The 143,559-nt window shown below is 47.7% G+C and overlaps 6 protein-coding genes across 11 annotated transcripts; 2 read left to right on the top strand and 4 right to left on the bottom strand.

Moving 5' to 3' along the window:
- Nucleotides 1-1,054: 1,054 nt before the first annotated feature.
- On the top strand, nt 1,055-19,816 carry LOC126525822 (uncharacterized). Its single transcript, XM_050173778.3, has 9 exons — nt 1,055-1,193; nt 5,012-5,176; nt 6,581-6,825; nt 8,201-8,304; nt 9,239-9,347; nt 11,078-11,245; nt 12,134-12,256; nt 14,459-14,863; nt 15,602-19,816. The coding sequence occupies exons 1-9, from the start codon at nt 1,073-1,075 to the stop codon at nt 18,644-18,646; spliced, it is 4,485 nt and encodes a 1,494-aa protein (XP_050029735.2). The 5' UTR covers nt 1,055-1,072; the 3' UTR covers nt 18,647-19,816.
- Nucleotides 19,817-22,929: 3,113 nt separating this feature from the next.
- Nucleotides 22,930-37,395, bottom strand: LOC126525828 (uncharacterized). 2 transcript variants are annotated; one of them, XR_011896150.1, is made up of 4 exons: nt 36,522-36,617; nt 34,939-35,049; nt 31,220-31,355; nt 22,930-30,424 (listed from the first exon to the last, which is right to left on the bottom strand). XR_011896150.1 is itself a non-coding variant. In XM_072289979.1 (4 exons), exons 1-3 carry the CDS (start codon nt 37,239-37,241, stop codon nt 31,233-31,235), a joined length of 852 nt encoding a protein of 283 aa, XP_072146080.1. In that variant the 5' UTR covers nt 37,242-37,395; the 3' UTR covers nt 22,930-30,424; nt 31,220-31,232. The 2 variants fall into 2 exon arrangements, 1 of the variants encoding a protein (XP_072146080.1); XM_072289979.1 differs by lacking the exon at nt 36,522-36,617 and adding an exon at nt 36,624-37,395.
- A 1,998-nt stretch (nt 37,396-39,393) lies between these two features.
- Nucleotides 39,394-40,621, bottom strand: LOC140213022 (uncharacterized). The gene has a single exon (XM_072284174.1). It carries the CDS (start codon nt 40,478-40,480, stop codon nt 39,656-39,658), a length of 825 nt encoding a protein of 274 aa, XP_072140275.1. The 5' UTR covers nt 40,481-40,621; the 3' UTR covers nt 39,394-39,655.
- A 1,265-nt stretch (nt 40,622-41,886) lies between these two features.
- On the top strand, nt 41,887-56,194 carry LOC126525839 (uncharacterized). 2 transcript variants are annotated; one of them, XM_072289978.1, is made up of 5 exons: nt 41,887-43,026; nt 48,840-48,950; nt 51,348-51,506; nt 54,500-54,628; nt 55,636-56,194. In XM_072289978.1, the coding sequence occupies exons 1-3, from the start codon at nt 42,298-42,300 to the stop codon at nt 51,480-51,482; spliced, it is 975 nt and encodes a 324-aa protein (XP_072146079.1). In that variant the 5' UTR covers nt 41,887-42,297; the 3' UTR covers nt 51,483-51,506; nt 54,500-54,628; nt 55,636-56,194. The 2 variants fall into 2 exon arrangements, with proteins under 2 accessions (XP_072146079.1, XP_072146078.1); XM_072289977.1 differs by having other exon boundaries at nt 41,889-43,026; nt 54,504-54,628.
- A 4,695-nt stretch (nt 56,195-60,889) lies between these two features.
- On the bottom strand, nt 60,890-68,695 carry LOC126525831 (uncharacterized). Of its 4 annotated transcripts, none has more exons than XR_008611306.2 (4): nt 66,107-66,259; nt 64,531-64,641; nt 62,394-62,529; nt 60,890-61,685 (listed from the first exon to the last, which is right to left on the bottom strand). XR_008611306.2 is itself a non-coding variant. In XM_050173789.3 (4 exons), the coding sequence occupies exons 1-3, from the start codon at nt 68,579-68,581 to the stop codon at nt 62,407-62,409; spliced, it is 681 nt and encodes a 226-aa protein (XP_050029746.2). In that variant the 5' UTR covers nt 68,582-68,695; the 3' UTR covers nt 60,890-61,685; nt 62,394-62,406. The 4 variants fall into 4 exon arrangements, 2 of the variants coding, with proteins under 2 accessions (XP_050029746.2, XP_054923864.2); XR_008611305.2 differs by having other exon boundaries at nt 65,964-66,256; XM_050173789.3 differs by lacking the exon at nt 66,107-66,259 and adding an exon at nt 68,135-68,695.
- Nucleotides 68,696-71,838: 3,143 nt separating this feature from the next.
- On the bottom strand, nt 71,839-139,390 carry LOC126525837 (fatty acid synthase-like). The gene is made up of 28 exons (XM_050173794.3): nt 139,258-139,390; nt 137,621-137,947; nt 135,712-135,912; nt 132,711-132,833; nt 129,920-130,153; nt 127,788-128,089; nt 124,662-125,054; nt 122,617-122,806; nt 121,000-121,229; nt 119,076-119,279; nt 111,608-111,865; nt 110,232-110,448; nt 108,808-109,062; nt 104,797-104,970; nt 102,443-103,667; nt 101,740-101,894; nt 99,779-99,994; nt 98,528-98,857; nt 97,061-97,180; nt 87,238-87,593; nt 84,886-85,239; nt 82,286-82,529; nt 81,150-81,386; nt 80,346-80,570; nt 78,091-78,329; nt 75,800-76,060; nt 74,718-74,975; nt 71,839-72,059 (listed from the first exon to the last, which is right to left on the bottom strand). The coding sequence occupies exons 1-28, from the start codon at nt 139,388-139,390 to the stop codon at nt 71,931-71,933; spliced, it is 7,590 nt and encodes a 2,529-aa protein (XP_050029751.2). The 3' UTR covers nt 71,839-71,930.
- Nucleotides 139,391-143,559: the final 4,169 nt, after the last annotated feature.

Genomic DNA, 143,559 nt, shown 5'->3' with positions numbered 1-143,559 from the left:
TTGCGTTCTTTGTTACCCGTATGCCCGGCTGCATTTCATCATCTGCGAGGTCACTGCCGTCAAGTGGCATACTCATTCAAATCAATCAGGGATACAGATGGTTTCTTGCACCCAGCAAACATTGCTTCTTCTGATGGCGTAGACGTCTGTCAGCAGTGGTTTTACGGTTGAATAGCTTAATTAGCTGAACAGTGTAGTAAACGATTTCTTCTTTCCGAAAATCATCGTTATATTTTGATAGTTTGCGTCCAAGGCGGATATCTCAGTCTGAGAGGGGCCGCATTCAGCAAGCTGCGCTATAATTTGAGCACCCGAATGTAGCTTGCAGCAGATATTACACTACATAGCCTCCTCAGACTTTATGCGCACCCCCGTGGACAGTCGCTTTCGTCTGTTTCATAATCAACCCAGAAATTATAAGCTAATACATTCTGGTGTAACGTAAAGCTAGATTCAGACTCGGGGGCAGCGGGCTAGCCAAGCTCTTGTAGCTTTTATCCTTGGTCCCCTCATCCTTGTGGTGAAATCAATCAAATCAATCAATCAATCAATCAATCAACCATATGCAAAACGTACAATCACAATCCGCGATAAAGAGCCGCCACGTTGTGTTAAATACGTACCTATACGTACCAAACAAAAGACGGTTTTACTCAACCTAACTCAAAAATGAACTCTTTGTTTATATACGTGGAGGTGATGATGTGAGCATGTGCCCGTTCCATCTGCATGGGTCCCCCAAGGAAATACTTCTTTCTGGTTCTTACGAAACCGGTTGACAAGAAAAACTAACTTTAAAGGACATTGCGTCACTATGATTTTGTTGGATGGGGAGAGGTTAGAAAAAGCTTGCGAGCACCTCCATGCGTTTCTTTTTTAAAAAAATTTTCTTATAAGAAAAATGGACTAAAACCCGAAGCGTAGCTCTCATTAAGGAATTAAGTCTATTGAACGCTGTAGACTGCAACTAATGCACTTACAGAAATTGTCCTTACTGTATAGATGTATGTGTCAAACTTTGTATTTCCCTCTTTCTGTTCTTTCTCTGCAGCGGGCGTGCCAAGGAACAAAGATGGCGGCGAAGCTTTCGCTCTTCGCCGCCCTGCTGCTGGCGGCGCTGGCATCGTGGCCCGAACTGTGCCAATCGAAACCCACGCGCGCGAGTCACGGTCGCGTGTCGGCCTCTAACGCCGGTAAGAAAAGACGTTACGCTGCATTTGACATACGCCTCACCAAATTTTCTCCCAAATCTCATTCCCAAATGTCAAGCATGATATTTGCCTCTCAATGGCATGTGTATATTTACGGCTTCGAAAAGTCAACATAAAAAACAGGATATAAAACATAAAAAACAGGAAACAACATAAAACAGGATATACATATATATATATATATATATATATATATATATATATATATATATATATATATATATATAGTAGTTTTGCAACACTGTCCGTGTCCCTTACCTGACGTACTATTCGCGGTACTGGAAAACACGCGGATAGGAAATATATCAGGCACTTTCGAGCACACTAGACTGTATAGTTATGTCCGAGATGTCGGTAATATTCACACTTTCTTTGTAGATTTGATTTGTGAACTATCGTTTGGCAATGTAGGTTTCAGGCGCACCGTAAACGTTTACAATGTGTACACATGTACACATCTACACGCACTGCGAAGATCCGCATTGTTGCACAGCCTCTGCCTTGAACATGGGAGGCGCTGGGTTCGAAACCCGTCATTGCGGGGAACCCACTTGTTTTATGTGATAGGCAGAGATGACCGCCGGCAAACTAGTCGAGCAAGAAGCCGATGTTTTCGAATAAAGGAACCCCTATAGCTCAATGAAAATACGAGTCATTTTCTATAAAACTTAATAGAACTCTATAGTACTAAAGATGTCCTGGTACAACAGAAATAGCTGCATCAGGCAAAATTGTAACAGGAAGAGCACATTGGTGCAGGGATATGAGCTTTTTTTTGCCACATATCCTGACTTAAGGGTAATGTTTGATCTAGGGATCCTCAAAAATATCTTAAAGCTCCGAGAACGAGCGGAAACTGAAAGGTAGCAAAAAATGCACTCGCATTCTCCGCTCTCTAATAATTCACTACGCCAGCGCATTACCACCGCTTGTCGTACCGTTTTACATCTTTTTCCAGGGGCGCCGCAACATTGCAGTGCACATCGACAAGAACCACCTCTTCGGGAACGACGTGGAACCTACGGCGTTACGAAAAAGGTCGAAATAAATCAGTGCGACAGCCGAGTAGCCAACTGTAGATCGCCAGTTTGCAGCTCTGCTTTATTTTCTTAATTTTTTGCACACTTCGAAATACCTCCGAGTTCTCGCGACCTATACCAAGAATAAGAAAGAAGTCTCCGGCAAATTCCGCGACGACCTTTATTACCGACCTCTGACTATCACGCTCAGAAAGTCGCGATCGCAACCGCCGGCACATAGCCAATTTGAAACACTTTTTGTACATTTCGACACAATTCTAAGTTATACCGAGACCTATAGCAGGGAATACGAGCTAAATATCGGCAAATTCTGAGACGACCCCCTACGTCGACCTCTCCGACAATCACGCATTCGCACAGAGCCTTACATATAAAGGCGCGACTTCAACAATGGAATACTAATTTTCGGCGTTAATTTCCTGGAAGTGGTTTGGCTTTCATTAGTCGCTCGCTACACGTATACACTCACGATTTGCTCTATATGTGGAATGAAATACACCGAGACGTCAGCAGTAGGGCGCGCGAATCATGCATCACGGCTCTTGCTAATCGGCGGGACTAATTCGGAAAGGAGTAACGGGCACTCCCGTTACGCCACCGCCAAGTTCCCAGTGACGGATGGCAACAAATCATGTCTGCGAGATCCGCTACATGCTCAAGACTAAAACTAAAGCAAAATGAACGTGATTTGTTTTTTCGCTGGTAGTAGCTTGAGGACATTAGGATTCAGAGCGCACGCTGCACCGACAGCGTGTTAAACACGAGCGTGAGAGCGAGCGACGTGATCGTCATTGAAAAAAAAAAAAAGGGATGCGTCTATGGAAATAGGGTTGGCCCCGGCGTGCCGGTAGCCTGACCCTCGCCCCAACACCCAATGTCACGGGAGATACTTGTTTCCAGCTAACCTTTATACACCTCAACTTTCATCATAGATGCGGAACGCCAGAGGAATGCCAGAAGGGAGCGCAAGCTCACTGCGTGGTGCCAAGATGTTAATGCTATTTTAATGACACCGTCAAAGTTAGAATCAATCTTCTTGCTTAAGACCTTTTAGGGCACAAGTACAATCTTTCTGCCACACACACACACACACACACACACACACACACACACACACACACACACACACGTATCCGGGTTTGGTTCGGAGAGAGGCTGCATCCATTCTGCAGCTATTCAGGCCATAACTTGATACAAGTTGACAGGTACAGCGCACTGACGTGCGCCCCCTGCATTCGTAAGGAACCTGGCAAGGTTTCCTTACGGATGCCTGCTCAGCGGGCTACCAGATTTTGCAACCACGAGGAAAAATGGCTTTTAATTTGTGCCATTTGGCTTCCGTGTGCGCGTTCCACTGTAAACTCGTCGGCTGCAGCGAGGAACGATGATTGCTAGGTCGGGAATGTTTCTGCTGGAACAATTCGAGTTAAGGTCCAAGGTGTAAAACGTACGGGAAACGCACTATCAAGGTTAAGTTAAGGAGACGACTTCTAGCTGTCTTTTAGAGGAAAATGGTGGCGCAATTAAACCAGAACAAAGCAGGCACGAGAACACACACTTTTGTGTTACTGCATCTAGTTTTTCGTTAACTTACAAGGCTGTCAAGCTTGCTTTAGAAGATATCTTCTAGCTGTCTCTTAGACGAAAAAGAGGTAGTGCAAGGTAACCACAGCAGAAGAGACACCTGAACACACAAGAACGTTTGCCTGTCCACGTGCCTTAAGAGCCCTGGTTAAATTACATCTAAGCTTTTAGCTGTCATTAGTCGAAAAGTGGTAGTGCTAGGCATCCATAGAAAAAGAGATGCGGGAACATATAGGAGAGTTTGTGTGTCCCTGCATCTATATTTAACTTCGTTAGATTAGAATGCTGCAAGGTCTAGCTTAGGAGACTGCGTTTAGCTGTCTTTTAGACGAAAGATGATAGCGCAAGTGGACCAAGAAAATGAATTGTTTGTGCGTCACGCAAAGAATTGCCGGTGTCCCCGTATTTCTTTTGCCCTGGTTAGCCTAGAAAGTTGTCATGATTAGCTGGCTTCTAGCTGTCTTTTAGACAAAAATTGTAGCGCAGGGAAATCAGGAAAAGGGGTCACAGGAACACACGTGAATATCTGTGTGTCACCTGGTCTCCTTTTTTCCTGGTTAGCTTACATGATCGTCAAGGCTAGAACAGAAGACAGCTTCTAGCTGTCTTTTAGACGAAGAAGTGGTAACGCAAGTAAATGAGATAAATATAAATTTAAAATGAATTTATTTGACTCAAGCTTACACAAGAGACACACGTTGTCTTGGTTTACTTAGGTTATCAAAATCAGCTTAGAATATAGCTTTGTGCTGTCTTTTAGACGAAAAAATTCGAGGACACCTAAGCACGTTTTACGTGTTGTGAATGCAAAAGCAATAATGTCTATTTCAACGCCGCTGAGCGGTCCTTCGAGTTATGAACTCGCGGGCAAGCGTGCCTTTGAGACGCTGGGCGCGTTTTGATTTGGCCTCGTTTCGATTTTGACATCGCATGTCACATAGCAAGGCGTGGCATGTACACATACCTAAACGTATGCGGAAATTTTCGCTCACGGAGAACTCCGCCGACGCCAGCACCGACACCGGATTTGCTGCGACAAGGGGTCCATTAACGCTACCGCGTTAAATATGATGCAACTTGTTTTACGCGCTTGACAAAGCTATATATACCCCCAGCCCTCGACACTCGTGCACGCGCTGTGAATTCTCGCCTTAAATTATTTCTTTCCCGATGCAGGTCAATGCGACAAGAAGCTCCTGCCCACACGGAGCGTGGTGTGCTACGTACGGCCAGGTGACCCGCACTTCGATCTGTCGCAGCTGAACCCCTGCCTCTGTACGCACGTCGTCTACGGGACGCTCCAGATAAAGGAGGACCTCTCGCTGGGACCGTTCCTCTACGGTGTGTGGTTTTTTTTCTTATTTCTGGATCTCTTGCATCCCCAAAAGGACCTACGTCCCCCCCCCCCCCCCCCCCCCGAACGTGCATCCGTCAAACTCGGCTTGACAAAACTTTGGGTGGAGGAGTACAGTGCACCGTGAGAAACGCGTTCCCACAATTAAATTTAAAAGAAACTGCACTTTAGGTGTGCTGCTAGGAGGGCAACGTTCATGCTTCCCGTTTCCTATAACTCTTTATTATCCATCGCATGCAGGGTGGTGTACAAGGAGCAGTATTGCGCGATGTGCCTTGAGAACTCGCTGGCTTTGGTTCGTAAATTACAGTGTGCGCCATAAAGCAATTAGTTAAAGCGTTCATTAGCGAAATTTTGTTAATTTGTCAATTGTGCATTTTTGAATGCTTCTGAATTTGAATGTCTGCTTCTTCGAGTTACCCAGCTCGAGGCGCAGATTTGTGTTAAATGCCACTAGCAATTTCTTTTTTCCCTTTCTTTTTAATTCTGGTACAGACAATGCACAGGCTGTATTTATTCGTTTTTATCAGGCTTGTGTTAGCCTACAACTCACTCTGTGTCACCTCCCTCTGGGGTGCTATTCTGTGCATGAAATCCCGCTTAGCTGCAGTAAAGTTTATGTACATCGGTCATACAGGCCAGTGCCTAAATGACAGAGTTCGAGAATACGAACTTTCGATTAAAAGAAACTTTCAGCACATTTCCCTGTTCATTGAGATTCCTGCGTGTGTGAGCCGAGGTTTACTGGTGTCGCCATTCTGGGTAACAGAGCGGCTGCCCTGGCACGTGAAATAATGGAAGCACACTACAAGAAAAAAAGAAGACATGTGTATCAGTGACACGTCTGTGGTTCTGCGTGGCGGCGAATACGAATTTGTTTCAATATTTACTGGATTAGAAAGTTTTGGGGAAATCCCCTTATCTAGCCTAACTTGATGAGCGTTTGAAGCGATGCGGCTTGCCCATATATGTGCGAAACGGCTATACATCACGTTCCTTCTCTGTGAATATAGTTGCAAGCGACGCCCTTCTCTTTTTGGTCTTCATTCCGTGGTTGTTGTGCATCCGTTTCGCACCAGTTATCGTGTACCAACAAGCTCGGCAGCAAGTTTTAGCACGCTATTCTGTGCGTTGACAGATTCCGCCATGTTGTCGAATCCGCCATCTTGTCAGCTCTGATTGGCCGAGAGAGCTGCTACGGCCTCTCTGATTGGCTCGCAATGCCGCCGTTGCATTATTCGACAATACGCGGCCGAATCTGGCGATGTCGCAGAATAGGCATTCCCCGGGAAGTCGAAGAAGACTCGTGGTTTCGACCTGCGGTTTAATGTCGCGCGGCGTCCGAAGCCTGTGGGCGTAAACGCGCACGGCCTTGTTTGCCCCGGCCGCAGGCAACCTGACGGCTCTGGGCGGACTCCGACGCCGTAACCGGCGGCTGGTGCCCATGGTCGAACTGCGCGGTCTCGACCACGTGGAGCAGGTCCCGACCGAGGAACAGCTGGCGCACCTGGCGCAGCAGGTGTCTCGAACGGTGGCCCCGACCGGACCCCGCGGTCTGGACGTCGACTACCAGCTGCACGGCGTCGACTACCAGGTGGCCATGGAACAGAGACCCGTGCTGGGACACTTTCTGCACGTGAGTGAATAGCGACGCGTGTGTTGCATGCACATCTTCCATCTTTAAGTAGAACGCGTTGCTAAACTATAATTCGCGCATGAGACTAAGTAAGATGATTCTTGCGTGAACGAGAGGCGCGCAGAGCAGTAACAGTAGGCGAGACGGGCGCTGACGTCCAAGTGTTTACTAAATTTTTTAATTGCATATACGTAGGGGCGGGGCGGGATATATGGCCAATTTATGATGGAAGTATGGCTAGGTGCTAAGATATGGGGCAGAAACTTGGAGGTCAACAACGAAGCTCGAGAACAAGGACCGCGCAAAGAGCGATGGAACGAAAATGGTTAGGCGTAATGTTAATACACGGGAAGAGAGCGGTGTGGAGCAGAGAGCAAGCGGGGATAGCCTATATTCTAATCGACACTAAGAGAAAAAAGAATGGAGCTGGGCAGGTCATGTAATGCGTAGGGCTGATGACCGGTGAGCCACTATGGAGTCACAGAATGGGTGCCAAGGGAAAGGAAACGCAGTATAGGAAGGCAGAAAATTAGGTGGGGTAATGAAATTAGGAAATATGCAGGAACAAGGTTGGAATCAGATAGCGCAGGACAAGGGGTGGAGACGGCTGAGATAAGCCTTCTTCCTGCAGTTGACATAAAAATAGACTGATGATGATGATGGCTAGGTGGCAGGCGCCGTCGACCTGTTAGCTTTTTTTTTTTTTCGTTCTCATGACACAGCGCGAGATGCACTCAAACGGTTTCGCTGTCAATAATAGCTGACGTAAGTGTTTACGTAGGTAAAAATTGCAGTTTTTCTTGCTCTTGAACAAATATAGTGTTGTTTGCGTGAATCCTTTCGGCCTTTCCGATACAACGAAGTTCTGAATTTAACGAAATAATTATCGAGTCCCATCGACTTTATCAAAGAGACGTTTCACTGTATATATGGTAACCCCCATTAATATGTGTAGCAAAATTATAAACTGCACTGAGTTTTTCAAGTGGACAATATACCAGTAGATATGCTACCAGTCCGCATCATGTCATAGCCCCGCAGACCTATACGTATACATCAAACTCCTTGCGGTTGGCATTCATGCCATGCGCTTTTCGTTGCAGCACAATTTAACCTAGCCAACTCTCCCCTCTCTCTCTATTCATCCGTGGCACACAGCAAAAACCCGAGTACATCTCGCCCCCTAGAGACACGTCCGTACTATAGTACACAACAGAGGATTCGGCCACACGCAACCAAGCGCACCCGGCTTGGCGTCAATTCAAGTTCTCGCGGGCTCTCCCGTCCAGAGCCTGTAAGCTCGCCAGCTACATTAGGTGGCCGGTTTGTGTCTGATGTGCACACTGCTGCTGATCGTGCATCGTTCTCGCCGCAGCACTTCCGGCAAGAGACGCCCATCCGCAACCCGGTCGTGACGGTGACCGTGGCCAAGGAGCCCCACCTCGTGAACCACGCCTACGACTTCAGGACGCTGGTCAGGTATGCGCGGCGTGTCCTTCCTCTGTCGGGCGCGCTCGGCTTTGCTTCTATATCACAGCGATGGCAGCTACTACCGGCTATCTCTTATCTGCCTCAGATGCTTACTTTACTTACTTACTTTCCTTACTTAGTTTACTTGTTTGCTTACATACATACATACATACATACATACATACATACATACATACATACATACATACATACATACATACATACATACATACATACATACATACATACATAGATTACGTCTGCAGCCGTTGTCACCGTTGCCTGTCGCAACTGGTTGCACTGATTCCGCACAAGGCGATCGCCGCAACTCGTATAGGGTCACACCAGACCAGTATACCGCGTGTATTTACGAAAAACAGCGGTAATGGGGTTTGCAACGAGCTGTTATTGAGCACGACCTGTGTAGTGAATCCCTATTGACTACGGACGCCAGGTACCACGCGTGTCTATGAATGCGCCGAAGCTCGTGACGCTGGGACCCCTGGCAATTCGGCGATCGCTCCATGGGTCCAGCATTGCTCTGCGTTGCATTTTCGCTGCATCAGAGCTGTGCCGTGCAGTGAAGGCACAATGCGAGGCAAGGTTCGGGAGGCAAATTTTCAATGAGGATCATTGAGGAGCTAGGGAAGGGCTGGGCGTTTTCCATCCGGAGTACTTTATCTTAAGTGTAGCTGGCAGTGTTCTTGCAGCTTAGGAAGTTAGCACGGACGGACGGACGAATTGAGAAGGGGTTGAGGGGTTTTTAAAGTGCAAACGGGTGACCACCACTCTCACAATTGCGAGTTTCAGACTGCTGTTTGGAGTAAATGAGCTGAAAAGAAAAATCAGTCATTGGAGCCCATGGTTTTCTTTTTCTTTTACGTAGTCATTGCGTTCGCTGCTCGGTTTAAGCAACCGTCACGGCCCGTTTGTTGGCATGCAGGAACGCGGACTTTGTCAACGTGCCTGCCTTCATGTTCCACGACGGACAGCCCGAGTACGCCTCACACCCTGCACCGCTCCATGGAGACCGGGGAGCCATGGACAATACGGTACGTGACCATACAATGGGAGATGAGTAACTGCAGCTAGTCGCTGTTTTGTCAAACGTGTGCTGCAGTGTTGACCCTGGATCCTTAGTTTGTGATGAACCAACTAGCCTGTCCCTAGACTCGTCTGCCTCAAGTGGTCCGTCCAGATGCTCACGCTAGATCTAAGAAGCCGCTGGAACAACTAGACGTGCCTGAATTATGATCACAAAGTGGCATTAAACAGACGAATATTAACAGTTGTGCGAGCAAATTGCGCTCTTGCAACAGCTGAACGACTGCTCTTACCGTGTAAGGTGTCTTGGTACGCCCAGAAAGAGGGAATTACAAAAGACTGGTGGCATACCCTCAAAAATTATTATTATTATTATTATTATTATTATTATTATTATTATTATTATAAAAACATGCCGTATTGAAGTTGCGACACTAGCTCACCATGATGTCACGGATTCCTAGTCTAATCTTATAGAGTGCGTTTATCGCTAACGAAAACATACACATTGCATTCTATCATAAGAGGCCAACAGACACTGACACCAAGGACAACATAGGGAAAATTACTTTTGCTCAATAAATGAAATAAAGAAACGATGAATTAATCGAAATCAAAGAGGATGAAAGAACAACCTGCCGCAGGTGGGAACCGAACCCACAACCTTCGCATTTCGCGTGCGATGCCCTATCAATTGAGCTACTGCGGCGCCGTTTCCCCATCCACTTTCTTGGGTATTTATGCTTCCTAGTAGAACCCTGGGAGTGTTAGCCAGCGCCACCACTCACATATCTTGGCGGCGGATGTGAATGTGAAATTTCTTCGCAGTCAACCCATCCGCTCTCGAGTCTACGTAAAAGTAAATTGGGCAGTTCCCTGCACAACTGCCCACAGTGTTCATCTAAACATCATGCTGTGCGTCGAAGTCTCAATGAAATTCAACTTTTTTTTTCGCGAATTACGTGCTCCCAAATGCATTTGCGGTCGCCTGTATAGATATAGATATAGCCAACATCTGTGATAGCTACTCAAGGCCTGCGCGTCACGGCGACATGACGTCACCTAGAAATGTCAACCCCTTTTGAGGACGGCACGACTTTCAATGTAGGCGTCGTACCTCCTGTAGATGACGTCATGACTCATGTTGCGAGACGTCCACTCTGTGAGAGCCCCAAAACTCTCGTGGCCTGCAGGACCTTGAATAAAGTTGATTTCCTTCCTTTCTTGCCGGCCTGTAGAAGTTATCGGGGCGAGCAGCCTCCTGAAAGAACTTCGCCGAAGGTGGCTTCTCCGCATCAGCAGTACCTATGTGGTGAAGCCCGCTTCTTTTGAATTTTCTTTCTGTTAAAATTTAAACCGATAGCTGTGGCCACAGTATGCGCATAGAGGAATTATTTGAGAGCATGCGAGACCGATGACGTTACCGTATAAACAGTAAGTGTAGCTACCAGCGCACCTTCCGTTTTCCTGTGCATTCAATGGCGCCTAAAAAGAACGCCTTGATATGCTAGGTCGGTTCGTACTGGGGAAAGGTTGCACAAGCGCACGTTTTTCAGAAAAGGACAAATGTACAGCGTACATCCTGCACACGCAGTACATACACTGGCCTGTGCCTGTCCTGCGCCTCCCTCTCTCTCTTCAGCGTTTGTTAAAAGCGCGAACCCCGTTCGAACCTTGAATGACTAGTGGTCGTGCGTGTTGCTTTACGAGTCGGCGTCGCTCGCTATGTCGTGCGCAGGACTCCCTGGTGAACCTGGTGCTGGCTATGGGTGTGCCCCGGCAGAAGGTGGTGGTGGGCGTCCCCATGTTTGGCATGACCTACCGGCTGGCAGACCCAAACGTCGCCGCCATCGGGGCTCCGCTGTACCACGGCCACGACGACTCCTACCAGTTCAACCACCCGCAGGTACGACGCCACTCCCGCGTTCAGAAGGGTACATCTCTTTACAGAGAGTGCGTTAGATAGGACGCACGGAACTCGCGTTCAACGAGGCGCACATCGTTGGGCCCCTTGCATGCACACTTCTGAGCCTTTGAAGAAAAAAAGAATTATTCATGAGGTAGACTGTCCCGAGCCTTAGCATACAGTGCATTCGCGAGTCCTTGGACGCTTGAGACAAGCGTGCACATTTCGCGCGATTATCCAGGGGCATATCTCCAAGGAATACGTCCCTGAGCCTTTGGACGATTATCCGGGGACGATCGAGAAAAAAAATTATTCGATAGGTAGATGGTCCCGAGCCTTAGCATACGGTACATTCGCGAGGCTTTGGACGCTTGAACCAAGCGTACACTCCCCTCCCCCCCCCCCCCCCCACGAGATTTCCCATGATTATACTAGGGCACATCTCCATGGAACCCGTCCAGGGACGACTACACAATCAAATTCCCTGAGCAATCAAACTCAATGTGCCGAAATAGGTGGCTTCAGTTATATTCTCAAAGGCCTTCGGGCCATATTTCCTCTCTTCATTCTTCTTGAATTGAGGCTGCGTAGACGATTCCAAAAACTGAAATGTTTTGTAAATTAAGACGAATATACAGAGAAATGGCAGATGTCCGTAACGTTAAGCGCTAGCAGTTCCCGAAGACCGAAGTTTCTAGTTCATTTCTGTTACAAACACGAACCTACGAACCCACGAACCCCCCTCTCCCTCCCCCATTCCCACTTTCATCCCGTCTAGCCCTTCCCAACACGCGGTCGTTAAGCACAGCCAAACAATACTCGCAGGCGTTGAAAGCTTATTTATCGTCTTGTCCTGCTTTTCATTGTTATTTCTTCCTACCTGCGCAGTTCTGTGCCCTGCAACACAACCTGAAATTCAGCGTCGAGCGCGACGCCGATCTGACGGCTCCCTACGCGGTCAGCGGAGACGCCTTCATGGGATTTGAGGACGAGCTCAGCTTGAGGCTCAAGGTAAGCACAGCAGTGACCATGGCTCAACGTCTGCGCCTCCTTTTGCTGCGGTAATCCATTAACCACGCACCGGAAGGCCACCACCAGGTTCGATTCCCCACAACCATTAGGTAACGGCGGAACATGCGGTGACGCTCGGGCATTTATGGCGAATTTCACACATCGTCGAGCTATTTTTCAGCATACTACACGGGGAGAAGAAGGTGGACAGACACCGCTCTGAACTAACAGCTGAAGCTTATTTTCCTGAGCACCTCTGGAAAATAAACTTCAGTTGTAAGTTCAGCGCTGTGTGTGCGTGTGTGCACTTTGTCATAGTCTAATGCGATGAAAAAAAATACCACAATAATGCAGAACCGACTAGCCCGACGATCAGCCTTGCCGAATCCACACACTCATTTGAAGCAACTTTTTTTTTATAGCGTTCTTGATACTTTTGCTGTTGTGTTTTGGTTAGTATGGCCTGTTTCGTGGTAAGACATACGAAACCCCAACTGCGTATTTCGCGGCCTCGCGCGCCATAACTTGAAAGCCATCTGCGTTGAGGGCAAAGTTTAGGCGCTTCGACAGCTCATATCTTTGCGCGTGCTGCGTTCACGCCGCTTAGTCTGCGTTGAAGCGATAGACAGCGCGAAGGTCACTTCGCTCGCTGCTGCTGCCCCACTTGCGTGCTGCGTTCACGCCGCTTAGTCTGCGTTGAAGCGATAGACAGCACGAAGGTCACTTCGCTCGCTGCTGCTGCGTTCATGCCGCTTAGTCTGCGTTGAAGCGATAGACAGCACGAAGGTCAGTTCGCTCGCTGCTGCTGCCCCACTTCCTCACGCCAGCGTTTCGACAGCGACTGTCCTCGCTCATCGAGTGGGATGTGTTCATGTTTGCCCGTGCGCGCTGACACGACGCTTGTTAATTTAGTTAGCAAGCGAATGTTTTCAAGTTTATACGGCCTATAAAACTACTATCCTTAATTTATATAGCTGTCTATCACTTTGCTATCGCAATCGATGCTTCGCCTTTCGGGCGAAACTGCGACTTTTTGTTTTGTACATCAGAAATGTAAATGTTGGGAGCATATATAAACAAGCGCCTGCAGTAACCGTATCGCTTACAGCAAAATAATTAAAGGTAGTGAAAAAAAAGAAGTAAGTGACGCATGAGGGTGTTGCCTTAGTTCTAGAAATAGAAAACACTTGAAAACGAGAGATGGAAGCAGTAGTAATCGCTGTTGTAAGAAGTTATAATAAATGTAATTCACGAAAGGCATGCGTCTTTTTGCCTTTCCGAAGAACGTTTCGATTGCGGACGTTATTACCCTCGTAAGTAGGCCAACTAGCATGCAAATCAATCAAATTGTAGAGCTTCCTATATTTGCGTTTTACAGATGTGTGGCCACACACACAGGCAGAGGGAAGATATATCGTTAACCAGAAACGGCGCGATTTACAACCTTTCGCGGGAAGAAGGGGGAGACAATTAAGAGATGTAATGAGAAAGTGTATGTAGCTACACCAAGATACGTCTGTCCAGACACACAGGCAGAGGGAAGCTATATCGCTAACCAGAAACGGCGCGGTTTGCTACCCTTCGCGGGAAGAAGGGGGAATGAATGAATGAATAGAACTTATTGATAGGAAAGACAGTGAGGTCGACCTGAGCTAGTGCGCTCTAGTCTGCTACTCTGCACTGGGAAAGAGGGAAGGGGAGTGAAAGTATTGGGATGGATGATGATGATAAGAGAAGTGGTGAGTGCTTATGTACATGAGACAGTTGCCTCGCTAGAGCCGCTCGTCGAGCTTGGTGTCCTGCAGGAACTTCAACAATACTTTTGTTGCACGCATTGAAATTGCAGTGTCAGGCCATGGGCCGAGGATAGCTTCCTCCGACAGTAGTTGTCTGCCAACGCTGGCTAGGAAACTGTCTAACGTCCTTCGCTCCAGCATATATGCTGGGCAGTCGCAAAGTACGTGTTGCAGTGTTTCGGGCATCTGGCAGGGTACACAATCAGAAGGGGGAGACAATCAAAGGATGTAATGAGAAAGTGTATGTGTGTGTGTGTGTATATATATATATATATATATATATATATATATATATATATATATATATATATATAGCTACATAAAGATTCCTTGATGCAGGGTCTCGGTGACTAACGTCTTACTAACACCCCCCACCCCCCCATCCCCCGCCTCCCTTCGATCGCAGGGCAAGTACATCCAGGTGCAGGACCTGGGCGGAGCGTACGCGTACGCCGTCAACGACGACGACACTCGCGCCGTGTGCGGCCAGGGCAACTTCCCGCTGCTGCACAGCCTGCACGAGGGCATCACCGGTGTGGTGCACGGCGCCACGGGACAGATCGGGTACGTGCCCACCAACACCGAGACGCGCATCGTGCGCATCGTCGACCAGCGGGGGCACAACCTGCACGTGGAGGGTCTCAACTCGTACAGCGTCGCCGGGTTCACGTGCACGCGCGCCGGCTCGTACCGGCACCCGGGAGACTGCTCCAAGTTCTTCCGCTGCGTCAAGTACGACCAGCGAAAGCACGAGTACACCGTGTTCATCTTCGACTGCCCGCCGGGGCTCGTGTTCGACGAGAAGATCGAGGTGCGTGTATACACCCACTGATGTCCACCTGGACAACGGGTTTCATTGGTGTAGATACTGCCCTGTAGAGGAACCGGCGTGTTAAAAACTACTGTGGTGTAACGAAAAGCTGCATGCAAACGGCAGTATACGTGCGTGTATGTGTGGGTGAACGAGAAGAAATAAGGTTAATGGAAGAATCTGATCTTTATTAATGATATCCTGAGCCAACAAAGACACCAAGGAAAACACAGAGGAAGGTACTTGTACTTACTAATTGAAATAACGAAATGATATATTAATGGCAATAAAAGTGGATGAAAAAACAAATTGCCGCAGGTGGGGAACGATCCCACGTCTTTGCATTACGCGTGCGATGTTCGTGCGACTCTTTTTCTTCCTTCTTAACACTTTCTTTGTCCTGGGAAACGGGATGAACATGTGCGTCCTTGAGCGCTTGCTTTAATATTGCTAGGGTGCTTCGCAGCTTGAAGAGTCGAGAGATATTCAGGAACTAACGGATGCCTAATGTCTACAGTCCACCTGCATTAATTGCGAGTTTCAGACAACTGTTCGCTATGTAGCGAACAGTTGTCTATGTTGTTGTTCGCTATGTAGCAAACAGTCAAGTCGAAAGGGAATAAAATAGCCAACCACAACTATCTTGTTGGCGATCTTCTGCTACAGGCGCTCGTATATTCCTCACTGCGACACCGATAAAATTGAAAGCGCAGTGCGTGAATACTCATTTTACCGCAGGTCTGCAACTGGCCCTCGTGGTCCGAGTCCTGCCACGGTTCCGGCGAGGTCGCCGCCACTCCCAAGTCGGCCTTCCACTGCCCCGGTCTCGGGTACTACCAGGACCCCGAGAACTGCCGCCACTTCTACTTCTGCGACGACGCCCACGAGAACGGCACGCTGACGGCCTTCGACATGCGCTGTCCCTACGGCCTCGGCTTCGACCCGAACACCTTCAGTTGCAACTACCAGGCGGTCACTCCCGGATGCAAGGGCTACTCGGGTGTCGTCCAGCAGGCTCTCTTCGGACCGTCCCTGTACGGTCCGGGCGAGTTCTACCACACCCCGCGGGGCTCGCCCGCCGTTCACGGAGGCGTTCCCCTGCTTCCCGTGCAAGCCCAGAGACCCCAACCGCTGGGCCTGCACGGCGTCTCGGTCGCCAGCGGCGTGATCCCGTCCGAGATCCACCTGCAGGCATCACCCACGGCCCATCAGCAGATCCATCCCATTGTCAAGAAAAGCGCTTTCCACCGACCGTCGCACGTTCAGACAAGGGACATCCCGACTCACTACATATCTGCAGCCGACCTACAGGGAGCGCTCGGGTCGCACTACCCCGAGATTCAAATCGAAGCTCGCGTCATCCAATCTCCTGGCGACATTCATGGACAGGGCCTCTACTACGGACCGCAGGTCTACTCGCCGCAGGTGTACGAACAAGCACCGCAACCTGCACATGTTCCCAAGCCGACCAGCGGTTACGGCGGGCTTCCGGTGACCGTGCCTCAGGGAACTCAGGCTCCGCTACTACAGCAGCCTGGCACCACCGTCTACGGACAAGGAACTTACGGCGGTCAGCAGCAACCCGGCACTGCCGCCTACGGACAAGGAACTTATGGTGCGGGCGGCCAGCTCCCGCCCGGAACGTACAGGATACCCAATCTCAACATTCCGCCACCGCCTCCACCCCCACCCAAGTTCCAACTGCCGGGCGTCCAGTACGGACCGCCGGAGGTGCAGAGAAACTTCGACCACACGCTTTCGAACCTCTACCGCACCCACATCGTCCATGGTCCCGGCTCGAGTGCGGCGTTCATCCCAGGACCACCGCAGCTTCCTCATTACTTCAGGCCGTACCAAGAACTGCCCAGGGCGCTGTCTTACGCACCGCAGCTCGACGCCGGCTTAAGGACCTTGTCCGGGCCTTACAGCAGCTACATGAGGTACAATCCGGCCACGTCCTTCTACGGAGGCTACGCTGGCACCTACGAACGCAAGGCCTTCTCGCCGCCGCTCGTCCGACCGTCATCGCGCATTCGGTACGAGACGCTGCCGCCCGCACCCCAGTACACCGGCTCTCCGGAAGACTCGTACTTCGCCACGCAGAAGCCGCAGAGCGGAACCAACTCCTTCATCTTTGGCAACCAGCCCCAACCACAGCCACCGCGCTACAACGGCCTCACGCAAGTAGTGAGGACCAGGCTGCCCTTCGGCTCGGCCAACGTCTACCTCTTTAACCCGCTCACCTTCATGAACACGAACTTCCGGCAAGGAGTGACCATGTTCGGTTCCAACTACCTTTTCGGAGACAGCCACCACATGTTCCCACTGAGGCAGCCGGAGCCACCGAAACCCACGGTGCCTACGCTACCGCCCACGAGACCGCTCAACTTCGTGCCCAAGCTTCCGGAGACGCGAACAGTTCCGCCTCTGGGCGTCGGTTATGGTGGTCCGGGAGGAACTCAGTATTCGTACACGACTCCGCCACCAGCTTTCAAGAAGGACGACGATGAGCTGATCTCCCTGGACGCCCTGACCAACACCAGGAGCCGACCGCCGGTTCCGGCGCCTCCCGCGCCCCTGGGCCAGCCGCCGCTCGCCGCGCAGTTTCCCAAGTACCCAGCGCCAACCTACACGTCTAACCCATCGCTCCAGTTTCCGCCGCCTCCGCCAGAAAAGCCCTCTTTCTCCTTCACCCCGGGACAGAACCTACCTGTCGGTCGCGTCCAGCCGCCGTTCCCCACGCTCCAGCCGGCCGGCCAGATCCCGACTTTCGCGGCCCTGGCTCCGAAACCTCCGGCACCGACCGTGCCACTACCCGGACCCGTACCGCCCACCGTCGCTGCCCAGACACGAAGGCCACCACCGCCGCCACCTCCAAGACCAACGTACACCGTACCGGTCTCCCAAGCGCCCGCGCCTCCGGCTCCGGCCGTCTTCTCGTCGCCCGCCACAGCCCCACCCGCTCCTGTGCCCGTTCCTACTAAGCCTACTACGCTTAGACTACCGCCACCACCTCCACCACCGCCGCCAACCACGACGAGCAGCGTCAGCAAGCCGCCTGCCCGGTACTCCGTCAACAAGCTCGTCGTCGACGAGCAAGACCCGCTCATCACCAACGTCAAGCCCGTCCTGCACACCGCGCCACTCGACGACCCGCCGCAGTCCATCATCCAGGAGCTGCAACAGGTCCTCGGCAGGAAGCGCCCCGGCAGCTACGACAGCCCGGTCATCACGCCGATCGAGCAGCTCCTCGAAGAGGAGGACGACCAGGCCGTCAAGCTCATCGTCTCCGACAAGGGTCCGCCCGCGCTCCCGCACGCGGGACCTCGCGTTCTCGACAAACCGGCGAACCCCGTGGAAATCCTCAACCCGCAGCTGCTCGCGCACACGGTCCAGAATCCCGTGTCCGCCCAGCAGCCCGAGGCCATCGTGGCGGACAGCCCGCCCCCGGACAAGTCATCGGTGTTCCTCAAGGGAAAGACCCTGGTCAAGAACATCCAGTCGACCAACAGCGTGCCGGCCGACGGCTTGCAGCAGGAGCTCAAGGACAAGGCGTCCAAGATGTCCACCATACCGGAGGCGGCCTGCACCCGTGTCGGTCTGTTCCGGCACCCGACCGACTGCAGCCGCTTCTACGAGTGCTACTACGACAAGTGGCTGCAGAAGTACACGGTGCACGAGTTCGAGTGCCCCATCAAGCTTGCCTTCGATAGCTCGGTGTCGGCGTGCAGCTCCGACGGCTACGACAAGCTCTGCAGCAGGAAGGCTGCCGCCAAGGCGTAGTGAAGGAACAAGTGCTGCGCGCACTGCACTGTTGGAGGGAACGAGTGCAATCACTCTGTACATTGTCATCCGCGCCCATACACACGGTCACAATGAACGTGTCACAGCACGGAGGAATGCACAGAAAGGAAATATTCTCGGTTGTGACAAATGCTTGATTAACTTCATGGCTGAGAGTAATTCCACAGACATTCTCCGTTCAGCGACAGTCATGGTGAAGCAGGTGCAAATGGGCGACAAGTCTCCAAGAGTGACACTACTTGCATGAAAGTTCAATGATCGCGTGGGCAGAATGCACCATATCTGCGAATTTTGCTAAGATATTGTGAAGGAAATCCTGAAATGCAATTCTTTCAGAAGGTTGGCAGGATAAATAGGGGTGTGATGGGCATCAGCAATGTGGATTGTCTTAGCTTCTGCTTGAGCATATGTAAGACCTAGGACCAGAGCACTGACCACTAAGTGAATTTTGCAAGAGACGCTGATGACCAAGCTCTCATGTATGGGCCGCGCCAACGTTGCGTGTGTAGCGTTGCAGGAGCAAATGCGATAGCGCTCCTGATGTTATAACATGCTGCTAAAAGCATTGTTTCATGATGCGTCGGTTAATATGTTATGTTTCTGTTGAGAGATTTACTTTTATATCACTTGTTTTAAGTCATCCATAAGAAGCATCTCTTTGCAAAGCAGACAAAAACACACACAACACTCTCGTAAACTACAAGAAGGTGAGGCCGATTAAAGTTACATAAAAATGCTGTGAAAAAATAATTCAAGAGAACTGGCCTGTAAGTGCATTTGACTTAATGTGATTTTATTACAAGCAGGTTAACAAAGCAGACTTCTAGCAGATCGTTGGTTGCTTAACTCATAGGCTCATGTGATGTCAGACAAATCAATATGCCTTCGAAAGCCACACAGAAAGAGATGTTGACCATCATCATTTGTGCTTCTCATGTCACAGCGACATAAATCTCGCCACAGATAACTGTGCCTGATCTTGACGTGCATATTACCGTCAATGAATCACTCAAGGTGGCAGCTATGTTAATGAAACATGACATCAAAGACTCTATGGTGCTTACTTTGCTGTTACGTTGTGCAGTGGTGTTGCTGTTGTTACAAATCATATTAGGTTACAGAAATAAAAGATTTGTTTTCTCATAAAAAGAGTTTGACATCTTTCTAATGCGCATCTTCGACAATCAGCTTGAAGCAAGATTAGCAGCAACATAAAGGGAATCGTACAGCTTTGTAAAACTTGGGCAAAGATATCGGTATATGTGAAAAACAGGCTTCGGCACTTAATCTAACCTCAGTAGGTAGAAATAGAGAAATCGCTTCATTTAGCATCCACTGAATCATTGTTGACAAAGTTTGTTGTGCTTAAAAGGAAATGTTAGTCTAATGACTGTAGGGTGTACATTTTCGATATAGCTATAAACATTGTTACAAACATCACTAAATATGGGAAATTTTCAGAACAAATGAACCATCATGTTTAAAATACTCAGTAAAAGGAAACATTAAAATATGACATCTAAAGCAGACAAAACTTAGTCTACTACTCTGAATTACACAATTTGTGAATCAGCCCTTTTGCAGCACTCATATAAGCAATGTAGTAACTTTACACACGCTTCAAACTACTGCATCAGATTTGTCAGGTTTTAAGCAATCTAAAAGATGAAGTTTACAGATTTCTTGTGGAACAGTTAGATTTGTAATCTTTGCACTTCAATACGTTTTATTTACTGATGTTTGTCAATTAGTGCAAGATATTAGCTCTGATAGGGCCCCTCACCAAACCCCACAGAAAATTTTGGTTATACGCTGGAAGTTGTTACGTGGTTTCTAGGGAGCGTTCTGCCGCAAAAAAATTTTCAAATCGGCTCATTAATATCCGAGATAGAAATATTTCAGTGCCGCGAACCCATGATTTCAGAGGCGGGCTCCCCTGCCAAGCAAAACGCTCTCTCCACTCGCCCCGTCTAGCCTTCGCAAGCGAAATTCCTTCCCTGCGTTCTTCCATACCAGACCTCCAGGATCGCGTGACACATACGTCACAGGCCGCGCCTTCATTTTTTTTTTCTCGTCGCTTTTTTTTTTTTTTCAGCGCTACGTACTTTCGCTGACGGCGCCGCGCGCGAGCTGCGGTCGCGCTGCACACGATTTTGCGCACTGTGCACAAGAAAACATGACTAGCGGTATAATTCAGTGCTACACGAATACTGAGGCAGAACAAGCGGATCGCAGAGCATGCTCACGCGCTCGAGCACGGTAGAAAAAGGCATAGTTTCGGTGCCTATGCACCTGACCGCACGACCGTGGGAACGAGCAGACGAAGCGGAAGTACATTTCTCTTGCTCCGGTGCGAAGTAAAACAAAAAAAACACGCAGATATTCCGTTTGTGTGGTTTATTATTTCTCTAAACTTCAATTCAAGTAATAGAGCGTACAGGTAACAGATGTCTTGAATCATTCTCGAAGCCACGTGTCACCACGAGCGACGTCACACTGCGGACTCGAGTATACTTAGGCGAAGGGACGCAAGTACGTCATCCTCCGGCTTGGAGCGCGGCGGCCGCGAGAAGAAAGAACGGCGTTCGGTTTGAAATTTCATATCTTTCTGTGGCGCGTAGCGATGCAATACTTTGCAGACACAATCGTTATCGCTCAATGTATGCTCTGCGCTTGTCAGCTCAAAATGGCCACACCTGGTGAGGGGCCCTTTAAATCCAGATTCTTTTTATAGTCAGTAAAATTCCACTTTCCTTTAAACACAAACGTAATTCGAATTGGTTCAGTATTAGTCTAAAAAAAGTGTTAAGCGAAGTTATTGGCAATCGAAGACAGCCTCCTCTGTGCTCCCTAAAGCCCCTCCATACACGTTTCCGCCGCGTGGATGCAGGGGCTTTAGTGCTCCCGTTCCTTCTTCAATGCCTTGAACTGCGAAGGTTACGGCGCAATGGGGTTTGCCCACAACGCTCCGCCTTCTAAATGTCACCGTGGCGCGCAGTTCAAATTTCATTTACGATGTTGACGTAGACGCCACGACTTCCGCCTTTGGTGCCTACGACGCGCTAAACTAGTGTTCCTGTATATAGGAACACTGTAGGCAGCCGTACAGGAACACTACGCTAAGCCAAACGCGGTTGTCCTATGCGAGCCGCCGTGCGCTTTAGCCAGTGAACTCGTGGCGCCACCCCGCGGCGGCCGCGGTATCTACGCCGCGTAGCCGACCGCAGCTTGATGTCAGCTACCGTCCAATAGCAGCCGTCCAAGAGAATGACGGAATGGTGCGTCTAGAAGAGCGAGGACAGGGCCACAGGGCCTTCTGTTGAAAAGACAGCGCTGGAGAAAAAGGAGACTTCGCAATCCTCTTGCGAGCACCACGCACCGCGTACGACAGCAAAACTTGGCCGAGATGTTCACAGCGGCGTATGCTACCCGCGTATATATGGAAAAAATGTAATTCGGAGGTTTTACGCACCAAAACACAATTTGATTCTGAAGCATGACATAGTGGGGCGCTCCGGATTAATTTTGACCCTTCCAGGGTCGATTTTTTTCCTTTTTTTATAGCGAAAGGTGTATATGCATAACCTTCCATAGTTTTTTTTCGGCGTCCGGCAACAAAAACGAACTTGGCGATATATAACAAACTCATACGGGTGCAGTGCGGCGGCACAGATGTCAGAATGCGGAACAAATTGGAACACTCGCCGTGAACAATAGCGTGACGTCAAAGTTATCGCACGATATAAGCAGGTGAGACATCGGCTCTAAAAACAGCTGCGTTATCAATGGGGCGGACACGTACAGTTCGTACAACCGAAGAACAACATGCGTACGAGGAGCGCCGGAGGGAACAGCAACGAGAATGTAAACGGCGCAGGCGCGAAACGACCACCGACGAAGAGCGTTCACGCGATGCTGAACGATAACGACAATCGCGAGCCCGGGCACCTCCAAACGAGCAACGACGCCAGACTCGCAACGAAAAAAATGATCATTTTACTCTGTGAAGGTGGAATGGCAGCGAAAGCACTTGGCTTTTAGTTTGAGAGCTTCGAGTGTCGTCAGCTGTCGCTGCCATTCCATCTTCACAGAGTGAAATGGTTGTCATTAATTCTTTTTCTTCAAATGCGACGTACCTTCAGAGTGACCTATCTCGAAAAAAAAAAACTGAATGTACCGCAATTTTTTCTACAGTGACCATATAGGGTGACAAAAAATATGTTAAGTAAACGTGCATTGTTTATTTGTGAATACTCATGGGCTTCCATAAATGTGTTTAATAACAATAAATAAAAACATACAGTGAAACACGTATCTTCTGATTCGGATCTTGGGTCTGCATCGGAGGGATCGCAGCTCAACTCATGTTCAGCTGAGTCGCTCTGCGTGCGCACGCAAGAAAACGATGAGATCGTTGCACGCCCGTCAGAAAAACCCCCAAAAGTCAAGGAACTTGCAGCAATCCTTCGTTCTGCCACCAGCGAGGAACAATTGGCTTTCGCGAGCTGACTCGTGGGCAAAAAAACGTGGGGCGCACCTGCCTGTGAACAGCTGTAATTGCGCCACTGTGAGCGACAGACGGGCGAGCGTGCCGTTGTCAGATGGGAAGAGGACTTGGCACCCGGAGGTGCCGCCTCCATGAGCTTTCATGTACTCATCGACCCAGCATCATTCGATACATTGACCCCGGCACGCCCCTTCTACCCGGGTTGACTGGGCAGAGGGCTTTGGTTCGGGCCAACGGTCCTCTAGCGGCGACCCTTTGGGAGATTAGGAACCAGGCAGACATCAGTTTTTGGGAACGCAATGAACGGAAATGGCCCGCAAGACAAACCAAAACCACCGCGTGCTCTCGCATGAGCGAGCGGTCGCTGAAACGCCAGCTTAAAAAAAGCCGCGGCATGAAACCCAAGAGACTATGGAGCAAATAAAAGATTACTTGTAACCGCACAATGTGGCAGCACTTGCTGGGCCACAAAGAGTAAGTTGGCACGTTTTTCAAAGATGCAGACGACGCCGGAAGTATCTGGCATCGACCATTCGGAAATTGTTCGTGGCGCTGTATATTTATGGCATTGACAGTCAAACGGTCAATGGGTGCCCAATTAATGGCACACAAATATTCCTGCATTCCACCCGCCTTTCAATGCAGCCGCCGTGGCCAGGATCAAAACGGTCACCTCAAGCTCAAGCACAACACCATGGCCACTGCACTATCACTGCGGGTAAGCAATAAATGAGCATCAGAGTGAACACAATTGCAAGTCTCCAAAGATTTCCACGCATAGGATGGCTACCACAATACTGCCACATGCATCTATATCCACTGCTATAACCTTCCAGCACTCAAAAGACATGTGCTCACAGGATACAATTGTTTTCCTATCAAAATTCTTGCAGAAGCCATTTCACAACTGCTGATCAAGCGAGAAGCAAGTTGCTCTACCAGGCTACATATGCCACAAGCATTTGTAACAATGCAGTATAACTATCACAATACCACACAGAATTGGCACCACGCAAAGAAAAGCTACATATAAGCTGCATCAAACAACCTTACCAGTCACGCCTGCATACATGCCAATCTGTGAACTTCAAAGTTTGTAAAAATACTGCAAATAAAAAGAAGGGAGGGAGGGGGAGTGGACTAGCATGCAAGTTTAACATACTTGTCTTGAACACACACTGTGCCGGTTATGCATGCACCTTATGAACAATGATTTACCTCCAAATGCAGCACACAAGCAGCAGTGCACATTATTTTTAGATCACAATTACTTTTTCAGAGACCTTTCTAATGCCTATTTGGTTCGGATAAAGTTGTTCGGAGCAACTACCATACGGTACATGGTATCTCATGCTGCTACAAGAAGACAGTGCAGCTGGGATCGCAATTTCATTTTTGTGAACATCTTTTGCAACCTTTCAACACCTTTAGAAGACTGGCAAACAAATTATTTTTTACAAACCTTGATGCAACATTTGTAAAATAAGGCGAAATTGGTAAACGACAAAAACACTTGAAAAAATTGGCAAGTATCTGCTACTACCACTTGCCACAGCTGTGCTTGCCACTTTCACTGTTGTCAAGAACCTTGTCACTCGTTTGTTCAAAGTTATTTCTTTATATCCAAAATTTGTTATATCCATGTTTGTTACATTCAGATTCAGCTTGATTCAAGTCATACATACTTTTCTAACCACTTGCTTGCTATCAACACCAGCTGCCATGCGGTGTGGGAACGAAGCAACGGCAAAGCAATTAGTTCAATGAGACGAATGCATTAATGGGCAAACATGCGCTTGTAAAGAAAAAAAAAATAGCTCTAAGGCATCAACCGTGAAAAGCACAGCAGCTTTCTGAAAATCAGTAGTGCTCACTTGTTCGCTATCTATACATGACAAAGTTCTTGATGACCAACTTAGAACATAGTGAATATGAATATGTTGGAAGCCTTAGGTTGAAAACGTGTACTCGTATAGGACACCAACATCACAGCTTCGAGAACACGCTAGTCACATTGATGAGTGCAGGTAATTCAAACACTAGCACATAGTGGCGATAATAAAACAGAGTAAAGCGAACAAATGACAACATGGTCGAACATTGTGACAATACTATCTAACCTTGTTAAAGAAAGTTGCATGTTATACAAACGCACCTTCAGTATTTCCAACATTCTTTATAAGTATACCATGAGTCCCAGTTAACATTAGCCAGGCTGTTCATCAAAAGAAAGTTATTTAGAAAACACGGCGCAAGATATATTTTAGGACTTACGATGTTCGGTTTTCAGAACGCCGACAACCGAACACCGTAAATCTTAAAATCGTTTCTTGCACCGTGTTTTTCTAATAATTTTTTCCGTTGCACAGCTTGGCTAACGTTAGCTGGGACATCATATAAATTTGTACATGATAATATCGATGGACACAACTTTATTTCTATATCCAAAATTTGTTATATCCATACATTAACATACAACTGGTACGTTTCAGATTCAACCCGAGACTAGTTCCCAGGTGATCTGTTGCTAGAAGACTGCAATTCAATTATATTAGGCAGGATTTTTAAAATGTGCACAAGCTCAAAAAATTCCATTCAGTCTGACAACTTGAACGCAATGAGGCACTCCTGACTTTAATGACAAAAGCCGAGAGGCTTTTGACCTTTGCATGCACCAGCAGAGATGGCATATGATTTCTTCAACCCGCTTCCAAACAAAACTTCAATCAAAGGGCCACAGTGAGGCACAGCAGTTGCTCTGCTGCAAAGAGAATATAAAAAATTTCAAAGCAGTGTCAGCAAATGACAAGACTAGCGCATTCATTTTCAGCAACGAAGGAAGACACTCGCACATACAGTAGCGAACAAAAAGATAGACTTCGCGCTTTCACTCTTGTAAGCTAACCTTCCAGGGAAACATGCTGCGTCATCCCAAGCTTCTAGCCTTGGACCAGCAGACAGTGAAGAAGACAGCCCTTTGAACACTCACATAAATGCACCACATTGCCCACCAAATGTCAACAAATTTGCACACTTCAGGAATGAATAACAAGAAAACTGCAAGAAATGTAGATAACAGCAAGTACCAAGGAATGGAGGCCTGCAGAACAATGTGTTGAGGCAACAACATAATAGTAAGCCAGCTTTCATGCTACACAGGAACTGTGTGACAAACGCACGAAGCGTACTTGTGTGCGATTATGTGCAAGTCGAGTGCCAGTGAGCGTGGGTCGATTGCATACACGAAGCGTGCACGTTTGAGCGGGAGTTTTCGAACATCATGAAGTGCACTGGATGCATGAAGGCCAAGGTTCAAGCGCCTCACGAAGAAAAATGAGCGATATGCTTGGACTGTAGGACATGGATGCACCTGAGCGACAGCCCCTTTGAGCCAATCGAGGAAGCCAAAGTGGCACACGTTTACCTGTGCCATCAGTGCGAGGAAATCTGCCTACTTAGCACTGAGATGGCCTCGCATGCTAAGCAGGAGACCTAGTGCTGGTGTCTGACAATGGACAACTGGGCAGCCCATCTCAGAGCATAAATACAGACCCTCAGAGACAAACAAGGAAAACGGAGATCAAGCTTCACAAGGAGTGCCAGCTGAGGAAATATCTACAAGTGGAGCTGGCGGGTTTAAAGCAGCCAAGCCAAACCGAATCCCTACCAATGCCTGAAATCCCTGAGGGAGGAGACGATCACGGATGTGCTGAGGCAGTCGTTGCACAGGTGGTGTGGTCACCCAAGCCTGACGATTGCGCATCAAGCTCTATCGGAGTAGAGGAGAGAAGTGACAGCAGTGTGAAGAAGACCGAGTCTTCAACGAAGAATCAGAACCAAGATGAGGAGGCTCATAATTCTCAGCTTCTAGCTTAAAAGGAAAGGGCAGCGAAAGCACGTGACTCCTGTGGCAAGTTCTCGGGGTTGAAATCCAGCGTCGATGCAACCACAGAGAGGCGCCAATCGAGGACTCAAGAGTACCCGCTGTGCCTTCATATACAGGGACGAGATCTCGCGTCACTCAAAACGATCCACTCTGCACACAGTCAAGTGCAGTACTTTGAAAGTGTTATCATCCTGGTAGAATTGTGCCATGACTGTGACACAGTGTTTGTATCGTCTCTTGTTGAAAATAAACTTTGCTAAACATACATTGTGCAGTTCCAAACCGCAGAATACACAACCTTAAAGTGATGTTTGTGCATTGACTCAAGCTTGGAAACCTGGGATGTAAAGGAAGCCATTGTGGTGATTCACGCTGGCCACAAGGACATCTACATGAGCTAGAAACCCCAGCAGTATCGGCAGTACAGCTTTGGGTGAGACTAGAGACATGGCTAGAAAGATATACAAAGCATAGTTTTTTGGTCTATGGTATACCCAAGCCAAAACTGGGCAGGAAATGCATGAATGCTGCCACTGCTGGAATGTGTAAGATCAACTTGTAAAGAGCTGAGGCCAAGGGTGGAATTGGTGGGCATAAAGAGAGTACATCAGTGCCGGCAGGGGCAGGTATGTATACTCCACTAATGCGGCTGAGGAGCTAGGGCGCTGTCTAGAGCAGACTGTGCTTTTCTTTACAAGTACAACTGTAGGCTCTGGCAAACCACCACAGTCAGAAGACAGAGCCTGTTGCCTTTTTCATAGCAACCCTAGGACAGGTCATGCTACAAATGGCAACCTCCACATGAGCAAAAATGACCAGCAGATGGAGACAGCAAGCCCAGATGAACTAGTGGAACAACGCCCTTCCATGTGAAGGCCCAGATAGTTCGTATGAGCAGTGGATAGGGAATGGACCTCACAACAGAAATATACAATGGGAAAAACAACCAGAGTTTGTGGCTCTGGAAAGAAAAGGCGGCAAGGAAAGAAAAGAAGCAGTATAATAGGGGAACAAATATTCTACGTCAACATTCAGGGTGGTCGACAAGAACAAAAAAGAGGAACTCTATCATATCCTGGAGACGAACGAAGTTTCTCTGGCATGCTCTGTAGAAACACACCTTAAGAACAGTGAGGCTCCACCTCCATGAAGAAATTATGTATGGGAAGGACTCAATCGCGTAAACAGAGAACGTAGAGGAGGCAGGATAGGTGCCCTCAACAGTGCGAAGTCCCAATGGACAAGAGCCCATCAATCTTGCATTGGAACACATGTGGTTGACGGGCCAGCTGGTATCACAGCAGGTGTCTTTCGGAATTGTTTACCTTGGCACAGGCAGAGATACATATCATTTTGGTGGTGCTTCAGAGAAACCTATCAGAGACGGCGAACCAGGTCAGTGATGTGAACCAACATTTATGTGAACGTAAGACTGTCCCACTTTTCGTATTTTCATTTTTCCTCTCTCCTCGCTGTGATGGCACCTCGACGGCTGGTCCTGCCGAGGCGCTGCGTTGGCTTTCGCCACATCGCGGTAAGGACTATGCTTTTCCCTCTTTGTTGTTTTCAGCCAATGCATGGCAGTCACCACAAAAGTTGGTGCTCATGGTGGACCGCCCAGCCATGGCTCCATGAGATCTTTGGCTTCTGATGTCAGGGGAAAAAAGTGGGCGCTCGCACTGTGTAAGGGCAGTGGCAGCAGCAACATTGTGGTCTTTATCACAATGTGCTCTACTGGGAGTCTCCTATACCACCACGAGGGTATGGGGATCCGCACCCTAAATGGCACATGCTGCATATGCCCAAGGTGGACGCTCGCCTCCAAAAATGTAGCAGTGGACAGGTACGTACCCACCTCAGGGTGAGGACCGTCGGCATGGCCAGCCAACAATAAGGTTGACCAGGAGAATCGGAATTCAGTATGCACCACGCATGTTGCTGTACGAGAACTTCTCTCCACATCCCAACTCCCACGGTCGGCTCGGGCCACCAGGCGAGTTCCCACATATACAAGAACAGTTGGGTAAGCCCCTGGTCCGCATTGGGGGTGGACAGCAGCGAGTGTATTTCAGGTAATATGGCCCTGCTGCTGTACATGTACTCTCAGGGAAAAGAGAAAGGGAACGCGGCAGCCCATGCACATTAAGTTTGAGAGAGACCTCGTCGCAATGAAGCCCCCATGCCCATAGCATGTTCCACTACAGGACCACAACAAAATAGACGAACACAATCCCCACAGCCAGTAAATATTTTGTTGATGCGCTAAAGCACCACAATGAAATAGACGAATGCAATCCCCACAGTCAGTTAATATTTTGTGGCAATGCAATATCCACAGCGTACACACCACTCGAGTTGACAACTACCGTATTTACTCGAATCTAGGCCGACCCCGATTCTAAGCCGATCCCCCAAAGTCCGAAGCGAAAAAAAAAAAGTTCCACAATGTGTAAATTAAGGTTAGTGGTCACAATAAAAAAACTAATCAGAGCCAAGGACCGATCAATAAAGATATTAATTCAATGCTGCAGTGCAAAATGCACAAGTAGAACACATTGGTGATAGAACCATGCACCTGCAGAAACATGCCGGAACACCAATAATGCTTAAGAGTGGATGTAACACAGATGGCCCAATGCAATTTTGAAAGACCCTTGAGACAGTTGATGGTTCATCTCACAGTACCACTGCCGCTGGCAGCTGCAGTCAGTGATTCTGACAGGTTAGCCTGGCTATGATAACGGTGCCCCAAGAACAAGTAAAACGGCCCGATGGCTGCACATGTTCATTGACTATGGCTGTGCACTGCAGCAAAGCCACACTGGTAGTGTACATCATCTACAGTTGACAAATGAATACAGGTGCACCCATGATCAAGATACACAGACCAGGATTTCTGTAAAAAAAAAAGCAATTAATGACAATTCATACGGACAACCCAAAACTGACGAACGCACCGAAATGTTTCCAACGTCAGTCCGAATGGTAGTCTTCACTTTCAGGTTGCATGCCAAGGCATCAAGAAAATTCGTTCTTGTTGCAGAAACCCTGATTTTCATACTTTCGATAATGGATAAAGAGTTTCAAATTACGTATTGGCAAACATCGCAGTTTTTAATAAACTGGACATCAGCAGCACATGCACATGGTAAAGTAGTGAAAAGTTGTGGCATCAAATGCGAACAGTGCAGCCACCAAACTGCACAAAAAGATTCGCCTGCTTCTGCCACTTTTCTGGCTTTTGTGTCCGAGTGTGAGGGAGGCCTCCATGTCGTCATGGACAGGTGTGCCCCCGAGGCCACCCAGATGCTGCCACTGTTGCGTTGAGCAGCTTCTTCGTTCTGTCAACCTGGTCATGCAGGAACTGCGAAAATGGATTTGACCACATCAAGCTGACATTCAATATTCCTCAATTTTCAAGTTTTGATCTTGACTTATTCCTGCAAGAACTATTTCTCATCACGACCTATATATTGATGAACAATGTAGCCTGTGCATATTTTAAATACTTACAGCCCCAACTTCTGTTCTCAGTAAACAGTGCAATAAGGCATCTGGTACAAACAACTAATGCCGTTTCTTTCGTGTTACTTCCTATGTTGTTTAATTTGACAAATGTTTTGTACACACCCCCTCTCTAACACCCCATGGACCTCGAGGGTATACTGATACATAATATATAAAAATATGTTGCTTTACTAAACTGACACATGCAGTGGTCAACTGCCAACGGGCAATGATATGTCAGTGGTATGCCATCGCAGCAGCTAGAGTAACAAACGGGAAAGCTAGTACATATGACCCCAATGGGAACTGGACGGTACCAATGCACTAAAGTGTAAGAGATCAAAATGAAACATGTAAATGAGGTCTTTCTGTAAATGTAGACTCTGTAAACCTCTTTTGTAAAAACTCGGAGTACTTGTTTTATGACAGGAGATTACTTAATTGTGGAGCAACGCATGATGCTCAAACAATATGCATGCGTTTCAAGCCAGCCTCCGACCACAGCAATTTGTAATAAAACGGTTGCAAGTATCCCACCGATGTCCCCAGGCTTAGCTTTACATGTTAGGCTGCCTCACACTGATAGGCAAAGCGCAGGAGGAAACTATGCTGGCTTATTACATACAGCCATTCACTTGTGTTGTGCACTCACCTTAACAACACAGTCACGAGACATCAACTTGGACTCCAATGCAGCAAGTTGAAACGTGCAATCTTGCGCACTGGACTAGAGTGATGTGGTGTTCCGTTTGACAAGATTGATCGGCATGTTGAGGCAAGGCATTGTCCTGCAGGGTGAGTACTTACATTATCACTAGAGTTGACAAAACTTTAACAAAAGCATTACTAAAATCTGGAAGAAATCTGGATATAAAACAAAAAAATGGCACACGTTCCGGGACAGCGCATGGCGCACTAAGATATGTTCATTTTGTTTTTGGTGCCATCAAAACGTTTGCCGTTCTCTGATAAACAAAACAAACCTGAGCAGCCACGGTATTGGCCGCTCCGGAAATCCCGCAACACTATGACTGGCTACCCTAAATAAATGGTGGCTACGGCGGCTACCTCTTCGTGCCGCCTCCCATAAATTGGAGAAAGGGGAACCGATAGACACGATTTTGTTAATCATGGCTTCTTCTCTCGTTTATCAATTGCGAGGGCCTCGACTCGGGCAGCCTTGATGTCATAAGGTAGCAAGTGAGGGTTTACTAGCCAGGTGCCCACTCTCCTAAGATCACGTGTTATGTGACGCTATCAGGCAAAAAAAAAGGATGTCGCCGGCTCCTACCGGCGACACATTATCTTTTCGCCCAACTTTCATTTTCTTTTCTTCATTATTTTCTACATTTCAATTTCAACAACAGCTAATTCCCCCAATGCTTTCCTCTTAATGGCCATGAGCCCCACAAATTGGTGACATTAGACAAATGAGCCCAGCCATGCCAGCATCAATACACCGATTCTACCAAGGCAAGAGTGACGTGGCCTCATGCGGTCCGGCAGATGTCCCGCGGTTGTAACGTGTCCGGGAATTCTACATCGACATGCTAGACATCTGGTTCATCCAGCTGGACAGCCACTTTTGTATCAGCAAAGTTCCAGGTTCCGGCTGCCACTCCCCGGCCCCAACTTCCAAGGACTTGTGGGCACCCGTTCTCACTCACCAAGCCACCTCGAGCCCTCCCTCACAACATCTCTCGCCATTTACACTGTCGCGTCATTCCACGTCTTGTCATCCCACATCGCCTGCACCCACTCGTACCGATCGTCAGCATGTGCCAGCCCCAGCACAAAACCTCTACTCGGTCCGTGAGCCACCTCCCCATTTCAAAGGCAGCTGGGTAATGACTCTTTCCAAAGAATTCAATGGGCCAAACACAAGCACTTTCGGCAACACTACGGGCTGCCGCTCTCCTTCCTTAGACGTTCCCGCAAGCAATTCGCTTTCCGTTCTGGGGCACATCACTAATAATTCAGAGGCTCTCCCACCGGCTCCAGTAGGCACTAGGCACAAATTTCCCTCTCGCAGGATGGCGTCGCTACAAGCACAACCTTGGTGTTGCCTTCAGCAACCCTCACAACCTTGATACTATTGGCATTGGAGACTACATCGCAAGCAGCAGCAGGCGAGCCTTCCGATGTTGTGTTCTCGCCTTCCGTGGATACATAGCCGACCGATGTTTTGCAGGAGCAGCTTTGAGCAGCTTTGAAGAAACCAGATAGTGCTGCTATCTGGTTTCTTTAGCTTGAGAATCACTTCTACGTCAACGTGAGTAACCAACACTTGCACTATCTCCATGCAAGTCGCAAGCTGCCAGACGGTCTTCTTTCGGAGCTCCAACTTTTACGACAACCAGCAGCCTGTTGTGATTTTGCACCATGACATCACTGTTGCTGCACCTCACTCACAACCTACACTACCAGTGCTGCCTACTGGTACATGTCTCTCGGATTGTGGGAACCCGACACTACCAACGACGACAGCATCTGCTTTCTGTGCCGTTGTGACGAAAGCCCTGGCAAATTATACACCAAACGAGTGGCCGGACTGACCATGCCATCTCAAGACCACAGTCTTGCTAATCATCACAGAACACTGCCCTGCATAACTGTACCCGCACCTCAAAGGCAGACGCAGCATGAATCAGCAAGGGCAACAAGGCACAGCACCCCTCATAGTTCTCCACCACTGCCCCTGTTGCACACTGTTCGACGGCACCATCTTCAGCGTTCTTGCCCTCAATATGCTGAACTCCCTGCATGTGCCAAGAAGCGGGCAATATGCGAGCCTTTTGCACACATTTTAATCACGCTTCGCACTAGGAAGGGGACCCTGTAGCGGTGCGACTATCGCCTCCAGAACTAGTGAAGAAGACGGCTCACGAATATAACATGAGAAGAGAATATGCTAGCACGCTCAACCTGAGCAGCAGTAGCTGCCGCTCCCGAGATTCAGTGGCACCATGGCTGGCCTGTCTAAATGAACCGTGGCCATGGATGCTACTCTTTCGCGCCGCCTCCAACAACTATCTTATTCTCTACTGTTAAAATGTTAAGAACATCCCAATAGGCTGCTTGACCAACCTGTGCCTTTTCTCCTTAATATATTCTTAAAGCTGGCTAGAGAACAAAAGCCCCACATCATTATAAGTGCATCCACACATGTCAAGCGCGTATAATACTCACAGAGAAGGAGCTAAAAAGTCTGAAAGGGACCGACACAAATGTTGCTTTTGTTTCTTGAAGGGGATCAGCATACGCAATGTTTCAGGATTTTATAATCTGCCACATCGATAGTTCTTGGATTACTTCACAGCCTGGTACAGAACTCCATGCAGTATACACTGCAGTACACACAGGGTGCCAAGTATTCCATGCCAAGATGCAATAATCTGGTACAGTTACGGCAAACTTCTGATGTTTCAAATGCGAGTGCCACGGAATGAAAATTAGCTATATAGTAGTTGTGACAAGGCCAACCTTTAAGTTTAAGAGCTCTACTAAAAGCAGACATAGCCCTTGGGAACCAGTGCAGCAGGCTCTACATGACACATGACGCACATTAAATAAATGTGGTACTTTCACAGTTCTTGCAATTCCAAAGAAATGTGTGACAATTTACAGTGCAAGTGATTTGGATGCTGTCCTGGCCAAATACTAAGCAGAGGAAACCACTAGTGCTCCCTGACAAGGCAAAAATATTACCTGCAGCTGAGTGGCGAAGTGAGTACAAGCCTGTCTATTAAACCACTGTAAACATTACAGAAAACCTGCACAATTGGGACAATTTGTAATTTTTCCGGATACCCTACGTAAATTCGAGACGACAAATTTGCTGGAAACTGCGACTTGCTGGAATTTACAAGCAAGCTTGATAGAACCATATACGTAGCTGACACTAACATCAGGACATTTTTTGAAATCGAGACGTGTCCCTGAAATCACAGCTCTAGTTAGCACAGAAGCATGGACTGCTTAAAAATACTTGTTGTATTGGGCTCTTTTGTCTTGCAACAAGTTCTCCAAGCTTATTATACTGTGTCTTCAGTTCTTTTAAGATGCAGGTTAGACACATAGAATCAACTATATTTGAGGAGACGATATCAGAGTTGCCAATGTCACGGCAAGCTAGTGCAGGAGCTGCATGGTATCATCACACATCTGTGTTTTTTGCATCTTTTCTGGCTTACAAAGCTTCATCTGATGGCAAGAGTAGCTACTGCATAACACAGAAGTGCGATTTACTAATACAACCTAACTTAATACTGTTATCCCTTTTAGCCTCCCTTTAGGCAAAACCAATTGGCCGCATCAAAAGTTGCCAAGAAACGGTAGCATATTGTGCAAGCATGCATGTAAGAGACTCACCTCCCCAACGTGCTTATCATTGCAACCTAGCCATGAATCCCAGTGGAAGGTGGTACTTGTTGACTTGGATGTGTTGCATGCCGACAGCTTTTCATCTACGGCATCACCAACCTGCAGGATAAATGACCTCACATAAGACACCCGCGACGCAAAATAACCTGTGTATTTATTTACTGAACTAGATCTAACAATTTGGTTGCCACCCTCTTGTCCAAGAGTTCTATTTATGTCTCCCTAAAATGCAAAAAAAAAATATGCAGAAATTCTGGGGTTAGTATTGGGGCAAGCACCATCCCTGGAAAGACTGGCATTGCCATTGGCATTGACGTGGCATACAAATCACTTCTACACAGCTGCCCCATGGCTAATAATTACCACCCAGTTGGGTTTGAACCTTATCTGCCCTGCAGTCCTGCGTTCTCTTTTACACTGTTCAGGGTGTTAAAAAAAAAAAAAAACTGATGCACCGTGAAGTGCTCTTTGATCCCACGCACGTAATTTACCCTGCAAGACATCGAAATTAAATTAAAATCTAGGGTTTTATGTGCCAGAGCCATGATCTGATTATGAAGCACGCCGTAGTGCTCCACATTAATTTCGACCACCTGGGGTTCTTTAGTGTGCATTCAATGCATGGTACACAGGTGCATTTTCCATTCCCTCCCCTATAAAAATGCAGCCGCCATGGCCACGATTCAATCTGGTGGCCTTGTCCTTAGCAGCGCAACGCTGAAGCCACAAGCAACCACAGCAGGTACCCTACAACTCCTGAACACTGAGAATTGCCAAGTTAAGCCACGTGCCAACACTCTTCACATTTCGGCAATGCCACTGATAACCCTTTTGCAATCTCAGCCGTTGCTTGGCAATGAGCGACTTCACAATGTCTTGCTAATGCCACTTTACACTCTCACACATGCTTCACACTTTACCAAATCTAGGTAATGCCCATTCACACTTTCCGATTGACGATGTCTCACTAACACCACTTCACTCCCTTATGCTGTCCTGTACTTGTTGACACACCGCTTCTCCCATTCAGGACATCTTGCTAAAGTTGCTGCATGCTTCACAACACATTTTGGAGCTGTTCTCGATGCAGCAGTCCAGACTGGTTTGTATCTCAAGCACAGGGCATGTCTGTTTAATTACACTTGGTCACAAACATGTAAACGTGTTATGACCATTATGACGTCTTTCATGGCATGTTACCGGCCATTGTCCTTACACCCACTGCTCTCGCATTATAGGGAGCCTTCATGTGCAAAAAAAAATGAATGTGGACGTGTGTTTTATACACACGTCCACATTCTTTCCACGTCCACATGTTATCAGTGGTTGGCAAGATCTGTAGACGGCGCCGCGCACCTCATTCTAGAAATTAAGACATCGGTCACCCCACAAATACCAGTCCAGCACCACAGAGAATGCTTCGTATTAAAGGAATAGAAAACTAAGAGGCTCTCTGCATAAAGCTGGCAACAGAATGGGGCGTTTCCAGTTAGCTTTGCCTACTGTTCATCATAACAGGGGAACAACGCAACAGTTTGACAAGAACAAAGAGAAGCAAAAAGAAGACACACAGCACTGTAGTTTCTGTGCCATTCTTCGTCCCTGTCAGATTCCTGCGCTGTTCCCCTGCTACGACGAGCAGAAGAAAGGACTGGCGCTAGCAAGCTACTGACCGCGTTGGCATTGCCGAAGGGATCGTCTTTCAAGGACTGCCCAACGCCAGCGTTGGCCGCTTCGCGCTCGGCACGCCTACGGCGCCGCTGTGCTTCGGCCCGGCGCGACAGCGTCTCGCCGTGGAATGGACCGTCTTCCAAGAGTTGTCGTTCTTCGACGGCTTCGCGCCGGGCCTGCCTGCGACGCCGCTGGGCTTCGGCACGTCGCTTCTTCCTTTCTTCGGGGTCCTTACGACTTCTTCCAGCTCGAGGTGGGGCGCCTTCCCGCAGTCGTCGTTCTTCTTCGGCCTGGCGCTGTAGTTGCCTGTGACGTCGCTGAGCTTCGGCCCACTGTCGTCTCTTCTCCTCGGGTCCAGCGGGCGCTGGCCTCACAAGCGGGGAGGGGGACTCGCGCTGGGCCTGCCAGCGGCGTAGCTGACCCTCCGAGCGCCTGGCCCTCGTTTCCTCGGCGTCCAGTGGAGTTTTCCTCGCTTTCGTAGGACGCGGGCTCGCGCCGCCGGTGGCCTCGTCCCCAACGTCGCCGAGCGTTGGTCCGCTTGTCTCCGAGGGCGTGCGATGCGCGTTCCATGGCAAGTGCAGGATGTACGTAATCTCACTCACGGTGACCTCGCGGCTCATCGGTCGCCGCTTCGGGTGAATGTTGGACGAACTTCAGCTCGAATCTTGAGCTAGCACCACAGCAGATCCTCGCACGGTGCAGCCATAGAAAAGTGCTGATGATGATACTGAACTCGAACCGAAAGCGAAAACATTTACGCTGAAACTCATCTGGGAGTTGTCTAAGTGCGCGTAAGCATTGTGCCACTTGCTGATCTCCACGCAGCCCGGTGTCTTTACCAATGTTATGAAACTCGATCTGACCAGTACAAACGACAGCGCTGCTGCGACGCGAACTGCTGCCGTTCTTTATTCTATATGGTCAGCAACATGGCAACAAGGAACGTCAAACGCAAATCATGGGTGGCGGCAATGGAAAAGAAACCTGCTACGAGTAACCCTCGCAGGAAAAAACAAAATCAGGAAGGAAATAATTTATAACTCAAAGAGAAGTTCCTTGCAATTTAATGCGAGATCAGCATGCCTTAGAACCCGTAGTTATAAAGCGAGGTACGATGCTTGTTGGGTAGCTAAAGTACAGTGTACTGTAGCTAAAGCATGTTGTGGTAACGCAGTGCCTATTCTGTGGACCAGACCACAGGATAAACCTTCACTTTATTCTGTGGACCAGACCACAAAATACACTTCAGCTTTGTTGGGTAGTGCGCTAGTAATTGCTAAGCTGCATTGCAGTTGCTCAGTGATGCATTTCTATGGTTTTTCTGAAGAGTTGTCAGTTCTGTCTTATCTTGTACCTAATTTATTTTTTTTATTTCATTTATTAGTTTATGCCCTCAGGCCCCAGAGGGCATTACAGAGGGCGTGGGTACAGTATAAATACAAAACAATAAACGGGATTCAAAGGAAAATACATTAGGTTTGTGAAATGCATACACTGTTGTGAAGCTTTTTATTGATATTGATGCATTGTTGTTTGATTCTACATTCTGTGGACCACTTTGGCCACATCAAATTACCAGTAACATTGAAGCACAGTGGCCTGTGGATAGTTGCAGTTTGGAAGCTGCAATGAATGGCACCAAGATTTCAGAACACATGGTGAAGGTATTGCCAAAAAGGTGTCCTCGGCAATTTTAGATGATACCTGCAGTTTGGCAGAGATAAAGCCATACTTGGAAGATGATGCCTGGCTCTCTGTAATGTCACTAGTAGAAATGAAGAAGTGAAAACCGGTATGGTTCTGTCCCGCATGCAAAAAACTTATTGGCAAGGCGAATTCAGTCTGTTGCCATTTATGTCTGGAATGGAGACATCTGAAATGTGCATGTCCCAATGGTTTGCCCAAATCGAGTACATGGTTTTGCAGAGACTGCTACCAACAACGGATGACACCGTAACCAGTATTATTGTTGCCACCATTGTCACCACTTCATTTTTGTATTTCTAATGCAATAAAACTATCCATAGTGTTTTGGAAAAGTAGTTCTAATCTTGGCCTTCGAAACTTGTAGGAACCATATTTCTTGTAATACCACTGGCACTGCTACCATCGTGGTCCCTCTGTCAGTTGCAAGAGTACATTGTAATATATATTCATTTTCATGTGCATTAATATGGCTATTTGTGTGCTTTGATAACCACTCTGGATTACTTCTGTACATGTACGGCAGGCAAGCTTTTATGAACAGCAATTCAAAAATGCATCACTTTACAAACATGATGTATGTAGACTGTGATGCAGAGATGGCACACATATTTCCATCCGAGCAGCAATTTCAGCATGTTAACTGTCAAGCTAACATCGCCAGAATCTAAATAGGTTTATGACAGGCAAGTTTGAAGTAAAGTGGGTTTCAAACTTTAAGCCCATTAGGCATATGAACAAAGTTATCTCTGCGCCTTTACGGCTCCGTTTTGTGGCTTCCACTTGCTGATCTGAGAAACCACATATGTCAGGTGAGAAAAACCGTCAAGAAAGTTTGCTTGCTTCGGGGCTATGCGCTACAGCGCATAGCATATGATAGCCACAGTCTGGTCGGTCTGACTTTGGTCTAAAGCTAACGCGCAAGATGAAGCCTATTTCGTGCTGTCCCCACTGGTCCACAAAATAAAGTTGAAGCGTATTTTGTGGTCTGGTCCACAAAACAAAGTGAGAGTTTATCGTGTGGTCTGGTCCACAGAATAGGCACCACGTTGTGGTAAAGCTAGGCAAAAAAAATTGGCAGACGCTTAGCTTGGTTAAGCCTAGTGGATTGCGAAAGCAAGACTGTCTGGCTGCGCCCTGGTTGGATCCACTGAAGCCGTCCTTGGCGATTCGTTTAGTAAAGCTTATTGTTTTGCATGGTTTTGCTACCGTGGTATACAAATGATTGACAAATATGAGCCTACAATATGAGCCTACACATACAAATTCATGAGCCTGCGGATCTGTACAAAGGGTATGCGGGGTTACAGCCCTCGTTCGGCTACAGGATTCAACCGCGGCAAACCCTCTGGCATAGGCGGATATTTGTACCCATTAGACACACTGTACAGTGGAATCTTTTCTTCTCTGAGACTGGCTTTACACGTGTTACACACCACTGCACTGGGTAAGCCCTCCTCAAAGTAGAGAACATAAGCTCGCTTACCGGTGCAAGTTTGTCCTTATGCCACAACCGTTCACACACAGAACACACACAGCCAAAGGGATTGTTTGTAAAGCGTCTGTGAAATTCACGAGTTGCGGGCTCACACTCCTTGACTCTTCTCGCATGCTCTTCACGTCGTTGAAGTGCAATGTCCCCCTCCGGTTGAACCACACCAGCCTTGGCAAGAGATTTCTCTCGTCGCTTCTTCCATCGTTTTTGAGCTTTCGCTTCGGGTGATTCTTCCGCTTGGCGCTTTCTCCTCGATTCGTTATGCTTCGCTTTCCTAGCAGCATCTCGCTCTCTTTCCCTGGCAAGGCGTTGCTCTCTCTGTTCAGGCGTTTCTTCAGCACGTCGTTGTCTTCTGTTCAGGTTGTAGAGTTCCATACGGCTCATCGAACGTGTAGGTGCAGTCTCGTCGCCATTTAAAGCATCCATAAGGCTTGCTGTCGAACGATCAGGTGTCGCCGAAGTCGCGTCAGCATTGAGAGCATGCATGATACTTGTAGATGCACCCAGATCAAGAGATGTTGAACGCATTCGCCTGGCTGCATAATATGCACGCCGTTTAGCTAAACGTTGTTCCCGCTCTTCATCCGTTTCTTCCGCACGCCGCCGCTTCTTAGCTGCAGCACATCGTTGCAGCTTCACCTTATACACATCATCCGACATACCGTGGAGGATTCGCTCGGACGACCGGACGACTGCGACGAGCCGAGTTGGGGGGCAGCTGGCACGACGTCACGTAGAGCGAGCGCCTCCCCCACGGCAGCGGCGCGTGGAGGATTCGCTGGGACGATCGCGACGAGCCGAGTTGGGGGTGGGGGGGCTTTCCCACAGCTGGCACCATAGAGTTTCTAAGTGAGAAACTCTATGGCTGGCACGACGATGGATGAGTGGACGGATGTTATGAGCGTCCCCTTTGGAACGGGGCGGTGGGTTGCGCCACCAAGCTCGACGTCACGTAGAGCGAGCGCCTCCCCCACGGCAGCGGCGCGTGAAGGATTCCCTGGGACGATCGCGACGAGCCGGGTTGGGGCCCCGATTTTCCACAGCTGGTATGACGTCACACATAGGTCATGCTAAAGGTCAATGGTGGAATCTCCGGGACGACGGCCAAAAGCGGAAACCTCGAGCAGTATTGCTTTCGCAATAAAAAATGATAACGGTTTTTTTACCGCCCGATTCGTGGCTGATCCCCCAGGAGAACGATCATGGAGGAAGGAAACTGAGGAGAGGCCCTATCCGCTCCGAGCGCTAGGAGAAAAGTGTGGAGAAAATGACGTAGTAGGTTCTCCTCTTTTTTGCTGATTTTTTATTTCTTTGCCGTGGCGGCCACACCTTTCGGGCCATAATGGCGGTTATGTTTTGGTTCTGTGCGCTCACACGTGTTGCTCCGTAGGTTTCGTACCGTGGCAAAGGCGCTTTGCGGGCAGGTTCGCGTTGGTCTCTGTGTTTTGTTGCGCGTTAGCTGGACCATGCTCTCCCGGATTTTGCTGTGGCCAGGTGGGCAACGAGGAACTAAAGTTCGTACGCTGTACGCAATGTACCGCACCACGGCAATGGCAACGGACGAAGGAATATCCGCGGGAAATATTGCCCTCTTTGGCGGAATCATGCTAACGTGCTAACAACGATTGTTTAGTATTGCTGCGGAGCGCGCGCGTCCGAGCACCACGGTTGCGCGCAGCGCGGCGTGGTCTCGCCAGAAATGTAACAAGAGAGGAGAGCTGGCCCGATAGGCGGAGCAACACATGGCAACACCATGAGCAACGCCAATTTAGTGACTTTAGCTTCACAAAGAGTGACGTCAGGGCCTCTCCTGAGTTTCCTTCCTCCGTGAGAACGATGGAACATGTTTTACTAGAATATGAACATAGAGTTAGTGTAAAGGTATATATATACAAATGGACCTGTAAGTGGATTTTCCCTTTATTAATGTATCTACCCAGTTGCCGGTTTAGGCTCTTTTTGGCCTCATAGAGTTTGTCACGATATTGTGAGAAACATTTCCTTGAAACACTTGTGTTCAGGCTGGTTCAGGGATAGCACGGGGATGGTAAACGTGTCCGCGAAAACGGAGGCGTACAAAAATACTTCCCAGTAATGGTTGAAAAGGTTCGATGCCGGGAATTCTTTGTGTTTGTGTGTTTTTTATTAGGACATTAGGCAACATAATAACAAGGGCTTGGTGGCGCAACCCATTTCCCTACTTCAAAGGGGACAGCCATAGCATCCATCCACCCATGGCAGCGGCGGGCGGCGTCGGCCGTGCGGTGGAAAGAACAAATGGAAGAACCCATATGTAAAAACCAATAAGAATTATAGAAAGCTCGCACACAGAACACCTGACATTCGTGCATAGCCCACGGCATATAGCGTTCGTCGCGAGCGTTTCTCGGGCGCATGTGCACGCGTCCTCGACTGCATTGGTTTCGTTGCTCCATGAGGCCGCTAATTCCCAGTGCGGAGAGAATTAGACGCGTGCGATGGATGTGGTGGCGTCAGCTAGTGCGAAAGGCTCTTCGGCTGGTGCCACTGGGGCATCTACATCGACTGGAGCTCGACCTCGAGGGAGGCCACGGAACACGGAGGAACAGAACGCTGAGGCCAAAGCCAGACATGCTGAGGCCATGCGGAGAAAGCGGCGGGAGGATGCCGAGTTGCGGGCTCGTGAGGTTGAAGCGAGGCGGCGACGACGTGCTGCGAACCCGGCGCTTAATGCAAAAGAAGCGGAGGCAATACGGCGTAGACGTGAGGATCCGAAGAAGCGGGCTAGGGAGGCTGAAATCAAACGCCAGCGAAGGCAGGACCCGGAACAGCGCGCTAGGGAGGCTGAAGCCAGACGCCAGCGAAGGCAGGACCCGGAACAGCGCGCTAGGGAGGCTGAAGCCCAACGCAAGCGTAGGCAGGACCCGGAAAGGCGGGCTAGGGAGGCTGAAATCAAACGCCAGCGAAGGCAGGACCCGGAACAGCGCGCTAGGGAGGCTGAAGCCAAACGCCAGCAAAGGCAACGAGACCGTGATTTACGGGAAAGAGAGAAAAAATTGATGGGTCAGGAAAGTGAACAACATCCGGATCTCAGAGTGCGAGAGGCCGAAATCAGGCACCAACACCGGCAAGAATTTCTAGAAATTCGAGCCCAGGAAGCAGAAGCCAAACAACTTGGGCAACGAGCGGAGGCAGAACGACAAGCTCAGGAGAGGTTGAGCCAGCATGTAAGTGCAACGAATATTCTTGAGAAACGCTTCGTGCAGAATCCATTTGGTCATAATTCTCTTGCTCTGTGTGCGATTTTGGCATAAGAACGACCTTAAGCCTCTTCCACAGGAACGTGCCACTGTCGTTGCTGTTGCATTTCAGATGGATGTTCCTGGGTTTGAGGTGGGTCGCACTTGCATGCAGAATTTTTCACTCGTTTTCTTCCTGTTGTTTCAGCCTGGTCCTGAAGCAGTCTGCACGACCGAACATTTAATCTCCATAGATGCCAAAACGCTCAAGAGACCTCGCTGTCAGACATACCAGCACACCTATGTACAGGGTTAGACAAAGATACTTTGCAACTGTATCATGATACGATACAAAATACTTCTGCAATTATTGTATTCGATATGATACTTTCCATTTGTATATTAAGATACTTCGATACGTTCGTAAATTTTTTATTATTGATCTATATAATGTAGCAGCAAATGCGTATGCACAAAAAATGTTTGCTTGGGAATTTCTTAACTCCAACCTTCTTTCATTTGAATGAAATGTCTCCTAGTATCTCAACATGTCTGTCTTTCTTGCTCAAACTATACTTTCATTCTGAAACGGTTTATTGGGGTTGCTTTAGCTGCTTAACATGAAAGCTCTTCATATGGCTGCTCGCAGACATATGCGCGCTTGTTTTTGTCGAGAGGGCGCAAGCACCATCATGTGACCCTGCTCCGCCAAAAGGAATGCACAGATCTCATCGCCACCCTCGCTGGAGGGCTCTGGGGGAAAGAAAATAATGATGCTGCCTTTAGTTTTATTCAGGTGGCTTACCAGCAGCAGTATCACCTTGAGAAGCGGAGTTTAACCAACATCTATAGTTTTGCACAGTGACGTTGAGATGACAGTATGTATGTATTGTACCTTAAAGCACACAATACATTCTTTCATGTATTGGAAATACAGGTGCTGATACACTTCTTGCTAGACATGTCATGATACAGATACAAGGTACTCAAGCAATATCTAAGATAGTATCAAAGATACATGTATCTTCAATACTGCCCAGCACTGCCTGCACGTGTTTCAAAAATGGCAGAATGAAATGTCAATTTTTAACGTGCCTTTCTGGCCCATGGAAGTTACCCGAGTCATCCTTCCATTCTCGCCTGCCCACACTGGAGAAGAGAAGCAGGCTCAAAGGAAGTTGAAAGATCGATACACTAAGTTCCACGAGTCTTTGGAGATGACAGTGTATGAGTCGATTAAGGATTTCTGGAGACATAACAACATCGACGATGCCAGTGAGTACATTGAGATAGTTCGTGCCGGCATTCCGCACCCCACTCTGATACTGAAGCAGGATTGCGATCAAGTGATGTATAATTACTTCAACCTGTAGATACAATCGGCCGTGTGAACTCGTACGTGGACCTGCAGGTCATGCTGGATGTGTACACGTATACTGCGCATGTGGTCGAGCATGTCAACAAAGCAAACCGAAGCATGTCTAATCTGCATAAAGAGCTGAGTGCACTCATGTACGAATCTCCAGACTCAAGTGTTATGTACACCCAAGCTCTTCGACAACTCAGTGTTAAGATGTTGAAAGCCATTGAGATGTTGGTGCAGGAGGCAGCCTGGTATGTACTCTGCCTCAGCGTGTCGTACACGAGTCTCGTCGTGGTCACAGCCAACACCTCGTGGTCTGAGCAGCGCGTTCGCATCCGGAAGAGCTCAACGTTCAGTGTGAATGAAACGGGATGGGTTGGATGAGAACAGCACAGACGTGTGGTGCAATATGACAATTCAGAGTACAAAGATCGTCCGCTGGAGCTGGAAGCACTTACCTATGCTGAACACCCGACATTATATACTGCTAACAGCCGATCGAGAGCACAACCTGCAATGCTTTGTTACAGCAGCTATCCTGTGTCTGACGTGCTCAACTTCATATGACATCTTGTGCCACTCTTCCATTCATTCCTGCAAGTGACAGACATCCTCGATTGCAATGCATTCGAGATCTTCGACAACAATGCGCACCACATCTTGACAGTGAAAGCTCGTTTCAGCAGTGCTCACATGGATCTTCGTGAAATAGAACAGTTGTGCAACAGTATGATATCTGAAGAGGTTGCACGGCAAGATGCTGTTGATCTGCAAAGGGAGGCAAAGCACAGCATGACTGACCGGCTCGTGAATATTAATGATGACTCGGACATCCTCACCGAAAGCGGTAAAGGTGCAGCAACATGCATAGTGATAGCGGGAAGATGGTAGCTCAGTTGTCATAAAGTGTCTAGCTGCGCAGGTGCATACTGTTGTGCTTGGCTATCCCAGAACAAATGATACCCCACCAGCGACATGCAGCTGTCATGGTTGAAGTTCGCGCTTCATCTTTCTCTTCAAGGCAGCTCGCTTGAAGACAGCAACGTCGCCTTTCCTTACCGTCATGAAGAGGCCACTGATCGATGACAGGGTCATCGTCGAGAACTCTCAGGGAAAGCGTTGACGGCAGGTTCAGTTTGCCACATGGTTACCTCATAGGTTGTGCCACATTGGAGGTAGGAGCACCACGTTGGAGAAAAGTGGAGGTTCGGCATTTGTGAATGGCCAGTGAATTCCCTCGACGAGGGAGAGCAGGCACCAAACGGCATAAAAAGTGGATCCAGACGGCTGTGAGAAAAAAGAGACGCTCGGACATGCAAAGACTCTAGCATGTAATGTGCTCCGATAGTTGGAGCCGTGTTGTAAAACTGAACCATGTACTTTTCTTTAATACTTCGTTCTCTTCAACGTCACTCAGAAGCGATCTTTCTCTTGGCACCTGGCGTGGCACCATCCATGGAACCTTCGATGGCCACATGGACCCCGAAATTCACAACAGTACAGATGTCATGCCCAGCAACGGATGTGGATGATGAATGCGAGGCTGTTCGAACTTATGCAAGAAGTCATTCATCGCCTCACTCTGCCTGACTCGAACCCACTGCTAATCTTCTTTACTGGTTCAGCTGGTTGTGGAAAGACGTTTGTGTTATGCACAATCATGGATGTTTACAACTGTTACTACAGGAGTGGCAACCGCGATATCAGCATCAGCTCGTTCATCGCTTGTGCTACCACTGGAAAAGCTGCTGTGGCCATCGGCGGAGTTACCGTGCATGCTGCTTTCAAGCTGATCATATCTGGCAAGAATCCTGACCAAGGTCACAGCGCAAGCAACACCAACTCGTTTCGCTGCATCTTGCGCGACGTGAAATCAGCATGATGTCGATGAGGTTGGCACGATATCAGTAGACACAGTCGTGCTGATCGACTGAAGACGATTTTTGAGAAGTTTACAGAACCCTTGGGCTGATTCAGTGTCGTAATTTTGCGGTGACTTAAGGCAGCTTCCACCTTTGAGAGTGGCGGAGGTGTATAAGTGATCAAAGTTGCAACAGAGCAGCTTCGGCACGGAAACTATGCCGTGGCACAACCTCACTTCCTACCAACTGACAGATGTCGTACAGCAGATCGACAAACAGTTTGCAACCATACTGACAAAGATTGGAGAGGGGAGAGGACTTCGCTGCGGATGAGGTATCTCTCTTGGACAGTCGATTTGTAACAGTAGAAGAGGCTGCTGAGAAGATTCCATCTGCAGTGCGTCTCTTCTACACCAATAAAGACACTGATGCTTATAACATTGCCAGCACTGAAGCCTGTGTGAATGATGCCATTAGTTGCCCTGCCATGGATACAATCTGTAGCCAATGATCCAATGAGGAGTATGTGCAAGCCAGAACTAGAATCTTGACAATGTCTAAAGTGGAGACATCGAACTTGGCCTACAAGATCCTGCTGTGCCGGGAGAAGCCCTGCATGATCATTCATAATGGTGACTTCTCCGACCGCTTCGCCAATGATAGTGTAGGCATCCTCAGGCATATGCAGAGGGATACCAACAACAACCCTCTTCATCTGTGGATTGAATTGCTGCGTGGCGTGGGTGCAGCAGCCGTGCTGAAGGGACGGCATTACTGAGCCAGTGATCCCGATATCTGTGGTAAATGGGTTGCCATCGACCTTGTCACTGTCAGTGTCCATGTGAAGGGCAAAGGACTGGCATACGTAACTGTAAGGTGCAAACAATTTCCCATTGTCCAAGCCAGTGCCATAATCATCCACAAGTTCCATGGTAGCACCTACGATGAAATCTGATACCCTCATCACAGCAACTCAATGCTCTACCTCTACATCATGGACTACCCAGTGACCCAAGTTGACGTGGTCGAGGAAGGTGGTTAGAAAAGGACACATATAGTCAGGTAGATAAGAGAGAAACCAGAAAGTGCGTGAAGTATCCGAAATATGCCAATTGCATTAAAACGTATGGGAAAGGTGGATAGCTCCACACGCATTCTGTTCGTCTTGTTGTAAAGAGTGTAATATTCACGGCTTAAAAATTGAATTTGAATGCAGAGGCGTTATGATTGCTCTAATTAATTGGTTATGTGCATAATAAGTGATGTCGTACACTGTCATGTGTCCTTCACAACTCTACCTTAATCCACCTTCATTCAGTTTACTTCAGCTTAATTACACCACCTTAAGTTGCCTTACTCTAACTTGTTCTAACTTTATTTCTGTATTACTATTGACATCATACAAGGTGCTGCTGACATCACTCATGATCATCTTTGGTACCACTCGTTGCCTACAACGCCGGCTTTTCTGCCTTAGGGGACATATAATGCTTTCGTATTACTATGGCACAGTTAAACGATAATGAATGTGCCTGTAGACAGGAACACACTGGTGACCACACTCCATCTCACCAGAAATCTTCACATCAAATGCCGCTGGCTATCCAAGTATACTTATGTAGCTGAAGTCATGCATACGGAAGAGAGCTGTGCGTGGTCCAACTTTCTGGAAAATTCTACTTTGTAGACGCATCAAAGTTCATCAGCAAGTAGACGGGGGAAGATCCCGAAAGGGCAACAAATATATGGCAAAGAAAGAGGGGCGAGTTAGAGACGAAGACCTTGACAACTCTCGAAGAATGTAGCTTTCAGCCCGCCAGTTGCACAAGAAAAACAACTTTTGGTACCTGAAAAATATTAGGCAAATATTGAGGGAAAAGGGAGACACCCATGAGCACCATTTCTTTTTATTCACATACAAAGGATCTTTCCTCCCATGATTCATCTATCATGGGGAACCATGTAACAATCGTGTTTATGCCAAATTCTTTCACTGTGGCACCTAGGAAAATTAGTATACATGACATGCATGGTGAATATCTCGAGGGTGGCCCTTATACAGTGACAGCATTTAATACAGTTGAGTGGGTCAGCAGCAAGCCATGGCATTCCAGGTGTAAGAATGGTTGAGACCATCAGAAAAGTTCATGTAGGCAACAGTGAATGAGGATATTATTTCTCAAGATGTTGGTGAATGCATGGAACTACTCCTTATGGCTTGGAGCTTGCTCTTTTTGAGTATGTAGAGAAACACTGTCAGAACGCGATCCCTGTTGAAAATGCAGATATGTGCTGCTGCACGAGTGAAAAACATTGCAATACATTGCAATACATTGTTGGAGTGAGTTGCTGGCCACATCTTCATAGTTTCAGAGACAGTCGTCACACCCGTGAGCTGTAAACTAATCTCAAAAACCATCACAAAATCGATCCACCCTTGCCTTATTTCAAATATGGCTTTAAACATGGCATGCATTGGATCTTCAGAGCCATAAAATTAGTTAGAATGTTTAATTGCGTTTTAGTTCTATTTACCATGTGTTTCACTGCTTCACTTTGGCTTGATTGCATTGCAGGCTGCAGACGACGCACACAATACACAGCACACCTGTGTGGGAACCAAGCTGATGAGTACAATCCCAGAGAGGAAACCATGGCGAGGCTGTCACAATAAATATGTTGGCGAGGTAAGACTTGCAGGCGTGTGCTAAGACGGCGTGCCATAATCACTTGTAACACATTGCTGCTGCTGTGCAGACCTTTGCTTCGCCTATGTTTCTGCCCGATTAACAGGTCTATTTGATTGATGTATGGCTGATGGCACTGCTGCCAGAAGAGTTCAGGCATTGCCAGCACAGTGCATGTACATGTTCGCATGTAATTGCTAACAATTCCCATGCAATATGCACTGTCATTTGAGCGTAGGGGTGTGAGGTCTGTCATTTGTTCGGCCTAATTGCTGAGGGACTTTGCAAGTGTGAAAGTCTTTTTGATGCTGCGCATGGCTGCTGGTTTGTGGTTTAGGCCTGAAACGATTGCCATGGCAACACATTGTAGGATAAGGAACCGGGCAGTGCAGTCGGGCATTACGTAACTTCAAAGTGTGGAGCCAACTCCAGATATGTAAAGGCTACTTCAAAGAGGTTAGGGAACTTTTACAATCTTCTGCCAAAGCCCATTGTGTTGGTAAGCGTCTACATGACACAATGCATGCCCCAGTTTGCAACACCCTGCCAAAAAGGTGTGCAGGTATTGCTGCACCATGGTGCAGTTGAGGGTCACGATGCAAGCGTGCACTTTAATGTGGAAGAATTACAGGTTGTGATGCAGTGAATCATGCATCGAAGCCTGCATCAACACAAGGGCTTCTCAAGGAAGGATGCCAAAAGCTGCCAAGCTACAAGTGGGTTAGGCAGACAGTTATAGGCGGTGGTCGCAGAAAATAAATTCCTTAAGCCACTACTATGGCAATTGCTACATGAAAAGGACCTGCATACTTCATTTAAACACACCCATGTGGCAAGCCAAGCTGCTGAGAAAATAACCATGCGTGAACTCTGTAAACTGTGATGCTGATTTTGGAAACGGGGCCAACTGCCAAGTTTTGCTGCTTCTGTGCCACAGTGGTTACTTTCATATCTCCTGGGTGCACATTCCAGCATATGAATAAAGCCATGTCTTACTGAAACAATAGATTTGCGAGATCTTGACCATCGCTTCCCTTACTTCATTGCTCAGAAAAAAATGTTTGAATGTAGTTTTCAACGTTTCGTTTCATCATTATATCTTAATGCAAAGTTTTGTGGAGTGGGACAGGGTTCTGATGCTGCAGTTATTCAACTATGAAAAGTGGAAAGTAATGTGGAGGAAAGGAGGGCTATGTTTTTTCTTCCTTCTTTTTAAACCTAGTTTTACGGCTCTAGCTTAACAGATAAAACCGAAAAGGTTCTGTGGTGTATACGAGGGGTGTTTGAATAGCGAAATTTTCTAATCGAATCTATTATGAACATTCTAGAAAAATGACAAATCAAATGTAGAATATTTTCTCATTTTCGAATCAGATAAGTTTTATGTGTGTGAAGTACATTTGGCAAAAGAATGAGTCTTACTTACATTATATGATATATGCCTGCAATGCCATTGCAAAAGGATGTCCATTCAGCTGAGGAATGTGTACTAGATGATTAACGACTGCTTTCAGTCACTTGGTGCACAATGACAACGGTAGTAACGAAACAAGTATGCATTATGTGATCATGCACATAGTGTTTTGTTCTTTGAGGAGAGCATTGGGATTCTACAGCAGCGCACGCTGCTTTAACTGGATGCAAATATGGTCGTACTGGATTAATAATAAATTGGTTTGCCTCTATCAAGACTACATTCGCTCTTCTGAGGATTACTGTTGAGGTGGGAATGGGAAATATGACAATATACTAAAGCAACGAAAGATGACACACAAGATGGTACAGTTACACCAATAGCAGAACTTCATCGTGTACAGCAAATGAGGCAAAAAGATATGCACAGCAAAGAGAGGGAGAAAAAAAAAATGAGCAAGATGTGGCACAGTTAAAACTACACAGTGCATATTTTAAATGTCTAACAATTTATTTTGAAAGGTTGAGTTTGATGTTTGGGAAACGGTGTCGTCAGGCAGTCCATACCACTTATTGCATCAACTCTAATCCTTCAATACGTTATTTTATTCCTTATAATTTGAACAGAAATAAATGCTTGACAATTTCGAGTCTAGTAACTTCTCTAATTAAATATGAACCACATACACAAGGGCTATTATTATGATACATTTGGGTGGTTTTTCGTGAGCGCTTTCAAAGCACTCAGATGGCAGTGAAGCTGAATTGTGGTGGCAAATTACATTAGTAGTGTTATTCTAGGTATTTTTTAACGCTGTAGGAGTGTGCTTAGTGTCATGACAAAGCTTGGTTACATTGTTAAATGACCTTCAAAGCTTCACGGGAGCACACGGCAATGACCATTGGGATGGACCATTATACTCGTGTTAAAAATATTGAACATTCGCGCTCCCCTGTTGATTACGCAGCTCTTCACTCTTCTAGGATGATCCCCTGCCTCAACAAGCCCATCAATCTTGTCAGACTGAACACCACATCACTCTAGTGTGGTGCGCAAGACCAAATGTGCCAACTCGCAGTACTGCAGTCCAGGTGGAACCATGGGAACAGCAGCATTGATGGAAGTGCACAAGAAGATGAAAGGTACTATAGAACAATGACCGATAATTTCTTTCTACATGCATCTGCACATTGATGTATCTACATATTGTGACCCACATGTGCCTCTGATGGAAGTGCTTAGATGGAACAGTCTTCCCGATTAATGTTTAGAGCAATACAGCTTTTGCTGATTTTTCTATCGATTTTCTCTCACTTTTGTGGCTGGCACAGCTTAGTTGCTTTTGCATGATTAAACCCTGATTAACTAACATTGACATAAAACAGCCGGAAGTTTAAATGAGTACCGACACACGTCTGGAGTTGTAGAAACTCTACCATATACTTTTCACGCATGGGGCAGTGACACATGGCAAATGTGAAGGTTGAGAAACACGTATAGGATATTTTAGTTTGATACTAAATTGCTCTCGGGCTGGCATCATCATCGTGATGCCACGACCAAGAGCAAAATTTGCCAACGTTCTGTTGCAAAAAGGAATAGGTATGGTGACATTGCTCAAGAAAGAAACAGAAGTTCTGTGCATTTTTATTCAGGCTGTACTGTACAGTGATTGCAGGGTCTGTATGAGCCAATGAATAATGGCTTCATGAAGCATCCGCATCCTGTTTTCTAAAACTGATTTATTAAATTATTAGGACACTGATATTTGTCAATTGAATCTGCAGTAAGGAAAAATAAAGAGTATCACAAATTCCATGCCCGTACTACCTTACACGAAAGCTTTCTACGGTAATGTACAAGTCAGACCTCAATATAACAAACACGAATGATCTGATATAGTCCACTAAATAAAAATTGTCTCGCAGTGTTCCGATGTTCCTAAGGAATATTGGATATAACAAAGCTGTTGTGTCAGATGCGATTTCGTTATAGTAAGCATTGACTGTATTGGCCTCCTGTTCATTTTTTTGTTACTCCTAGAAATGTCCTCATTTTTTTGTGTTTTCATGTTTTAACATGTTCTGTTAATACAATAGACACAACGTTTACAGTGATATATTAAATTGTACCCTGACCGTTGGTGTCTTCAATGGAAGTAAAGCAGAAATAATTGCTGCGAGAGTGTTTGAGAATTCTTATGCGACACTTCTAAGAAGCTTGTAAAGAAGCATGATTAAAAGTAATAATTTACTATTTTTACCATAAGTACCAAGTATAGAAAAAATCTTAAATAAACAAAATGTATGTCTTGCCCCTAGTTCCCAACTCTTGCAAGTTAAAAAAAAGACCATGCAAAAAAAAATGTACTATGCAGATTTGGTCGTGTAGGGAGCGTTCGTTTTCACTCACTGCAGCAAACACTTGGTTCCTTCTTTCACTACATTCTTTAGGCTCTCAAGGCAATGGTTATCAGATAGGGGAGATAGATAGCTGTTCTAGTGTTCTAGTTGTGCACCTTGAACTATCACTGGGGCCCTTCTTACATGCTTTTCGTGGTATACTTGCAAAGTACTATACAGTAATTTACAGTGTTGCATAGTATTCTACAGTAATGAGTTAGGTTATTTGCATAGGCAATGTTAAAAAAATAGGAGATTAGACTACTAGTCAAGCTTCTTTGGAAGGTTGGTCTGAAATCGACTACATGCCCTTGTACGAGTGAAAACTCCACATGACGGGAAGGATTACTCGTAATAACTTTTAGATAAGCTGTTGAAGTGCTGGTGGATAAGAAGAACCCAGGGTGGGGAAAAATAATGTTGCTGTTGGTATTAGTTGAGCACAATTGTCAAAACATCACGCACTCCTTGGCATGTACGTATGTTTGAGACATTGCTGATACAGCGTAGACGTCGGATCAGCAAATTAAAATACCAGACTGAAGCTTCTGTCTTCATCGCTACTGTCATTTAAGAATACGTTGGTGATTCAACAAAAGTACAAATATTGTGTTGCTTGAATGGGGAAGTGCCAAGAGGACTGGGGGCTAGTTTGGACGATACCTCCTGTTGAAGGTTTGTTTTTCCAGACACCCCAATATGCAAAAATGGTAAAATCTCACCGATTGTAAGAGTGCAGTCATCATTTCATATGGTACATGTGTTGCCCACAGAACGATTTCATCAGCAGTGTCCAACAACTTGTTGAAAAACTGTCACTCCAATTAATAGATTTGTTTAGGTGCGGCTAGGAAAGATTTCATTGAACAGAAAAATTATGGTAATGGGAAACAATGAACAAGTTTAGAAGTTTTCGAACCAGAATTAGAATGTGTTGAGAAAAACGAAAATTGCAGCTCGTAAAAGGTACGTCGTCTGTGCATATGATGAAGCATGATGTTGCTTTCCCTGGTCTCGATACATTCGTAGTGGGTGTCGATTCTGTCTCTAAAGAACAGCATACTTGTGCATCATTATTCCTCTGAACATCTATTATTTCTGGTAGTTTTACATCACTGTGCTTTCTTTGCTTTAGTGTAGTCTATATCATAACGACAGCTACATTATATATGGAATTTGCTAATATGAAAATGAAATTCTTTACCTTTAAGCAAGGTGTTTTGGGAAACATGCCATGAACACACACTCATTAGATTGGCTAGGCAAATGTGCAAACCTTCAGCTTCGGCATATGCACTCATATGCAAAGCAGGAGTGGGGAGTCATAAATTGAGTCGTACACGTGCTTGAATACAGTGCAATATTGTACATTACGAGATATTTTTGTGGATTTGGGTCATTTTTGTGCATGCTACAAACTGTCCTTGCCTACATTTGAATGCAATGTAATCTATCTCTGTTGATCGATATACAATAACCTAGCCACTAGTGGACAAGTATACAACACTGTGGACACCTGCTGCAGGTATTTGAATGCTCCGTCAGTATCAGTCTTTTGTATTTGTGCCGTATTTGGCTCGCTAAGTCTCTGCCCACACTGACATCTTTTTCATCTTCCACAAGCATAACCCATCTTATCATGCCATTTTTAAGCGTTTCCTTAAAAAGTAGTACTAGTCGTAAATGTCGCCAAGGTGTGGTCACTGCAAATATGCAATTCCTGTATTGCCAAGGCAGTATGAAGCAGCTTCACAAGGCGGTAGCCACTGTCCTGGAGTGACCCTGAGCAAGCTTGCTCATGACTGAACCATCAAAGATGCTTTGATGAAAGACATCCCAAGGGATCGGGTCTCCTCTATCAGGTAAACTCCCATCTCTCATTGTTACTCCAGTTTTCTGGGGGCTGTGTTCTGTAGAGTCAGTAACATTCTAGATTTTACAGTGTTTTTTAAACCTCCAGTATCAAAATAACCACTCTATCTTGCAAGCATTTTGTGCTGCATCCACTTGTATAACTAAGACGTAAATTTTCTCACGGTGGGTTCAGTTTAATATATATTTGTGTGCATTACTTGTCTAGTTTGTCTGCAGTAAATATTAAGTGACAAGTGGGTGTTTTCTGCCACTGCTATGGTAAAGGCATCTTTCACTTGAGCAGTGACAGACATCACCGTTTCTCGCAGCGAAATTGACATCTAGGAAATTTTTCTTAGCCCAGCTTTTTGTACTCGCTCAACTATGTTTGGATCAACCTGCAGCACAGAAGAAGTTTATAATGGTAACCAATATTTCTTTCACCACTACGTGAAAAGCTTCCATTTGTCCTTGGCAAAGATCATTGTAGCTGTGACTGTATGAAGTAGAGCACATTGCCCACAGCAAGTTCTAATGTTTTTAATGATCCGTAAATTTCCTGCGTAACAGAACGAAGTTGAGTGCCTTTTTTCTGCCTCGACTGTAGTATGTTTAGAAGTACTAAAGCAGTATTATTGCGCCAGAAACGAGCCCTCTTGCAGCCACTACACATTCTGCATTGATTGCGCCTCAAGAAAAACACACGCATAACTTAGAGTTGTAAAATAGCTTATGCTTACAGTTTTCATCACTGCACATAATTCAACATCCATGTAACTGAAGACAAGTGCACTGTGAGCAACAGTGTCACAGGCACAGAGCCTACGTACATCAAGTTAATGCTTTACGCAGTGGTATTTTTTGTGAAGTGGCTTCTTTTTTTACGTGCCTGATGCGACTGAAAGAATGGAGGAGGCCTCCATTCTTTCAGTCTTGTACAGGTGTCAGATAATGTGCTCTGGAGATGCCTGCATGCATTTTGCTCATTTAGTCCACGTTTTTTTTTTTTTTTCAGCATTTGACTGCCATGCTGCTGCGGGACTTGTGAATCAAGAAGCCTATGTCGTAAGCAGTGTTAACCCAGTGGGCTGGTATGCTCAAGGACCACAAGCCATTCGACAGTTTTGGTCGGGCGTCCGCAGCCGCTCTGCCTACGCAGGAAACCCACGGAAGCAACAGTTTGCGTGCGCAGTACGTAGAGGCATGCATAGTCCCGTGTGTGTGCCCGCAGCTTTTCAAAAGCTGCGCAGCGTCCACTGCGGGCTTTGTAGGACGTTCTCGCAGCTCTTACTGAAGATTTAACTCTGGCTTGCAGTTTGACTTCGTGGCGGCTGATATTGGCCGCACAGTTTCAGAAGCTGATATATGGCGGCGCTGAGTAGCTCACTACCGGCACCTGCGCATGCAAGTCAGCAGTCCCCTTCTAAACTTTTGCGTCCGGCAAACTATTGCCATTTCGTGTGCGCATGCTTTGCTACGTACGCACGACCTCATGCGCTACGTACTTTGGAGGTTGCGGACACCCAACTAAAACTGTATTATCATTTGCTAATAAAGGCGAAAGTACCTGATTACATTAAGCTTGTGCCTGCTTATTAAAGAAGCAACATCTACAAGAGCTTCCACAAAATTTATTCTGCGGTCATCGTGTCAGCACTTTCGTGGCACACTAAGCGCGCCACCTGAGAATCAGGGAATATGTGCTGGGTTTATAGCAAAGCTGTGAGAAGTGCTGGGCACTAGTGAAGAGACATGTATCATAGATTCTAACTTTGATACTCTTTGGGTATCTCGTATGTGTATCATGATACGTCTGGCAAGATGTGTACCAGTATTTGTATTTCTGATACATGAAAGAATGTATTGTGTATCTTAAGATACAAGATACAGATATCGCAACATCACCGTGCGAAACTAGAAACATTGCCTGAACTAGACTTCTCAAGCTGATACTACTGCCACTAAGCCACCTGGATCAAACTAAATGCAGCAACATTTCTTAATATTTCCGCCAAAGCACTCAACCAAGAACAGGCAGTGAGCTCTACATGTCCCTATTGGTGGAGCAGCCACATGGTGGCACTTGCATCTCATCGACAGAAACGAACATGTACAGGAAAGAAAACGACTGGAAGGATAAACTTTGCCATCAATTAAGACACTAGTTCGCTTGAGGTGTGAAGAAATTCCGAGTCTCCTGGGTTTGTCATGTGATGGAAAAAAAGAAAAATGATGGAAGTGTGAGCCAAACTAGTTTGTGCTGTCTAATTTTCTTGTTCTACACCTGAAGCTCCCAACCAGATTATATTCTGGCCAGGAGAACTTCCATGGGTTAATATCCTGTAATATATATATATGGCCCGAGGAATAAATATTGCAATATTTCTTTCCAGTAAAATATATTTTTTTTTTTCGTAGAGAAACTAAGCTTAGGTTTGCTTGGACTTTCCTATTAACGGAAAACACCAGACGCCAGAGATTTTCTACAGCATAGGGACCCTTCACGCTATTGCATTAAAAGTAGGCGCTCGCACCGCATAAGGCTATCGGCAGCACCTGCTTCAAGGTCTATTACACGGTGTTCTACCAGGAGTCGCCTAGACCACCACGAGGGTCTGGAGATCCGTGCCCTAAGTGACATGTGCCGGAAGCGGACGCTCGCCTGCAGAACCGCAACAGTGGACAGGTAATGTACACGCCTCGGGTCGAGGACCCTCGGCATGGCCAGACAAGAATAAGTCTGACCAGGAGAATCGGAATTCAGTATGCACCACGCGTGTAACTGTCTGAGAACTTCCTCCACATCCTAACTCCGACAGCACACAAGAACAATTGGGTAAGCCCCTGGTCTGCGTTGGGGTCGGACAGCAGCAAGTGTATTTATTCCGTGTTATAATAGCCCTGCTGCTGTACCGGTGCTCTCAGAGAAAGGGAAAGTGGCAGCCAATGCACAAAGTTTAAAAGTGACCTCGCCGCAGCCCCCATGCCCAAAACATGCTGCGCTACAGCACCGCAACAAAATAATGTACGCAACTCCCACAGCAAAGCCTCACTCGCACTACTTTCTGTAGTTTTCTTTAGCCAGTAATACCTGCGCCACACGGGCACAGAAAATGGCATTAACTTCCTAATGCCTTATTATTTGTCATTTGCGTAGTGCCACACGAGCAAATCAAATGGCATTCGCCTTTATGCCATTAATTACTTAATGCGTTCGCCAGGACTCGTTCGACTGAAAATTGCGTACTCTTGACGCCGTAGCTTCGCAAGCCACGGCGTCGAGTACGCGTTTTTCAGTGTAAGTAAAGTATTTGAAACGTTTAAACCTGTAAGAAAACATTTATACATAACTTTGAAGTACAATCAGCACTTTTATGAGCAGAAACCTTTATTAAACAGTCTTTGAGAACAAGGATTGTTGCAGCTAGCGAAGCTGCGCAAAAGGTTGGCAACTTGTGAAGCAGACGAAAGTCGCTTGTGGCATAGTTTCCTACAAAAATTACTAGAGGGAACTCTGGCGCTGCAGTCATTGTCCTACCATGGGAATGATGGGAAGTACATGGATTTGTCTGATCTTCGTACTAGTGGATTCAAACGTTCTTGTGGCTTTGCATATTACGCTATATAAATCTTAATGTCTTATATTTTGGTGCAATCTATATTCTTCGAAGTGCAAGAGATGCCGGGAACGTGTACAATCGCTATTAATTGCAACGATTGAGCTTGTCCAGGTGGCCAAATCTAAACGTGCCAAGCGTCTCAAGGCACTGGCACGCCCGCGATAAATTCATAAGGGCGTTTTTATTCGCTTGTCGATACATGTGCCCGTGGCTTAATGGTTTCAATATCAGGCTCTCTGCTAGAGTCCCTGTGTTCGAATCCTGCCATCGGGCAATTTTAATTATATTTATTTAATTATTTATGGCGCAATATACTGTTGAAAACGACGAGTTTACAAAGTCACAAAGCCGTTTGAAGCCAAAAAGACAAAGTTTAGGCAAATCCATGTACTTCCCATAATTCCCATGCTGGGACAACCGCTCCCATTGCACTCCTGTAGACACTAGCGCCAGAGTTCCCTCTAGTAATTCTTGTACGAAACTCTATGGCTTGTGGATGGGTTGTATATGTTACAGCACCTTAGTCGATGATACCGATGGCGCTAGTGCTGCCGTCGTTAGTGATGCTGACGATTACGATGCGGCTGTAGGTTCCGCGGTGCCGGTTTCGCAAAAACCATTATTGCGCCAACAGAGACCACTTTTCGGGAGATATAAGATAGTAATCGTACAATCGGAAAGTTCAGTCAAAAATTGGAAGTCTCCCGGGCGAATCGGGAGGGTTGGCAGGTACGCAAATAATGAACCTTAGGATGAAGTGAGGATGAATCTTTGGATGAACTGACATGACAGCAGCAGCATAATGGAAAGGATTGACAAATGAGACTATTTCAACTTCTTAATTGCTGTCATAGTTAACCAGGCACAAAACAAGGTGGCAGGGGTCAATTAGGAGGGAGGGGAGGAAGGGGGCATTTCAGCCACATCAAAAGCTTTACACTTTGCCACAGCTAATCAGAAGGCAAGGCAAACTACACTTGAACGTAAACATTTGACCCAAAGATTGCAAATGGTGCCCAGTATGAGCATGCCATTGTGGCCAGCATTTTTTAGCTGTGCAAGCATGCGTGTCTTCACATGGGCAAATTTCAACATATACTGTACTAAACACATTAGTACAGACAGATTCTGATTTCATCTTGGAGTTGTTTCACTGTGTAAATGAAGGTTAGTCATCACAAAAAAATCGAAGAGCCAAGGACCAATCAATATTTTTTTGCAAAGCGCACAAGTAGAACACATTGATGATAGAACCACGCACTCGCAGAAACATGCTGGAACACCAATAATGCTTAAGAGCAGTGGCGTAGCTAGGTCGTCTGGCACCCGGGGCCCATAGGTTTTCTGTCACCCCCCTCCCTCCCCCCCCCGCCACGGGTTGTAGTGAGGAAGGCGAGGATATCGAAAATTTCCGGGGAAGGGGGGAAGGAATTGATGTTTCAGCACCAACACGGCTGCCTTGGCTACTGCGCATGTCCCCCCCACCTCCCCCACAATTCGCTTTCGTTTCCAGAGATCGCAAATGCAGGTATACACGCTGTTTTATTTTCTGCACCAAATAACACAGGGTGCTGCACTAATAACTTGTGATTCTGGCCAATACAGATGCGGAATCTTGGAAGAAATGGCTCACAAGCAAAGTAAGAAAAATATCTTAAAGTTTTAATTAGCACTTTTAGAGGCAATATTGCATTTGCAAAATTGAAGCCCGACAGTCATATGTTGCCCAACAAGAGTTTCACAGAAATCGTCGTAGGTACTACAGCGTGCAGTATTTTGGTTGTGGGCTGCCCTGGACCCAAACGAAAAATGAAATAGCGCGTCAGTGACACTGACCTCCCCACCCTATTAGAAAACGCCACCTGCTTCCTTGCTGCACGGGCACCAATGCTACGACAATTATGAGTTCTCCTCATTCTTATCCATGAAGCGTTTCTTTATTTTCTGCTATTGGAAAACGTGATTATCTGAGCTGCGGTACCATCACAAGGTTCTGAACGGAATAGAACATGCTTCGAGGCGATATCTGGCGTCGCCAAGCAAGAAGAGAGAAGGCCGCCATCACACCCGTGCCAGCGAAAGCTTGCGCTACTGTTGGCCTGCACACGCAACTAATAGGATAGAGGGATCGAGGTCACTGGTGCACGATTTCATATTTCTTTCGGTACTGCTGTACTGGGCCGCCCGCACTGCCAAGGTACTGCAGGCTCTAGCACCCAAGACGATTTCGTTTAGAGAAGTTTTTGTTGAGTTAATATAACATTGGGTCCTCAATTCCCAAATCGCAAAGATTCCTCTATAATTCCTAATTAAACAGTTATTTAATAAATCCTATATTAAGATAGCGTGGACTTAAGCTAGGTACGCATGAGCGCACCGCACATGAAACATTCAGCTACGGCGAGTAATTTAACGACCACTTTTACATTTTTTAGCCAGCACATTCGTCCAGTTATTACGTAAGATGTTGATAAAGCTGCACCCGACAATTCTGCGGCACTACACATCGGGGACATGAGCTTGGGCTGCTGGTTACCAGAGCATTCTTTACCATTTACGCCCAGTCAAGCCTGCGGAAAGAGGGGGTCTTCAGACATATATGATCCCCCCCCCCCCCCCCTCCCCCCGTACTGGCATTCTTGGCCCGCGGCCCCCTGGCCCCCCCGTTACTACGCCACTGCTTAAGGGTTGATGCAACACAGATGGCCCAACGCAGTTTTGAAAGTGCCTTGAGATAGTTGACGGTTCGTCTCGCAGTTCCACTGCTGCTGGCAGCTGCAGTCAGTGATTCTGACAGGTTAGCCTGGCTATGATAACGGCGCCCCAAGAACAAGTAAAACAGCCTGATGGCTGCACATGTTCATTGACTTTGGCTGTGCACTACAGCAAAGCCAAACTGGTAGTGTACATCATCTACAGTTGAGAAATGAATACAGGTACACCCATGATCAAGGTATGCAGACCAGGATTTCTGTAAAAAAAACAAAAATGCAGTTAATGACAATTCATACAGACAACCTGAAACTGACGAACACACCGAAATGTTTGCAACACCAGTCCGAATGGAAGTCTTCACTTTCAGGTTGCATGCCAAGGCATTGAGAAAATTCATTCTTGTTGCAGAAACCCTGATTTTCATACTTTTGATAATGGATAAAGACTTTTAAATCACGTACTGGCAAACATCACAGTTTTTAAAAAAACTGGACATCAGCAGCACATGCACATGGTCAAGTAGCCAAAAGTTGTGGCAACAGATGCGAACAGTGCAATCATCAAACTGCAGAAAAAGATTCGCTGGCTTCTGCCACTTTTCTGGCTTTTGTGTCTGAGTGTGAGGGAGGCCTACATGTCGTCATGGACAGGTGTGCCCCCGAGGCCACCCAGATGCTGCCACTGTTGTGTTGAGCAGCTTCTTCGTTCTGTCAACCTGGTCATGCAGGAACTGCGAAAATGGATTTGACCACATCAAGCTGACATTCAAAATTCCTCAATTTTCAAGTTTTGATCTGTAGTTATTCCTGCAAGAACAATTTCTCAAACTTCTGTTCACAGTAAACAGTGCAATAAGGCACCTGCTACAAACAACTAATGTTATTTCTTTTGTGTTACTTCATATGTTGTTTAATTTGACAAATGGTTTGTACATACCCCCTCTGTGATGCTCCATGAGCATAAAATATAAAAATATGTTGCTTTACTAAACTAACACATGCAGTGGTCAACTGCCAATGGGCAATGATATGTCAGTGGTGCACCATTGCAGCAGCTAGACGTAACAAAGGAGAAAGCTATTACACATGACCCTATGAAAGCTAAACGGTACCAGTGTATTAAAGTGTTAGAGATCAAAATGAAATGTACAACTGAGGTCTTACTGTAGGTGTACATTCTGTAAACCACTTTTGTATACCTTGGAGCTCTTGTTTTATGACAGGAGATGACTCGGCTTTGGAGTGATGCATGATGCTCAAAGAATATGCTTGTGTTTCGAGCCAGCCATAGACATTTGTGATAAAATGGTTGCAAGTATTCCACTGATATTCCTAGGCTTAACTTTAAATGTTTGGCTGTCTCGCATTAAAAGAAAAGTACGGAAGGAAAACTATGTTGGCGTATTACATACACCTGTTCACACGTATTGCGCGCTCACCTTAAAAGCACCGTCACGAGACATCAACCTGGACTCCGATGCAGCAAGTTGAAATGTGCAACCTTGCGCACTGGACTAGGGTGATGTGGTGTTCCGTCTGACAAGACTGATCGGCATGCAGGGGCAAGGCGTTGTCCTGCAGAGCGAGCGCTCACGTTATCACTAGAGTTGACATAACTTGAACAAAAGCATGAGTAAAATCTGGAAGAAACCTGTACATAAGACACCTAAAAATTGGGACACATTCCACGACAGCGCATGGAGCACTAAAATATGTTCAATTTGTTTGTGTTGCCGTCAAAATGTTTGCCAAGCTCTGGCCCCCAGAACATATGCTACATTATTCACCACTATTGATGTGAATTAAGAACATCTCAAATGGCTGCTTGCTCAAGCTGTCTTTTCTCCTTACAATTCTTAAAGCTGGCTAGAAAACAAAAGCTCTGCACCATTATAAGTTCATACTTCTCAATAGTTCTCAAAGCTGCATAAGTCTGTCCACACTTGTCAAGCGCCTATAATACTTGCAGAAAAAAAGCTAAGTGTGAAAAGGACCAGAACAAATGCTGCTTTTGTTTCTCGCAGGGGGGTCAGCATACGCAATGTTTCAGGATTTGATACTCTGCCCCATCAATAGCTCTTGGATTACTTCACAGCATGGTATAGTAGAAATCCATGGTGCATACACTACAGAACACTGAATATTCCATGCCAACATGCAAAAATCTGGTACATTTTCGGCAAACTACTGAAGCTTCGTAGGCAAATGCCACGAAATGAAAATCTATATATGTTGTTGCCATATGTTGTTGCTGTAAGGCCAACCTTTAAGCTGAATAGTTCTTCTAAAAGCAGACACATACCTGTCATGAACCAGTGTGGCAGGCTCTTCATGACACCTGAGCGGGGGGGGGGGGGGGGGGGGGGGAGTATTTTGTAAGAGTCCACCAAGTGGACATGTCCGTTTCGTCTGCTGCCGAAGTGCCGATTGGCAGGGATGGGGCATGTGGCAGGAGGAGGCAGGCACTCCAGCCAATCAGCACTTCTGCAGCAGTCAAAATGGACATGTCCACTAGGCGGACACTTACAGAATACTCCCTCCCCCCCCCCCCCCCCCGCCCCCTGACGAGCATTAAATAAATGCAGTACTTTCACAATTCATGCAACTGTGAAGAAATGTGTGACAGCGTACAGCGCAAGTAATCCAGATACCGTGGCCAAATAGGCAGAGGAAACCACTAGAGCTCCCTAACTAGGCTATAATATTCCCTGCAGTTGAGTGGCGAAGTGAGTACAAGGCTGTCTATTAAACTACTGGAAGCATTATATAAACCCTGGACAACTGGGACAATTCGTAATTTTTCTGGATGCCCAGCATAAATTTGAGACAGCAAATTTGCTGAAAACTAAGTGCAAGCAGGCTTGATAGATGTATATGCGTAGCTGACACTAACATCGCGTTATTTTTTAAAAACTAAGACGTGTCCGCGAAATCGCACCTCTAGTTAACTAATCACTGAAACATGTGCTACTCAGCAATACTTGTTCCGTAATACTAATTAGTGCAATAAATTTACACAGTGGAAGTTCCTTGCCTCTTATCGTATTGGGCCCTTTTGGCTTGCAACAAGGTCTCCAAGCTTATTACACTGTATCTTCAGTTCCTTTAGGATGCAGGTTGTACACATACAATCAACTAGATTTTAGGGCACAATGTCCGAGTTGCCAATGTCACGGAAAGCTAGCGCAGGAACTGTGCAGCATCGTCACCCATATGACTTTTTTCAATCTTTCCTGGCTAACCAAGGTTCATCTAAGAGTGGCAACTGCCTAATGCAGAAGCGCAACTTACTAATACAACCTAATACTGTATTCCCTTTGGGTAAAAAGCTACTGGCAACATCAAAAGTTGCCAAGAAGTGCCAATGCTAAAATGTGCAACTGGAGCAGACCTAAAAGCTGCTTTTCTAGCACTGAGTTAGCAACCAGCTAGGTTGGAAACTTTGTTTGGCCAGTCTTCCTGCAGCCAAACAGCAATGAACAGAAGCTTGCGCCCAAAACACGAAAGCAATAAATCATACTTTTGCTGAAGCAATTCCAAAAGCACATTATGCAAGCATGCATCCAAGGGTCTCACCTCGCCAACGCACTTATCATCACAGCCTAGCCATGGTTCCCAGTGGAAGGTGGTGCTTGATGACTTGGACCTGTTGCATGCCGAGAGTTTTTCATCTATTGCATCGCCACCCTGCAGGATAAATGACTTGACATAAAACACCTGCAACGCAAGATAAAAGGTGTACCTATTTATCGAACGAGATCAAACAATTTGGTGGCCACCCTCTGGTCCAAGAATTGGATGCATCTCTCTTCAAGATGTTAAGAAAATAAAAAGGATAAATTTTGGCTTTAGTATTGGCGCGAGTGCCATCACTGGAAAGCCGGGCACTGCCGTCGGCGTTGACACGGCATCAAAATAACTTCTACACAGCTGCCTCGTTCACCACGTAAGCACAGGAGTGGGCCGAGAACATAAGCACTTGGCAAAGCAATGCAAGCCTTAGCCTTGCTATGGTTCACAAAATAGGTATGGTAAAGAATATGACATCGAAGAATTCCGAAAGATATTGAATACAAATACAAAGGCCTGCCGCATACACTGCGAGTGACAAAATCGTGAGTTGCATAACAGAACTGCATTTTCATACGGCTCCAAAAAACATTTGTAGTACAATGGTTTTTGGGACCTGAAAACTGCTCATTCGCTCCGACCTAAAGCCCTTCACAATGTGAAAATGAACTCCTTGCTTGTATTCCATATTCATAACAAGAAAAACAGTGCGAGAAATAGAATGAACAGAACGTTTTATCTTGTTGAATCTTTCTCGAACTGGTTTTGGTGCAATTTTTCCAGTACGAAGCCGTACCAACAAGCTCAAACTCAGATGTAATAGATGCCATTTTATTTATATAGTTATTTTTTTTTACTCCAAGTGAATTTTAAGAGACACCTTTGAAAGATAGCCTAATTTGTCCTGCTCAGGTGAATTACCTGAAGTAGCGAACATGCACATGTTGAAATTGTAACAGAGTACAGGGTATCCCAACCATCATGCACCAAGATTTAAAAACATGCCAATGCCACGTAGCTGGAACGTGACAAGGTAATGCTGTTTGCCGTCGCTTGGAGATAGGCGGAATGCAAGAAATAGTCTAATTACATAATTAGAGTCAATTAACCAACCTTTAGACTATCATAATTTGATGAAAAATGTCAACGAGAAAATTGTAGAGCAACACGAAAATATTCGCAGCCATGCCACTCTGTGAATGTGGGCTACCAGCTGTAAAAGAACTACGCAAACAGCACTGTGCGAGTGACTACAGAAGTGATTTTAAGGCAAAAGGCAAAACGGCCCGTAGGACAACATAAGAGAACGAGGACACATCGTTATCCTACGTGCTATTTTGGGCTTCGCCTTGCAAGTTATGCAGTACCAACTAGCCCACGCGTCTGGTCTCTTGTACGGAAACGAACACGTTTTTTTCAAACCACAATCGAGCACACACACGACAACTGAAGCCAAACGTTTTCTCCACGAAGTCTCGGCGGAATCGCGCATCCGCAGCCTTCCGAGCTTGGTACCTCCGTCGTTGCGCCGCATTAATCGCATCGCGATCGGGTGGGCTTTCCGCTCGAGCCCGCCGCTTACGAGCAGCCTCTTCGGCACGCTCCTCGCTGGTTCGTGCCGCCCGCCGCTTTCGCTCACGCTCACGTCTGCGGTGTCGAAGTTGGGCCTCGTGAGCAGCTTGTTCTTCAGCAGTACGCACTGCCCGCGGCCTCCCCATATCGGCACACCTATGGCACGCACACTAACGGCAACTAACGGCTAGTGACGATGATGATGAGAACGCTAACGGTGAGTGTTGCCAGGTCATTGTGCCGTATTATCACTAAATTGACACCCAGTAAATCCCTACACTGCGTTAAAAAATTGGCTGAAGGCATAGCTTGGTTAAGCCTGGAAGATTGCGAAAGCAATACCCTTGGCTGCGCCTTGGTTCGGCTGATGGTGTGGACATGGTTGCCCTTTGTTAAACTTATGGCTATACATTGTTTTGCTTGGTTTCTGCTATTGATATCCTTGGTACACTTACGACTTATCTATGTTATGCATGGCAAAGTCTCTTCACCCCAATCTGGATAGGCCTTTCGCAAGGTATGAAACATGGTTCGCTTACCGAAGTAAGTTTGTCCTTATGCCACAAGCGGCCATACACAGAACACTCGTAACCAAAGGGATTGTTCGTAAAGCGTTTGTGGAATTCACGAGTAGCAGACTCGAACTCTCCAACTCTTCTCTCATGTTCTTCACGTCGCTGGACCAAAACGTCACCGTCTGGTTCGGCCGTGATGAGAGACTTCTCCCGATTCTTATTCAAGCGCTCCTCCTTCTTGTGGGCTCTCTGCTTTCGTCTCGCCTCGTTGCGTTCTGCCTTCTTGGCTGCATACTGCATTCTTCTTTTAGCAAGCCGCTCTACTCTCTGTTCCAATGTTTCTTCAGCACGGCGCTTTCTTCTGTTGAAGTTGTAGCGTTCCATTCTATTCATAGATGCAGCATCGTCACCATTTGAAGCATCCATGATAGTCTCTTCGGCATTAAGAGCGTCCATGAAACTTGTCTCCGAACTACTGGTTGTCTCCATAGTTTCGCTACCGTTAACTTCACTCATTAAACTTGGCCCTGAACTTGTAGATGCACCCGCATCTAGCGATGTTGATCGGCGTGCTCGCCACGCTGCTGCATACGCACGTTGTTTAGCTCGCCGTTCTTCTCGTTCTTCTTCTGTTTCTTCAGCACGGCGCCGTCGCTTGGCCGCAGCAGATCGTTCCAGCCTCGCCTTGTACACATCATCCGACATAGCGCAAGGCAGCGCGCCGACCACTGCGAGGATCCGAGCTGTAGCCCCATTTATCCTCCTAGCGTGACGTCACACCAGCGAGCCCCCTGTCTCGGTACCGCCGCAGCAGTGGCGCGCAAGGCTTCGCCCCCACCATCGATGCCGCGAGCTGGGGCCACAGACTGGGGCCCCGTCTCTCGGTCTGGCGTGACGTCACACCAGCAAGCGCCCTCTCTCGGTAGCGCCGCAGCAGCGGCGCGCAAGGCTTCGCCTCCACCATCGATGCCGCGAGCTGGGGCCCCGTCTCTCGGTCTGGCGTGACGTCACACCAGCGAGCGCCCTCTCTCGGTAGCGCCGCAGCAGCGGTGCGCAAGGCTTCGCCCCAACCATCGATGCCGCGAGCTCTCGGTCTGGCGTGACGTCACACGGTCACGTGACGCGCAGCTGTGTAAGGAGGCGCCACGACCACCGATGGGCCGAAAGTGCGAGCAGTATTGCTTTCGCAATGAAAAAGAGGAGCATTCAAAGCGATAGGAAGGTTTAATAATAATAATAATAATGGGGTTTTACGTGCCAAAACCACTTTCTGATTGTGAGGTACGCCGTAGTGGGGGACTCCAGAAATTTTGACCATCTGGGGTTTTTTAACGTGCACCTAAATCTAAATAGACGGGTGTTTTCGCATTTCGCCCTCATCGAAATGCGGCCGCCGTGGCCGGGATTCGATCCCGCGACCTCGTGCTCAGCAGCCTAACACCATAGCCACTGCGCAACCACGGCGGGTGATAAGAAGGTTTAGCGTTCCGGTGAAGGAGTCTCAAATACATCGGTCTACTCACCGGAGTCATGTCCTTTAGATGCCACAGTCTTTCGCACACGTCACGCGAGTAGCTAAACTGGTTATCCGTAAAGTCACGCTTGAATCTGTTCGTGGCCGATGCACACTGCGCCAAACGAATGGTGCGGTCCGTCAGTCTCTCCATAGACTCGGCAGCGGTGTTGCTTCTTCGTTGAACGGCGACTTCGACGGCGGCTGCGGCGCCTAGCTTGGCGCGCTTACGAGCGTGGTAACTTTCCCGCTTAGCCGCCAGCCTTGCTTCTCGTTCTTGGGGAGTTTCAGCAGTCAACTTCACACGCTTCCGCTCTCTCTGCTCGGCCAGTTCTATCTCTCGTCGAGCTCTGTCGGCTGGGTGGTCGGATTCGGCCTGGCGCTTCCGACGTTCCCGGTGATACGCATTGCGAGCCTCACGGCTCGACTGCCCCGCTCCTCCTCCTCTTTTCTCCATGCCTGGTTCCGACGAAGTGGCTGCCAGATAGCCACTTTTGTAGCTGCAACTACCGCATCTACAACTGAACCACAACAAGTTGCGTCCGTAGCTAGCAGCTGACAGGCGTCACGACTCAATACGTGCGGGTAGAGTGTACTAAACAATGGTCTAGTGGACCAAACGGCGCTCCCCCGCTGAGGCGCCACGTGTGGAAAAATTGTGCGACGGCGCTACGAGCGAGCTGAATTGGGGCGGAGACGCGCTTCGCGGTATATTCAACGTAATTTCGCTGCGGGCGCTGAGACGGATTGCGCGCGTACACTATTATAAATGGTGCTTTATTTCAACTGCACATTTATATTGTCGCATTTTCGATACGTATACATATTTGAGGTATAGGTTATACAACATGAAGTCTTCGATTTTGCTGCCGTTGTCAAGTGCGTCGTCTGCTAGCGAGCGCGCGTTCGTTTCGCGGACGCTGGCGGACACCGTTTTTCTCGCAGAAAGTCCAAATTTATTTTACGGTTTTCCTTGCTTTGGTGCACCCGCGACTCTTGTCGGCCGTTACCAATTGTAGTTTTAGCCAGGTGAACTGCTATATCTAACATTGTTTTCTAAAAGTAGCACGTAATTTTTGCCGCAGAAGCTACCCATCTGCAACATGAAGCTAAGTAAGCAAATTTTATTGATATCGTGTCATTTTACGAGCGCTTCTTGTTGGTGCAATATTGATCAAGGACAGTGATGAACGAAAACAATATTATAGTGAAATAAACGAGGTTTATAACTGCGTGGCGCGAGGAGACGCAGATGACCAATGGACGTCTAGGTTAATCTAAGGGTACACAGGTTCCTGAATATTTGGCTGCGCGTGTTCACAAAAAGATTCTGCATTAACCGCTGCACTGTTTTTGCTCAAGTTTTGCAGAACAATCGCATTTTGTTGTCGACTTCGTTTAGTATAACACTTGGCGCGATTACTCGCCTGTTTCTAAGAAAAAAATTAGAAACTGATTTCGCCTATTGAAAATAATATGGCGTCTGAAAAGCCGGCACTGGCAGACTCGTGTCGCCGCCTGCCGGCAGAAGCACGAAGGAGCTGCTTCGCAGACGGAAGAGCAGCTTGAAATCGGCCGCTTTTTACGAGGCAGCAGCTCCTTCCTGACTTTGCCGTGCGGGCACCGTGCAACTGACCATAACAAAGAGCAAAACGAAATAATACTGCCATTCAAAGAAATTCTCTTTAAAAATAGGAACTTTGCGATTTCCTTTGAGTTTTCTTTTTCAATTTCGTTTTCTACAGTGTAGCGACGTATCAAGATCAACAACGAAACACTTTTTCGCAAACGTAGCTGCCGGAAACACTCGGCTGTAAGATTTTTGCGATCGCAGCGCGGATAAAATGGTCTGTAGCCTGTGCACCATCATGACTCAGCTGTCCGCACGCACTGGTTCACATCAGATGAGAACTGCAGCAAGAACATGACGACTTATAGTAGATCTAACCATGTCAGCATGACCGGATGAAGTCGAAACCATGTGCATTGTAATGCCCCCTCACCCTGAATAAGTTTCGATAGACAATTTTTTTTTGCGGAACGCTTTCGCATTTCACTGCTGAATATGTCGTAGATCAGCGGCCTATCGTGTTAGCCTTCCAGGAACGGGCCGTCAAGAATGTATGGAATCGGTACGTCGTCTCTGGCTGCCCTGCACCTTTCAGCGATGAACTTACCTGTATCAGTGGGCGTCGCACAACGCTTAGTAAAGGATATCGGCTCATTTCACGCAGTAACGATGAGATCGACGCACTGCAACTGACAGTAGAACGCTTCCCGACAATGCGGCAAGCAAGCGCCGCCGTTGCAGACGACGCCGTTCGCGCATCTGAGCCTGCGCGAGCTGCTGCCGCCGCCTGACTCAAGCGCTCGCCGCATCGCGATGCAATGCGCTCCGAGTTTTCCCCTAAGTGTGAAACAGACTGTAAATCGTCTTTCGAATAACATGTCCACGCACACACATGTAGATACACACCGCGCGCGGTACGAAACGTGCCCAAACACGCGCAGTGCAAGAGGCAATCAAGGCGGTGCGAACGAGAGATGGGAGAGGCGTACCACCCGCTAGTTGAATTTTGCCCCGCATGCGGCGCTCTCAACGCCGGCGCAGCAGCGCCGCTCGCGGTGCCGTTCTTGTCTATAGGAACTGCACGTGCTCTCGTGCACGTCCAAAATGGTGCACGGGGGCGCGCGTACCGGTTTGCTTCACGTCACACGTATGAAGGAAACGTCAACGCGTGCGTCACGTCGTCTGTATGCTGCACGAACGAGAGCACGTGTGCACTCCGGTATAGGAACTGCCCATGCTCTTGTGCACGTGAAAAATGGTACACGTATGCGTGCGCATCGGTTTTTGCTTCACGTCACATGTATGACTGAAACTTCAACGCATGAATGAAACGTCAACGTATGAGTGGAACGCGTGATGGACAGCTAGACTTACCATTTGTCTTTTGGGTCCGTCTCGATCGTCGCGTAGCCAAAAAGTTGCTTACAAAAGCAATTTCGATCTTTGTGGCAGCTAGCCTTTTCGGACACTCTGTTCGACTGTATACCGCCTTTGGGATAGGTACACATTTCCAGACCATTCCTATTAGTACGTACGTAGCGCTGCGTGGGCGTTGCGCTACGCTTTGCCACCTTCAGGATTGCTCCAGCTAACGAAGCACGTTGTAACATTTCTTCGCCGTAGTACAAAACAAAAATTAGCTGTCGCGATGCCATTGCCGTCACAGGATCGTATTCATCGTCATTGCCACGTTGCTGCTGTCTTGACCAATGTGCTTGCGTTAAACGAACAAAACTGCTCGACTTACGCGAACTCGTCTGTCTGTGTGGCAACCCCTTGCATAACCTCAAACGCCGCTGGATAAAAAGGTAGCCGTTTCTACAACAAACATGTCGAGACTGTCATTTTCTACACAAAGGCGGAGATGATTCTTTTATCATCTAACTTTGGTATTTGAACAACGAAAGGAAAAAGAAATGTTTAGTCTTTTCGTTCGCAACGTACCAGTTGTTAATAATAACCCATTTGAAAAACTATTATTGCCGTATACGCTTCCGTCTGTTTCAGAAGGATATGCCTCCGCCAAAGCATTAAAAAAAAATTATCTTCCGCAGACACTCAATGCGGACATGTATGTTCCAGTCGAGCAAAGTTTCATCAACATCAGAGAAATGTGAAGAGAGCAGTGAACAGAGAAACGACACTATGCTGTTTTTCTTTAATTACTTTTTACGAAATGAGAGTGACTCCGTGGAAGCGTCACGTAACTTATTTTTTCTTCGTTGATACGATTTCATCATTGCTCCTCGTTATAGAGCTGCAGCTGGCGGTTGATAGTTGCTGCGCATTGCCGAGCGCCCTGTCCTAGTACGAAGTCTTCGTGAACGCCATCCACAAGAACGACCTCGATATTGCCTTCACAGCACTGGCGAAAGGAAGAGAGAAGGAAAAAAAGATAAATATACAACGCCACATCACAGGTTTTCTCAAAACAAACAAGCACAATCGTTGCTGCGATTCCACCTGACCTCTCACAGCGCCATATTCGTAAAAATGTCGTAAAGACAGCAGTTTCGACTGCTCCGAAAAATAAAAAATACATATGGCTCTCGAGAGTAGATGTAAGCGTGAAATGGCTACCGGCAAAGCATATTGGTTGGAGATGATAATAGCTACAATCTAAAAATGGGCATAGTGCATGTTCTCAACGGCACACCACACTACAGCACACGAACCTGTTTTGAACTGAACCTCATTGCAAGTGTCGTCTCGGCCAAACAGCCATATGCGGCGCCCTGGACGCTGCTGGCTTGGTCACGCAGCGTGGCGCCATCTTTCGAGCTGGCGCAAAACCCGTGCCGCGGAACTTACGGACCGCTGGCGTTGAACAGGCAACCCTCTCTCAGCGCCAAAAGATGACAATGAAGTGTATGGTGCCCTGTATCTGCCTTTCGAACGTCACTATTGGAAATGACAAATAAAAGATCAGCGTACTAGAAGTTACAGCTTGAGTGATAGTGTGAACAAACATGAGGAAGGATTCGGAAGCAATATTTTTTGTAGCTTGTTTGGACAGTAACTAACGTATGTAATGCGGCCCTGTACAAGGGTTGGGGGTCAGAGACCACATTTTCTTGAGTTTTTGACTGGTTGCGCGGATGATCTCATGTTCTTCTCGCAAATTGCCCGATTGTTCACGTTTGAGTGCCCGGACAACAGCTCTGGCTTTTTGGCTCACTTGAAGGTCGCCGACAATGGGAGCTAAAAGCATTTCAGGCTTAAAATGAACATTACCTTCTTCGCTTAATGTTTGTGTTCGGTATTATTAGTTTTTTTTTAGTTTTAAAGGTATTTGCCTAACCAGTGAGGGCACAAACAATGGCGATCCATTGCAAAGGTTACGGCCGCCACGGCGGTCATCACCATCGCTGAAGAAAACCTAAATATTTATCAGTGTTAGAAAAGCGTGAAAAGATTTTCCGAGTAGAAATACCTCTGCGAGTGGCGAAAGGAGTCCGAGTTCGCCGGGGGAGAGGGGTGGGTGACGGTCAGAATTTCTATTGACAATATGACAGAAGTCGCTACACAATTTGCAAAATTACCGTCCCTCCCGCATACAGACGATGGCGTAAGGCTGAAATCCCATCCCTTGTTGAACGGCGTGGTTGCAGGTGCGATGTAGACATGCCAAAGCAGTGCAAACTAATTATTCCTTAGAAGAAGCTGCGGCTAATGTTGACATGTGCTCCTCTCACGGCCTATCTCACGACTACTCGTGTGGGTATGCGAGAGGCCCATTGCCCCCCCCCCCCCCCACCCGTATATAGCGTGGACAGTTGTTCACTTCAACACACTATGTTGGCACAAGTTAACAATGATAATGATGACGATTATGAGTAAAGTCCCCTGTGAAAAACGCGGTGGTGGCATGTTCCGCAACGCTCCAGCACACGAATAAAGCTAATGTTTAACTTTAATATCTTTGAATACGTCTGAATTCCAACTGCTTGCTGTTAATACCAAGCGCATCATTACACCATCCTCAAACTATGCACCTATTTTTGTTCGACGTCACACGGTTTCTCATATATACCTGTGCGCCATCAATATACCAAACGACCCTTCTTTAGGCTTATACTGCGCTAGTGTTTACCCTCTGATTACAGTCCTTAAGCCCCTAGGCTTCACGAATGCCGAGTAGAACTTAGACAACTTTTAGATGGGTGCATTGTGTTGTTATAAGATACCCATAATTATCTCCCCAGTCCTTGTGCATGGCATCCACGGAATATCTTCTTTTATAATTTAGCGTTCTCAGACAGCTTCCCCTATAGCCCCCCCCCCCCCCCCCCCCCAAAAAAAAAGAAAAGTGCAACGCCCCTCCAATTATTGTAGACAATTTCTTTCTTAATATTGTTCTTCCTACCTCAATGTTTCCATCGTTGTCCTACTCTAAGCACTGCTTACCAATGAAAAAAAAAAGATGAATGGCAGCGCCGCCTATCGACTGGAATGCCAACTGTTCTTTAATGACACTACTCCGCGATTCTTGAGAATCCTTTTTTTGTAAGCAGTTGGTCTGGGCAACTACTCCAAATCGGCGAAGTTCAGGAGTACAGATCAAGCAACCCACCCTCGTAGGAATCAGCGACAACCCTTACTACATAGCCAATATGATCGGGTTTAAAACCACAGGTGACACCAGATCTCGGAGGTCATGCTTACTGAAGTGCAGTGTTGTCTCTAATGCAAGGGTAACCGCTGTGCTCCAATCGGCGTTTTATCTGCTCTCCTCCACGTTGGAGCACATCCGTAACTCTGCTAGGCCTAATTGAGAAAGAGCTTTGAGTTGAGCTCCCTTTGGTGTACACAGGCGCGAGGCAATCGATACCTAATGCAAAAGGATTGACAGTTGGGCGAGTTAATACGGTAACATATTCTCGGATTGTAGTGCGAAGTGACAAAAACGCAGACCAGAAGAAGACAGGACGAGCGCTCGTCCTGTCTCCAAGTCTCTGTGTGTGTGTCACTTCGCGCTACAATCCAAGAATATGCAATCGAGATCGCTCCCTTGCGCGCATACCTCCTGGATGCCGTAGTCGTGCGGCAGGTGCGGTGTTGTCTTGAGCAGCTGGCGCGGCTTGACGAGAAGTACGTTGCCGCGGTACTTTCTTTGCGGCCGGTACGCGCTGCCCGCCCGGAGAAACTCGTAGAAGAGGCGCATGGCAGCGGCCACGGCCTCGCGGCTGGGTCGCGCGTCGGGGCGGGCTTCGAGAAAGATGTCGATGGCTGCTTCCTGCTTCGTCTCGTAGCTCGAATGCTCGCTCAGCCGGCTCCTCACCTGCGCGCGAAAGAGGACGGGGACGAGAGCCCCTCGAGTCTGAGGCCCAGCACCAGATGCTCTTCTAGAGACTTTTGCGCGCACAAAGACAGGACGTTGAACGAAGAATGGACACACACATGTTCGACGCGTCCTGTCTTTGTGCGTGCAAAAGTATCTAAAGGAGCCATGTACAACCAACTCGCCCGAAACGTATACGCTTCTGAACCAAAGGCTCCTCTGCGCCGGCGCGTGAGCGTTGCGAAGTATATGGCAGACGTGTAGCGAAGGTTCGGCGCAGTTAACATCCGTATTGCGACGTTACCGTTTTTGTGAAAGAGCCACTCGCACGACGCGCGAATTCTGGCGCGTTGTAAAAGAAAAAAAAAAAAGCACACGCACTTGAAGCACGGTAGGAGCTCTCAAGCACTCACTCACACAGCCAATCAGCCAAACACTTAATCAATCAAGTAAGTGAGCCAGACAAGCAGCCAGCCAGCCAATGAGTATTTCAATAAGGCATTTAGCTGTCAGTGTTACAAAGGGTGTACAAGAAAAAAACAAGAAGGTCTGAGGCTCGCTGGCAACCTCGTCCGCAATTCACCGATCCATGCCCGCTCCGCGACACTATTAAGGCCGTTATACACATATGCATAAACACCAACAGATAGCCGGTTTTGATGTTTATTCAACGTTTGATGTAATTCGAAGTATGTTAGATGTAATTATTGGACGTTTATTGGTTCCCACTCCGTACACAAGGGTCACGTGTGATGTGGCCCATGCGTAGGTATATGGAGGGGGAGTAAACCATGTGACGTGGCCTGACCTATCTTTTTGCTCACCTGAGAAACGTTGAGGTTAAGGTACTGGACGAGAAACTGAACGAAGACCTCTGTCTCTTGCTCCTCTCTGCTGGCCGAGGAGTGCGACCTTCGCTGGGCAGAGTACATGTCCAGAAAACGGGGCGCTCCGTCCAAGAAAGTCAGGCTGCCCACGGACTGAGCGGAGGCCTGAAGCTGCACGGCCACTTCGAAGGCCACCGTGGCGCCGAACGAGTAGCCAGCCAGGTGGTACGGCCCTTCCACCTGTACTTCACGTAGCCTCTGCAGGGTTATGAACATGCGGGTATACATTAGATCTCACCGCAGCACATATGTTTACTATAGCGAGCTGGTGAAGGAAGGAAGCTGAGGACACTAATAGGCATTCTGAATCGGTCACAGCGCGATGCGACACTCTCATCTGTTCCCCCAGCGTCGCATACAGCGACAGCTACAGGGCTGCGAATAAAACGAGACGTGATAACACTTTCGCTTCCACTCACAAGATGACTTGGGCACCGATGCCCGCACAACCCCTGCCACTCCCGAGTACATTCGTCGTATGTGTTCAGCACCCTCCCAGCGTTTCCTCGAGCAAGAAAAGAACATCGTGTACCTGGTGTGCCATCTATGGGGAGGTCCCCCATCTAGAAAAACACACACACAAATCTTCAAGATCCCACAAGACAAAAAGGGCAGCACGAAAGGAGGACGTCGATGTTTCTTTTTTTTTTCTTTTCACAGCTTCGACGAGGCTTGGCAAGTTGTGCAGATATGTGAACCCTGCAGGAAAGCCTCAGCAGTAAGAATTGTGACGGCAACGCTAGACCGTTTGTAAAGCATTCAGTAAGGGGCTGTCTACAATCTGCCTTTGTCATCTGTTCATTCTTACTAGGGACCGGGTCGGGGTGCTCATTCGGGGTCGGGGTCGAGGTGCTCATTCGGGGTCGGGGTCGAGGTGCTCATTCACGGGTACACTTGACATTGGACAAAGGTGTGCACAGGAGAGGGTGCTGGTAAGTTTTGAGCGGACATGCGTATGAACTAGAGTGCCGGTATACGCGAAGGCAAATGAATGTCAATGATGGCGATTTTCAACGTACGTGAAAATGAATCGGAGTGATAGTGTCGGCGAGTATGAGTTAACGTCAGTACGTATGCGAGCGAGTAGCGGTGAGCGGGTCTAGATGTGGGTATGAGCACGAATGGGTGCCGGTAGGCATGAATGGCGCTAAAAAAATGTTTACACTCCTAAGGGTGTTGCTTTGTTCTGTGGGTAACACCCCTGCCTTTAGAGCTATAATATTTTGTTTTATTTCACACGACCGCGAAATCTGGCTACACGTGCGATGAGAAAACACCCAGCTGAAAACTGTGCAACAAATTGGACCACCTTGGGCGCACATAAATATCCGACAACATAATTTGAGAGCGAAAGCTTTGAAAGATTATTTACTGCACTTTTCGCTTCGCCGGCAGCAGCTTGTCGTAATTTTTACTTGTCACGAAAAGTCGGCAAACGAGAATATCTCATTGGTCATCACCCACAATTCAATCTTACCCCTTGAAACGTGAGGGTGTTAATTTAGCCACGGGATAACCAAACACCCCTTATACATCCGTAAATGCGTAGGCGTTTTAGCGTGTGGAAGTGATCATGAACGTGAATGAGTGCCGATGAGTGCGAGTACACACGAGTGCGAGTACGTGTACCCTGCGAAAATAATGGCGCGTTACTGTGAGTGATTATCGGGCTCATATTGCCGACCTATGCGTGGGAGAGAACTAGCAATGCCCTAAGGAGAGGGTGTGCGTGCACAAGCACAACCTACGAAACGAGAGCGGAAGTACGATGGCCATCTACTGTAAAACTTGCAGCTATACAGCGGATTTCTTTTAAAAAACGTACCTCGCTAAAGCGCTTTAAAGACACCACGTGCGTTCGGTATCTGAAAGCAGACGAAATTCTTCAGCAAGGCAGCAGTTGTGTCAGCGCGCCGTTTATTATGGCCTGGCCAGAAAAGGAATCGCGTATCTTAGCTACGCTTACAGCGCCTTAGCGATTAGCCACGTCGGGCCAACAAGCTGTACACTTGACGACAGAGCGAGTGCAAACGAAACTTCGCGGATGTTCGGGTACCACGTGACCACCTTGTGCGTCACGACTCCACGAACAAAGTAATAATAATAATAATCAATAAAGTAATAAAGTAATAATAAAGTAATAATAATCACAATAATAATAAATTGGAGCATGTCACGTCATTACTACTATGAGATAGCGCCAGAGGTCACGCGCAGATTTTGCGCACCTGAACGTAGACGGCAGCCATCTTCTCGATGCTGTGCGTGGTGACGTCGGGCGTCCACTGCACCCCCACGACACGAATGCGCAGTTGCGCGGCCAGCTCGGACAGCGAGCCCACGTGACCCTCGATGGGGTGCATGATGAACAGCGGCGTTGGCCCCTCGAGGCCGTTCATCTCGACCATTGCGCAATCGGGTATCAGCTTCTCGGTGAACTTCAACCGGGCGACGTTTGGCGCGTCATCTGGGAGTGGAACGAGCAATCGACGAGATCGCGATACTTAAGAAAATAAAAAAGAGTGCTAGGCTTCACTGACACTTCGATTCATTCAAGCCATTTACTGCGAACAGCGATTATTGGCCGTTATCTCGCGACTCCTTCCTTTCCCGCGGTCGGCTTTTCCATAAGCTGCTGTACTTCTGCCTAGCGTTTAGAAGAACACGCATACGCTTCCTGTCTTTGAGCCTGCGTGGCATTGGTCAGTCGATGCAAAGCCGCCGGCAGCGGATCTGTCTTGTGGCGAGCCTCCTCTCCCACAGTAGCGTGCCCTGCACTGATAACATGAGCAGGGGTGCAATACTGGACGTTGTCAATTTCTGTAATGACGGAATTTTGAGCCAATCAGTGAGACCACACCAGCCCTCTGGGCCAATCAGAGCTGGCAAGATGGCCGATTCGACAATACGGCACATTTTGTCAGTGTTGTGCTCCCCGGTGTGAAGCTTTTAAAGCGAAGCGATTTTTTCGAGAACAGTTCCACACAAGCTTCACTGGATCTTTTTGGGAACCATTTAGAAAACTTAGGGGACGCATGTTTTGAAAGTGGTGATAGAGGATTCCTGCTATAAATAGAGATGGCTTCAACTCCTCGGCTTCAGTTTCTCAACTACAAGACGCGTCCTAAATTCAGTAATATAGAGGTCCATTAGCATATTGTCGTAGCACTGCGCAGCGAAGCCAGGGGAAAAAAAAGAAGCACAGGGAAGAGCTTGAACTCGGCTGCACTCCTTGCCGGCTGGTCCTTCCCTGTGGCTTCCTCCTTCACTTCGTTTCACCGTGTAAATTAACCCATAAATAAGCAACAGTATTATATTTGTTTAACGGAGTTGTCACTCAAATATTCTTGCCGCTATTGTCGGCCTAGAAAAGCAGCCTATCTACATTACAAAGGGGCCTGGATATGTGGCAGTAACTTTAAGTGTTTCCCAGTTCAAGTTAAGCGTTCCTTTTTAAGTGGTCCACATAAAAATATACGCTTCGTGTATACGAAAGTCTGGTTTGGAGCGCTGAATGCGAGTACAGTGAATGAGCTTACATAACCCCTCTACGGCTGGCCGAAAAGAAGCAATGCCAGTAAGCTCACCTCGGTTCTCCGTACTAAGGCAATAAATTCCTGCGTAAAACCTGAACATGTAATGTCGGCACATAAGTGTTTCAAAAGCACTCCGACCTGTTAATGGAATAGCACATTATACATCCAACAAATTTCTTTATTTGCTTTATATTTCTTTGAGACAGCCGCTCGATATGTTCCACTGGATGTATGGCCAGCTCTAGGCCCATCCTCCAGAATGGGTATGTACCGCTGTGACACAATAAGAGGTACATGTTCCTTAAATGCAACTAGATATAGGTCACACTTCTCTATCGATAAGCCTGCCGTCACTATTATTTCCTCCAGAAGCATCATACATTGCCTAAAGCAGACCGACCTTTTACTGGAATGTCACTATATATATATATATAGAACAGTTGGATTTATCCGTTCTTCTTGATTTCACTATTCGGTATGCAAACTACTGTGGGTTTTCCGTCCTGATATTAACAGCACAAAATGTAAAAGGGACACGAGACGAGAAGACGACACCAGCGCTCGTGGTGTCGTCTTCTCGTCTCGTGTCCCTTCTACGTTTTACCCTGTTAACACCAGGATGGCAAATCGACAAGCCCAAGCTGCTATTCTAGCGTTTGCCAGTTCATCACCAATACTCCAGAATGGGTAGTGTGCCACTGTGACACCACAGCGCTCAGAATTCTTTAGCGATGCGTTCGCTGTGTGTACACCCCGTCATCGCCTCGAGGAGCATCCTACGTCACCCGCGCTCTCGTGATACGTCTGCGCAGACGCCTCAAAACTGCGCATGCGCATGATTTGCTGTTCACGTCTGGACGCTGCTTGCGAGCGACGTAGTGCGCGTAACAGACGGCATATGCTTATCTATAATCCGAGGGCCACAGAGAGCCGTAAATGCAACCCACCTGGTTCTGCAGCGACGGCGCTTTCTTGCGCGGCGGTCGCGCTTTCACCGCTGCCGTCACTGATCTCGCGCAGCCGGGCGATGGTGAGCTGCCGTACCTCTTGCATGGACAGCGTCAGGTCGTAGTCTCGCTCCAAAAGCTGCCTCAGCTCGACGCTCATGAGGGAGTCGATGCCCAACTCGCCAAGACTGACGTTCGGGTTCAGACTCGACGGGTCCTTGATGCCTGGACGAATTAAACAGGTAGTAACGAGGGCACTGAGGGACCTTCGCGAGGAAAGTACATGTTCTATTTTTACGATATTAAGATAATATTTTTTTGTTGTAATGGCATATCTCAGGTGCCCCAACGTAAAAGCAAGAAATGGCAGCACCTTTCAGTTATTTATGCCGCAATTTCGGCGAGTTTAACCTATCCTTTAAAAAAATGACAATTTATTACGGAAAACGATAGCGTGACCTCCAATATCAGGGAAGCACATATACCATGGATGCCACGCTGGCGTACTTGACGGCTGCTACTGAGCTGCGTACGCTTCGAGCCCTGGGAGCTAACATCTGTGCCAGTTCCAGTGTTAATACAAGATTCTATTTCCTTCGAAATGCTGTCAGGCACTGTTTCTTGTACTGGTAAAAAAAAACGCACGTGTAGGTCGCGCCAGCACGCGTTCTTTATGCATATATAAGTTACACCGTCGTATAAGACGCACCTGCGAAAATATTGAGAAAAAGAATAGAACCGCCTCTTATACGACGAAAAATGCAGTAACTGAAGATCTGCAGGAGTAAGGCCTTCTCGACTCACCGAGTACGTGAGCCGCGGACCGTACGAGGTCTGGCTTGTCCTTGTCGCCCACGGATGGCGACGAGTCATCCTTGACAAAACTCGAGACAACTGGGTGCTTTTGGCTCAGAAAGGAGTCCATCAGCGCCATGCAGGATGCGATCCTTTGTGCCGCGAATGCACCGGCTACCGCGGCAGCGTCCATGATATCGTGGACGACGCCCACGTCACCTACAGCGCCCCACTGGATGGCAAGTCCTGAAAGCACCGGAACAGGTGGCATGCAAAAAAAAAAAAAAATTCTGGGGTTTTACGTGCCAAAACCACAATTTGACTATGAGGTGGTGGAATATGGGTTAATTTTGACCACGTGGGGATCTTCAACGGACGCCCAATGCACGGTATATTACATAAATGTTTTTTTTTTCACATTTTATCCTCATCGAAATGTGGTCGCTGCGGCCGGGGTTGTGTCCCACAACCTCGGGCATAGTAGCGCAACACCACAGCCACGATAGGCCACCGCGGCGAGTAGGTGGCGCGTGGTGGCAGGCCAAGCAGCGGTCCGACCCACCTTATTATCCAAAATTACAGTAATATATATGGAGAGAAAGTGGCTCACAGGGAGTCTATACGCGCCTTGCGCGCAAAAGCTTTCAACTGTTGACAGCAGCGCCGCGAGGCACAGCTTATAGCCAGTGGTATAGAAGAAAAATTGGAGGAACAGGATTCGGGTTTGCGGTGAAGTTTCGGAAGGCCCATCACGAGGCAAGCGTCGCGTTCGAAAGCAGCAGCGAGAGCATTGGACAAAGCTCGGGCTTTAAGCTGCACAGGCAAAAAGCTCAGTGTTCAACCATCCCGCAAGCGTGTCTCTCGGCGTGTGGAAGATAGCTTCATTCTAGTGTAGTTGAAACTATACGGACACTCCAAGCGAATTCTCGTCGCCGTCGGCGTCGCCGTGAGGCTCCGCGTATATCTAGGCTATATGTATGCTATACGCTTATGTGTGCCGAATATTCGGGTTATACTGCTGTTTTTTCTCAGCCCTAATCGGCTGCTGTCGGAGACACGCGTGGGATATGTGAAAGTGCCGGAGCGCCCTCTGGTTGGTGCAGAGTATACTCATGGGTTCGAGATGAAGGCTCGAGGCGACTCACCGGGCAGTCCGTCTGCGACGCGATGTTCGCACACACGCTCCATCACGGAGTTGGCGTAGCCGTAATTCGTTTGGCCGGCGTTGCCGCGGCCGCAAGAGACGGACGAGAAGACGACGAAGTGGTCGAGTTCGGGGCACAGCTCGCGCGACGCCTCGTCCAGACGCCGTGTGCCGAGAACCTTGGGCTTGCACGCCGCCTCGTAGGTCTCCGCCGACTGATTCTCGATGAGGGCGTCCCGAAGCACCTGCAGGCACGGCATTGAAAGTGAAGTGCGTATACATAGTATGCACGTACGTCATTCAAGGATACTCCGCGACTTCCGGCTTACGGCGGCGCCCTCTTGGGGAACCTATAGGTACAGTGTACTACTATAGGCCTATGCATGTGCCTGTTGATAAGGTTCCCCAAGATGGCGCAAAGTAGCGGAAGCAGACGACAGCAGCGGATGTGACGTCACGTGCATACTATGTATAGTGACTCGGTGTGGCGTGGTCGTGGCGACTTCAGAGATGATAATATCGCGCGTGGCTCGTCACCCTGCCACCCGATGCGGTTTGCTTATGAGAGGAGATAGTTGGGGTAGTTGGTTGAAATGCACACTGAAAAGGTTTGCGCGGAGACAGGAGGACAATGCCGAGAAAAAACATTTTTCGTGTAAGCGTTTGGAATAAACTTCGGTTGTGAGTTGGCGCTCGTCCTTGTCTTTTCTCGGCAATTTCCTCGTGTCCCCGCGCAAACTTTTTCGGTATCTTCATGTGACACCAGAATCCTTCAGGAACTTTTTTTTAAAGGTTAGTTAAAGGGACTCTAGCAACACTCACGATTGTCGAGCACGAGAATATGTGGTGGGTTGGATTCGGCAGGTCATGAAAAATGCGAAGAGCGGAAAATCGGTGGTCTGCCAGAGTAAAACAGAATGGGCAACGAAAGAGGGGAAATGAAATCTTGTGCATGCTAAAGTGTACTTTTTTTTTTATCAGCCATATCCCGTAATTTATTAAGTTTTATTTTGCTCATTTTTTAATGAGATTTATATATTGCATAAAATTGAAGTGCCGAAGCCGGAGCCGCGCTGCTCCCAACGTCTCCAGCGAAACACCATTTAACCCTTCCTACCTAGTAGACGAGGGTTAGGCTTGCCTTAGAATAATTTTACGAATTTTGCAGGGTCTTGGGTAATTGGTACATCAATGCCCTGGGGAAGGCCTCCAACCTGCGGTGAATATAGAGACGACGATGTTGGTGGTGATTCATGAGAGGCCCTGTTTGCACAGCACCGCCGTGCTTGCTCTATGGTCACGGCATTCCACGAGATCACGGGTCTGATTTCCGCCCGCGGTGGTACTCTTCTTAGTCGTGCGCTTCATTCACGACCTAATTTGTAAACTCACTTGCGAGTTTGGTGCCTGTATCTGCTTTGTTTCAAGGCGGAGGTGTTAAGAGAAATTACAAAACAGGTTTTTAACTTGGCGGTTGATTGTATCGGCGCGGCCAGACAGCAGTATGCAACGCGCGGCCTGCGTCAGAGCCCCGAAACGGCCGTAATACTATAAGGTGTCTGTGATGAACATGGTTCGGTAGTATAAGTCGATGCTCTTTCACACTGTTTCAGCAATGTACTCGCTCACACACTCGTTTACTCAATTTTGTCGGCACCCAATCACTCACGTTCGTACTCACGTCCATTCGCACTCGCCAAACGCCCACTTGCGTTCATAAGTCGCTTCCACACGGACTTCCCGGCATCCACTCACGCAAATGCTCGGCCGACGAAGCACACCGGGGCATGCGTCGGGCAGAACACTGAGTGCAGCAGTACTATAGGCTTAGATATACGTATAGTGAAGCGTGTGAAAGAATTCGCACCCTATATGTGAATGCGTTTGCAAAGTTCTGGGTAGATTTGTGGCAGTGGCAAACCAGATCCCTCGTATAGGACTTCCGACGGGTACAAGAACTTCGCTGTCTTTAATTCTACGAACTGCCCAGATCTGGAAAAGCGCGCGCGAACGTTTTCGCGGTTTTCCCGTTATCGATGCGTCAGCATTACTGGGCGGTCGTGCGAACGCAGTCCCGTCTGTCGGCTTGTGTACGGCGAAAGAGAAAGTGGTGGAGAGGAGGCCAACGCAGCTGTAAGGGGAGGAGGCGCTTGACGGGAGCGGCACGCACGTGTGTGCTGAAACGCAGCCCCGCACAGTTAGAGAGCTTTAGTTTAGGGGACGCAAGCGGCTTGCGTACGCAAGAACTAGGGGCGACGGTACTGCGCATGCGCACGCCACGGACAGGGGCGTGCGCATGCGCAGTAGCGTCCAACTCTAGTGCGCACTCCGCTCCCGCGGGCCAATCCGTGGCAAGCGTCGCGCGTTTCGACAGTCGATTTGGTGGCTACGTTCGTGCTTTGTGTGCTGTACAGTTGAAGGTAACGATGGACGCCGCGCCTTGTACGGGGGAAGACTATAATGCTAATGCATTATACTGTCGCATGAACCCCACTGACTGGCCTTGTTATTATTATTTGATTCATAAACCCCATTGATCGGCCTCGTTATTATTGTTTGATTAAAGACGCTTCCTTCCCGAAAAATAGCCAGTCGGCTCACCATGGCCAAGTTGAAAATTCCGCCCACCGGTCCCACGGCGGCGGCTTCCCGGACGACCTGGCGCGCTCCTTCCTCCGTCGAGACGTCGGCGGTGCTGACGTGTACGCTGGCGCCGACCCGACGCCACCGCTGGAGGCAGAGCCGCTGGTACCCGGTTCGCACCCCGGTCCTGGACGTCAGGAGCAACTTGCGGCATCCGCGACTCACCATCCAGTCGGCGAGTTCGAGACCCATGCCTCCGAGGCCTCCGGCGATCACGTACGACTTGTGCTCGTAGAAACAGGGCCGCGTCACGGCCTCCAGCATGAGGGGCGACGCTCGAGTCAAGACCGGCTCGTTTTCTTCGGGCCGGATCTGCAGTTGTTCGAAAAAAAAAAAAGAGCCACACCGCCTTTAAGAGGAATAAGCGTTACCCGATGGCCGAGCCCGACTTCCCCGTTAGGACATACGTAAAACACAGGAAACGCCCTCGTGGGACAATCGCTGGGAGATTTGAATGTAAATTTGTTGTATTTTTTAAAGCGAATGACTTTCTTCGGCTCTTTTGCAACGTTATCACGGTGAGTGAGTGAGCGAGTGAGGAACTTAATTCGGTCCAGAAAAGGTGGTCGGCGGTTTTTTGGATTTTCACAAAGGCGCAGATGCAAAAGGTGAACTTTGTTTTGTTCTTTCGCTCGTTATCATGATGGTCGGTGGTCGGGCTTTCAGTTTCATCGTTCTTTAAATAGAGTGAATGGGTTAGACATAATATACAGACGAGGGTCCCGAAGTAAAAAACTGATTTTTTTTGCACCAAATTGCGGGGCATGTCCATCGCTGAATAAAAAATTTCAATAAAGCGTTTTCAAAATGCCCGTGGGTACCGTGCGAGAGGTTTGGGGCATTTGAACGTTCAAATGGTGTGGCTGAGCGCTCCGGTAGGGAGAGCCTTCCTCTTCTCCCACCGCCCTCTCCCTGTGAGGTGACTGCGGGAGACGAGGACGGCAGTCGCCTTCTACGTTTCACGCCGTAGCTGGCGCCGCTGTAGACAAAACCCAGAGATGACGATATTGGCTTACATGTACAGCCGCCTGTACTATACAGCATGAGATGTGCCGCCTGTTAGCGGCTCTAGTTTCTACGGGTGTCAACGCATTTGTGGTTGACACCCCTGTCTTTTTGCCTCCTTCTTTCCTCCTCCTTTCCTCCTCCTTCTCCTCTTACGGAGTCACGCAATGAAACAACAAACGCTGCCTAAACGTTCTCACTTCAACAAACATGCGCCTTCAAGGGCATCATTCTAAAGCAAACAGCTTTCAAATAGCTTTCATAAAGCAAATAGCTTTCCAGAAGTGTAGGGCTATTCACTTGCATTGACGATCATCGTAGGTGCTTTCTGCACAGGTTTTTTGGGGGGAGAGCTAAACTCTATCAACTGTAGGCAGCAGAATGTTGATTTAAGACATGTTAGTTTATACAGACATTGCCGGAAATCGGTAAGGATAAAAGAAAATATTTGACGCCCCGCGAACAGGTATCACAATTTTGTAAACGGCATGTGATAGCGCGTCTCAACTGAACAAACTTCACGCGCAATTCTGTAGCATACGTAAAAGTATTACAGTGTTTACGGTGGCTTTGCAAAAAGTGAGACTCTCAAGTTAGCGGTATATACGAAAGCGGCGTTTAATGCACCAATTTTTATCCGCTTTTGAAGTCTCGCGCAGTTTACAGAATTCCGAAATCGTTTTATTGACGAGTTGGACAATTCTGAACTTTATTCCTTATTTTCTTTAAATTTTGCGACATTCAAGAAGTTTTCCAGCAAATTATGGCCTAAAATGAACACCTGTTTGCTGCAATCACTAGATCGTAACTTTTTTCTTTGGACTGCATCATACCTAATCGAAATTTGTGCACTGGATGCCGAGCAATATGACTTCTCCTTTCCCGTGTATTCAGTTAGGAACTCCTTAGATAAGGTTTGCTCTTTACATGTGCTAAGAGACCGGAAACCTTGCCTATGCGGCACCAGCAACGCATGAAAGCCCTAAGCTGCATGAGCATCTCAAGCTTACATCTACCTAAAGCGAAGAATTACATAGATGTCACTACGCAGGTGTTGTTTGTTGACCTTGTGATACCCAGTGGCGTTTGGGCCACATACCACTCCTCACGTACGCACTGGCCCCAGGGGCACACAGTGACACATAGGCCCAAATTTTTAAGGCGGCACTTCATTGAGGATTGGTCCACAAAAAACGAGCGGATGCGGGGCTAGATACCGGCTACCGAAAAAAAAACTGGGTTGGTACTCGTCAAGAACGTGTCGCATCAAAAGACGACGACGACAGGGTTGGGTGGCACACTTACTTGGATCACCACTTTGCCCATGTGCTTGCCCGAGGCCATAAACCGGAACGCCTCCTCGACCTGGTCCCTCGTGAAGCGGATGGCGTCCAACGGTCGCACTACGCCCGAAGCGATGCCCTGGCGAACTAGCTCGACGATGTGGTGCTTGTCTTCCAGCACGCACGGATCGTCGCCCATTAGGTCGTTCACCATGATGCCGTGGAAAGTGGTGTTCTTGAGGAACACCGACATGCCCAGCGGAGAATTCTTGTAGAGGTCGAACTTGCCGATCTCCAGGAAGCGTCCGTGGTGTGCCAAGCACCGTACGCTGGCCTGGAGCTTTTCTTCGGCCAACGAGTTGAGGACAATGTCCACGCCTGCGACGCATAAGGTGGACAGGCTTTGAGAAAGATTCTGTTGGGCTCAGTGCTAGATTTAGGTTAAGACTATAGTTGGTGCAAGCAGGTACAAAATAAATATACAAAAGATCAAAGCCGGTCTGCATTTTCATGCAATTTCAAGAGGCCTAAAGCATTCGCATGTCCTTGAACAACATGGAGAAGAGGAAGAGAGAGAGGAGGGAGGAATAACCAGAACTGAGTCCAGTTTGCTACCCTACACGTGGGGAGGGGGATGGGGAGAGAAATAAAAAGAAAGAGAAGACAAAAGAGTCTATATCGCACTTGCACATGCACTAGTCTAGTTGCAGCATGTCTACAGTTGGGCACTCAAGTCTGTTGCCTTCAGGTACTGAAGAAGCGCTTGAATGGCTTTCTAGGCTGACGAACTGTGAGGCCGCACTCCCAAGACATTTGGCCTATCGTAATGGCCTATCGTAGTAAATGGCCTATCGTCCAGTCTATGCAAGACACACTGGATATTCTGACATTGATTATCCAAGCAAGAACAGCGGCACAGAATATCATTGATGGTGTCTTCACACTTAGCGCACATCGGTGAGTTCGCCATTCCAATACGATAATTGTAGGAGTTAGTGAATGCTACTCCTACCCACAGCCGACACGGCAGTGTTGCGTCACATCGTGAAAGGTTTGCTAGTAATTTCAGTTTCAGTGACGAGTCGAGGCTGTATAAACGACACTTAGAGTTCTGCGGTGTATTCCAGTAACTCAACGCGCTGGAATGGGCGAGATTGTGAAGCTCTCTTGCAGCGTATACTCTCCACAAACGTATAAGGAGTGCCAGTGCTCCAACCTGGAGACGTCGGGCAGCGTCATCGGTGAGGTGATTACCAACGATGCCACAATGGCCCGGCAGCCACTGAAAGATTATATTGTGTCCTCGTTCAGAAGCGCAATGGCAAATTTCGTTGGTTTGGGACACCAGCCGGTCGTAATTACCATGTCGTAGTGCTCGCAGGCTTTGAAGGGCTCTTTTCGAATCACAAATTATTCCCCATTTGCCAGGCTATTCTTCTTCAATGTATTCCAATAGACCACGAATTCCAACCAACTACTCCCTTGATAACAACGCTGTGGAACTCGCCACAACTTACAAGTAGCTTGGCATCAATCCTCAGTCAAACATATCATGGAATAATCATACTAATCTTACCCTTGCCTCTTCAAACCGTACTCTGGGACTTATTAAACATAACCTTAAAGAAGTCCCAATGCATGTTAAAAAACTAGCGTACACAACATTAATCCGTCCTAAACTAGAATACCCGTCTGCCATTTGGGATCTCGAACAAACTTACATCATCAGTAACATTGAAGCCTTGCAAAATTGTGCTGCGCGATTTGGTTTTTTCAGATTATTCACGTTACATCAGCGTCACCTAGTTAAAGAATAAAGCTAAGTTGGACAACTTAGCTCTTCGCCGTAAAATTTCTCGTCTATCACTTTTCCATAAGCTTTATCACTATCCATCCCTTCATGATGATTTCTTTCAGTCACCACCAGTTATCTTTCCACATTATGGTCATCCATACAAAGTCAAACGCATTAACTGCCAGTTATGCCATCATGCATATTCGTTCTTACCGCGCACAAAAACTGAACGGAACGCCTTACCATCCGACATTCCCAAGAAATCAGACTTGACTAAGTTTCAAGATTTTCAAGATTCAAGAGTGGGCACATCAGCTGGCCTCCCGTCCGGATCATGCTAAACCCGCTGCTGCTTTTTTCGCAGATTTCGACCAGCTGGCGCAGACTACAAACAAACTCCTTCCCCAACTTACACGTGCTCAATAAGATGTTTCCGACACAATACAGGGCCACCTGCCCTTGGTGCGGTGCCACACCTACACTCTACCACATCACCTGGGAGTGCAAACGCAACAAAGCATTCCACAAACACGAACACCCGAGTGCGGAGCAATGGGAGAGTCGGCTCACCAGCAGCGAGCTCACGGCCCAAAGGGGCCTAGTGCAGCACGCGAGCGATGCAGCACGACTCAGTGGAGCCTTGGAACAGGGGCCCACCCTTGCTGAAGAGAAGTCTCAAGCCGCCAGCGCCAAGAAGATGAAGACGACGGAGACCTCGTAACCGCGAAACTCTTGAAAGACTCAATAAAAGTTTTAACTCACTCCCTCACTCACTCCTACAGACGACGGGAGCAACCGCTATTGACAAGGATTCTTCATGGCTGGTTCTTCGCGCCGCCATATATCCGGGCGTATCAGGTGCGCTTGCACACCTGATACGCCCGGATATCGGCTCACGTGGATGCCACCGCCTTCATGTTTTTCGGCGCCTGCCTTTATAAGAAGCTCTTCACTAGGGGATCACTTCAGTGGGCACGTCAGCTGGCCTCCCGTCCGGATCATGCTAAACCCGCTGCTGCTTTTTTCGCAGGTCAGTAACACTTGTTCTACGACTAAAACGAGTAATCGTTGCTTAGTCCAGCTGACGTGCCCCCATACGTAGTGTTTTATGCCTTTGTTTGTACGTGTTGTACGTGTACGTGTTGTATGTAAACATTTTCATTTCACTGCTCATGTTGTGTGGTGACATCGAACCCAACCCAGGCCCCACTACAGAACAGTTGCTAAAACGGCTTATTGATGGTCAGAAGAGCATTCATCAAATATTCGACAACATCGAAGCTAAACTAAAGGATGTCGAGGCGTCTGTGGCGATAGCGAGGAAAGTGGGGGCGAAAGTTTGTTGCCTAGAGAAAGCTATGCACAACCTGGAGAGAAAACTAGTGGATGTGGAAGACAGAAGCCGCAGAAACAATCTTATTCTCTTTGGCATCCTTGAGTGCATAGAAGAAACAACGGCCTCCCTGACAGATATCGTGGTTACTGACTTATTTATGAACACGCCCGGTGTTCAGGTATCCTCGGTTGAGCGAATACATAGGTTTGGCAGGAAAAGGTTAAACAAACCACGACCGATAATATTGAAGCTAACTGACTACCGAGAAAAGTAAACGTGTTCAAAAACACCGCCAAGCTAAACGGAAAGAACATATACATATCGGAAGACCTTTCTGCTACCACTAGGTCAATTAGGAAGAAACTTTGGGATAGCACAGCTGACATTAGGAAAGAGGGTGGCAAAGTAAAACTCGTCTACAACAGAATTAAAATTGGCAATGATGTGTTTGAATGGGACTGTTCCAAAATGCAAAGAGTACATGCCTTTAGGGAAGCACCCACTCAGGACCAAACACCATGACCCGCGAATCTCGCAACATTCTGTTGTCTTAATATAAATGCTAGAAGCACAGTTAACAAAAGAACCGACCTTGAAAGCCTCATTATTGCACACAAACCACATTTCACAGTTATCACCGAGACATGGTTACATCAAGGCATCGCCGATTTCGAGATTGCACCTACTGCTTACGGCATTTACAAAAAAGACCGAGATTCCAGAGGCGGTGGTGTTGCAATAATTTGCAGGAATTGAATGCGTTATCTTGAAGGCCAACTTACAAAATTCGTGTTAATTATCGGAGCCTTTTATCGCCCTCCAACCGCTGGAAGAAATTTCTTTGAAAGCCTAAACGAGTTTTTGTGTGGGCACAGGAATCATTCGAATTACATTTTGTTGGCCGGCGACTTTAATGTCCCAGATGTTAACTGGTCAGATGAATCTCCCGAGGCACTTTCACCAACGGCCGAACACCTTGTCGACGTCGTTCTGCTTCACGATCTGTCACAATTGGCCAAGCTGCCTACACGAGTTCAGAGCGGATGTTCATCAACTTTAACTTGGTTCCTCGCCAATTCAAAAACTCTCTCTCGTGATCCAATTATCAGCATCTTTGATGAAATATCTGACCATAAAACAGCGTGCCTGACAATGAAACTTAATCCTGTCTCCAAAGAAAAACGCGAAGAAAGACTCGCTCCTGTGTTTGCACGTGCCAGCGATGCAGATATTTTATATGCCCTGGACAATTCCTTTTTCAATTTCGTTTCTGAGTATCAAAACAACGCCTCTGTAAACACTTTGTGGAATCGCTTCAATAATCTGGTTACTTTGTGCATAAACAACTTCGTTCCGACAAAACGCTACATGAAACGTCCTTCTAACAGCTGGATGACGCGGGAGTTTGTTCGTCTAAAGCGCAGGGTTAAAAAGGCTCGAAAAACTACGCCCTTCGTCGTCTACCGTTGATATGCTGTCTCAACTACGCGTAAACTTGACAGACGCCATTAAAAAGGCGGAAGACCACTACCAAACCGTTCGCTTAAAAGGGTTTCTTGCTTCCTCGCCACAGAAGTTCTGACGCTATCTATCCCCCAGAAAAAAAAAAAAAAAAAAACACCCATCAGTCTTCATTTGCAAGGGATAGCTGTTACTGATCAGGCGCTAATCGCTGATGCGTTCAATGACTACTTTTGCTCGGTTTTTACCAGTGACGACAGCAACCTTCCATGCTTCCCTGGTTTCGATGACAAACCACCTATTGACGATGTTCATATAAGCGAAGAGGGCGTCTTTTCGCTCTTGCTTAACTTGTATATCAAAAAGTCGCCTGGTATTAATGGCATTCCTACTGTCTTTCTCTACCGACACGCTGAATGGTGCTCGAAATACCTATGCCTAATATTTATAACATCGCTCGCAAGCGCTGAACTACCCCACGATTGGAAACAAGCCATCATTACTCCCATTCCAAAGGCAGACTACAAGTCACTTGTGTCATCGTATAGGCCTATTTCCTTGCTCTGTATATGTGCTAAAACACTTGAGCATATCATATCCAAACACCTGTCGACATTCCTTGAACAAAACGACATAATTGACAACCGCCAGCATGGCTTTCGCCGGGGTATGTCTACCATTACTCAGCTACTCGAAACTATTCATGCCTTACGTTGGCCATCGACAGGTCCAGTCAAATTGATATCATATTTCTAGACTTCGAGAAAGCTTTTGACCGCGTGTCTCATTCTAAACTGATCTCAAAATTAAGACCAATACTGAAGAATGATTCGTTACTCGCATGGTTTGCAGCCTACTTATCCCACAGGTCTCAGGCAGTCACCGTAGGCCACACAACTTCTAAATCTGCCCCTGTGCAATCTGGAATCCCTCGGGGCTCTGTACAAGGGCCTTTATTGTTCTTGATTTTTATAAATGATTTGGTTAGGGATCTTCCTGTTGTGGCACGGCTTTTCGCAGATGACTGCATTATTTATAAAGAAATCCGCACTCCGGCAGATCAGGAATTATTAAACAACGCGTTAAATTGCATACAGACATGGTGTTCCACGTGGCAAATGAGTATTTACATTAAGAAAACAGTGGCAATGCAAGTAACACGTAAGGTTCAACCTTTTAAGTTCACTTGCGTCTTCAATGGCACCAGTCTATCTGAAGTATCGAGTTTACAAGTACCTAGGACTATTAATTAATCATTGAAATAATCATGTGACCTACATAATTAAGAGAGCTATGGAACGCTTAGCATATTTACGCAGATCTTTAGGTACATCAACGACAGAAATTAAACTCTTGGCCTATAAAACTTATGTAAGACCGATCCTCGAATACGCTGCAGAAAACGACTTGTCAACTAATCTTATTATTATTATTTTCGGACTTTTAGTGTTTTCGATGTTTGTTGCTGTTTGCTTTTCATTGCAGTTGCCTTATGTTCTCCTAATATGTACTAATGTTTTCTCTGTAATAATTGTGACCTAATAATCTTGTATATTACCTATGTTTCACTCTATTATTACTTGTGTTGTATTCTCTTGTTTTAGTATCATGTGTAATCTATGACCAGTGCCCATGATCGACCTCCCCTTCCCCCCCCCCCCCCATGTAGTACCCTCGTAATGAGGGCCATTGGGGGTATTTTTGAATAAATAAATAAATAAATAAATTCCACAGCAGCGCGAACAGTGGCCAGTTCGGCATCAGTAGAGTCTTCAACTTGATGACGACCGATTCAGATGGCATAACAATGGCGCACGTCGAACTTTCCGAGACCGAACCGTCCGTGTAAAGATGGATTCGGTTAGCGTACGAACAAAGCAAAAGTTCCAATGTGATCTGCTCGAGAGCCGCGGTGGTCAAGCTAGCCTTCTTTGCAATTCCTGGAACGGCAACGTACACAGGAGACTTTTTCAAGCACCCCAGAGGTGACGGGGTTTTTGTTGCACGCAGGCTAGTATCCTCATATCCTCACTGAGTATCCTCAGTATCCTAATAAGTCTATAATAGCTGTGTCTTACCAGTACTCACCTACGGGGCAGAAACCTGGAGGCTTACGAAAAGGGTTCTACTTAAATTGAGGACGACGCAAGGAGCTATGGAAAAAAGAATGATGGGTGTAACGTTAAGGGATAAGAAAAGAGCAGATTGGGTGAGGGAACAAACGCGGGTTAATGACATCTTAGTTGAAATCAAGAAAAAGAAATGGGCATGATGGGCAGGACATGTAATGAGGAGGGAAGATAACCGATGGTCATTAAAGGGGTGGAGACATCACAATTTTCGTTCATGCGTTTGTTGATTCAAACGTTGTGTCATGCTTCAGGGAGCACGATACACACAGCGGGATTCATATATATCCGATAAATAATTTAATAATAGCATTATAATACCGAGCGATTTCGGTCTCGGTTTCTGGGCTCCGGGGGATGCTATGACGTCACAGAGGAGGAAACGCAACATGGCTTGGTCACGTGGGCCACAAAAAATAGTGACGTAAAACTATGCTGCGTCGTCTGCTCGCGCATACGCGTGCTCTGCCAGCAGATGTCAACAACTGGCGATTCGAAGTGCATGTCGCGATTATTATAATTATTGCGAAGAGCGACAACAACGGTAAGAAAATATTGCGGCTTGTGAGAGTCGGTGATTCATTCCGAAGCGCCGTAAGCTTTAGCTTTGAAGTGAACCGGAAAAGGCCTAGCGACAATATCGGCGGCGCCGAACGATCAGAGGCAGTGAAGCTGCCCTCGGTGCCAGAGTGACCACTCCTTGGTCGCTGATTGGCCGCTTCGCCGTACGGCTGCCGCACAAATGGGTCCCGGGCCCATCCTCTCTACGGCAAGGAAATCTCGCCGTTCGCGAGCAAAACCGCCGTCGCACGGAGGCCCGCGAACGGCAAACGGCGTGTGGCGAGTTTCCGTGCCGGTAACGTGGACAGGCCCTCACATTGAGAAAGGCCAAGCGAACGAGAGACCGCTCCGAGCTGCCGAACTATGCGACTATGCGAAGAGAGAAGCGGACAACACGAACGCCGCATATCCTGGTCCCTTTCGGAGTCGGCCGGCTCAAACGTAGGCCCGTCCGCTCGGCAACTCGCCGCACGCAGTTTGCCGTTCGCGGGCCGCCGTGCGGCGTTCGTGTTGTCCACTTCTCTCCTCTTGTGTCCGTGCCTGCACGCCTTACTCTTTCTTTGCATTAAGAAAGGATTTCTATATGCCTGTAGCTCGGTCATAGTGGAGGCTATGCTCGGTCGCTCGGGTCAGCATGCTCCGTAATCGGCATTTCATCGCTACTCATCATACGTCACGCTTTTGTGCTAGTGTGCGATGACGTCAATATTTTCGTTCCTCCTCTGTGACGTAGTAACTGCCGCGCTAGCGATGGGTCTCGACTACGAGAAGGAGTTTTTAATGACTTTTTGGAGCTGAATTAAAATTATTCTAAAATGTTTGCAGCGTCCAATACTTCGTTCTGGGTGTCCTTGTATACGGAAGCAGCCTACAACATGCTTTTTATAGCCTCAAAATTTGGTGTTTCAACTTCTTTAAGGATTACGGACTGGATTCCAAGGGAAGGGAAGCGTAGCAGGAGGCGGCAGAAAGTTAGGTGGGCAGATGAGATTAAGTTTGCAAGGACGACACAGCCACAATTAGTACATGACCGGGGTAGTTGGAGAAGTATGGGAGAGGCCTTTGCCCTGCAGTGGGCGTAACCAGGCTGACGATGATGATGATGATGATGATGAGTACCCTAATGAAAAGAAAGCGCTGGTTGGCCGTAACTGATCTGGAAAACGCTACCATGGGTCTCTTCTCAGGCAAGCGAGCGAGAAGGTTGCCAGCAACACTGGATATAGGGCGAACATGCGCCCAGTGTGCGTCGACAGCTAGATAACTCGCTATTGAGAAAACATCGAGAAAAGTTACAAACTGCAATGCGACTACAGATGATAGAATGCCCACCCATTATTATACTTATACCGTGTATCCTAGCTAACGTTAGCCGAAGTATTCAAAGACAGATACGATTATAAGGCATACGGTGTTCGGTCCTGATAGGTCTGACGACCGTACACCGTCGGTCTTAAAGTCGTATCCTGCACACTGTTTTTTTAAATCTTTTTGTTTCTTGAACACCTTCGCTAACGTTGGCTGGGACACCATATATATCATCCAAAGTTCCCTAAGTTAGCATTATAATACGTATAGCTACAGCGAACCGGCGGGAAAATTTGCGCCAGGGCACTTTTGCAATACCTTCTACGCAAGCAATTATTTAGGGCAGTACGGACTAGTCTGCTTGGTTATATTGCATCTTAACTGCTTCTTTGGTCCATATATAGATGGGCACTTTTTGCCTTTGGGTGAATTTGAACTGGGTAAAAGCCGACGCTTTTCGAAATTCATGCGTTCTCGTTTGCTTCGTGTCGCTGTTGTCATCTGCCACGTTAATAAAGTTAAGGTTGATGAATATTATCGGATCAGTAGCAGCATAGCTGCATTGCGAATCGGCTTACTAGTCCAAAGGACCGCAAAGAACAAGAATAATCTGAAAGATTAGAGTGTAATTCAAAGACTCGCAGCCATAGGGAAACAGCTAGGGTTGCATTCCCTCGATCCACCTATGCAACTGCGGTTGTTACCAGGGCTTCCGCGTAAAGAGGAAACAATGCTGTGCCGCTTACGCTTCGGCGTCGCATTCACCAATGCATATACTTTTTTTATTGGAATGGCTGATAGCGCAGAGTGCAATGCCTGCGGTGCCGAGGAAACTATGGAACATCTACTGTGCTACTGGTCTTCTTTTGAAAATGAAAGACATGAACTCTGCACAGCTCTCAATCAGTTAGATAGAAAGCCGTTCACCTTGAACAAGATCTTGGGATCATGGCCTCACATATCGCAGCTACAAAAGGCCACTAAAGCGCTGCTGCGATATTTGAAAGCTACCGGATTGAGTCAGCGTCTGTGATCCGGACTGAATGACCGTATATGATGTCCCCAGTGGACTTTCTCTTCTTTTAATCTTTCCGTCCCCTTTTCCCTTTCCCCAGTGTAGGGTAGCCAACCGGGCTCAGTCCTGGTTAATCTCCCTACCTTTCATTTATCATTTCCTCTCTCTCTCTCTCTCTAGGGCCGCATAAATCAAAGACGCTTATACATTACACGCTCCACACCATTGTCGTGAACTCACCTCGTCCTTTGGTCTCCACCCGGATGTGTTCCTCGAAGGACACGTCGTGCGAGTTGGCGAAGTGCCGGTCTTCCAGCTGCGGGAAGCGACGCTTCAGGTATTCACGCTTCTGCTGATTCCCTGCACGGCACCATGGCAGAAAGATATGTAGAAATTCCGCATTCATTTGCGTTGGTGCGCAACGAACCAAACGTCTGATCGCTGTTGAAGGAAATCAACAGCGCGCCCAGGCGAACTCTTAAGATTATATAGGCAAACACTTGGCATTCGCGTAAGCGCAGGTTAAGTTTAGAGGGAAGATCGAACTAGGGTTGAAATGAAACTTACTCCTACCTTTCAACCTGTTTATTGAATAAAACGTAACTAGCAACAAGTACAGGGCAGTCCAGCCAAAGAAGTACAACTTGCAGGCCTATATTACATTGTCACAGTGTTTTCATAGTGGCTTTTCCTATAAGCCGGTCCATGTGGTTAGTCCGGTCAAGCAGGAAAGCGCAAGTTGTTTTAGCGAACATAAAAAGAAGAAACTGTGCCGCATCTTCATAACTCAGTAGATGATGTGTCTACCAACACTAGGCGCATGGGAAGGCAGCTAGCATGAAGCCATCAGACTTCTCGGCTCGCCCTTGCAGCTATAGCCATTCCCCTGGCACCCGCAGGGCGCGTGACCTCCAACACTGGACGCACACCAAACGCACCAGCCTTCTCAGCTAGCATTCGTATTCCCAGCCCTCACGCTAGCAACGATCACGTGACCCCAACATGCGGAGCATGGGCGACGTGGACTCGACGTGCTGGGTCGCGATTACGCCTCGCACATGGGACCACACGACGGCGACGGCGGTGACGTATAATGTTAACTTGTTACACAACTTGTTACATGACTTGTTACACTGCTATCTTACTTTCACGGACTTTATCACAATACCTCGGCCTTCACAGAAGCCCGTATGAAACCTGCCCTACGCGTGTTTTCCTAATGAGATCACCGTTTTAAAGTACATGCCAAAGTTGGACCGTACTAAAGTTATGTATCAGTTCCCACCATTCTTTGCCATCTCCCACTGGAATAAACTGTCAGCTGAAATCACTTCCAAGAACAATCAGATGCTTCTGTTAATAAACTAAAATGATGGATGCACACTGAGAGGTAATTGACCTTTGGTGGCCTGTATTTCTTATCTTGCATTTCATTTGTTTCATTTCATTTCATTTTTTTTTTTCGCATGTCGCAAAATGATTTTTTTTAACGTGCTTAGATTTTCCTTATCTGAGCGTGTTCTTATACTTCATCAGTTCGTCTGTTTTGCGTGAATGTTTTCTTCCTTTTTACTCATGAGGCTATATTATGTATAACCGTTCATTCATTGCTTTTTTTTTCAACCCCCTATATGAAATGCGCGTAAGGAGTTTTTGGGGCACGTGAATCGTGGCGGCGACGAACGCGAGTGCATAGCAGGCGCTCACCGACGGTCGTGAAGACGGTACACCCCATGGAGAGGGCGATGCAGATGGCTGCCTGGCCGACGCCTCCGCTGCCCGAGTGGACCAGGATGGACTCGCCGGCCCGCATGTGGCCGCGCATTAGAAGCGCGTAGTAGACGGTCGAGTAGACGGCGGGAACCGTGGCGGCGTCTTCCAGCGTCCACGAATCGGGAACCTCCCACAGCAGGTCCGGGTCGGCGGCGACCGCCGTCGCCAAGGCGTCCCTGGATATTAACCCCATGACGCGACGTCCCTTGGGGTCGCGGCCCGAGAACTCGAGGCCTAGGAAGCTGTCCTGGCTGGGCGAATTTCCTGCACGGCGGCAAGGGAGACTCCCGTGAGGCGAATTCAGCACTGTAAGCTAATTACATCCTCGAGTATGCATAAGGGTGCAAATCGGTCGACTACGTACACACTCCCTTACACCTCTTCGTTTTTTTGGGTGCCACGGTGCGAGTTACAAACAGATTTACACACTTATGCACTGCTAGGGGTGTCAATTAGTTTACAGTGAAGCATGACTAAGCGAAAACTTTACCTTGGACACACACACCAGGTGGTGTGACGTACGTGTTGTGACGTCACCGACATTGATTGGTGAGGCCCGTGCTTCATCCGGTGTGTGTCACCGCGTGGTGTGTGTCACCAAATATTGTTTGCGTGGCAGTGCGACCTTCGATTTCACCGCATTATAACGGCCATACAGTTATCGCTCGGTGCACGACACGCTTATGCATCGAAATTCCTAGAATGCTGTCTCCGATTTCATTCTGGAAAAAGCCTTGTCTCATCAGATTGCGCGTACAAGTTTTGTCGTAAATTGCGACGTGGCCTGAATGCAGCAGGCCCGCAGAAGGAAGCTATCGCCGACTCTGATGATGGTTTCTGCCACGACATTCTTCCTTTATACCTCCTCCCCCCCCCCCCCCCCCCCGATTTGGTCCTTCACGGGAGGGTAGCCCAAGCACCAAGCGACTGATATTGGCAAGAATGCCAAATTTTCGTGTATACAGAGAAATCCTGATGTGACATGTCGTCAATGGCGATTGATATCTGAGGAATATTCTTTCAAAGGCGCTGTGTGGTTTTCGCTATCTGCGTTCATGATCAACCTTTACTTTCTTTTTTCGTTGCCAGAGAAACATTCACGGTGTTTGAAAAAGATTGTTTTGCCTGATCGTGCTTGTTTTACGTGTGTGTTATTGGTAAATTTAGGCAAAAAGTGGCATTCACCGCGAAACCCCGTGACTTGAACTTTCCCGGTGGCAAGCATGATGTCGTGGAAGTTGAGAGGAGCGTAGTACACGTCACAGACTATACGGCTTGAGTCAGGTTCGCCGGTAGGAGGCACGTAGCACAGCGGTGACTCGTACCACTGCAGGCTCGACAGGTCACCGGGAGTCCGCATGCTGAGGAAGGCGAACGGCGTCTCCTTCTTCACCGCTCCGCCTGTAGAGTGTGTTTGAAACACACAAAAAAGTTAAATTCCGGGGTTTACCGTTCCATAATCACGACCCCATTGTATGAGGAGTGCCATAGTGTGGGACTCCGAAATAACTTTGACTGCCTGGCGTTTCTATACCACGCATCCAAAAGCACGGTGCGAGAGGAATGCTGCCGCCGCAGCCGGAATCGAACCCGCTACCTCGAAATCAGCAGTGCTACAGGCACAGCAGCTACCACGGCGGGTTACAGTGTATTCGGGTGTAGGAAAGAAACAGTAGCGGGTATAAGCACCAGCCGCAGCTAACATGCGAAGAAGGAATGACTTTGCGGTTTGTCCACAATATCATTCCTTTCTGTTCTCCGCAATCTTCCTTTACGTTGTGCCGTTCCGTTGCGCTGTATTTCAAGATGGTTCTCAGGTCAAGTTACCAACAATCCGAACATTCAAGTCTTTTATTGCTACAAAACATTCTTAAGTAAAAGTGATTATGCGAGGTAGTGGTCGTGTCAGATTCCAGTTGCGGGTGTAGTTAACAGGATTTTCACTTCTGCTTTGTTTATTATTATTATTATTAATATTATTCTGTGCAGAAATTATGGAGTTTTACGTGCCAAACCACTTTCTGATTATGAGGCACGCCGTAGTGGGGGACTCTGGAAATTTGAACCACCTGGGGTTCTTTAACCTGCACCTAAATCTAAGTACACGGGTGTTCTCGCATTTCACCCCCATCGAAATGCGGCTGCAGTGGCCGGGATTCGATCCCGCAACCGCGTGCTTAGCAGCCCTGCACCATAGCCACTAAACAACCACGGCGGGTATTATTCTGTGCAGATCAGAGAGGCTGAGGATTGCAAACAGGTAGTTTCAATTTTGCCGAACTAGGGCCCCATAATTATATTACATGAAGGCCAGCAGTATGAGACGCAAATCAGTGTGATTGTCTTCTGTGCACCGCTTGCAATACAGAAACATTCAGGGTTTGGCCCCTTTGTTATTTCGCTCTCCAGGGTCTTTCAAACACCACCATGGCAACCATGGCAATTGCTCAGTGGCTGTGGTATTGGGCTGCTGAACACGAGGTCGCGGGATCGAACCCCGGCCACGGCGGCCGCATGGTGATGGGGGCGAAATGCGAAAACACCCGTGTGCTTTGATTTAGGTGCACGTTAAAGAACCCCAGGTGGTCAAAATTCTCAGAGTCCTCCACTACGGCGTGCCTCATAATCAGAAAGTTGTGTTGGCACGTAAAACCCCATAATTTTTTTTACCACTATGGCAACTTGTGCCACATGCAATTATATGTATAACGATTCATTTGTATCATGGTAAAGACTCTGTAAACGTGCCGCTTCAAATTTTTGAACAAAGGATATGGTATTGGATAATGCAGGACATCGCTATGACTAGGGATCCCTAGGATACGATCATCGTCATGCAGCTGACTCAAATGGGCCAATGAAGAAGCTTGATGCAGCCTACTTTGGTGTGTTGACATGTATGCAGCGTCTAAAAACAACAACAAATTACAATGTTCAATATCAGGCGAGTTGGATAGCATACTTGCCGACAGACAGTGCAATGGACACAGAACACAAAAAAGAGGCGCATTCACACACAGAGAGCTAGTGTGTTGTGTGCGTGTGCTCTGTAGGTTTGTGCCTTTTCTTCTGCGTGGCATCTGTCAGTCAGCAAGCATGCTATAATTCCACCAGCCCATGCACAGAAGGACAATGGCAGAACTCACGCCACTGAACGGACCGATGTCTGTACGATCCCCACTGTCCGTCGCGGTACACATTCATGACCAGATCCCTCTCCAGAAGTTGCTTGTACGCTTCGTTGCTGGGGCAGAAGTCGGATACCCGGCTCGGCCCCTTCTGGCTCGCGTCGAATACACATCTGTAAGAGAAAGACACGAGGTTGCTAAAGTAACTAATTCGTTTATTGAGTTAAATGTCCCAATATATCATGTGCTACGAAGAGGCATCTCAGTGGCTTGGGCTATGGGAACAGCGCAATGAAGGGCTCTAGATCGAATTCCCATTACGCGTATTTCTTCGTCGGTGCCTAAATGTCATCATACAATTGATTTTTTTTCTACAAGTTTGACAAGTGCACAACTTAAGACAGCAGGCAAGAAGGCGGACAGAGGACAAGCACTATACTCAGGAAAGAGTCGGCCTGCTTTCTTCTTGCGTGAAGGTGTGTGCTTGTTAAGCCTGCAAGTATGAAATAACTATCCCTGCAAAAAGATGCTCTTTTGAGCGGTCTTCCATTGCAAGCTTATTTAGGGAAAAGAATGACAGTGCCGGTATTTGAGGACACAGACGTAGTTTTTCTTACCCATAACTGGGTTGACCATACAAGCGCTTATTCCAGCCTTAATAAGACATCTTACTAGGATCCAGTTAACGCTGAAAACATTTACTTGCTCATTAAATGCATACCTGATGTGGCGACCTCCGGTCTCCTGTCGCAGACAGTTGGTCAGACCCACAATGCCGCTTACACCTACGTCTTCGGCGAGCAGCCAGACGTTTTCTCCGGGCGGCTTACTGTCGTACTCGATGGCCGTTTCCTTGAGTGTCTCTACCCAGCCGAAACCCACGTTGCTAACCCTGACCACCTCTTGCTTAGCTACATCAACGGCGGAGGTACTTTTCCTGAACAAGAGCAACGTCTGCAATTTGTTCGACTTGAGCCCCACCAACCGCAAGCCACGAGCTTCCAGCGCCGAAGTCACCGCGCTTTCAGAGTGAACCGCAAACGGAACACCGCCCATTGTTGAGAGGAACACTTCAGCCGCGTTCAGTGCCGAACGGTGCGAGACAAGAACAAATCCGTGTTCCTTGCACCGAGAGAACAGTGTATGGGCCAAGGTGTCCAGGTCATCAGAAGTGGCTGTAAGACCACAGGCTGCGGTCACCAAATCGGCCTCGGGCAATGCTCCTTCAGTGGCAGAGGAAGGGTCCCATGGGAGCTTTTTAACTCCTTCCGGAACTTGATCCTGGGCGAGACAGTCTGGATTAGGGTGCGCCACAATGTAGTCGGTCTTGAGGAGTACGTTGCAGCGGGACAGTAGGGAACACACCCAGGGCGCCAGGAGGAGAACGTTTCCTTCAGTCGCCAACTCAAGAACCTTAATTTTCTTGAAGCTCGTATTCTCAAGCACGACGTCAAGCAGGTATCGTAAGGGATCCTCTGCCAGGAGGCTCGTGCTGAGCATGTCCTTCTCCAGAAGACCCTTGGAAGCGAGCAACGCTGATCGGACCGTGGAAGTCAGCGAACCGCAGTTGCTGCACTGCTTCAGTATAGTGACGAGAACCTGCAGCAAGCCCTGGTTCTCGGCAACGTTCTCGGTGCACTTCGCAAGCGCCTTCTCCGAGATGGCGCGGTAGCCGTTCATGATGTCGTGAATACTAGCCTTGTTCTCGCCGCAGGACTCCAACACGCGTCGAGCGACGCCGCAGCACACTTCGACGTACTCTCGCAGGGCCCGCTCCCGTTCGAGCCTCGCGGCTTCGTCGTCCTCGTACGGCACGAACAGGTACTCCTCGAGGACAGGCGCCTGCTGCACGGGCCGCCGCTTAGCCAATGTGGCGTCCAGGCCTCGTATTTCGACGCCGCCGGCGCGGAAAGTGTTGCGGTACGGGCAGTAGACTGCGTCCACCCCTGCACAAACCAGCGGCAGGAAAATGCGGTTCAGGTGTAAAGTACTGCGGTACCGGGGGTGTGCTTACGAATAAGTAATGAGCAGCTGGCTTGACGCACACCGAATAGAGGGCATGCTCTAATTTGCATAAAGAATGTTGTCTCTCAGTGTCACCCGGGAGAGCAGCAGGTTTGCCCACAATGAACCTTGCATTTCCTTAACAGTCCTAAATGGCAACAAAAAGACATGTTACAACCCTCGGTTTTCTAAGGTACTGCTTGTAGAAAATCGTGTTACGTATCTGTAAAAGAACAATTAAGATTGATTGATCGATTGAGTGAGTGAGTGAGTGAGTGAGTGAGTGAGTGAGTGAGTGAGTGAGTGAGTGAGTGAGTGAGTGAGTGAGTGAGTGAGTGAGTGAGTGAGTGAGTGAGTGAGTGAGTGAGTGAGTGAGTGAGTGAGTGGGCGCGCTAGCGAGCTTTTTGCGAAGCTCGTTTGAACAGGATGATCTACAATACGTTTGAATATCTAACGGAAGCCTTGTTAGTAAATAACGCTTTCATACAGGAAGCTGTCTTTTCTTTTTTTGTTGTATGTAGCCGTCGCCCACTTTTACTTTTAATTATGACTGGCACATAGCTCCTACGTCGGTCTTTTGAGCCTCCATTACCTTACGTTCAGCACTGATGAATGCGCAGCATGGCTATTAAGCGTCTGGTAAGCGAATGGAAAGCTCTTGGAAAATACCTAGTCAGCATGGCTGCTAAGAAGGTATATGTAGGTAAGCTTAACTGGAAGAATGAGATGAGAATTTGGCGGTAACATGCTTCTGGCTACTATAGATTCCGCTTCTAAGCAGAACAGGGGTTATGCACATACCGGTGGTAAATAATAGCTACTAAGTTAATAATTTCTTACCAATGAGTAAATAAGAAAACGAATGAAGGAAGAAAGAAGCAAACGCACATGTTTCTTTGTGAGTCACAAACTGGTGACACACAATTATTTGCCGACATTCTCGGTGAAACCAGATAAATATCTATCGCCATTAACATAAAATCCGGATAATACTTTTGGTGGTGCGCGCGCACACACGCACACAAGCCCGCGAAAGAAAATTAGCAAATTATGACTTGTCAGCATACTTACCGGATTCTCCGACACGGTCGACGACCCTAGCGTGAACCCCGGGTTCAATAGTGCACGACTGTATCCTGACCGGCAGCATGAAGCTCCTCTGCGGCTCACCGAGTATGCACAGCTGGAGCATAGAGTCGAGGAAGGTCACCCAGTTGTCCTCCCACCTGAGTTTCCCGTACGGCTCTGCGAGAGGACAAGAGTGAGAGCGGACCCGCCGTGGTTGCTTAGTAGGTAGGGTGTCGCGCTGCCAAGCTCGAGGTCGTAGGATCGAATCCCGGCGGCCGCGTGTCCATGGGGGCGAAATGCAAAAACACCCCGTGTCCCGCGCATTGGGGGCATGGTCACGACCCCAGGTCGTCAAAATTAATCCGCAGTCCCCCAACTACGGCGTGCCTCGTAATCATATCGTGGTTTTGGTGCGCAACACCCCAGAGAGAGAGAGAGGGAGGGAGAGAGAGAAATAACTTTTATTTATATAGCCGGCAGATTGGTGGGGGGGCCAACCCCGCCTAGATGGCGGCCAGAAGCCCTTGAGCTCTAGCGGCATCCTCGGCCTGCTGGACAGCCAGAAGTTGGTCTTCGGGGGCCGAGCTGAGCAACACGGTCTCCCACTGCTTCCGAGCCTGAATTTTTTGGCCCTGTCGGGGTGCCCGAGGGCAGGCCCAGATAATGTGATCCAGGTCCGCCCTTTCTTGACAAAATATATATTTGGCCGAATATTAGTCTGGGTAATAATGATTATAAGTCAGCGGATTTGGATAGGTACATGTTTGAAGGAGGCGCCACGCCACCGCCTGCTGCTTATTAAGTGATGGATGTGCGGGAAGAAAACGCACCCTCCCCAATCTCTAGTGATTAGTTACCTCCCTGAAGCTAACCATCCTGTCCCCTGTCAGCCCCAGCCACGGCGCCCCGGTGGCTCGGCTTGTGAGTCCTCGAGCCACGGTGTCGGCCGCCTCGTTTCAGGGGAGGGAGGAGTGCGCAGGCACCCAGATGATATGGACAACCCGCTGTCTGCGTATGTTTGCCAGGATTCATTGTGATTCCGGCGAAATGCGCCCCTTTGCGTATTTTAAGATTGCGGTTTTAGAATCACTGACTATTATCGTGGCCAGTGCGGAAGCCATTGCGAGACCAATGGCCGATTCCTCAGCCACCTCGGCTCTGTTGGTTTTAATAGATCCGTTGACCTTAAGGTTACCTTCCGAGTTCACAGCAATGATAGACATATTCTGATTAGTCGTGTACTCTGCCGCGTCGACGTACACCACGTAGAGAGCGTTGGAATCGTCTCTGTATAGCCCTTTCCCTTTCCTCCCGCCTTTCCCTGTGGTGTTCAGGATGCATGTTTTTTTGGTAGCGGTGGGATAATAAGCTGCTTCCTTATGTCTTGGGGAATGTCTACTTTAGTGCCATACTGTGATGCGTATGTTACTCTAAGCTTGTTAAGTATGTGTCAGCCAGTAGGTGTTTGTGTGAGTCTTTCATATTGTGCTATCGTATGGGCTTCTATGAGTTCTTCGAGTGTGTTGTGGACACCTAAGACTAGGAGCCTGTCATTCGATGTGTTTCTCGGCAAACCTATGGCTTGTTTGAATGACCGTCTATTGATGGCTTCGATTTTTGTCTTTTCTGCTACTTGGAGATTTAGGTACGGGGTTACATATACTATGCGGCTAATGACAAAAGCCTGGACTAGTCGTACCAGATTGCCGTCTTTCATCCCATAATGGCGATTAGCTATTCTCTTAATTAGTCTCATTGTTTGTTGTGCGCTGTTTTCTAGTATTCTGATTGTTTCCCCGTTGTGGCCGTTCGCTGATACGTGGAGTCCGATGACTCTAATGCTGTCGACAATGGGTATTTGGTTGCCATTTACAAAGAGCGTGACGTTTGGTTTATCCGCAGAACTCTTACGGCCCCTGCGTGTCGGTCGGTATAGAAGTAATTCTGATTTTTGGGGCGAGCATCTCAATCCTTTATCTACGACATATTTCTCGACCGTATATGTATGGCTGTTTGGAGAATTTCCTCTATCTGCCCATCACTTCCGCCTGTTACCCAAAGGTGATATCATCGGCGTAGAGGCTATGCTGTAATCCTTCTATATTTTCTAGTTCTGATGGCAGGTCAATCATAGCTACATTGAAAAGAAAGGGAGACAAGACTGATCCTTACAGTGCGCCCCGACTTCCGAGTTTATCTCTTTGAATTTTACTTCACCGATCGTGATTTGCGCGATACGATCAGAGAGAAAGTCTTTAACACAGGCATGGATTCGTTGCCCCACTCCTAGGCCTTGTAAGTTTTCTAAAATAGCACTGTGGGTGATATTGTCATAGGCCTTCGTAAGATCAAGACCAAGGATAGCTTTGGTATCCAATGTTTGAGGTCCCGCGTCCATTACTTGGTGTTTGATTAGCAACATAATGTCTTGTGTAGACAGCTTTGGTCTAAACCCGATCATGGAGTGCGGGAAAAGGCCATTATCGTCCATGTCATTAGTTAGACGTGTGAGGATGACCTGCTCCATGAGCTTGCCAGCACACGACGTTAACGATATATGCCTGAGATTCTCAAGTTGAAGTTTCTTTCCCGGCTTTGGAATCATTATATTTTTTTTTCAATTGTGAGAACGCTGGTGAGCGAGTTTATCCTTACATAACTCGAAGTCGTGTGATACAAGTTATTCTTTTTATTTTTACCATTCCGGAAGCGATTGAGCTTTGGCAACAAGCCAGCTACCAAACTTTGTTGTGAATGCATTTGGCACGATTGTAATTTCGAATGCTTAATTAAAACGGTGATTAAACCTTGGGACCTCGTTCTGTATACGCACAGCTATGTATTATTCCTAATGTACGCAATAAACTTCATTTGAATTGCATTGAAAGCAGCATTTCCAGGAGTGTGCCGCGTTGCCTTAGCGAACTCGTTCATCGTGAGTACCTGTGTTATTATTTTTAATAGTAATAGCAGACATACGGCACCCCAGGTGCGTTCGTGCCGTTGTCGCCGCCGCCGCCGCCGTGCTGTCGAGCTATCGACGGCGCATGCGCGCGCCTCACAGTTGGTGAGTTAGAAAGTACCCAAAGTTGCGGGAGACGCGCAGTGAGTTTGGTTGCGAAACCGACGAAGCTAAGTGGAGCTCAGGCTCGGATTACGGCTTTGAGGCGTGATATTTGTTGATGTGCAAAGAGGTTCACGGCCTAACACTTCCTGTCGATGAAGGCCCACAGGGTTCTTCGCAGACACTCGGCCCGTTCTAAGATAGACTATTGACAAAGAGTTCTTTCATACAAAATTTGTAAACCTTATGTGGAAAAAACGATGAGTATATACGCAAGGCAGTATAAGTAAAGTACATATACATCCGAATAAATTTTTGTAAGTTTATACTTCAGGCCGACCTCACTGTTGCTCTTGTTTTTTTTTTTTTTTGGCCAACAAGGCAAGCTTTGAAGAAATACATTGGTATCATCACTGTGGTGATTAGCCTAACCAATGTACAATGGGAGATGAATGTCTCTGATTACAGGCATACATGACCTCTAATTATTACGTCATGTCGCTGCATGCTATGGCTGCAGTGTTCCTCATCGCACCGCACCGCCTAACCCATGGACCCACCTAGCGTGCATTGCTCTTCCCTCTGTCCTAAGTGTACTACTACTACTACTACTACTACTACTACTACTACTACAACTATTGCTAATAATACTAATAATAATAATAATAATAATTTTAGCAGTAGTAGTAATTATAAGATTAACAAATACTGTAATAGACACCGATTTTTTATCTGCTCTACGCAGAATATGGCCTGCCGAGCTACCGCTCTTCTTTTTAGATTTCAACTAAAATACCAGCTATACGCATGTTTAATCGTTAATCCATTCTACTGCCTTCTCGTTTCCTTAGCGTTACTCCTTTCCTTTCTCATTGCATCGCTTGATGCGGCGGCCCCGGAAAAGCCTGAGTAGCCGTGAAGTGAAATAGACCACTCCGAGTGACACTCACTCTGCATGTCGGCTTTCAGGATGCCCTGGAAGCCACCGTAGTACTCGTAGCCTCGGAGCCTGAGTTCTTTGTACACGTCCGCAGTGTCCAGGTCGTACGCGACGCTCTCGGAGGGCACCCCTGGCGGATCACTGTGGAGCAGTCTCTCCCCTTCTTCGGCCTTACGGATGCGGCCTTTCGCAACCACCGTTCCAGCCTCGCATACTTCGAATTCGCCGGACACGGGCATCATGGTCACTTGGAAACGCACGAACCCTGCATCAGAAGAAGTAGACCTTTTTCACTGAAAAAAAAAGCCAACGAGCACCCACATGCTTCGTTCGAGTAGCGCGATAATACTATGACATCATATCATTCGTTGAGTATATGGTGCGACCTGAACGACTATTACCTCATGGTAATCGATGAGTTATGACATTGACATGTGATGCTCTTGTCTAGCAGCGTCTGTCCACGGCTATTTGTCCCCTATGGCCAGCCGAAGCACAGAAGCGGAAAGGCTGCTTTTTGTTTGTTTATCTTAGATGTGATACGTGCACGCCAAAGTTATCTCTCTGCAACACACCGTGCAGCGCACACATATCGCCGTACAGCCGCGCATACGTCATGCCAATTGCACCTATCACTTTATAATGGCAACCTCCACACGCCCACCACTGCTGAGCGCCACCTCCACAAGTTGGGATGACTCGGCGGTCTAGAGTTGTCAGACCATGGCCTCCGAGATATGGCGGCGTGCGCTGTCCCATCTTGGAGGCTATGGTCAGACAGTAAACGTTTCTTCTTCTTCCATACAGCACGGTGCGGAAGAGAGCATTGTGCAAACCAGTGCTTGCCGGCATACCCGCGAGGCTACCACCGATGGTCCTGCCACGTGCCTCCTTACGTCACGCCACTCCGCTGCTCCTATTTTTTTTTCAGCTCCTTCACTCTTACCCCGTCAGTTGCTCCACCAAGGACATAACGCCCTGCATCGCCACAGGCCAAGTTTTTGGCGCGTACATCAGTTACGCATTAAATCCTTCGCGAGGACAAATATCGCGTATGAGGATCGGCTCACCCGCGCCCTCGGTTACAGTACTCCCGGCATGAACTTGTCATGCCAACTCGGGTGTAACACTGAAGGTGGCATAATTATGTCGCACTGAAGGGGGAAGAATGAGTAAGCGGCAAACTTATCGAAAAAAGATATCGGGCCATATCCATGGGGACCAGACGATGGTTAGAGCAACAAGCGCATAGTGCTGTCAAAACAGGCTGTTCAAAAACGCCGTATGCTGTGATGTTCACGAATTGTGTACACACGCCATGCAAGGGTGTGCAGCCCAGTCTGTGGAACACCATGGTTACACGGTTTATACGCATCAAGCAGGGATAATTTATTTGATGGCCTAAATGAATCAGTCTAGTAATCCACGATTTACCCGTCTTTGGCAGGATGGTGGCTCGACAGAGGGCGATGTCTTCGAATACAACAGGAACCTGGTTCAAGGGCTTGCCGCAGCGCCTGGCCAGTGACCTCCATGCGAGCACCAAGTAACCTGTCCCCGGGTACAACACCCGTCCGTCCGGCCGGTGGCCGGTCAGATACTGGTCAGCACCGTTGGCCTCCAAGTCGACTTCGACAATCTCTTCGAGCGCCTGCGCATAATTGACAGTGCTAAACCTTGGTCAAAAAGTGCACTTGATCTCAACGTTCGTTCGCTACAAAAGAACAGACTGGTGGGCGAGTTCCTGATGCATAACGTGAGTTCGTCTCACCTGCCGTACTGCGTGTCCATTAGCGTTATGACTAACATTGTTCATGCCAAGGTCTCAAAAGGAAAGTTTGCAAGTGCATAGAGTGACGGAGAGAATGATGGAAAGCACAACAGTTCATTTCAGACGTTCGAGGTTTATTTCCTACTTACTTTTTGAACGACTGTGGTTGTCCAGAAGAAAACTCCAAAATGTGTTTTTTTTTGTGCTAGAACAGGTCAATCAAAATGCTTCTACGAGCTGAAGAAGCCGCCCTGGCCCAGGTTCTCGTGGCCACCGAACCACAGGTTACCCGTCAATACCTTGTTTTTCTACCAACTCTTTACTCGCCCACTCTACTAAAACAGATATTAATTGCTAAAGCTGTTTTGTGCTTTCGTTTGCATTTCGCAAATTATATGAAATAAGGTTATGCATATTCCACCTTACAAATTCTTTCTATGCAAAGCGAACCAATTTCTCCTGGATATTTCTTGTATAAAATTACAATGTGTCATTTTTGTTTCCTTCTTTTGCATGTTCATTCATACTTAATAACTGTGCACCACGGCACCTTTCATTAGTGTGCCGTTTAATTTCGAAGCCTCGTTGTGTGCGCTTGCGTCTTTTTTTCTTACGCTTTTCTTGTGATTTCAGAATGGTTTTTGTTTTACTTTCAATGAAACCGATTCGCTCAGTTCCCTGGTTTACACTGCTTGGATCCTCGTCCACTGCCCAAGTATAGGTTCAACAGCAAGATAACAGTAGAGAAAGTCCTGGAGTGCTTTTCTGGGCACCATGACATTGCGCCATATTGTCAGATTCCTCCAAAAGAGGGCATAGCTGCCCTGTGGGCCACAGAATGGACCAGTCAGAGTTCGACAGGATGGAATGTTTAAGGACTTAGCGGAATTCGCCAATGTCCAGCACGGAACCCCTTGTGATCCCTGTCTTTTGGCGCCATTTATTCTACGCTCGTGGAAGGCGGCGGTGATGTTGGTGCGAAGAATGCGGCCATAAGGATGTCCAACGGCCAGGCAAAAACACATATCGCGCCACTCGCCTGCGCCGCCGTGGGAAAGTCCTTCCATCCGGCCACCGTCCAACTCTGCGTGTGGTCCCAGCTGACCAGGTGAGCGATGTTGGGCGTTCCACGGGGCACGGGCCACGGAACAGGCGGGTATAGAGGAGACAGGTCCATCTGGACTCCCAAGGTGTGCAGTCTCCCCAACGATCCCAGGAAGAAGGCGAGGTTGTCAGTGTGGCGCTTCATCAGGCCCACGCAGCTGGCACGAGGACCCACTGCGCGCCGCAGGATCGCCTGTGGCCGCAGCGGACCAAACGCACAAGGCGTATAATGCACTGGTGAAATTCACTGGTCAATCTGGAGCAACTTTTACAGAGGTATCTCTGGAGAAACTTCTGCAGAGCCATATCCGGAATAATGTTTATAGAAACACACTCTGGAGCAACTTTTACACATACATCTCTGGAGCAAATTTACGGAGGAACCCGTGGAGCAACTTTTACAAATACACCTCTGGAGCAACTTTTACAGATACACCTCTGGAGAAACTTTTACAGATACACCTCTGGAGAAACTTTTACCAATACACCTCTGGAGCAACTTTTACAGATACACCTCTGGAGAAACATTTACAGATACACCTCTGGAGCAACTTTTACAAATACACCTCTGGAGCAACTTTTGCAGAGACATCTCTGGAGCAACTTTTACAAATACACCTCTGGAGCAACTTTTGCAGAGACATCTCTGGAGCAACTTTTACAAATACACCTCTGGAGCAACTTTTACAGATACACCTCTGGAGAAACTTTTACAGATACACCTCTGGAGCAACTTTTACAAATACACCTCTGGAGAAACTTTTACAGATACACCTCTGGAGCAACTTTTACAAATACACCTCTGGAGCAACTTTTACAGATACACCTCTGGAGAAACTTTTACAGATACACCTCTGGAGAAACTTTTACAAATACACCTCTGGAGCAACTTTTACAGATACACCTCTGGAGAAACTTTTACAGATACACCTCTGGAGCAACTTTTACAAATACACCTCTGGAGCAACTTTTGCAGAGACATCTCTGGAGCAACTTTTACAAATACACCTCTGGAGCAACTTTTACAGATACACCTCTGGAGAAACTTTTACAGATACACCTCTGGAGCAACTTTTACAAATACACCTCTGGAGAAACTTTTACAGATACACCTCTGGAGCAACTTTTACAAATACACCTCTGGAGCAACTTTTACAAATACACCTCTGGAGCAACTTTTGCAGAGACATCTCTGGAGCAACTTTTGCAGAGACATCTCTGGAGCAACTTTTACAAATACACCTCTGGAGCAACTTTTACAGATACACCTCTGGAGAAACTTTTACAAATACACCTCTGGAGCAACTTTTACAGATACACCTCTGGAGAAACTTTTACAGATACACCTCTGGAGCAACTTTTACAAATACACCTCTGGAGCAACTTTTGCAGAGACATCTCTGGAGCAACTTTTACAAATACACCTCTGGAGCAACTTTTACAGATACACCTCTGGAGAAACTTTTACAGATACACCTCTGGAGCAACTTTTACAAATACACCTCTGGAGCAACTTTTGCAGAGACATCTCTGGAGCAACTTTTACAAATACACCTCTGGAGCAACTTTTACAGATACACCTCTGGAGAAACTTTTACAGATACACCTCTGGAGCAACTTTTACAAATACACCTCTGGAGAAACTTTTACAGATACACCTCTGGAGCAACTTTTACAAATACACCTCTGGAGCAACTTTTACAGATACACCTCTGGAGAAACTTTTACAGATACACCTCTGGAGCAACTTTTACAAATACACCTCTGGAGCAACTTTTGCAGAGACATCTCTGGAGCAACTTTTACAAATACACCTCTGGAGCAACTTTTACAGATACACCTCTTGAGAAACTTTTACAGATACACCTCTTGAGAAACTTTTACAGATACACCTCTGGAGAAACTTTTACAAATACACCTCTGGAGCAACTTTTACAGATACACCTCTGGAGAAACTTTTACAGATACACCTCTGGAGCAACTTTTACAAATACACCTCTGGAGCAACTTTTACAGATACACCTCTGGAGAAACTTTTACAGATACACCTCTGGAGCAACTTTTACAAATACACCTCTGGAGCAACTTTTGCAGAGACATCTCCATAAACGGTCATACCCACAGTACCCACAGTACCCACCTCGGTGTATCAGTGGCTGCAGCAGCCGGGCGCTGAGGACAAAATAGTGGGTTCGATTTTCAGCCGTGGCGGTCGCATTTTGATTGGGCGAAACGCAAAAACGCTCATGTATTCGGGTTTGGGCCCACGTTGCAATTAGGCAATTTGAACGAATTATTTCACGCCAGTTATTTCATTTTACATGGCCGTTTTGAAATGTAGAAAAACGGAGCTATTCTTTTATGACGATCCCTTTAGACTCTCCAGCATAAGCATGTGCCGTGAAGTTTGTAACTAAGAAGGTAATAATTGGCATTAGCTTAATTAGTGAATGAAACCTTCAGGTTTTTTCATGCAGATGATGCCCGCCTGGCAGATAATTAATCGATAGTCATCATCATCATCATCAGCCTAGTTACGCCCACTGCAGGGCAAAGGCCTCTCCCATACTTCTCCAACTACCCCGGTCATGTACTAATTGTGGCCATGTTGTCCCTGCAAACGTCTTAATGTCATCTGCCCACCTAACTTTCTGCCGCCCCCTGCTACGCTTCCCTTCTCTTGGAATCCAGTCCGTAGCTCTTAGTGACCATCGGTTATCTTCCCTCCTCATTACATGTCCGGCCCATGCCCATTTCTTTTTCTTGATTTCAACTAAGATGTCGTTTACCCGCGTTTGTTGCCTCACCCAATCTGCTCTTTTCTTATCCCTTAACGTTACACCCATCATTCTTCTTTCCATAGCTCGTTGCGTCGTTCTCAATTTCAGCAGAACCCTTTTCGTAAGCCTCCAGGTTTCTGCCCCATATGTGAGTACTGATAACACACAGCTGTTGTACACTTTCCTTTTGAGGGATAGTGGCAACCTACTGTTCATGATTTGAGAATGCCTGCCAAACGCACCCCAACCCATTCTTATTCTTCTGGTTATTTCAGTCTCATGATCCGGATCCGTGGTCACTACCTGCCCTAAGTAGATGTATTCCCTTACCACTTCCAGTGTTTCGCTACCTATCGTAAACTGCTGTTCTCTTCCGAGACTGTTAAACAGTACTTTAGTTTTCTGCAGATTAATTTTCAGACCCACCCTTCTGCTTTGCCTCTCCAGGTCAGTGAGCATGCATTGCAATTGGTCTCCTGAGTTACTAAGCAAGGCAATATCATCAGCGAATCGCAAGTTGCTAAGGTATTCTCCATCAACTTTTATCCCCAATTCTTCCCACTCCAGGCCTCTGAATACCTCCTGTAAACATGCTGTGAATAGCATTGGAGATATCGTATCTCCCTGTCTGACGCCTTTCTTTATAGGGATTTTGTTGCTTTCTTTGTGGAGGACTACGGTGGCTGTGGAGCCGCTATAGATATCTTCCAGTATTTTTACATATGGCTCATCTACACCCTGATTCCGTAATGCCTCCATGACTGCTGAGGTTTCGACTGAATCAAACGCTTTCTCGTAATCAATGAAAGCTATATATAAGGGTTGGTTATATTCTGCACATTTCTCTATCACTTGATTGATAGTGTGAATATGGTCTATTGTTGAGTAGCCTTTACGGAATCCTGCCTGGTCCTTTGGTTGACAGAAGTCTAAGGTGTTCCTGATTCTATTTGCGATCACCTTAGTAAATACTTTGTAGGCAACGGACAGTAAGCTGATCGGTCTATAATTTTTCAAGTCTTTGGCGTCCCCTTTCTTATGGATTAGGATTATGTTAGCGTTCTTCCAAGATGCCGGTACGCTCGAGGTTATGAGGCATTGCGTATACAGGGTGGCCAGTTTCTTTAGAACAATCTGACCACCATCCTTCAACAAATCTGCTGTTACCTGATCCTCCCCAGCTGCCTTCCCCCTTTGCATAGCTCCTAAGGCTTTCTTTACTTCTTCTGGCGTTACCTGTGGGATTTCGAATTCCTCTAGGCTATTCTCTCTTCCACTATCGTCGTGGGTGCCACTGGTACTGTATAAATCTCTATAGAACTCCTCAGCCACTTGAACTATCTCGTCCATATTAGTAACGATATTGCCGGCTTTGTCTCTTAACGCACACATCTGATTCTTGCCTATTCCTAGTTTCTTCTTCACTGTTTTTAGGCTTCCTCCGTTCCTGAGAGCCTGTTCAATTCTATCCATATTATAGTTCCTGATGTCCGCTGTCTTACGCTTGTTGATTAACTTAGAAAGTTCTGCCAGTTCTATTCTAGCTGTAGGATTAGAGGCTTTCATACATTGGCGTTTCTTGATCAGATCTTTCGTCTCCTGCGATAGCTTACTGGTTTCCTGTCTAACGGCGTTACCACCGACTTCTATTGCGCACTCCTTAATGATGCCCATGAGATTGTCGTTCATTGCTTCAACACTAAGGTCCTCTTCCTGAGTTAAAGCCGAATACCTGTTCTGTAGTTTGATCCGGAATTCCTCTAGTTTCCCTCTTACCGCTAACTCATTGATTGGCTTCTTGTGTACCAGTTTCTTTCGTTCCCTCCTCAAGTCTAGGCTAATTCGAGTTCTTACCATCCTGTGGTCACTGCAGCGTACCTTGCCGAGCACGTCTACATCTTGAATGATGCCAGGGTTCGCGCAGAGTATGAAGTCGATTTCATTTCTAGTCTCACCATTCGGGCTCCTCCACGTCCACTTTCGGCTAACCCGCTTGCGGAAAAAGGTATTCATTATACGCATATTATTCTGTTCTGCAAACTCTACTAATAATTCTCCTCTGCTATTCCTAGAGCCTATGCCATATTCCCCCACTGACTTGTCTCCAGCCTGCTTCTTGCCTACCCTGGCATTGAAGTCGCCCATCAGTATAGTGTATTTTGTTTTGACTTTACCCATCGCCGATTCTACGTCTTCATAAAAGCTTTCGACTTCCTGGTCATCATGACTAGATGTAGGAGCGTAGACCTGTACAACCTTCATTTTGTACCTCTTATTAAGTTTCACAACAAGACATGCCACCCTCTCGTTAATGCTATAGAATTCCTGTATGTTACCAGCTATTTCCTTATTAATCAGGAATCCGACTCCTAGTTCTCGTCTCTCCGCTAAGCCCCGGTAACACTGTACATGCCCGCTTTTTAGCACTGTATATGCTTCTTTTGTCCTCCTAACCTCACTGAGCCCTATTATATCCCATTTACTACCCTCTAATTCCTCCAATAACACTGCTAGACTCGCCTCACTAGATAGCGTTCTAACGTTAAACGTTGCCAGGTTCAGATTCCAATGGCGGCCTGTCCGGAGCCAGGTATTCTTAGCACCCTCTGCAGCGTCACAGATCTGACCGCCGCCGTGGTCAGTTGCTTCGCGGCTGCTGGGGACTGAGGGCCGGGGTTCGATTGTTGTATTCATATAGGAGGTTGTGGCCAAGTACTGCACCAGGGTGGCCAATCCTGCTCTGGTGAGAGAGTGCGTTACCGGTTCTGGTCACCGGGATCAGGCCGCACTCCAGGCCTGTTTGTGCAATTTTCTCAACACACGGTTTTTTTTTTTTGTATTCTCCGGTGGAGAATAGCGCGGCACCGGGATTTGAATCACGGTCCTCTTGCACTGGAGACGGATACTCTACCGTCCCCGTAGGAGTTAAATTAAAAATTAATTTATGGGGTTTTACGTGACAAAACCACTTTCTGATTATGCACGCCGTAGTGGAGGACTCCGAAAATTTCGACCACCTGAGGTTCTTTAACGTGCACCTAATTCTAAGTACACGGGTGTTTTCGCATTTCGCCCCCATCGAAATGCGGCCGCCGTGGTCGGGGTCCGATCCCGCGACCTCGTGCTCAGCAGTCTAACACCATAACCACTGAGCAACCACGGCGGGTCCCGCAGGAGTTGTACGCCTCATTTAACCTACAGTGGTGCCCTACTTGGTCAGTCAAGGTGGACCAATCTGAGCTCGGTTATACCGCATGGATGGCACTCGGCTAGAGAACCTGGTATTTATGACCTGCACATGTGAGTGTGAGGCCATACATATTTGAAGATATTTTTTTTTTTTTATCGAGCAACATTGACTGTATAGCGGCGCTGGTGCCAGTTGGAGAATCCATTATATTGGCAAGGTATTGCAACATAAATTGTCATTGTTATCGCTTAAATTTAGAGGGCCGTAACCATAAAGAGCGTAACTATAAGTTTTTTAAAATCTGTGCGTGCAATAATTAAAGGAATAGTTTCCTACTAGAATTACAAGACGGAACTCTGGCAGTAGCGCCTGTGGAAGTTGCAAGCATGGTGGTTCAGAGAGCACCAGGATTGGTGGTATACTACGTGAACTTGCGCAATCTTCGTCATTGTGATTTCAAAAAAACTTTAGAAATTCATCTTTTTCAACAAAAATATATACAACTCGCAATATGTATGCACGTGCACAGTCTAATCGGCTTCTGCTTTTCCAGCAATTGAATATTGAGGCCCGCGAATACAGACATAGCATAGCGTACAGTACCACAGGAATGTCTGACGCCACAAACACAAATATAAGACAAATTCACGCATTAGCCATCCTTCCCCCGGAAGCTGAACAAGCACAACGCCAGTTTCGCATAGCGATTCTAGTAGAAAATTTGTGCTAAAGGAGCCTAAACATGGAGTTGAGAACGTAATCACGTGGGCCGTCGTCATGACGACGATCTGAGCAGCCACACGGAGAAGGAGCTCTGTGCAGCTGCTCAGTAGCACGTGACGCGTTGCTTGAGGATGAGTTTGCTTACGGCTTGGCAGTTGTCGTGCGATAACGTCACTAACGTTACAAAAGAACTGAGCGCACAGCGTTTGTTTGTGAGACGGCACAAGAAATTTGTGAGCGTTATGGACGTCGCTGTCAAGAAGGGAAGGGACCAAGACAGGACACCGCGGCTTCACAAGTCCTTCAAGGGAAACAGCTCCAACGATGAGAATGCGTGTTCGTTTGGTTGATAAGGTACAGAATAACACGCTTCACCACTAAACTAGAAAATATGGAATTTGAACACACGAATAAAACGTTAGAACGCTACATCCTATCAATCAAACGAGCAGTCCTTCAGCCAAACCAAAGCCGATTCTATGGCACTTCACATTTTCCAATCATCTCCACGCTCTTTGAAACACCGCGAAAGAAATCGCCATAGCGGTCACAACCACATGAAGAAACGGCAATGAAGCCAGAGACAGGCACCATTGTCAGTTTTTTTTTCTCATCAGTGGTTGTGACCGAAAAAAATTGAGCCCCTCAAGTCACCATACGCTCTGCGCTCACTCATAACGGTGAGTTGCTCAAAACTGCGTGTACTTCACCTGCAGCAGGCAATGGGGTCCAATCTCGACCAAGATGGCGTCCTCCGGAACGTGCATCAGTGCCTCCCGAAACAACACGGGGCCGAGGAAATTTTTGGTGTGGTACTCGGCCGAACACTGCTGCGAGCTCGGTTCCTTCCAACGGCTCTCCGGCACCGACGAGCTGATCCAGCGCTCGCTGCGGGGCTTGGGCTCGGGAACAACCTGATTGATCGAGTGTATGAAGAGAGAAAGAGAAAGGATGGATTGAAAAGGCGGGGAAGTGAACCAAAGGTGCACCTCTAGTTCAATTCCACACAAGTTCCTCCAAAAAAAGTGGAACATATTTGCTAAAATGTTCCGTTTACCATGTGGAACGACCGTCGAGCTTGAGTGTCGGCTCTTACTTGAGGCCAAACTTCTTGTCACATTCATTGTATATCACCCTTAGTATGGTTCCACATCAGTTTTCATTAAGCAAATTGAACAGCTTACTCTCGATCGTTTCGCACAGGTTACACCCACTTTGTGGAACATGTCTGCAAAAATTTATGACTTAGTGTAACTCACGTGGAACGAGGTTAAGAATACGTCTCGTTTACTACGCTGTGCGGTAGTAAAGGGTAAATGGATATAAAAAAAATTACATAATCCATCTCACTACAAAGTCGACGTTAATGCGATTGGCATTGGACGGTTGAAGCAACGTAGTGACACAACCTTTTGCCAAATTCTTCACTGCTGCGCAATCGACCTCTTCAATTTTTCTGTTACCGACATCATCTTCATTTCTCTCTCAACGCTCCCTCCTGGAGTGCATGGCTTCCCTCGGACTCGGCGGATCAACAACGGGCCTTAGCGGGGCAAGCGCTCTTCTTTACTGGGCCTTAGCGCTGATCTTAAAGTTTTTTTTTTCACTTTCTTCGTTCAATGCACGCATCTGGCCCCATTCTATTCACTGCACCTATTTCTCCCAACTCCGGTGCTTTTGATGCCGACTTTCTCATTTCTCTGTAGCATGACATTTTCAATGTTAGTGTTGCCAACTTGTTCACTTCTTGCCTCCTGTTCTGCTTGTCAATCCAGGCGCCCATACCCAGTGGCACCAGCCAATTCTGGAGAACTGGCCAAGAATGTTCACATAGCTACTTGCATGTGATGCCCAATGACCCAACCTGTCTATCCTCAAATTGCCTATTCGGGCACATACCTTGTAGCAGGGTACCCTGTGACCCAAGTTGGTGTGAAAGAGGTGAATTGGAAACATCGTACTGAAAGGTTCCTGAAGTTCCCAAAGAATGATAATCTAAATAAGAAATGAAAAATAGACCCACAAATAGTATAAGAGAAAGGGGAGGCAGGGTGCGTAAGCAGAAAGAATTCCTATTTGCCACCCTGCGCGGCAAGGGAAAAAAAAGGGGGGGGGGGGGGAACCGAATAGAAATTACCGCGTAACCCAACGAGCGTGAAGTGTGGGAACAACGCAGGTGCAACGCACATCACTCTCAGAAGTTAGGTGGACCTGTATATAGAATCTCTGGAACTGGAGCACAGGCAGGTAGCGTCTTCCGCGCGAACTTTATTTTGTACCAGTGACCGAGAAGACCCAGCTCTGAGTCAGGGAGATAGGAGTAGGAGATTGGAGTGTATACATCAAGAGCAAACACAGGAGATGGTCTGCATTATCCTCCTTCTTTCTTCTTGTGGGCAGGGTACACTCACTCCCTGCATGCAATGTTTCACATCTCGGTAGGCTTTCTGTCGTACTACCTGCGCAGCTACAGATCATTCAAAAATCTCCCACCAGCTTTTGTTCTACGAGCGCGTACGAGATCTTATAGGTTTACGCTGCCATGTGCCCACGCCCAATGCAGCGAACCTCAAAATTTCGCTGGAAATGCACTGACAGTCAGCCGGCTCTGCACAACACATTGCGTCGTCTTACCTTCAGCAGAGCCATGTGGATCGCCGCGCCGATGCTGTCGACGTGCGGGCTGTGGAAGGCAACGTCCAGGCTGTTCACTTCGCGGGCAAACACGTTCTCGGCCTTGAGTTCGGCGACCATCTTAGCGACGGCTTCGGCGGGGCCCGACACGGTCACCGAGTCCTCGGCGTTGTGACACGCGGGGTACACGTCCGGCGGACAACGCCTCGCCGCCTCTTCCCACGTCAGCCCTGGGAAAGCGGAAGTTTCGAATCCACCAGCGCGCCATCGCTCGGAGCGGGCAGGAAGTAAAACGCCATTGTTCCGTGCCAGGCTTAACATCGACATTTAAGGAGCGCCGCGTGAATTAGGGACCAAACACGACTATAGGTGCCAACTGTTGCCATTTGGGGCTTTCTTTTTTTTTTGATGACTCATTAGGGCAGGAAAATACAGTCATGTGCGCACAAGCACAAGCAAAGGGACCATAGACGCACCTTCTTGCGTATATTGAATTAACAGCAAGTTTATCCCGTTATTTCTTTGTTTGTCTTCGTACATAACACGCCCCGCTTTGTGCTCTAATGAATGGGTGACAGTCTAATTGAGGGTCTCATTATTTAGCGTGTGAGCGACGACACGCAGACAGAAATACGACGAACACACAAGGTGGTGCGGTATACTTCTAACTGTTGCTTTATTGAAACATAAACTGCGGTTTTAGCATGCGCACATTGTCACCCTAACTTACCAACGCTAGCTAATGATTACATTGCAAAAAGTCAATCTCTTCATCTTGAGGAGATACGAAAACTACTCTTACAGACGTTTCACCTACTATGATTGATAAAGTAAGTTATTTGCCTCGCCAGTTTATCGCAGGACCTTATAAAAGTCTAACTGGTTTTAAGGGGTAGATTGTTTCCTTATACAAAGTGCATAGAACGTGTGAGCGGTAGTTGAGTGATGGGCCATGACAGATGCCAAGTGGAGGCAGACGCTGTCGACGGCAGCAGAGTGATCAGATTATGATATTTGCGGTCAATATATCGCATGCTCGGCCTACGCGAGACAGGGGCAGAGTGTTGTCACTGAGGGAATTCAACAGTTAGTTCTTCGGTGACTTCTTTATTCGACTGATGGTCACGGCATTCTGCAACGTGGAGGTACAAACACTCTGAAAAGGGTACGAAGGTAGCAACATAACTCTACATTTGAACTAAGTATTTTACTGAGCGCGCAGCTTTTCAACAAAGGTAAAGGTCAAGAATTATAGTCACTAGATAGTACAAAGGTAATCTTATCACTTCACGAAGCATCACTCATGACATGGAGATCAGCCCTTCTCCGACAGCGACTTCTTTTGCTAAGTCGGCATATCGTTAGACCCAGTTAACATCGCAAGGGCCAAGATTAAGGAACTTACGGAACTGAAGCTGTAGTCACTGGTCAGGAAGCATATAGAAGCTACAGCGCTGCTGCAGTCTCACAAGCACTCGCCCTCGAAATGTGCCACAATGTTAGTTTGCGCTCCACGCACAATCCTTCCATGTCGCTCGACAGTGGTCATCAAAAAAGTCATCAAGTGTAGACTACTCTATTGAGTTTGAATCGCTGAAGCGTGACGTGGACACTTACCCACGGCCGCCATAGAACCCTTAGGCAGGTTCCCCAATTCAGTGCAGCGCCCACGCCAGTAAGAGCAAAGGACTGCCTGCTTGGCTGTCAGGCCCCCGTCGGCGTAAGCACAACCAATCTCGCCGACCGAGTGGCCCAAGATGCCGTCTGGCTGCAGCCCCATGGCTCGAAGCGTGTCCACTAGCGCCACCTATGAATGAGGTGCAGTGGCAGAAATGGCGCTTTGCTGAATGATACACTCATCCGTAGAATTGCGGCAGTTGGGCATCCGCTATCTTCGTCAGGGTGGCAAAAGCCAGGAAATAAGTTCCGCCACTACTCATAGCAAACGATTAGGGTGTCACTAGTATTGTAAGCGAAGCGCTCAAGCAAGTCACGCGGGTGCACAGCATAACAGAAATGTTCACCTCATATACCGAGATGATTGTCGGCGCCATAAATCGCCACTATATGTCCCCTCCTTCGCGCGTCGTGTGAGCAATGGTGTCACGCCAGAATAGTGGATCAAAATCAAGAGCACCGACGAAATTAGTGATATTAAAAACGTGTCGCACACATATTTAGAACACTTCTGATTGTACATATGCTGCAGGTTTGAATAAGTCTGCAACGTATCTGAGCGAAACAAGTTGGAATGTAGACGGCTAGATGCTTGCTCTGGTTGTCATGCTGTCACGTACCGGGTTCACTTGCTTCGTTGTTTTTCACAGTGTCTGACATCAGGCATACTTGTTCAAGTGCCTGGATAGGTACTTCTTAATTGTGCGACACGGAATAGCCGATCTCACTTTCCTGTAGAAAGTTATCTAATTCAGTACGCATTCTGTAAACTTTACAAAACTCCACTTAACAATTGACAGTTGTGGAGATGCGGGAAATGTGGTGAAGCTAAATTTTCGATGTGCAGAATTAACTGGTGCCTGCTATGAGGCAAAAAGGCCTCATAGCAGGACACGAGAGAGCTACATGCACACAGTGCTGAGTTACAACAGTTTATTCATCTATTCAGTTTATTGCATGTCGCTCTCTCATGTCCTTGTCTTTTTTGCGCCGTGTCCTTATTACAATGAACCACCAACAAACCCAAGCTTCCACGCTAAGCTGCTATAGGGGCTGAACGAGACAGCGCATCCTTGCTCCACATGTCGCTGATTGGGTTCCGCATATTAATCTAGCTGTTCATCTCGCCCAGTAAAATGTATACTGTCTTCCAACTGTAGCATTGTATATGCCACTCTATAGTAGTGGCCAGCTTCGCCATTTTCAAATCACGTAGCTCGAGAGCGCAGGTTTTACGCCGTTCTGCGGGGCCATGACAGCGGGGTCGCCACTACCGTTTTAGACACAAACACCCAGACATTCAAGTTCTGGTAGGTGACACGGCACGACTACGTGGCTTTCCGTTATGTACAACAGCCCGTGCTAGTAAAAATCGACACTTTTCGTGAATCACCAACTTGCGATACTAGATTAATGGCTTCGTTGATCAATGCTACTCTCTTTCCCGTTACCGATCTAAGCTCCACTTCACAGGACCTTTTTTATTATTTCTTAGAGCGTGTTAGTGCAACGCCCTTCAGGGTCGTTTACTGCATCATAGAATGCAGCGCGAACAAGTTAGGGCTAATTGGAGCGCATTCTTTTGTTGCTGCCAGCCGTCACCACTATTGCGTGATGTCGGCATGATTTCTGCTTGTATAGTCGGCAGCTTGCACCAACTTTGGAGACCGTACACCTGCAAAGTACGAAATGACAATCTGGAATAACTGAAGTGCGTTCTGCTTTGTGTACTTTCCCGTTGGGTTCCATTTGTCCGAGACTGCGCGCAACAGGTGTAACGGGCATGCGAGCTTGACGTTATCAACAGTCAGCGAACAAGAGAAGTCACAGCCCGTGGCCGACTTTCCAGCAACGCCGATATGTCCTCCTAAAGGCAAGTGCTGAAAACTTTGGCTCCACGCCAATGCTTCTCCCGTTCGCTGACGGTTGATCTCTTTGGCTCCCCCTTCGTGCGAACCCGCTGTCTTGTTCGGCACGATACGCACCTGTATCGCCGCAATGGCGACGAAAGGCGAGACCATGGTAGGATCCCGGGGATCGTCGCTCGTCACCAGGTCGATCAGATCGACGCCGACTTCCTCGAGCAGCATCTCGTGCGACGTGCGGATAGAGCGGGCGAAGGGGTCGAAGTGCATCATCTGCCGCGCCATGCCGTTCCACTGGCAGCCCATGCCGGTGAAGACGAACCACAGGGGCCGCTTCTCGAGCGGCACCCGGTCGACCACCTTGACGACCTCCGGGACAGCGGACTCTCCGACGGGAACCACGGCGTAGCCTCGGTACGGGAACTGTCTCGCCCTGGGCTGTCCGACGCGGTTCAGGAGGGCGTACGCGGAGTCCGGGTACGGTCCTTCGGCCACCATCCTTTCCAGCGTGCGCTGCAGAAGTTGGACGTGTTGGGGAAAGGCGGGAACCACAGCGACCAAGAATTCCGCTGCTGGTCGACTTCGGAGCAACACATTTCAGCTCTACGAATCAGAATGTGCATGTTGTGTGATCTATTTCACAAGTTTCGTTGTTATCTTAGTTCGGGCTGGGTAAGAGGCCGGTTGAAATTCAAGTAATCGTTTAATGCTTTATTTCTTTAAATAAACAGATTTTGTTAAGTTGGGCTCGTTGGTTCACCTCAGTTCTCCACCGACCCTACATGATTGACTTACATTCTTCTGATTAAGTGCCGTTTAAGACTGTTACAATAGTTGGGCTTGCATTCTTACTATGGTATACTAGCGTAACAGATACGATCGCATGTACAAGCGTTCGACTTTGTTTGCTTTGTGTTTATGTCTGTCGACCATTTTACGCTAGTGTACCCTTGTTATTGTCTCATAATTATTATTTGTCCGCGTCGCTTGCTACATAACATATTAAACACATGCATACAGCCACAGCAGATGGCGAGCATCCACCGCAGATGTGGGGGCATTGAACACGTGACAAGATCTTCAGGTACAGGGCCTCAGGTACTGGGCGTTAAGCACTGGTTACAGAATCTGATCATTTTTATTCAGCGGTGATATATTTTCCAAACTGGCAAATTATTGCACAGGAAAAAAAACGTACTGTTTAAACGCCAGAAAGCCCAACGTATCATTTTTGATACGCTCATTTTGATACCTCCAAATTCTAATTTAGACACGGAAAACGTGACAGAAAGCCTACAGCTACCTTACTATTATTTTTTTGTATCCTGGACTGAGTCTTACGTTTCGGGTAGTTGAGGAAACCAATCAATAATTAATTACAATACTAATTAATTTTGCTTAGAACTGCTCCATAGTCATGCATGAAGGTGAAACAAAAATGGCAGGCGACCCTAATCTTTGACCTAGCTCTTTCTTAGTGGCATTCGCACCTCGGCGTTGATGTTCTTTAGGTTAAGCGAGCGAACGTCTTTCCCCTGGCACGATATGCGGGCGAGGAGGAATAAAGCCCAGGAGGAATAGTGTTCCTGTATATGCTCCCGCAAGGAGCAGAGTTGCGCATAGTTCCGCCGCCGTGATCCAGCTCTGCAGCGAAGCCACTCCTCGCGCGCGCAGGAGCCAAATGCCGCGCGGTGTTCCGCCTTTTTCTCTGGTGGTCGCGAGCTACAAGCGCCAATTGTTTGCAGGCGCTTCGCAAAGGGCACTTGTTAATACAGGCTACGCTCGAACGAGTCATTCGTGCAGCCGGAGGGGGTGGGCTTCCAACCAACCGAAACTTTGTATGTACCTATGTGAACACGCATATACAAACACACACACGAACGTACAAATATGGGGTGGGACCGCCTTCGATTCCCCAAAATAAAATACTCCCGTGGCTCGAACAGCTCCAAAGTTCGCTCGCAAACGCGCAGTACGTTGCCACAAAAAGCGGTGCAATGATTTTCAGCATGCATATGAAGTTGCCTTATCATGGTCAGAAAGCAAGAAATGTGTTAAAGAGTGTTTAAAACTTCACACACGTAAGGTGGACACTTAGCGCATTTTGGCTGCCGAAACCAGCCGATTAATGACCGTCGCCAAGAGAGGTATCATGCCCGCAGTTATGTCAGTGACCGTTAACAGAGCGCCATTTATCACTAACTATCGTTCACAACAGCTGCACGTTTTCGATACATGTGGTGCAGACACAGATTTAAGCGCATTTCAAATGTTGACATGTGCACATTTTAAGCAAAGCTTACTTTTATTTACTATTACTATTTAGTAGTACTTACTATTTAGTAGTGCTTACTATTTAGTAGCAGCGAATCTGCAAATACAAAAAGATTCAAGATGCAAGAGCTTCTAGCTGCTCCTCTGAACGCACGATCGACGGTCCACTGATTGCAATGGCGATGGTACTGACGGAAACGACGAGTTCGCATGAGTCGGCGATGCGCCCGTAAAGTTGGCTTCGCATCGGAGCAGATCATTTGACGTCATTTTTTGCGCTCGGCCAATAGCGGCGCGAGCGGCGCCGTAAAAGGTATGCGCAACTCTGCTCCCTGCGGGAGCATATACAGGAACACTAAGGAGGAAGTCCAGCGCGCGCCACCTGGCGAGGCGTAGCCCCCTCGCGAGCGGCGCACGAAGCGCACCTTGCGCGCCCTCTCCGGTGCTGACGTCAGAGCACGTAATGAGTGCGCGCAACTGTTGCGAGCAAGCGGACGAGCGAGCGAGCAGGTGAGCGCCAGGAGAGAGGCGAGACAGGAGGGAGTGGGATCACATCCGCTCTGCTATGTTCAGCCTATGCCAGGAAATTGTTCTCCATTAATTTGCCGGTTAAATATCACGCCACCTTCTCGTGTGTGACGTTACTAATTACGATGGGTGTTTTGGTGTGCGGTAATCAGTGATGTCTGATTAATTCTAATTATTCCGGACACTTCAGTAACTCAACTTGTAACCAAACTTAAGCTTTCATGTCATATCTATAACGAAACCCACGAATTGTGTACTGTGCTATTTTTTTTTTTTCTATTTCTTTCTGATTCGTTTTAAATTTCCTCCCCGGTCGTCTCAGAAGGTGAACCAGAACTGCTGCGCAAGAAAAAAAAAAAGTGCAGCTCCATGCTCGTGACATAAAAATCGCCCGTGATGTGGAATGTCGTTCGGGCTTTTTTTTTGCGTTAAGAGGCCGCTCACCAAAAGGGCATCCTCGTTCCTCCCAGCCATAAGTACCAGCCTCGGCAGTTCCGGCTGCTGCCGCGGAATGCTGTCCGCGTGCGGACTCGGGTTCGGCTCTAGGATGGTGTGTACGTTTGCGCCGCCGATTCCGAGCGAGTTGATACCGACGTGGCCACCGGGAAAGGGCGTCGGTTTGTCCACGACCTCGATGCTGCCGTCATGCAACGACGGGATGTCGGGGTTCGGCTCCTCGAAGTGCAGGTTGGCCGCGATGGTGCCAGTCTCCATGGCCAGTATCACTTTGGCCACCGAAGGGATTCCTGGAACGAGATGACGACCACACACAGTGTAAAACAGCATTTAGCAATTTGTACAGGACAGAAGCCCTTAAAGGACGCGCCTGCGGTGCCCTTCATCATCATCATCAGCAGCAGCAGCACCAGCAGCAGAAGCATACTATTCTATGTCCACTGCAGGACGAAGGCGCCTATCTCCAGTGCACTTAGAGGATTACAATGCTAGCCGAGGAAGAAATGGCCGTGCGCATTTCCCACACATGTATTGAGGACGTCTGAGAGATGCGCTGATTCCTCACCCTCCCCTTCCCGTTCATGCAGGGTAGCAAACCGGAAAGGTTTATTCGATGAACCACCTTGCCTTTCCTCTCTTGCTCTCATCACAGAAATCTCTGCATTCCTCACAGACCAAGGTCAGAGGAAGCAGAGGGCTTCCTTGAAGCGTTAATATAGAGCACCGTACAGGATATGTGCAGGGCATGGAGGAAGGAAAAATATAGGAGGGAGTATTACGTCACGCAGCCAGCCTTGGCAAGCGAACGCTCCATGAAGCCATAGTGGTGGCCCAACAAGTGACCTCTTGCGTGGAGATCGCGGAGCAAGAATCAAGATTCGCTGAGACGTTTGGTTCCCAGTAGCTATGCCAGTAGATATTATTCGGGGCGAGTTTGTTCAGCTGACCTGCTGGAGCTCTGCCTGCAGAGCGGGAACATTACAATCAGCCGCGCACTTTGACGCGCGATAACGTGTTGGGCCACCCCTAGCATAGCAGATTTCGGCTTCAATCGCGTCCATGGTGCTTCCTCCATGGTGCAGCGGCTAGACGTGATGATGATGATGTGATAACTTCGTGGTAATGGTGATGGTTATGAAATGACCATCTCCTTTGGGCCAACGGTGTAGCACATGCCACCAAGTTCATCTTTTTTACCCTTTCTTGGGTATACTTAATCTTTGGACACCTTTAGTAAATCACTTTCTGCATTTTGTGCTGTCGCTGCGCATTTCGGGGACACGCGCAGCGAGCACGTTAAGCCACGAAAAGTGATATTAAGGCGTAAGCCTTTATTGACTCATGAGTGTCCGTGCACAGTCCGTGGTGGACGCAGGGAAGCGGTGATCAATTACAGCCGGTGGCACTGCGCTTGCATCCCATGTTCGCGGTCATGGCGGCGTCCGTTAGCAGAACAGTTCAGACAACAGCAACAGAGGCAGTCATAGATAAGCTTTCGCCTATCGCTCTTTAGCTCAGCAAGGTGCCCATAGATATTTTCGCGCGGGCTGGCCTAGCTGCAACTTTTATTGACGCCTCATCACGTTGCTAACCGAGAGTTGTGATTGTTGACTGGGCACCTGTTGCAATGTGATTCCGTTACAAAAGCACAATCCCTTTTCTCTTTTTTGCTTTAGGAAAACTTGTGTGTGAAAGGTTATGTACGACTGGTGCCGATAACTGGCAGACGGGTCAGCATTTACTTCGACCGTTGTTTGAAGCTACCAAATTCAGAGATGACATTTGAGAAACTGCATGACAGAACTCTGTGGTTTATGAACAGTTCTTAGCTACCTGTCATCATGGATTATCAGAGCTTCCCAAGGAGCGCAAGCTGAAAGAGTATATCCGAGTTAGGCGGAGTACGCATACCGGTACTTGGAGGCTCCAGGTCGAAAGGGAAACTATTAAAGGGGACAGCAAAAACACCTAAGGAGAGAATAGAACCTGGTACGGGAATCTCGTATCACCGTGGAATGGTATCTTTGTACAAAAAAAGATAGGTTTCAAGTCGCGACGCATATCTCAGTCGGTTAAGAACGACCGTCACATTACAAATACGCGGTGAAACCGCCCCTTACCGGCGGCGCTCTCTGCGTGACCCATGTTGCTCTTGACGGACCCAACTTTGAGCGGCTTCTCCCGCCCGGGTTGGCACAAGGCGGCGCTGAGGGCGCGCAGCTCCTGGGGGTCGCCGACCTTGGTTGCCGTGCCGTGCGCTTCGACGTAGACGACATTTCTCGGGTCAATCTTGACCTCGGCGTACACATCGTGCAGAAGCTTCTCGTGCAGCTCGGTGGAGGGAAAGGAGATACCTGCGGGAACCGGAAGAAAAAGAAAGCAGACGTACCGTGGCAGACGATGCTGCGTGCCAGTGTGTTCAAGCATGCCTGTCTGGAAGCCAAAGGTCCTCATCTGAAATCTATGTTGTATGACTTATGTAATATTACGCGACCGAAGACACAGCTCTTCCAGCCGCGCACGCTGAAAAAGAAAAAAGCCGGTCTCGCCAACAACGGCCACAAATATGCCAGTGTGGATCAGAAGTAAGCGACGCGAAGTAACTCGCACGCACACGCGCATACACTCACCCCGAGCGGTTTCCACGCAAGGGGTGCCTCGACAACTCGGGGCAGGAAAACAGAGAGAAAACCGTGCTTTTCGAAACGCAGTTTTACTCTGTCTCGAGGCGGTGCGCAAGGTTGTAAAACGCGGGGTTCGAGGCGAGAACAGCGATGCCTGCGGTCAGAGAAGTGGTCGGACCAGGGAGGGGGCGCGAGGGGGCTGTATAGACAAGCAGACCGGCATTGCGGGACTGTCTCGGAAATGTATTTAAGTGACGGCATTGCTAAACCCCATGAGAGCAATTTTGTACGCGACGAGCGACGGATCGCGCCGTCACGTGAACAGATCGCTCAGTGTTGTCGCGCGATCGCTCGGTTCTGCAAATCTAGAATTCGTCGCTCGTCGCCCGGAAGTGCTATGAGCGACTAGCCAATAGCGCGAAGCCGGAACTGGACGTACATAACTCAAGTACTTCCGATTGTCGCACGGAACGAGCAAACGATTGAATATTTATACGTGCAAGGATAAGAACCTACTACAAGACTTTCAGAAATATTTTATGCTGATTTTTACAGTAAAACACATCAACTTAAGTTAATATAGCACGCGTCACGCTAGTTTCGGCGCCTATATTGCTGCCCTCATACCGGAACACTGGGGAGACGTCGCTCGAAGTCGTCGCTCGCATGGGGCACGACTTGTAGGCGACGAGCGAACGCGACAGCCATCTCCATCGCGTCGCTTGTCGCGTGCCAGATCGCTTGCATGGGGTTTATACTGTAATACAACTATATCCCATGCATGTTTGCAGAAACATTACCGTCACATAAACAACCGACACGCTAACCGTCGTAATAACCGTAACATAAGTTTTTAGTTTACGCTCTCTATAAATTATTTACACGCCTATGGGTGCTGGTACGTACACGTACATGACAGCGAGCTGAAACTAAACGGGTTATGAAAGAAGCCGTAGTTTGAAACTGTGTGTTAATTCTGGCCACCTGATGCACACTGAAATAACTTATACCATGGTTTGACCGCGACAGCCATTAAAGTTTATTCCGTACAGTTTTCGTGTCGTCTATCGTAGCTATCACTAGGCCTACTTGCCACGAAAGTCGCGAAAAAAAAACATAATTTGTCCCATCGTCGATTTGATCATACCGCTTAAGGTTGAGGGTGTTCCCCATGGTACAAGCAGAGCCCCCTAATAAACCCGCAAGGGGGGCTAAAAGTCGAAGTGCTTGAACGTTAAGTGAACTTATCTTCACACAAAAAGTGGGTCTGAGTTCAATACATGAGAAATAAACGACGTTCACAGACAGGAAAACTTGGAACGACAGAATTAAAATACAGCAAGCTGGTAATGATTCATCGTTAGTATAAAAAGAAGGCCAGTATTTAAAAAAATGCGCCTTTACGTATGCCTGCATGAAACGATGCACATAAGTTCCGATTACGTGTGGAATTAAGTTGAAACGAACGTTACTTAAGGTGAAGTTACTACAGTTGCAGTTAACTGTGGTTGTGTTTCCACCGTGACTGAACTCAACTCTGCACGGCAGGCAGATACCGATGTTCAGCCTAACGACGAGCCATATATGTACCACGACGCTGGAGTAAGGCTTTGTTTATCTTTGCGGCGTCGCGCAGTTCAACCGGAAATGTTTATCCGTACGACGCGACGGTCGCAGCACGATCGGCGCGCTTCAACGGTGCGTGAAAATTAGAAGTTAGGTTGGGTTAGGTTTGGTTAGGCCGCAACGAGGGCCTAAATTGCTCCAACCACATCGTAAAACAGGTCCATGTTCAGGCACGCGGTATACGCTTCTTAACAGTTTCAGTTCGTCACGCTTAACAAACACGTTTTTTTTTTTTTGTTCGCACCTGCTCCAAAACTGCAGCGTAGTCGTTAGCCAGTTTTGGACGTAAGGCTTTCTTCCGGTTGACCCGCGGACGACGTATACACACAGTCCCAAAGTAAAAATTAAATTAAGGGGTTTTACGTGCAAAACCAATTTCTGATTATGAGGCACGCCGTAGTGGAGGACTACGGAAATTTCGACCACCTGGGGTTTTTTAACGTTCACCTAAATCTAAGTACACGGGTGTTTTCGCATTTCGCCCCCATCGAAATGCGGCCGCCATGGCCGGGATTCGATCCAGCGACCTCGTGCTCAGCAGCCCAACACCATAGCCACTGAGCAACCACGGGCGGGTCAGTCCCAAACTACAACTCGCGTCGAGCTCATTTTAGCGAATGTGCAGACTACCCAGCAATACGCTGTGTAGCACGGCGCCTACCTTCCGTTTTGTAGCCGTCCGCGTTAGCCCTGACGTTGACGACCTTGGCGTAAACGCGCCGCGCCTCGGACGACCGTTGCACAAAGAAGGCGCCCACTGCCTCGCTGCGAGCGAAGCCGTTGCCTGCGAATGACAATGGAGAGTTTCAGGGTTAGGGGCATGATGGATGATGATGATGATGATGATGATGATGATGATGATGATGATGATGATGATGGGCATGATGGTTTAGGATGATGGCAGCGGTGGCGTAGAGGTAGAGCATCCGCCTCGCGTGCAGGACGACCGCGGTTCGAATCCCGGTGACACGCAATTTTCCACCGGATTAAAGAAGAAGAAAATCCGCGTGTTGATAAAATTGCATAAACAGGCCTGGAGTGCGGCCTGATCCCAGTGACCAGAACCGGTAGCGCACTCCCTCGCCAGAGCAGGGTTGGCCACCCTAGTGCAGTCTACTTGGCCACAACCTCCTATATGAATGCAACAATCAAACCCCGACCCTCAGTACCCAGCAGCTGCACGTTATATAGTGAGGCGAGTCTAGCAGTGCTATTGAAGGAATTAGCGGGCATTAAATGGGATATAATAGGGCTCAGTTCTATATATATATTTATACAGTACCAGTGGCGCCCATGACGATAATGGAAGAGGGAATAGTCTAGATGAATTTGACATCCCACAAGTAACGCCGGCAGAAGTAAAGAAAGCCTTGGGAGCTATGCAAAGGGGGTAGGCAGAAAGATGGTGGGCAGATTGTTCTAGAAAAACTGGCCACCCTGTATACGCAATGCCTCATGACCTCGAGCGTACCGGAATCATGGAAGAACGCCGACATAATCTTAATTCATAAGAAAGGGGACGCCAAAGACTTCAAAAATTATACGCCGATCAGCTTACTGTCCGTTGCCTACAAAGTATTTACTAAGGTAATCGCAAATAGAATCAGGAACACCTTAGACTTCTGTCAACCAAAGGACCAGGCACGATTTCGTAAAGCCTACTCAACAATAGACCGTATTCACGATATCAATCAGGTGATGGAGAAATGTACGGAATATAGCCTATTCTTATATACATAGCTTACATTGATTACGAGAAAACGTTTGATTCGGTCGAAACCTCAGCAGTCATGCAGGCATTACGGAATCAGGGTGTAGACGAGCCGTATGTAAAAACACTGAAAGATATCTATAGCGGCTCCGCAGCCACCGTAGTGCTTCCATAAAAAAAGCAACCAAATCTCAATAAAGGAGGGCGTCCGGCAGGAAGATACGATCTCCAATGCTATTCATAGCGTGTTTACAGGAGGTATTCAGAGACCTGGATTGGGAAGAATGGGGGATAAGAGTCAATGGAGAATACCTTAGTAACTTGCGATTCGCTGATGATATTGCCTTGCTTAGTAACTCAGGGGACCAATTGCAATGCAGGCTCACTGATTTGGAGAGGCAAAGCAGAAGGGTGGGTCTAAAGATTAATTTGCTGAAAACTAAAGTAATGTTTAACAGTCTCGGTAGAGAACAGCAGTTTACGATAGGTAGCGAGGCACTGGAAGTGGTAAGGGATTACATCTACTTAGGACAGGTAGTGACTGCGGATTCGGATCATGAGTCTGAAATAATCAGAAGAATAAGAATGGGCTGGGGTGCGTTTGGCAGGCATTCTTAAATCATGAACAGCAGGTTGCCACTATACCTCAAGAGAAAAGAGTATAACAGCTGTGTCTTACCAGTACTCACGTACGGGGCAGAAACCTGGAGGCTTATGAAAAGGGTTCTACTTAAATTGAGGACGACGCAACGAGCTATGGAAAGAATAATGATTAATATAACGTTAAGGGATAAGAAAGGAGCAGATTGGGTGAGGGAACAAACGCGAGTTAATGATATCTTAGTTGAAATCAAGAAAAAGAAATGGGCATGGGCAGGACACGTAATGAGGAGGGAAGATAACCGGTGGTTACGAACTGGATTCCAAGAGAAGGGAAGTGTAGCAGGGGGCGGCAGAAAGTAAGGTGGGCGGATGAGATGAAGAAGTTTGCAGGGACAACATGGCCGCAACTAGCACATGACCGGGGTAATTGGAGAAGCATGGGAGAGGCCTTTGCCCCGCAGTGAGCGTAGCCAGGCTGATGATGATGATGAGGTTAGGGGACGCAAGCGGCTTGCGTACGCAAGAACTAGGGGCGATGGTACTGCGCATGTTGAGACCCAGGTATACGTGTCTGCGCATGCGCAGTACCGTGGCCCCTAGTTCTGGGTACGCAAACCGCTTGCGTGCCCTAATCTAAAACTCTCTGAGTTGTTACTCATTCGTCGGCGCTTTAGATCCAAGGCAGCGCACATTAAAGGAAGGCTGGGCAATGGAGGGAGGCGGACCCAGTGCTGTAAGAAAGGAAAAAAAAACTCGTCTCGTCCAAAAAGACAACCTCGAAATCAAGAGATGCTTAAGAGGGAAGACTTACAGCCTAACAACACATGTTGTCGAGCGAGTTGGTTCAGTAAGTGAACAGACTAAATCAAAATAACACGAACATCATAGGCGCTCACTATAACGACTGATGTACTTCAGGAGAAAGTGAAAAATAGTTCATTATCCGCAAGTGCACGGAAGAGAAACGCCACGAGGCGTTACAAAAAAGAAAGTCAGACGGTTTTTCTTTTGTATCTTGTTTCAGACACAAGGACCTTAAATGTACCTCGTACACGTGCCTACAACAGGCACGTGCACGTCTTACCACATACCCTACACCCTCACGCGATTTTCTTTATACTGAGGATACTTCCCATGAAAAGACGCGCAGACACACACGCCTGATCCGCCCCCGGTCAAGTGCGTAGCACCCGGAAAAAAAAATTTCTCGCTCCCCCACTGGTCGGTTGGCTTCATGAGGTTGTGACAAAAAAAAAAAAGAAACATCGTGGCCCCCCGCTTCCCTTTATACTTCATGCATGGACATTTCTCTAGCGCCTTCGCCTTTTCTACAAGGTGGCCCACTCACCGCCCGCGTCGAAAGCCTTGCACTTCCCTTCCTCCGACAGCGTGCCAAGGCGGAGAAAGTGCACCGAAGCCGTGGGATCCAGCGTGACGTTGCTTCCTCCCACTATGGCCGCCTCGCAGCGGCCGGAGCGTAGAGCCAGCACGGCCTCGTGCAAAGCCGTCATCGTCGACGAGCAGGCCGTGTCGACCGTGAGACTCGGGCCTGCATGCGAAAACACAGAGAAGAAGCGGCGCTGCGTTGACCGCCCACCGTTCTTCGTCGAGCGCTTTCAACAGCGGCCACGTATGGCGGTTTTTCTGCCCTTCACTCAATGCTCGCGAAAAGGTACGCTGAAGAGGAGTGTTATGCTAAGCTGCATTATGTTAATCTGTTTGCGTTAGCAGAGCGGTCGTGTTAAGGTAAGCGTAGGTTTGATAAGCCAGAAAGAAACTCAATAACGAAAGTTGGCTAGTGACAACTCCTTGAAACTTTCGTGCCGCCTCGCAGTGACGTCACTGACTTGAACTGCAAAGCCTCTTAACTAATACAGTGAACAGTGTCTGTTAGAATATACCCTAGTTAAATGTTAAACGAGAAATAAAGTGTAAAGGAACCAAACATTGAATCTCACAAGGCCTGCCTACCTGCGTAGCGTGCCTGCCTACATGTGCAGCCTGCCTGCACAGCATGCCTGCCTGCTCAGCTTGACCGCCTACCTGCGCGGCCTGCTTACATGATCAGCCTGCCTGGCCAGCCTGCCTACCTGACCAGCCTGCCTGCATGCGCAGGCTGCCTGACCATACTGCCTAAATGTGCAGCCTGCCTGCACAGCATGTCTGCCTGCTCAGCCTGACTGCTTACCTGCGCACCCTGCCTGAACCTTCCTACATGTGCAGCCTGCCTGCACAGCATGCCTGCCTGCTCCGTTTGACTGCCTACCCGCGCAGCCTGTCTGAATAACCTGTATACATGTGCAGCCTGCCTGCTCAGCTTTACTGACTGAGTGCCTACATGCGTAGCCTGCCTGACCATTCTGCCTACATGTGCAGCCTACCTGCGCAGCCTGCCTACATGTGAAGTCAGCCTGCACAGTATGGCTACCTGCTCAGCCTGGCTTCCTACCTGTGCAGCCTGCCTGACTAGCCTGCCTACCTGACCATCCTGCCAACATGTGTAGCCTGCCTGCTCAGTCTGACGGCCTGACTACCTACCTGCGCTGCCTGCTTCATGCACAGCCTGCCTGGCCATCCTGCCTACACGTGCAGCCTGCCTGAACAGCATGCCTGCCTACCTGACCAACCTGCCTACATATGCAGCCTGCCTGCACAGCATGCCTGCTCAGCCTGACTTCCTACTTGTGCAGCCTGCCTACATGTGCAGCCTGCCTACCTGACTAACCTGCCTCCACGTGCAGCCTGCCTGCAGAGTATGCCTGCCTGTTCAGCCTGACTTCCTGCTTGTGCAGCCTGCCTACATGTGCAGCCTGCCTACCTGACCAACCTGCCTACACGTGCAGCCTGCCTGCACAGCATGACTGCCTACCTGACCAACCTGCCTACATATGCAGCCTGCCTACATGTGCAGCCTGCCTACCTGACCAACCTGCCTACACGTGCAGCCTGCCTGCACAGCATGCCTGCCTGCTAAGCCTGACTTCGTACTAGTGCAGCCTGCCTACATGTGCAGCCTGCCTACACAGCATGGCTGCCTGCTCAGCCTGACTGCCTACCTGCGCAGCCTGCCTACATCTGCAGCCAGCCTGCACATGGCTGCCTGCTCAGCCGGACTTCCTACCTGCGCAGCCTGCCTGCCTGACCATTGCTTGCATGTGCAGCCTGCCTGCACCGCGTGCCTACTTGCGCAGCCTTCCTGCCTGCACAGCCTGCCTGCATGCCAGCCAGTCAGTCAGTGGAAACTGCAGGCTGCTTACCGTGGAAGTCGAGCGAGTACGAGACGCGGTTGGAGAACATGGCCCGGCATCCTCCGAGCATAGCATAGCCGTCTATTTTTTTCTGGTCCATCTTGAACGCGTCGGACGACTCGGAGTTCGAGGCGCCGACGAAGACGCCAATATTTCGACCACGCAGGGTTTCGGGGTCATATCCGGCATCCACGATGGCCTCGTACGATGTCTCCAGGAGTAGCCGCAGCTGGGGATCCATCACGTGCGCCTGCTTCGCGTGAGCCTGGAAGAACTGCGCGTCGAAACGGGACAAGTCGCGGATCTTGCCGTGCCTTCCAGGCAAGCCTAGGTGCCCTGCGAAATGTGCGGCGATAACGGTAGAAGTGTGAATACATTGTCGGTTGGTACGTATTGCTCTGCGTGGAGCTTTGAAAAAAAAAACGAAACCGCGTTTAATATAAAGCTTGATGTAGTAACGATTCTTTCATTCATTCATTCATTCATTCATTCATTCATTCATTCATTCATTCATTCGTTCATTCATTCACTCATCTAAAGATAGGGCCAAGTGACCTTCAACCTGGAAGGAGGATCAGGTACTGCGCGAGGAGTGTGGTGTCCCCCTTCTGAACAGTGATGGCAGGACTAAGAAAAAACTACATGTTTCATTGTTAGGTCGTATTTCTTGCGCACACTTGTTGTTTTTCTACGTTTATATTTGTTCTAGGTATATTTCAGTCACTTTCGTTTATTTTTTACGCTTGTAAAACAGCGGGTTCTGCTGTGGTTATTTGTACAAAGCATCATCCGCATGATCGCGGACAAAGCAACCATTCTCTAACAGTCCGATTTCGTTTACCTATAGGTGGATAGGTGAAGATACGACATTTGTGACAATACATTGACGCTGCATTCCGAGATTGTGGCGTCATGTTGCGGCACTTGAAACCAAAAAAAAATTCTCAGGTGCTTTTCGTCATCCGCGACTATATAACCGTACCACACAAATTAGTGCCGATATTTTTTAGAGAAGGGCGGCAAGAATATAAAGAAACCACTGATATTATAGGTGTGCCATCTAAGCCGATTCAAGTGAGAAGTATTTCCTTCGGTTATTCCTTCTGGTTTAACGGCGAATGGAATTATTGCCAATGTTTAGTATACTGTACTGAGGGTCACAAAGAGGTTTTATAACAGTGACTTAGTTCTGATGGCGTGACACTTTGCTCCAGCCACCACAGGCATGCTGTGCACCAGCCTCGTCGTACAGCGTAATGGCCGTTCTTACACTTTAGTCTTTTGTATAATGTGGCTAGCTGTCAAGTGTCTGTAAATACTATAAGACAGTTTTTCTGGTCTGCAAGTCAGACTACGCTAATTGTATGTATTTCCATATTATTTATTTATTTATTTATTTAGTTAGTTGCAATTGACCAATTTGCAATTAACAGCCCCGTGTTTGGCTCCAAACCGCTACGTAGCTTGAATGTTTGACCTCACCGGTCGCCGGCCCTCATTGATTTAACAACTTATAGTCGCGGAGAAGTCGGACACACGTAGTGCTTGTTTGCCAACGTTTACAGTCGACGATCGATCGAGCAGTCCGTCAATCAGGCAGTTCTCGTTCAAACGAAGTATATCGGACAGGTCTGCTCGGGACTCACCGGGAGGCCAGCGCGAGTCGTCCTCCGTGACCATGTCGAAGCCTGCGTAGAGCTTCTCCTTGAACTCGACAAGGTGGTCCGCTTGCGGAAAGTAGGCGGAGAAGCCGGTGATAACTATATCTTCTTCGGCCATTGCTTGCCTGATAAGAAAACAAAGACAAACGTGCGGCCATTTTTTGCTTATCTTACAAGTGATAGAAGTTACTCTATAATGGATCACATCTATGTCATTAACCAGGTTATCGAGAACTCCGCAGAGTATAATAAGCCTCTCTAAATGGCTTTCATAGAATACGAAAAAGCATTTGATTCAGTAGAGATACCAGCAGTCATAGAGGCATTGCGTAATGGAGTACAGACCGCTTACGTAAATACCGCGGAAAATATATACAGAGATTCCACAGCCACCTTAATTCTACACAAGAAAGTAGGAAGATACCTATAAAGAAACGGGTCAGACAAGGAGACACAATCTCTCCTATACTATTCACTGCGTGCTTAGAAGAAGTATTCAAGCTATTAAACGGGGAAGGCTTAAAAGTAAAGATCGACGGCGAATACCTCAACAACCTTCGGTTTGCCGATGACATTGTTCTATTCAGCAACAATGCAGACGAGTTGCAACAAATGATTGAGGACCTTAATAGGGAGAGTGTAAGAGTGGGGCTGAAGATTAATATGCAGAAGACAAAGATAATGATAAATAACCTGGCAAGAGAACAAGAGTTCAAGATCGCAAGTCAGCCGCTAGAGTCTGTGGAGGAGTACGTTTACCTTGGTTAACTAATCACAGGGAACCCGGACGATGAGAAGGAAATTCACAGAAGAATAAAAATGGGTTGGATCGCATACGGCAGACATCGTGAGCTCCTGACTGGGAACTTACCGTTATCATTGAAAAGGGAAGTATACGATCAGTGCATTTTACCGGTGCTGACATACGGCGCAGAGATTTGGAGGCTAACAAAGAAGCTTGAGAACAAGTTAAGAACCGCGCAAAGAGCGATGGAACGAAGAATGCTAGGCATAACTTTAAGATACAGAAAGAGGGCGGTTTGGATCAGAGAGGAAACGGGTGTAGACGATTTTCTAGTAGACATTAAGAGAAAAAGATGGCGCTGGGCAGGTCATGTAATGAGCAGACTGGATAACCGTTGGACCATTAGGGTGACAGAATAGGTACCAAGAGAAGGGAATGAAATCGAGGGTTCGACGGAAGCCCGTCTGGTCGGGATGGAACATGAAGTAATAAAACGACGGACACCGACCAAAAGAAGTACTAAAAAAGGATTAAATCTAAAAGACATTTCGGCTTCCCTACGGAAGCCTTGTTCACAATGGGATGAAGGAAAGTTCACGGAGGGTTATGTATACTTCAGAACGTGACGTAAGCATCGCGTGTATCAGATTTCGACGATCGCCGACTGTGTTCGCCGCTATCGTTGCGCTTTAAGTGTAGCCTGTTTTTGCGGGCACAGGTTCGGCCAATAAAAGTTAATTTCGCCATTCACTGTATTGCTACTGTGTTCTTTGCCGTAACTACTACACGAATATACCGACGCTGTTTGTGTACACGCACCATGCAGCTCAAAAAATAAAAGAAAAAAGCACGCGGTCGACCAATATGTTCGTACAGCGGCGCGTTCTAATAGGAAAACAGGCGTCCCACAAACAGGAGGTATCACCGATTTTGGTCATTCTGACTATTTTTTGGCATTCTTGTAGATGTACACACACTTTATGCGGGTAAATAACGTATGCAACTTGGCATTCTGTTGGCCTCCCCACTGCGTTTGTATGTATGCACGCCTAGCACTAAGGCACACCATAAAGCAATTCATGCAGTAACGAAACGTGATATTCGCCCTAAGAACTACACCTCAAGCCCTATTCGAGTCACGCGTCTTTGTGCGTACACATACTGTCTCATTGCTTATTACGCCACAAGTGCAGCAGTTTCAGGCCAAGGAGGAGCTTGTAAAGCGCTGCCGAAGCTCTTCTCCCAGCCGTTCGACACGCTGAAGAAACCTCCGGGTACAAAGCCTTCACCAGCGGGCTCCATGGCTAGCTGACGATGACAAAATATGACGGCGCGTACACGTTGTTTCGATCTTGTCTCACACGCTGCTTTTTTGGTCGCGAGTTTCGCGTAGGGCGGCTGTCGCAGCGGCACCTGCCAAGTTGTTTCTCGTGGCCACCGCACGATGGCGCCACAATGCATCGCAAAAGGAACCCCAGGATTAATGTTGATTATCTGGGGTTCTTTATTGTGCACCCAATGCAAGGTGCCGAATCATAATTTTTCTGCATTTCGCCCCGATCACAGTGCGGTCGGGATCGAACTCGCGACCTTGTGCTCGGCAGAGCGACCCCATAGCGACTCAGCTGCCACGGCAGGTTGCGATATTTTCTAATCACGCTATTCAAACGCCACTACAGTGAAAGACTTCGTTGAACTATGTACCGACCACGGTCTAGGAATAGATACCGACGGTGCAATACTCGGCGTGCCGAAAATAACGCCTGCCAGTATATGCTCGTGAGTGATTGACACTTATACACACGGCAGGCCATCACGAAAGATGTTTGTCGCTCCACTCCGGACTCGACCTAATTGTCGTCTCTGCTATACGTCACAATGCCGCTCTGAGAAAGGCTCACCAGTCAAATGGCAGCTTGCAATGATCGCAATATATCACGCTTCTAGCTCAATCGTCCTTAGATGTCATAAAAACAGTCCCGACTGGGGCACGTTCTCGACCGATTGCCCTTCGTTCAAAGAGCTGTCGGTCGTCTAAATTGGCCGTACAGTCTTTTACCGATGGAATGGGGTCAGCTTTTTTTTTTTCTCATGCAACTTCAATTTTGTTTCCGATTGTAGGCGCAGATACTAAAATCATTGCCCCGTTTTTTTCTTTTGTTCTTGTTTTTTCCTTACGCTAAATCAAAGCGATACCACGGCTTCAAATGTTTGACGTTTGCGATAAGATGTACCGTCGAGAAAGAGACCCAGTGTCACGTTAGCATCCTGCCCGAGTGTGTTTGTTACGGTGTTTTTTGCTTTTTCGTCTGGCAGGGGTGCACTTCCGATGGTCACAAGCGACTCAGAGAAATGCGTAAATAAACTTTTAGCGCGAGCAGGACGGTGCAAGAAGGAGACAGGACAAGGCGCCATTCTCAACTGACTTCTTTACTGCATCGCGCACCTGTTGAGTACAGAAGCGGGTATGAGGAGAATGCGCAGGGAAGCCATCATGGCATCAGAAAAGTCAAGAGAGCAAAAAGATTCTAGAAATCAAAATTCACTGTTGTGCTGAGCAACAGAAGTAGCAATGCCACATTTCTGATAGGAGCGACCTTTTCTTTCGTCGTTCTGTCTGTGTTGAAATTTCGTTATCAATACGCACCAGCCAGCCCGTCAATGCATCTTGCCGAACTACGAGAAAGAAAAATCTTTTTTTCGAAAGCAATGTCTTTCTTGGCAAGTTACCACCACTTTTCTGTATCGGATATGTCAGTTTCTAACCTATTTCTAACCAAAATTATATAAAACTTCTGTAGTGGCATCGCTGTAGCTGCCAACGATAGTAGTGAAGCTGCGGCTGCCATATTGCTAGGGGCAAAAGAGGCGCGTCTCCAGCATAGGCGGCAGCGGAATGCGTACGCGCTGCATTCAGTTGTGCTTTTGGTTCCGCGTTAAAAAGAAAATTGAGAAGGACCCTCTTTAAGTTATATATGAGTTCTCAGTTATGTGCCGTTGTTGTCGAAAGAAATTTTTCTGCATCGATTTCCTGCTGCAGGCTTCGAGATGAGCAACCCGCGGGGCTCTTCGCCAATTGGACTTCAATCAATCAATCAATCAATCAATCAATCAATCAATCAATCAATCAATCAATCAATCAATCAATCAATCAATCAATCAATCAATCAATCAATCAATGGAACATTTATTTCTCCACGAGAAATATGGGAGTGACGGTTCGCTGTGTTAAATGTTCTCTCGTGGGATGTGACGGCGTAATATATATTGTACCGCTGATTACCCGCTGGTTGAAGAGAAAGATTTTTCAGGCACCTTTCGTGAAGACCTATAAAACACCTCCAACCAGCAAGTTCTGACAATAAGCCGCGAATACCGACTTCATTCATTGCCCCCCTCGCGAGTGGGGGCCTATCGTGTGGCTGTGGACATGTGGAGAAACTGCACTTCATATTTTTGATCTGCCCGGCCAGGCACTTCCAAAAGGCCCACACGCCATTTGAGACCTTGCTCTATTCGCAATGCTCTGCTGTAGTTGGTAG

This window comes from Dermacentor andersoni, chromosome 8 (assembly GCF_023375885.2).
Source record: "Dermacentor andersoni chromosome 8, qqDerAnde1_hic_scaffold, whole genome shotgun sequence".
Taxonomy (NCBI): Eukaryota; Metazoa; Arthropoda; class Arachnida; order Ixodida; family Ixodidae; genus Dermacentor; species Dermacentor andersoni.
Note: the sequence above shows the minus strand (reverse complement) of the source record. Positions and strands in the feature narration are given on the sequence as shown.

Excerpts from the sequence above, each read along its gene's own strand:
- LOC126525839 (XM_072289978.1), top strand. The coding sequence starts at position 42,298 with ATGGATGTGGTGGCGTCAGCTAGTGCGAAAGGCTCTTCGGCTGGTGCC. Across the intron at positions 43,027-48,839 it reads AGGAGAGGTTGAGCCAGCAT|GCTGCAGACGACGCACACAA; the intron begins GTAAGTGCAACG and ends ATTGCATTGCAG. Across the intron at positions 48,951-51,347 it reads ACAATAAATATGTTGGCGAG|GATGATCCCCTGCCTCAACA; the intron begins GTAAGACTTGCA and ends TCACTCTTCTAG.
- LOC126525837 (XM_050173794.3), bottom strand. The coding sequence starts at position 139,390 with ATGGCCGAAGAAGATATAGTTATCACCGGCTTCTCCGCCTACTTTCCG. Across the intron at positions 104,971-108,807 it reads CCTGAAAGCCGACATGCAGA|AGCCGTACGGGAAACTCAGG; the intron begins GTGAGTGTCACT and ends GTCCTCTCGCAG. Across the intron at positions 87,594-97,060 it reads GGTGGAGACCAAAGGACGAG|GCGTGGACATTGTCCTCAAC; the intron begins GTGAGTTCACGA and ends TATGCGTCGCAG.
- LOC126525822 (XM_050173778.3), top strand. The coding sequence starts at position 1,073 with ATGGCGGCGAAGCTTTCGCTCTTCGCCGCCCTGCTGCTGGCGGCGCTG. Across the intron at positions 6,826-8,200 it reads TGCTGGGACACTTTCTGCAC|CACTTCCGGCAAGAGACGCC; the intron begins GTGAGTGAATAG and ends TTCTCGCCGCAG. Across the intron at positions 14,864-15,601 it reads TGTTCGACGAGAAGATCGAG|GTCTGCAACTGGCCCTCGTG; the intron begins GTGCGTGTATAC and ends ATTTTACCGCAG.
- LOC140213022 (XM_072284174.1), bottom strand. The coding sequence starts at position 40,480 with ATGTCGGATGATGTGTATAAGGTGAAGCTGCAACGATGTGCTGCAGCT.
- LOC126525831 (XM_055067889.2), bottom strand. The coding sequence starts at position 67,316 with ATGTCGGATGATGTGTACAAGGCGAGGCTGGAACGATCTGCTGCGGCC. Across the intron at positions 64,642-66,635 it reads ATAAGGACAAACTTACTTCG|GGTGGCGATGCAATAGATGA; the intron begins GTAAGCGAACCA and ends TTTATCCTGCAG. Across the intron at positions 62,530-64,530 it reads ATGATAAGTGCGTTGGCGAG|GACAACGCCTTGCCCCTGCA; the intron begins GTGAGACCCTTG and ends CTCGCTCTGCAG.
- LOC126525828 (XM_072289979.1), bottom strand. The coding sequence starts at position 37,241 with ATGAGCCGCGAGGTCACCGTGAGTGAGATTACGTACATCCTGCACTTG. Across the intron at positions 35,050-36,623 it reads CCTTCGGCAATGCCAACGCG|GTTGGTGATGCCGTAGATGA; the intron begins GTCAGTAGCTTG and ends TTTATCCTGCAG. Across the intron at positions 31,356-34,938 it reads ATGATAAGCACGTTGGGGAG|GACAATGCCTTGCCTCAACA; the intron begins GTGAGTCTCTTA and ends CTCACCCTGCAG.